Source organism: Antedon bifida, chromosome 7, assembly GCF_963402885.1.
Source record: "Antedon bifida chromosome 7, ecAntBifi1.1, whole genome shotgun sequence".
Lineage (NCBI taxonomy): Eukaryota > Metazoa > Echinodermata > Crinoidea > Comatulida > Antedonidae > Antedon > Antedon bifida.
The window spans coordinates 16034218-16178396 of NC_136232.1; the positions used below are offsets into that span (position 1 = coordinate 16034218).

The following is a 144179-nucleotide window of genomic DNA, read 5'->3' on the forward strand; positions in this document are numbered from 1 at the left end:
ATACTAATTGCATCCTTAGGCAAGATGATTTACTCTCATTGCGTCGAGTATGGGATCGTCTCCGGTGTGCTGATCTGGTAGGCGCTGCACTGCTGGCTGCCGTGAGTCCGTGGAGGACCTAATCCGAATTTCCTCCGAACTTGAGGACCAGAATGCATTAGACATTTGACATGTAGTAGAACATGTTCTGGATACCCATTCTCTGACATTACATTATTTGAATTATTTATTTTTATTTCAAACTGTTTAAAATGTGATTCCACACAATTAAATGTAACCTATATAACATTCTTGTATATCACGTATAATGTTACTTTTAGTTGGTATTTCTTTCTACAAAGAATTGCTCTTGTTTTTTAGCTCTTTTTAAAATTGTTTTTTTTTTGCAAGTTTGTTTTATCCAGTTCTATTTTAAGTTATGTTTATAATTTTGTTTAACCTTAAAACAATTACGATTAAGATTAAACATCTGAGTAAATATAAAGATTATAATCCAAATTTAATTTGAATGGCCTCATGATAACTATAATAAATTGGAATTACATGTGCCTGCATTGAATCTAGACCTTTGCTATATACATGATCAATCAATGTATTACTTTCAGTAGTAGAACTTGTAACATGTTGTTGATAACCACTCTCTGTCATTAAATTATTCACTTTGGAAGGTTGTTTGAACAGATTTTCATTAAAGTCGCCCATTATGATACATTTTGTACTTACTTTATGCAACCTTTTTAATAATTTCCTCAAATTCTGACAAAATTGTTTAATATCATAGCTCGGAGGTCTATAAATTACTGACACAGCAACTGAAATTGGACATGTTATTAAAAATGAAATTACCTCTATATCGTTAATACCTATGTCTAACCTGCTTGAAAATTTGTTCTTGGTATAGACTGCAACTCCACCATGAGCCTGATTTTTTAATTTTAGAGTAAAATCATTTTTATTAGAATATGAGTCATATCTTGCTTGGTGATAGAATTTATACGGCTCTATACTAAAGTCAAAAAAATCATCATCCTTATTTAGCCATGTTTCAGTTAGACATATGGTAGTAGAATTCATAAACAAATCATTGCACTGAAGATCAGCAAAATGTTGTTTAAGCCCTTGAATGTTATGTAACATTATTGAAAATTCAGAACCGGAATCATTAACTTCTTTATCACATTGTATGTATGAATTCATCTTGTTTAAATATTCCTTTATATGAGGATCACAATAAATCAACTTAGAATTAACATGTTCAATGGTAAGTCCAGATATTGAGGTAACACGACTGAGTGCTACATATGCTTGTCCAGGCGCAAAGGTATTTTTAAGGCAAACCAGTGCTTTATTCATTGTCATTCCTTGCACTTTATGAACTGTGCATGCATATGCTAATTTGAGTGGGAATTGCTTTCGACTGTATTTTTTTCCAATAGATTCTTGAAACATTTCAATTGCCTGAATACCAATGTCATTGTTATCAAATTTCACTTTAATTGATATTGGTTTAGCGTTTTGACTGGGCTTAATTATATCTTCCACATGTCCCATACATCCATTTGTTAAGCCTTTTTTAACATCTACATTTTTAATCAACATCACTCTGGCATTAAGTGCAATCCACAAATAATTTAATAAATTAGTTTGACATGATTTCCGAGGTTTATCACAAAGTTTGTCTTGTTTCTTGCTGTTTACTAGAGTATCCTCTGCTTCAATGCATATAATATCTAAACATATTTTATGCAACATTTTTTTATTCCATTCATTAACCTGCTTATTACATGGGTATATATGCACAGCATCTTCACATTGTTCACCTGTTTCACATGATTTTAAGACTGACAAATCTTTGTCAGACAAGCAATCATTTCTTTCTTTTGTGCGCAATTTGTTTAACAATACAGCAAATTCTTTATCTTCTTTTTGCCTCATGATTTCATCTAACTGCACTTTTTTAAAGTTATTTACCCATAATGAGTTTTCCAATGTGTTTTTATACAAAGAAGTGCCCCTCACAGGCGGTAACTGATAAAAATCACCAACTGCAATTATTGAAATATTACCAAATGCACTATCATTACGTACTTGCTTTATTTGCCGCAATCGTCCGTGGATGTACCAAAGTAACTTTTGATTTACCATTGATATTTCATCTATAATAACAATTTGCAATTGACCTAACTGATTACGAAGTGCACTTATTTTTTCTTCTCCAAGTGGTTGATATGGAAGTGAAATATGAATAGGAATAGACAAAGCACTATGAATGGTATGACCTTTAATATTATATGCTGCAATCCCTGTAGGAGCTAGTTTCAATATTGACATATCATCCGGATTTTCCAACATTTTTCCGAGAATACGTGTTGCTTCATTATAAATACAATTTACCAAATGGCTTTTTCCAGTGCCAGCGCCTCCAGTTATAAAAGTGTAAAACGATTCAGGTTGTTTGCCATTAACTTTATCTAAGCACCATTGCCTTGTCTTATAAAATATTTGTTTTTGTTGTTCATTTAAAGATCGAATCATTTTGTTCAGTTCCGGTCTTGAAATATTAGATGAGTTACATTCTATTGTAGATGTTTCTTTTTTTTTTAGGCCAAAATCTGGAACAAAAAATTCATTTTCTTCATCATCAACGTCTACATTTGGCTTTGGATTCTCTAATCTTTCCTTTTCACTTTCCGGACATAATAGACCCCATGCATCTTCTTGTGGTCCAAATTTTGCTAAAACCCCTTCTGCATGTTTAATAGCATCTGCAGTTTTGTCATACTTTTCCATGTTTTTATCAACTATAACATTTACTTTTTCTAATTTACTGCCACATAATTTGACAGATCCTAGCTCATAAAATTCTTGATATGTTTGAAATTTCGATGGTTTTAACTGTTTATCTGTTCGAAATGGCAGAAATAACTGCAATATACTCATAAAATATTTTTCAGATGCTGTATTCATTGGAAACCGAGGGTACCTTATTATAGCATTGTCAGTCCGTGTTCTTTTTTGGATAAATCCTAATTTTTTTTGTAATTGGAATACGTTCTTTCTTTGCACGTTTCCTTTCATTTCTGATGTACTTAATATTCTATAATAAGAGCAAAATGTTGCAAGACACATTGTATTAAATTCAGAACTATTTGGTCGAGCTTTATATTTGTCGAGCTTATTTGGCAACCATGCACTTTGATTATCATCCACTTTGTTTTTAATTACGCTTAGTGGTAAACTCATTCTAACAGGATTAGGTCCTACTGGGATAAATTCAACTTTCCTTGAACTTTCTTTCAATCTCAAGCCACAAACACGATAAACACTTTCTTGCGCAGACACTTCTCGATTATTCATGTACACATGACCAAGTTTACTCAAGCTTTGTCTGGCATTTTCATTACCTTCTTTCACTTCTGATGCTGCATGAGATAAAAGTAAGCCCATTTCCCGTTCAGATTTCGACATATATCCTATAACGTACGTAACACATGCATATACACTGGTAATATACTGAATATCCATATTAGCATTCCATGCTCTAAGTAAGGAAGGATTGTATTGATTTACCCACACATCTTGGGGGTTTCTCTTTAAAACAATCTTTTCTTCAGTAGTTATACAATTATTTGCATCCTCATATGCACTCTGAGTAATATTTAAACTTTGAAAAAGTTCCTTGGCGCTTTGATACGTTTCTTCATTTGTCAAAGCATTTTTTACCGAGGTTAATAATTCTTGCGCTTGTTTATTTGCATCACCATCATCATTATCATCATCATTGTTTTTATCCACAATTGCAGGTCTCATAACAAATGTTTTTTCAGAAGGCTGTCTCGGGAAGTTAAATCTGCAATTTGTTCCCTTCTTTTTACACGATTTCGAATGTCTTTTACTGTGAATCTGCACACTGGTAACAATTTCATTCATTTCAGAATCTACAAATTGACGTGGCACACAACAAGAAATATATTTGTCAATAAATTCAATAACTTTTTTATCTTCATCTTCATTAAAAACAGGGGCATTTTCGACCCATACCAACATATGAACATGTGGACTTCCCCTCATTTGAAATTCAATTCTGTAAAAATAATCTGTGACTTTACCAATAGGCTGGGCTTCAGACAAAATAACTTTTTTCAAAAAAGTATGAAAGCGTTTGTCAAACATTCTGGCAACAGTTACTGGATTTGATTTTAGCAAATTACATTTGTCTGCCCATTCCAAATCATCTATGTTTCTTTGGTCTCCTGTTTGACTCAACAATGTCGTCATTATTTCTTTCCAACGGAAGTCAGCACTTGAGAATGAAAGAAAGAATGTTGGTTTTCCAATCTGTCTAACCATTGCTAATACATCTTTTTGTGTTGCTTGCCAGTAAGGTGGAGTTCCACGTATTTGTTTTAGAAATTTATAACCTTTATCAGATTTTAAAATCTCCTCAATTTTGTTTATGTTTTTTAAATCAGATACAGTTACTTTACTAAAATCATCCTTTTTACTTGACCCTTTTCGCAACGCTATGGAAATACTTGATAAAATTTGTTGAAGTTCATATATAGATTGGGCATAAAATATAAATTCTGTATTTTTTGCAAACCTGTTATCTACATGCATCAATCTATTGTGTAAATATCGTCCAAGTGTTATCTTAACATCTCTTATATCATGGAATGTTGGTTGACCTGTTGGAAATAGTACTGGAAAAGATTTTGCTTCATTGTTTTCATTACTTAATAATGCAATAGGACTATTATTTTCACATGGTGCACAACAAATTATATCACGAAAATATTCATCAACTAAATTTTGTCGCCTGTCAACAGGTTGTAGACTTGTATCAAACGCAACACCACATAATCGATCTTCTTCATCTTCTTCTTCATTGTTTTCTACACAATTAGTTAGTAGTTGTACTTTCAATGTTTTCTTTAGACAAATAATTGTGCCAATTTTGATCAATTGCTACGTCAAAATACCATTTGTTATGATCTTGTAAATATTCAAGTGCTTCAATAACATTGGCTGTGTTAACAAATTTATATTTATAATAACCTTTGTACGACAATTTTCGCTTCAATTTTACGGATATTAACTGATCATCAGCCTCTGGTCTAGGCAGAATTTTTACAGTTTCAATAGTATTTGATGGTACGCATACAACTGGTCCATGTATTCCATGCTGTCCACCTTTGGGTAAATTCATTAATTTCATAAAAGGAATATTTAATCCAATCAGATGTTGCTCTAAATTATTTAAACAATTTAGCTCAGGAGGAATATCTTGTAGTTCTAAATTGTTTGAATTGGCTTCTGCAGGGACTTTTCCTTTCAGCAATTTCTTGTGACATGTGAAACAAATCCATAATTTGCATCTTGGTGATTTGGCAAATTGACAAGGATTATTACATTCATTGTTGCAAATATGTAAATATTTTTCATTTATACATGTCCTATACTCGTACTTAGCTTTCGTGCATTTGACAACTTGATTTTTGAATAACATTTTAAAGCATACGCAACAAACATATTCAGGACCATGAGATGTTGATTCTCTGAAGTTTTGCAAAACAAATTCAAAATTACGCTTTTTTGCTATCCATATTTTACGATGCCTCATGTTTTTTTGTACAACATTTTTTCGGAAAAGTGAATCACCGTGATATTTTTCGGTAAATTTTTGATTACAATTTTTTTTAAATTTTGGATCCCCTTGGTATTTGTCGTTAAACCTTTGCTTACAACTTTGACGAAATTTTAAATCAATACGGTATTTCTCTCCTAATGCTTTCTTCAAAATACTTCGATACTTTATTTTCAAGTTTTGTCTGAATGTTGAATTATTGCGATACTTTGCTGCTAGTTTTTGACTCAGGTTTTGTCTGAATGTTAAATTATTGTGATACTTTGATGCTAGTTTTTGACTCAGATTTTGTCTAAATTGTAAATTATTCCTATACTTTTGTGCCATATTTTGTTTATTGTTATGTTTAAAGTTTTGTCTAAATATTAAATCAGTATGATATCTATTTTTTCTTTTCTCTTTTAAATTTTGCCTAAACCTTTCATTCAATCTATAATATTGCACACTTTTAGCTTTCTTGGTTGTTCGATAATCCAAATTAATGTTGTCATTTAGTTTCATCTCACTTCGTACTTTAAGATTATAATTTGGTTCACACCTGTACGCCTTCTGTTGTCTTTCTCGATTTTCCTTTCTTTTAGAAAATTTATAAATGTCATCAGCATATTTTATTCTCTGTGCCTCTTTAACTTTACGTATCTTTTCTTCTCTGTATACAGGATCATTTTGATATTTCTTTCGTTGTACCTCCGCTTTATTATGTTTCTCTTCCTTCGTCGTACTGTCATTTGAACGTTTTATCCTCATTCGCCATTTGTTTTCAAGTCGTTTATTTCTTTCAGTTGTTGTTTTATTATCTCTTATTGTCTTTATTTTGTTTGAACAACTTCCTTCAACATCTTTACTCCGTTTCTGTTTGGGTCCTATAGCATCTTCAAGTATTTCATGACTTATTTCTTTTCTTTTTCGTGTATTGTTATGTTTTGTCAAATTATTTTTCATAACACCAGGGTCTACACTTATTTCCGAGGAGCTATCCACATCATCACAATCCACAATTTTTATTGTTTCCGGAACATAATTTAAATTGACATCAACAGACTCCACTACATTGAAATGCACATTTCTGGTGTACAGAATATACATACCGTTGTCAGTTGTAACCTCATTAATTTTTCCAGGGTTTTTTGCAGAAAACATTTGCCAAGTCAAAAGCTGATCATTGAATGAATAAATATCTGTATTAAGCAAGTTTGCCATTGCACTTATTTCAGTATTCGAAGCCCATGTTCCATTATTCATTACTCTCTTTTTAATCACATATTCCATAACTGTTCTATATTCAACACTTAATGTACTACTAAACAAGTCATCAGTTTCCAATAAATGATTCCCAATTGCTTTTCTTAAAATTAAATGATTATCTTCAGTCCCAGAAATAATGTATGAAATTGCACGATAAAAACAATTACCATCACCCGTAATATTCTTAATTTGACAAGGATGTCCAATATGACTTGTTCGATTAATACCACAATTTCTACCGGTATGTTCACAATTAATGCCAACTTTATGACACATACTTTGCCTTTGTGCTTCTAAGATTGGGACAAATTTAAAATTCTTGTCAGGTCTCTCTCCATACTGAACATTAACAATTTCAATTTCGTCATCAGTTTGACATCCTTTACTTGTTGAAACATCATCTTTTTTATTACTATGTTTGTTGTCTTTAATTGTAGAATCAATATTGTTGTCAGGTAATGTTTTGCTACATTTAAACTGGGAAGATGTACCCGGTGCATCAACATCGCAATTTTCAGAGTTGTTTTGTTCACAATTATCATCTAACGTGACAAAAGAAGAGGAAGATAAAAACATAGATTCATTTTGAACATTTACACCAGTCAGTTCAAACTCTGTTTCATGTAAATTACAATTCATTGATCTTGCTAACTTTAAACAATAACTGTATACACCTTGCCAAGATGTACTATAAAGTAAAATGCTCTTTCCATGTTCACTAACACAACCAACACGATCTCTTGCATGTGGATCAAATATAAGGAAACCATTTACACGTTTCATAATAGCAAATGTACTTCTGTTAAAATTCATGAAACACGCATCATGTTGATGTAATTCTTGTTCAAGAGCTTGATTTAATGACAAGGCTCCACATTCAGCCATCATTTCAAGATTCCCATCTATTATGCCAAACACTGATTCTTTGGGAGATATTACAAATGTGCTATCTAACATATCCAATTTTTTCGGCAGTTCAGAAATCATCAGAAGATCCTCATCCATAGTGGAATCTTTTTGGATATAATAGTACAACTCATTTCCAAGTGTCAATATTGTGTCAAGATCATTTTTATAAAATTCATTTCCATTCCTTTTTGTTGAATAAACAATAGCTACAAGACTATTTGCAACACACTGTTTACCACGTGCATAGCCAAATCTAGGATGCCCTTGATTAAAACTACCCTGTGCTATAGTTACATTATTATCATAACTATATTTTTGAAATTCTTTTCTAAGTTGTGTATTGTGCCTTATTGTTGCATTGGATGATTTTGAAAATGTATTTTGTGGGGAAACTTTAATATCCATTTCAATATTATATTGGTCGAATTCAGTGTCAGATTTAGTATTTGACTTTATTTTTTCAGTGGATGCTTGTTTTTGTCCGTCATCAATTACCAATACTTCTTCTAATACTTCATTTTTCTCAAATTCACAACTTCCACGTGTTTGATTTTTATGATCTGTAACATTACATTCACTATCATATCTTCTACTAGTATCATTCATTTTGCTGATATTTAGTGCTTTCACATCGTCTGTTACTGTGTTACCATTGTCTTCAGTACATTGCAATTTACAATTCTCATAATTTTCAATTTCTGATTTTTCATTTTTACCCATGTTTTCAATATTAATATTTTCACCACTCTTTTTCATTTTATCGTAATCATTTTTGCCACGATCTAAATTAAAATCCGCATTATCTTGTGATTCTTTTTTTTTTTTGGCAAAACGACCCTTGCTGTTTCGATAAAGTTTCGAATTAGAACCACCACCTGAGAGTTGTTGTATTCCGTTTGTTACTTCCTTATTTTTCAAAACATCACATTTAACAGCACGTTCGTCGTTTAATGTTTGTGAATTGCCTAGTACATTCGTTTTATCGTTTTTACTGCATCCGCTGTAAGCATTATTCATATTCCCTTCCGTTTTTGTATTATTTCTTCTTTCGAAAAAATCTTGTACACCTTTACCAATATATTTTACACCTGGTTCTATAATTATACCATTTATAACTTGCTTTCTCTCTTTCTTATTTGATCTTCTTTTTTTTTTTCTGTTAGTCCTTTTCCTTGATCTCACCCTTATCCATTTACCACCAAGTAAATCTTCACTTCCTGTTTGGTGACATTTTGATTTGGCATTATTCTTTCTTCTATTTTGTTGGTTGGTCTCAGAACATGTTTCTTCATTTTTCGTTAATTCCTGGATGTCAGTGACACAGTCGTGTTCTAGAATCATATACCTATTAAAATGGCTAGGAATACCTATTTCTCCCAACATGTTGCCAGCAAAATTACCATTCCCACACATTGAACAAATCCAAATTACTCTGGAATCACATATTTTGTCTTCAAAACCATGTCTTACACATGTTACATGAACATTTTTCATGCAGCAGTCACATGTTACATAATTGTCGTCTGCTTTCACTTCAACACTACATAGATCACATTTATCAAACTCTGAAGAGGGCGCTGTACCATAAGATAATATGTTTAGGATATCATCCACTATTCCTTTAAATTCAGTTGTATCCTTGATAAATTCACAATTAACATTACCTGTATCATCATTTTCCTTTTGCATACTGCTTACGTCTTTGACATTTTCAGAAGAACAGCATTCGTCAAGTAGGTCCAAGATTTCATCAATGACTGTTTTAAATTCAGTTGTTGTTGTACCCATAATTCCACTAGTAACATTACCGGCTGTATTGACAATATTTTGCTCTTTACTTGTAACTTCCGTGTTCACATACTTACATAAACATATCATTAAGAAGATTGTTAACAACCAGATACAATTAACTACTATTGGGCAATTCCATAGTGCAGAGGATTTTTTTCCATTTTTTCAAATTAAACCAATCAAACTATATTTGGTATCAAATTAAAGATTATTTTATAGAGAATTAGGTTATATGAAAAAAAAAAAATTAGCGCCTTGATATGATATGGAAAATTTGATTCAAAAATTGATACCTAAAAATGTAATGAAAATGAGAAATGTATGACCTTTTTTAGCTTCAGTAATAAATAATCAGAGTGGTGTAAAAAGTTAAAATCCATGTTATTTCAGTTTAGTACATTACATTTTAGACACAAGACAAAAAAAATAAATTAATTTCTGATTTTACATTAATTAATTTTGGCCCAATAATAATGTATCATTTTTTGTAATTCCGACACAAAAAAGTGGTTTTTTTTAGGATTTCTAATAAAATAATAACTTCTGAAAAAAATCAAGACTAATGCAAATCAAGCAAGAGTATAGACATTATATTATGATAATTATTGTTTTTAATTTTTTTTATTTCTTAAGTTATTGAAGTTTTAAAACTGAAATTCCGTCACAAATCATTGGTTGCGGAATTACGTAATTCCACAACACTATTATTTAACATAGTATTGATGCAAAAACATTTTTTAAGCAACTTTTTCTCAGCATGAACACAGCTACCAGCAAAATTTGTACAAAGTTTATGTGGTTGTTTATTAGTATGGATCTATGGCTTCTTTTGTTCGATTTTTTTCTCAGGCCTAGGAACTGTAATAAGTTATTTTGTTATTTACCACACCTGCCATTAATTAAATGCGAACAATGTCCAATGTACAGAATAAGTTATTACATAACTTCCAGACTTTTCTCATAATTAAAACTAATTCATGTGACTCACTTGCACTCTCAGAATAATTCCCATTGTACAGAAAGAACAACTCCCATTAGTACGGAATAAACAATTCTTTTAAAATTTCTATTGGCTATTCATGACAACGCCTACCTTATTTGCATTGTTTCTATTGGGTGACAAATAATGTGGGTGACACCTGACTTCTTACCTATAGGTATATCTAGGCAATTGAAGTAATATTGTTTTCATTTATCAACCAATTATCGGAAAAGCAATCAATAGAAACTTAACCAGTCATGCCGTTATCATCTAAAGAAAGATCCAGGAGGTATAGAGAGCGTCTAAAGGAAAATGGAAAACATGATGACTACAAACAGAAAGATCGACAGAGAAAGCAATCAAAAAGAGAGGCTCTTACACCTAGAAGTTTGCAGAAATTGAAATGTTCCCAGCGAGAAAATACAAGACGCCACAGAGCTAAAAAAAGAGCCATGGAAGAACAAGACGGAGCCAAATATTCTGCGCAAAGTCTTGGAAAAGCAGTGAAGCATGCTAAAAGAAATCTGCCTGGGACTCCTCGTAAGGACTTCCGGTTTAAAGTTGTACAAGTTTTATCAAGAGAATTTTGCAATGTTGAGCTTACTACGCCCATTAATACTGGCTGTCAGGGTATTGGCAAGGAAGTTAAGGAAACTGTTGAAGCATATTTCTGCAAAGACGACATATCTTGGCAGAGTCCAAATCGCAAAGATGTTATGGTTATAAAGACAGATGGTGAGAAAAGACATGTGCCAAAAAGATTTTTACTGATGTCGCTCAGAGAATGTCATTCTCTATATCTATTAAGTCATCCAGATAAACCTATTGGACTGTCTAAGTTCTGTTCTCTAAGACCAGCTTTTGTAAACCTATCAAAGGATTTCCCACATACGTTATGTGTTTGCAAATATCATGAAAATGTGAAGCTTCTTTTGCAAGTCGTGAAAACTGCAACAAAGTGTGAGCACGTTAGCACAGAATTTCGCAATTTTATTGGATCAATAACATGTGACCAAGAAAATAAAGCTTGCATGCTGCAGAGCTGTGATGGCTGTTCATCCAAATTCAATGACCTTTTCTGTTTCCCAAACATGAATGACAAGTCTATCGTATGGCATCAGTGGATTTCTGTCGAAGGCCACATGGAAAAGGTTCAACAACATGGAACACTGTTAGAATGTGTTGATCTCCTTCGGGAACAAGTTCCTGCCTTTCTGATTCATACATTTGTGAAACGACTACAGAGTGCAGCATTTGAAGCGCACAAGAAGAGTTCTTCAACTGAAATGGCTGTTGTGCAGATTGATTTTGCTGAAAACTTTTCCATCATTCATCAAAATGAAATACAAAGCGGGCACTGGAATCATAGCCAGGTTACCATCTTCACCTGCTGTGTTCATGCTGGAGATAAAGTGTATTCATATGCAATTGTAAGCAATGAACTCAATCATGGGAAATATGAAGTTGCGAAATACTTGGACTTTATAATACAGGACTTGAAGCTGAAATTACCAAGTTTGCAGCATATCAATTTCTACAGTGACGGGGCTGCCAGCCAGTTCAAACAAAAATATTTGTTTGAAAATATAACTTATTTTAAAGATGATTATGGAATCACATGTGCATGGAATTTCTTTGCAACATCGCATGGAAAAGGTGCGGTAGATGGCATAGGTGGTGTCATTAAGAGCATGGTTCATTCAAAGATAAAACTTGGCAGATTCGTGAGTGATGCTGAATCTTTCGCAAAAGTTGCAAGTGAAGCTGTGAAGGGGGTAAATGTCGTCTACATTTCGGCTGAAGACATTCAAAAAGATAGAGCAAAGATGGATAGTCGTTGGGAGAATGTTAGATCACTCCCAAGTACACACAGCACTCATCATGTAGTCCCTACAGGACTCCATACTGTGAACTATGCACAACATACTTCTTCTAAAGACAAGAAAGAGTTCACTTTAGTAGTTGATTCAAGCAAAGACCATGAAGTTGCCACAACATCAGTAGCTGACTCATCATCTGCACCGATGTCTGTAACAAAGGAACCGACAAAGGAACCGACAAATGAACCTATAAACGCACAGAAAGGAGATTTTGTTCTTATCAAATATACCATAGAAAGAAGCAAGAAAATTTTTAACTATGTTGCAATAGTTGATGACATTCCTAAAGACAAACCAGAACTTAACATTATTCATTTATATAAGTTTGATAAAGAAGGGAAGATTTTTGTTGTTAAAGACTTGGTTGGGACTTATGGGATAATTAATAGAGATCAAATTGTATCTGTACTCCCAGCACCATTGATGGACTCTAAAGAAAGGTATCACTTTAAAGAACCACTTCCACAGACTATGGGATAAAATGTTTTTTGGAATACGGTCAATAGTCACTGTTAACTTAAACATGTAAATAACATTAATTCAACTGTATAATTCCGTAATCATATTCATATTTCACCTAAATATCACAATAGAAAATGTAATTTTATTCTTATCAGATATTGGTATGTGTTCATTATTATATTTAGTAATATTTCTAATTCAAAATACTCTAATATAATCCATATATTAAAACAAAATAAGTTCATATTTTTGTGATATTAATATCTGTTTTTAGAACCATTAGTTCAAATGAAATAAAGTTTTTTTTTTAACACTGCAACAATTTTGTAAGACTGTTTTTTCTTAATATATTGTGTTTTGCCTTTAAAATTATTCAGAAACCCTTATTAAATAAATTTAAAGATGGTCTGCAGATTTCAATTTCAGAGGTAATTCCGTCACTGTAATTCCGTCACAGGACCGTGTGTCAAATTATTACTATATATCAAAAACTGAAACTTTTTTTTAAAAACAAAAACTTATGTTCAATACTACATTAAATAATGGCTAAATTGAATGTATTAATTTTTAAAATTTCCAGTACAATTCACAGAGTTTTAATGAAATGTTTAGGGGTAAAAATGAGGTGGTTTTTCTGCGAAATTCCGTCACGATATATGTTTTATGATATTATAAAAAAATATGGTTGGTTTTTTAATTTTTTTTTTGTGGAAATAATTAGTAGAATCACTAGCTATTAAACTATTAAACTTGTTTTGAAATCTGAGTTAAACTAAAAAAGATACAAGGAATTAAAATGTAAAATTATGGAAAATGTGTAATTCCGTCACCGTGGAATTGCCCTATTATTAATTGCATTTCCATCACGTAAAATGTGTATAATAAATAAATCTACAAATGTATTCCAATTAATGAACTCCCAAAGTTTAATTGCAAGTTTTAATTACAAGTTTTTATTTCAAGTTTTAATTGCAAGTTTTTATTTCAAGTTTCCAAGTTTTTATTTCACGTTTTCAAGTTTTGATTTCAAAATTTAAGGTTTTTCTAGTTTTAAAACAACACAAACTTCTCCTCACAGTTCGTGTTGTCAAATCTAAAAAAAGAAACAATAATTGCACGTTTTTACTTCAAGTTCTAATTACAAGTTTTTATTTCAAGTTTTGATTTCAAGTTTCCAACTTTTGATTTCAAGTTTTGATTTGAAGTTTTCAAGCAAAACCAACTTCTCACAGATCCTTTTGTCAAATCTAAAAAAACAAACAATAATTGCACGTTATTATTTTAAGTTTTAATTTCAAGTTTCCAACTTTTGATTCACGTTTTGATTTCAATTTTTGATTCACGTTTTGATTTCAACTTTTGATTCACAAGTTTTGATTTCAACTTTTGATTCACAAGTTTTGATTTCAAGTTTTAATTCACAAGTTTTCAAGTTTTGATTTCAAGTTTTCAAGTTTCAAAACAGTTTCCACACAGATCTTGTTGTCAAATCTAAAAAAAGAAAAAAAAGAAACACAAATTTCAATTTTAACATCATTAACATTTCCTGTGTAGTCTAATTTAATTAACACTAATGGAAGAAGGAATGGAAAGAGAGACAGAAGAGAGACCCATGCATCCTGTCCAATTTTCAGCTTTGTACAAAATGATTATTATTTAGAGAAAAACAATTATTTTCCTGACAAATTGGATGCCAGCCAGTTGGTTTTTGGTTGAATTTAACCATTTATTTTGTCATTTCATAAATGAAAACATTATTGTTTTCGATTTATATTAAAACTACAAAATAACCTATTCAAAGTCTGATTTAATTTATCTCAATTTTGCATGTTTTTGGGGGACAATAGAGTATCACGTTGCTGTCGTCACAATAACACACAACATCTTATTAAGTGACTAACTTTTATTTACAAGCTAAACATTTTGTAAAGTAATGAAGATTTGGAAGTAACTTTCGGTTGAAAATGAGGTGCAATGCATCCTAACATAGAGAAATAGCAGTGTGCTCAGACCCAAAAAAATCTCAGTGAATGCTTGGGTTGTTACCTAGTAATAAGGAGATGTCACGTGGTATTGTGACGTCGGAACGTGATACTCTATACATATTTAATACTAGCACATCATATTCTACAAACACTTACAAAAGCAGCTGACAACAAGTGGACTTTTATAGTTTTCTAACAAAAACTTCTTTTGACAGTTGTTGACTGTTGTCAAATCTAAAAAAAACACAAATTTCAATTTCAACATCATTAATATATAGGGTTTCATCTTGCATTTCTTGTGTAGTCTAATTTAATTAACACTTCAACATCTATAAAAGGAGGAGGAATGGAAAGGGAGACAGAGGAGAGACCCATGCATCCTATCATTATCAAGTTTATTTTCTCCAACAATTTCCAGCTTTGTACAAAACCATTCTTATTTGGAGAGACAAACAACTATTTTCTAGAAAAAACTGTACATTTCAGCAAAGAATAACCAAATTGGATGACACCCAGTGGGTTTTTGGTTGAATTCAACCATTTATTTTGTAATTTCATTAAAAAGGCCCCATAAAAATTTGTTTATTATTTTATTACCCTATCCCCACCTCAAAACTGATGAGGGAGAAAAGTATTTTTTCCCCCTCTCCACCCACGGGTGTTTACTGCTAAGTCTCGACAATTTCTAAAAATAGAAATTTCACTAAGCATGCTGTTGGCCTAGCCCTAAATAAGTTAGCCTTGCAAACTAGGTCTAGCCCCATGCTATGCTAAATTCCATGTTGTGTTAACCACACATCACATAGCGATTAATATGCTATTGAAGTCTCATTGAGACGATCCCTAACTTATTGCATCAAAAAAAATATCCTGGAATTTTCCAAAAGTGATGCGCTCGGGGGTGATAAAATAATAAATTTATAACAAATTTTATGGAGCCTAATGAAAACATTCTTGTTTTGATTTCGTTTCTACGTAAGTGATTAACTAAAACTACAAAATACAGTAACCTATTTAAAGTCCGATTTAATTTATCTAAATTTTACATATTTTTGGGGGACAATACAAATTTAAGACTAGCAAATCATATTCTACAAACACTCACAAAAGCAGTTGACAACAAGTAAACTTGGTTAATACACTATTGTGTATCTGATCCAACAGCTACAAGACAAAAATATAATATTATTATAAAAATCAATACAAATTGTGATCAAAACAGCCACAATAATATTTGTGACAATGACATAAGACAGGTGTGAACGGGAACTTCGCCGACCTACACTACGACTATCCTAAACCTAGGCTACATACTATTGTAAGCTCGTTCAACGAGTCGTTGTTTCTTAAAGAACTTATACAACTAAAAACTAGGTCTAGGCAAGAGTAGTAGGCATAGAAGAGAACCTTGCGAAGTAGGCTCAGCTAGCTAGGCTATATTTATTATGCCGGCGTTTGTTCCCTTTCACACCTGACCTGACTTGTATTTTGACTGCAAATTTGTTAACTTACTTTATCCTGAATACCACACCTTAAAATTAGGCCTCATACGACGACATAAGTACTTTTATTATGAATAAGGAAGACTCACATAAAAACTAACAAATAAATCCTTTAAATTAGGGATTTTACAAACGTGTTTAATTCTCGCACACTGTTCGCGAAATTCACATGCTCCATGTTCAATATTTCCGTTTATATGGATGAATTTAGGGCCTATTTGTTACTTTTTAATTGATGTTATTCTTCATCATAAAAGTACTAATTATAAGGCATGGTATTCAGGATAAAGTTGTTTAACAAATATGGAGTTTATATAAGCCCACGGGAACTAGCGCCATTATGCTTTTGCCTACTACTACTACAGTCTACTACTAAACCTAGGCCTCCTGGAGGGAATCCGGGACGACAGCTAGCTAGCCGGCCCTAGGATGGCAAACACAAAAACAATTCAATATTACAAATCAACAATCCTAATTAAACAAAAAATATCTTACCTATTTCTTACTATTATATTTAAACAAATTATGTTTCAAATTTGTTTAATATATTAAAAATATTCGTTTAACGATATAAAATTGCTAAGCAATAATAAAAAACCAACATGGAGATGTAACCACGTTGTTGTTCTCTATGGCATGCAATCGTCGCAAAAGTACCATAAATGCTGTAGGCAATTTGTAATGCATTTTTAAATGATAGAGGGCGGCAAACAATAATTTGCTGCTATCAGAGCCATTCACCTCTGTTAGAAATCTGCTAACCTATAACATGTTATAGGTTAGAATATCAATCACAATATAGCATAAAATCTTTTTTCTGTGCGTATTTTTTAAGACAGGCTTAACGTAGGTGCGCGTGGCGTTTGTGGTGCGGATAACTAACTCGTCAAAGTGACGAGTTCAAGTCTAGTCTGTATTCTTCTTTCTTTCTGTCATTTTTGTGCAGAGCGTATCTCTAAAACATGTAAACATAACATTTCATAACTTTGTCAACATATGGGCATTCACGTGAAGTTGTGCCCCTCTTATTGTGAATGACGTCAGAGTTACGCAACGTGACTTACGCGCGTTTTTACGTTTTTCGCGTATTTAACATAGATCGAAAACCATATAACAATTTTAAATGAAACTTAGCAAAAGTTTGATTTATATCATGCGCTAATTTTCTGTGTAAAAAAAATGACATGTTTCAGACAAAGTTACGCGCGCACGCGCGTTTAAAATTTCAAAATGCGAAAAATTTATTTCTAATCAACTTTCTACGCGTTTCATGTCATTTTAAGCATGTCAAAAATTCCCAGGCGTGCGCATTTTTTTTACGCACGCGTGCGCACGTAGCGCAAAGAACTTTTTTTTTCGCGTGATTTATGTTTTTCCAGCTTTTTCTAGTAATTTTACAAACTTTTAAACTATTTCGACTTAAAATCACGTCATACGGGCACGTAGAATTGGATAATTTTCGCGAGTTTTTGATGGAAAAGTTAAAAAATTCGTCAAAATTTGTCAAAATTATGCCTTTTTTTAAACAGTCGTAATTTCTAAACTGGACGGTCAACTTTTTGTGGATGACATATTCTTGAAGTTGATGAGTTATAGATATTGGATCATGTATTAATATGGCTAACCGGACATTGTGACGTCATCGTATGGCCACGCGAATATAAAATTTAGGATTTTTGTATCTTTCGTCATAGCTCATCACATTTAATAGAGCGCATCTCTACTTATCCGTTTTCCATTTTCACCCCGATTTTGATAGTGTCTAGGTCAATCAACTATCTTTCGTATGAGTTAAAAATATTTTAATTTTTATTACGTCATCATGTCTAAAAACGTAAATAACGTGGGTCACTTATTTTCATCTTTACAGTAAATTTCAATCTGTTATAGCTCGTCAGAATAAAAAGTGATAATCATGATTAAAACGTTTCCTGGAAGCTATTGGATTGTAGATACGAATTCATGTGAACATTTTTCCAATACGACGTTGTGACGTCATTACATGGCCAGTTTAATAAAAAAAGTCGTATTTTCATATTTTGCGTCATAGTTCATCACATCACAAAAGAGCGCGCATCTATATTTTACGTATCCAAATTTCTTCTACACGCTAATATGTTGCTGCTGAGATAATATCCTTCCGAAATTGCTATCTTAGTTTTTCATTTTGATACCGTCGCCATGTTAAAAATAAGAATAAACGGGGGGTCCCGTAATTTCACCTATTCTACACTGTGTGTAACATGTATACAGATTATACCGTTTGCACTGTATATGCTATATGACACAAAATTGACAGAATCCAGCACTAACAGCATATGATATTCTTCAGTTCAGGTCATAATGCCATAATCTTTTTCCGTGTGCAAAATTCCAACGTATGACGTGCGCGTGGCGTTTGTCGTGCGGATAACTAACTCGTCAAAGTGACGAGTTCAAATCTAGTTTGTCATCTTCTTTCTTTCTGTATGATTTTTGTGTAACGCTTTTCTCTAAAACTTGCAAACATAACATTTTTTTAACTATGTTGACATTTTGACATTTATGTAACGTCGTCAAGCGAAGCTTTTCATGATGCTTACAATTGCGCAACGTGACGTACGCGCGATTTAACGATTTTCTCGTATTTAACATAGCTCGACAACCAAATAACATTTCAACTTAAAACTTTGCAAAAGTTTAATTTATATCATGCGCTAACTTTCTGTGGAAAAAAAATTGCGTGTTTTACACAAAGTTACGCGCGCACGCGCATTTAAAATTTCAAAATGCGCAAAATTAATTTATAATCAATTTTCTACGCGTTTCATGTCGTTTTAAGCATGTCAAAAATTCCCACGCGTGCGCACATTTTTACGTGTGCGGTGCGCACGTAGCATTGAAAACGTATTTTTTTCGCGTGATTTATGTTTTTCCAGCCTTTTCTAGTAATTTTACCAAATTTTAAACAATTTCGACTTAAAGATACGTCATACGAGCACGTCGAATTGGACAATTTGCGCGCGTTTTTTATGAAAAGGTTAAAAAATTCGTTTAAAATATGCATTTTTTTAAACAATCGTAATTTCTAAACTAGACGGTCAACTTTTTGTGGATGACATTTTCTGGAAGTTAATGAGTTGTAGATATCGGATCATGTATTAATATGGCTAACCGGACATTGTGACGTCATCGTATGGCCACGCTAATATAAAATTTAGGATTTTTGTATCTTTCGTCATAGCTCATCACATTTAATAGAGCGCATCTCCACTTATCCGTTTTCCATTTTCACCCAAATTTTGATATTGTCTATGTCAATCAACTGTCTTTTGCATGAATTAGAAATATTTTAATTTTTTTGACGTCATCATTCCTAAAAATTTAAATTACGTGTGGCATTAATTTCATCTTTAGAGTAAATTTTAATCTGTTATAGCTCGTAAGAATAAAATTTGATAATCACGATTAAAACGTTTTATGGAAGCTATTGGATTGTAGATACGAAATCATGTGAAAATTTTGCCAATCGAATGTTGTGACGTCATCATATGGCCAGTTAAATGAAAAAAGTCGTATTTTCATCTTTTGCGTCATAATTCATTACATTTAAAAGAGCGCGCATCAATATTTCACGTATTCAAATTTCTTCTAGACGTTAATATGTTGTTGCTGAGATAATTTCCTTCCGAAATTGCTACCTTTGCATTTCATTTTAAAACCGTCAACATGTTAAAATTTGCAATAAATAGCGGGTCCCGTAATTTCACCTATTCTACACTGTGTGATATGGATACAGATTATACTGTGTATACTATATATGAATCGAAATAATAGAATTTAGCAATAACAACATATCATATTCTTCAGTTCAGGTCATAATGCCAACGTGAACACCTTTTGTCCTCAACCTATCCTTTAATGTTAAAAGGTACGTCGTTACACGTTCATGTTGCACCACTTGCGCGGCGGAAAACCAAACTCGTCAAAGTGACGAGTTACATGTCTAGTCTTTTTATTCTTTCTGTACACTTTTTGTGTAACAAATATCTCAAAAAGTTTAATGTCAATGATTACCAAAATTTCACAATGTCTTTTAAATACTTTAACTTAGCCATAATAAGCTTTTCAGCGTGATCACTCATCCGTGACGTCATTTATACGCCATTTTGCGAAATCACATTATCAATTATATCTCCATAATTCATCATCACATATTAATGAAATTCACTAAACGTAAACTTCAGGTCAAGGGTAAAAATATTAGCAAATAAATACACACGCGCACGTAGGGTCATGCGCGTGAAATCGCGCGTTAAAAATTTAAAACGCTCAAAATTAAGTTTTGATCAATTTAGAGCATGAATTAGGCCATTTGCGTGTTTCAAAAAATTACTGCGCAAAAACACGTTTTTGCGCGTGCGTACATAGGAAGCGTAAAAAACAAAATTGTTTTGTACAAATTGCATTCTACTCATCTTCCTTAGTACATTCACTAAATTTGAGTCCATTCCGACTTAAAATAACGCTAAACGAGCACGTTAAAAATGACAAAATAGGCAAATTAATTGTACAAAAGTGCTAAAAATGGTAAAAAATAAGGCGTTTTTAAAATGAATATAACTCTTCAGAATGGAAGATGACCCCCATTTGTTTTAACTTATTATAGAAGTTAATGAGTTGTAGATATAAATGTATATACCCATTAGACGTACAAAATGGTATGACGTCATCATTTGGCCACATGAATTTTTAAAATAGGGTTTTTTCCCATTTTGTCATAGACCACCATATTCAACAGAGCGTAACTCGCTTATCTGTGCTCGATTTTTTTAAAATTTTTAATATATTCTACCTCAACCAATTATGTTACTCATGAGTTGCCAATATTTTCATTTCGATGACATCATCACGTCTTAAAATTTGAATAACGGTGGTTACGTAATTTCACCTACAACGTATAGTTGAATACCTTACAGCTCTTCTGAATTAAAGTTGACCTTGATGTTTATAACTTATTATGAAAGCTGGTGAAATGTAGATATAAATGCATATAAAAATTAAGCCTATCGAATGTTATGAAGTTACCACATGGCCAGTTGAAGTTAAAAAGTAGTTTTATCATCTCTTTCGTCAAAGTTATACACATTTTGAAGAGGGCGCACCGCGCTTCTACGTGCCAAATTTTCTTCTAAGTGTTATATTTTATTGCTCAATTCATTATCTTTCGATATTGGTATCCACAAGTTTATTTTGATAATGTCATCAGTGCAAAAAACTTAGAACATGATGTGTGTCCGTAATTTCACCAATGCTACACTGTATATAGATATACAGTATACTGTACATAATGTGATATGACATATAATAGGCACAACTAAGCACTATAAGCGTATACTGTAATAGGATGGCATACATCAACATTTTCCGATCGTATGTTAACATACGTGCATGTTTAAAAAATATTAATGTCAATAAATTTATAAAAATGATCACCTATAATTCGTCAAAGTGACGAATTAAATTCTAGTTGGTTATCCGCCTCAAGCGGATAAGCCCTTGGAATTGTAGTGTTACTTTTTTTTTGGTTATCCGCCTCAAGCGGATAAGCCCTTGGAATTGTAGTGTTACTTTTTTTTTATTATTCTTCTCGATTTCCGCCACTTTTTGTGTTTAACTTTTCTCTGCAACGTGTTAACATTACATGTTGTAACTTGGTAAACATTTAGACATTTAACTGAAGATGTGCAGCCAAGCTTTTTGACGATGTCAGAGCCGCGTAGCGTAAGTCACGCGCGATTTTCTGAAAATCCTAAGTTGATCATAACTTCGAAACAGATGAATATTTTTTAACGTAATGTTCAGCCACGTTTGCTTCACATCAATTGCTAACTTTTTTATCGCTACCGAAATTTGTAACATTGGAAAGTGCGCGCGTAAACGGCGTTTGGAATTTTAAAATGCTCCAAATCAATTTCTGATTAAATTAGAGCACGATTCAGGTCATTTTAAGCGTTTGAAAAATTGCCACCAGGTGCGCACATTTTTACGCGCGCACGCCGTAGGAAACACGTATGAGCATTTCTTTTGCACGATTTGTGTTTTTCAATCTTCGGTTAACAATTTTACGTTATTTTATTCACTATTCAACTTGAAATGGCGTTCTACGAGCACGTTAAACATGACTGGTTGCGCACATAAAACGTTAAAAAATTGTGAAAATGTTGCAAAATATGTCTACTTTTAAAAATGATACAGTTCATCAGAATGTAAGGTTACCCCTATTTTTTATTTTATTTTCTTGCAGTGTATGAATCGTAGGTGTAATTTATTATAGTGTTGAATGTTAAAACGTGTTTGAAGGCTACATTATTTGCATATTAAATATAATTTTTGAAATTTTTATCATCAAACAAACATAAACATTTTCAAAGAGCAAAACAATAAACATAATGTTTATCTTTTTTCTTCACATGTTAATATATAAAACTTAAAAGTATGCACTTTCATAATATGTCACTGTTTAAAATTTGTGAAGATTTCATCATAGTAAAAATTATGATTTAAATTCGATATGTAATAATCAACTTGCATCGAGGGGGTTCACAACATACCGAATGAACGAGGACTCTTTCTTCGGATTCTCATCAGCAGGTGCTCATATGGCTCGATGTGTAATGCAACCGACTTTGGTATCGGAGGTACCGGGTTCGAATCCCATCACGGGAAAACAATTAAATAAAAGGATTTGTTTGGTTATTACACTGAAAGGGCAGTTTTAATTTTGAATAGGCTACTTTTTGGAAAAGTCACAACTGAAAAGTACTTGAATGCGCAAGATACGTTTTGTTGCGGGCGGATAACCAAACTCGTCCTCAAGTGACGAGTTTAAGATCTAGTCTTTTTTTTTTTATTATTCTTCTTTCTTTCTCAGATTTTGTGCACGCGTTTTCTCTTCAACGTGTTAACATAACATGTTGTAACTTGGTCAACATTTAGACATTTAACTGAAGATGTTCAGCCAAGCTTTTGGACGCTGTCAGATCCGCGTAGCGTAAGTCACGCGCGATTTTCTGAAAATCTTAAATCGGTCATAACTTCGAAACCAATAAATATTTTTTAACGACATTTTCAGCCACGTTTTCTTCACATCAATGGCTAACTTTTGGAATGTTTAACAAATTTTTGGAGACTAGAAAGTTTTCGCGTAAATTGCGTTTGAAATATTTTACTCTTCTTATTTTGTGCACGCTGTTTCTCTTCAACGTGTAAACATAATATGTTGTAACTTGTTCAGCATTTAGACATTTTACTGAAGTTGTCCAGCCAAGCTTTTTGACGAAGTCAGAGCCGCGTAGCGTAAGTTACGCGTGATTTTCTGAAAATCTTAAATTGGTTATAACTTCGAAACAAACGAATATTTTTTAACGTCATTTTCAGCCACGTTTGCTTCACATCAATAGTTAACTTTTTTAACGCTACCGCAATTTGTAACATTAGAAAGTGCGCGCGTAAATGGCGTTTGAAATTTTAAAATGCTTCAAATCAATTTCTGATTAAATTAGAGCACGATTCAGGTCATTTTAAGCGTTTAAAAAATTGCCACTGGTGCGCACAATTTTACGCGCGCACGGCGCAGGGAACACGTATGAGCATTTCTTTTACACGATTTGTGTTTTTAAATCTTCGGTTAACAATTTTACGTTATTTTATTCACTTTTCAACTTGAAATGGCGTTCTACGAGCACGTTAAACATAACAGGTTGCGCACGAAAACGTCAACAAATTGTGAAAATGTTCCAAAATATGTCTACTTTTAAAAATGAAACAGTTCACCAGAATGCAAGGTTACCCCCATTTTTTATTTTATTTTCTTGCAGTGTATGAATCATAGGTCTAATTTATAATAGTCTTGAATGTTAAAAAGTGTTTGATGGCTACATTATTTGCATATTAAATGTAATTTTTGAAATAATTATCATCAAACAAACATAAACATGTTCAAAGAGTAAAACAATAGACATAACGTTTATCTTTTTTCTTAAAATGTTAATATATAAAACTTGAAAGTATGCACTTTCATAATATGTGACTGTTTAAAATCTGTGAAGATTTCATCATAGTAAAAATTATGATTTAAGTTCGATATGTAATAATCAACTTGCATCGAGGGGGTTCACGACATACCGAATGAACGAGGATTCTTTCTTCGGATTTTCTTCACCAGGTGCTCATATGGCTCGATGTGTAGTGCAACCGGCTTTGGTATCAGAGGTACCGGGTTCGAATCCCATCACGGGAAAACAATCAATTAACAGGATTTATTAGGTTATTACACTGAAAGGGCAGTTTTAATTTTGAATAGGCTACTTTTTTGGAAAAGTCATGATTGAAAAGTACTTGAATGCGCAAGATACGTTTGTTGCGGGCGGATAACCAAACTCGTCCTCAAGTGACGAGTTTCAGATCTAGTTGTTATTAGGTGATCATTTAGAATAAAATGATCACCTATTGTTATTGTATGAAATCTTTATTCTTCTCTTTCTTATTATTTATTTCTCTCTGTACAAATTTGTGTAACAATTATCTCAAAAAGTTAAATGTCAATGATCACAAATTTTTGACAATGTCTTTTAAATACTTTAACTTAGCCATAATAAGCTTTTCAGTGTGATCACTCAACCGTGACGTCATTAATACGCGATTTTGTGAAATCACTCTATCAATCATATCTCCATAACTCTTTATTACATATCAATAAAATTCAATACATGTAAACTTCAGGTCAAGGGTAAAAATATTAGCAAATAAAAACTTGCGCGTTTCAAGGTCATGCGCGTGAAATTATGCGTTAAAAAATTAAAATGCTCCAAATTAAGTTTTGATCAATTTAGAGCATGAATTAGGTCATTTGCGTGTTTTAAAAAATTACTGCGCAAAACACGTTTTTGCGCGTGCGTACATAGAAAGCGTAAAAAAATACCATTTTTTTGAACAAATTGCATTCTACTCATCTTCCTTAGTACATTCACCAAATTTGAGTCCATTCCGACTTAAAATAACGCTATACGAGCACGTTAAAAATGACAAAATGCGCACATTAATTGTACAAAAGTGCTAAAAATGGTAAAAAGTAGGGCCTTTTTAAAATGAATATAACTCTTCAGAATGGAAGATGACCCCCAATTTTTTTAACTGAATATGGAAGCCAATAAGTTGTAGATATAAATGTATATACACATTAGACGTACAAAATGGTATGACGTCATCAAATGGCCACTTGAATTAAAAAATTAGTAATTTTTATCTTTTTGTGTGGGTTATCACATTCAATAGAGCGCATCTCCGTTATTTGAACCCGATTTTCGCACAAATTTTAGTATGTGCTTGCTTAATTAATTATCTTTATCATGAGTTGACACTATCTTCATTTTAATGACGTCATCACGCGTAAAAACTTGAATAACGTAGGCCGTGTAATTTCACCTTCGCAGTAAATTTGAATATCTTACAGCTCTTCAGAATTGAAGGTTACCTTGATGATTATAATTTATTATGAAAGCTGACGAAATGTAGATATTAATTCATATAAAAATTAAGCCTATCGGATGTTGTGACGTTAACATATGGCCAGTTGAAGTGAAAAAGTAGTTTTTTCATATTTTTCGTCAAAGTTATACACAATTCAAAGAACGCGCACAGCGCTTCTACGTGCCAAATTTTTTTCCAAATCTTATATTTTTTTGCTCAATTAATTATCTTTCGAAATTGTCATCTTAAAGTTTAGTTTGATAACGTCATCATGCCAAAAAATTAGAACATGTGTGTCCCGTAATTTCACCTATGCTACACTGTATATAGATATACAGTATATACTGTACATATTGTATATGGCATATAGGCACAACTCAGCACTATAAGCATATAATAGGATGGCATACATCAACATTTTCCGATCGTATGTTAACGTACGTGCATGTTTAAAAAAAATTAATTTCAGTAAAATGATAAAAATGATCACCTATAATTCGTCAAAGTGACGAATTAAATTCTAGTTATTCTTCTTTCTGTACACTTTTTGTGTAACAATTATCTCAAAAAGTTGAATAGCAATGATCACAAAAATTGTACAATGTCTTTCAAATACTTTAACTTAACCATAATAAGCTTTCCAGTGTGATCACTCAACCGTGACGTCAATAATACGCGATTTTGTGAAATCACACTATTAATCATATCTCCATAATTCATTATCACATATCAATGAAATTCACTACATGTAAACTTCAGGTCAAGGGTAAAAATATAAGCAAATAAAAACTTGCGTGTTTCAAGGTCATGCACGTGAAATCGCGCATTAAAAATTTAAAAAGCTCAAAATTAAGTTTTGATCAATTTAGAGCATGAATTAGGCCATTTGCATGTTTCAAAAAATTACTGCGAAAAAACACATTTTTGCGCACGCGAATTTTAAAAGGCGTAAAAAATAAAATTTGATGTATAGATCACATTCTAATCACAATCCTTAGTACATTCACCGATTTTGAGTCCATTCCGACTTAAAATAACGCTATACGAGCACGTTAAAAATGACAAACTGCGCACATTAATTTCACAAAAGTTCTGAAAATGGTGAAAAATAGGTCTTTTTTAAAATGAAAATAACTCTTCAGAATGCAAGATGACCCCCAATTGTTTTAACTTATTCGGGAAGCCATTGAGTTGTAGATATGAATTCATGTACACATTTGACATACAAAATGTTGTGACGTCATCAAATGGCCACTTGAATTTAAAATTAAGTTTTTTTCTCTTTCGTCATATAATTATCACATTCAATAGAACGCATCTCTGTTATTTTGTGCCCGATTTTCGCTAAAATTTTAGTATGTGATTTCTCAATTAATTGGCTTTCTCAGGACTTGCCAGTATTTTCATTTTGATGACGTCATCACGCGTAAAACCTTGAATAACGTAGGTCGTGTAATTTCAACTTTGCCATAAATTTAAATATCTTACAGCTCTTCAGAATTGAACGTTACCTTGATTATTATAATTTATTATGAAAGCTGATGAAATGTAGATATGAATTCATATAAAAATCAAACCTATCGGATGTTGTGACGTTAACATGTGGCCAGATGAAGTTAAAAAGTAGTTTTTTCATCTTTTTCGTCAAAGTTATACAAATTTCAAAGAGCGCGCATTGCGTTTTTACATGCCAAATTCTCTTCCATTTCTTATATTTATTTGCTCAATTCATTATCTTTCGAAATTGTCAATTTCGAGTTTATTTTGATAACTCCATCATACCAAAAAATTAGAACATGATGTGTGGCCTGTAATTTCACCTATGCTACACAGATATACAGTATATACTGTACATATTGTATATGGCATATAATAGGCACAACCTAGCACTATAAACGTATAATAGGATGGCATACATCAACATTTTCCGATCGTATGTTAACGTGCGTGCATGTTAAACAAAAATTAATTTCGGTAAAATGATAAAAATGATCACCTATAATTCGTCAAAGTGACGAATTAAATTCTAGTTATATATTATAATGTTATATTTATGTATACTTTTGGATAAATAAAGAAAGAATTGAACTAAGGCCTAATACATACCATTTTATAACCATAATAAGTACAGTACTGTAGTTATCCTTGGCAAGGCAAATGTTTGCCCTTGACAGGCATGATACTAAATGCTTTTACTAGGCCTAGGCCTAGTGAGTGAATTCAGTTCATCAGCAGTTTGGCAGCCTGCCTAGCCTACTACTATAGCCTAGCTATGCATGTGTGGCCTACTAGACTAGAGGCTAGCTATTGATAAGGGTAAAATAGTCAAGCTCTAAGCTTATAAATTAGTAGATTACAAATAAAAAAGATTGTTTTCCTACCTGAAAACATACTTATTTGACAATTTCAATGATGAGCCTTTTTTTTCTAGCCTATGTCGAAGTACAGTAACTGAAATTACTGACTGATGATACTGACACCAGTTTCAAAATTTTATCAAAACGAAACTAACCAATGACAAGCTCGTATCTAATGAAATTTGATCTTGCATGACAGGATCATTCAATTTTCAACACAACTTCTAGCTAGAACATTTTTGTATTATACAGAGACAATAATATTTGCCAATCTAAAATTCCTAAATAATCAAGCTACATCATACATTTATTGTTTTACAATAAAGGATGATAAAAAAAACGCCAACTGAAATCTAATGTTAATTTAACGTTGAAACATCAATGGCAACGCACTTAAACACATATTATTTAATATTAACGTTAAAAACATGTCATTTTAACCAAAGAATTAAATAGAATTTAACTTTAATTTAACGTTTAATTAACATTGAAAAACAAAAATAATAATTGTTTGAAAAAACAACATAATTTCAACAGTTTTCAACGTTGAAAACATGTCATTTGAAAATGACAACTGGATTTCAACGTTAAAATAACGTTGGAATAACATTGAAAAACAAAAATAATAATTGTTTGAAAAAAATTACTAGTTAGAAATACAATGTTATTTCTACGTTTGATCAACATTGATAAATTAACGTAAATTACTAGTTAGAAAGACAATTTTATTATAACGTTGGATCAACATTGATAAATTAACGTAAATTACTAGTTGAAAATACAATGTTATTTCAACGTTGGATCAACATTGATAAATTAACGTAAATTACTAATTAGAAAGACAATGTTATTTCAACGTTGGATCAACATTGATAAATTAACATAAATTTCTAGTTAAAAATACAATGTTATTTCAACGTTGGATCAACATTGATAAATTAACGTAAATTTCTAGTTAAAAATACAATGTTATTTCAACGTTGGATCAACATTGATAAATTAACGTAAATTACTAGTTAGAAAGACAATTGTATTATAACGTTGGATCAACATTGATAAATTAACGTAAATTACTAGTTGAAAATACAATGTTATTTCAACGTTGGATCAACATTGATAAATTAACGTAAATTACTAATTAGAAAGACAATGTTATTTCAACGTTGGATCAACATTGATAAATTAACGTAAATTTCTAGTTAAAAATACAATGTTATTTCAACGTTGGATCAACATTGATAAATTAACGTAAATTTCTAGTTAAAAATACAATGTTATTTCAACGTTGGATCAACATTGATAAATTAACGTAAATTACTAGTTAGAAAGACAATGTTATTTCAACGTTGGATCAACATTAATAAATTAACGTAAATTTCTAGTTAAAAATACAATATTATTTCAACGTTGGATCAACATTGATAAATTAACGTAAATTACTAGTTAAAAATACAATGTTATTTCAACGTTGGATCAACATTGATAAATTAACGCAAATTACTAGTTAAAAACACAATGTTATTTCAACGTTGGATCAACATTGATAAATTAACGTAAATTTCTTGTTAAAAATACAATGTTATTTCAACGTTGGATCAATATTGATATATTAACGTAAATTTAAAGTTATAAAGACAATGTTATTTCAACGTTGTATCAACATTGATAAATTAACGTAAATTACTAATTAAAAATACAATGTTATTTCAACGTTGGATCAACATTAATAAATTAACGTAAATTACTAGTTAGATAGACAATGTTATTTCAACGTTGGATCAACATTAATAAATTAACGTAAATTTCTAGTTAAAAATACAATGTTATTTCAACGTTGGATCAACATTAATAAATTAACGTAAATTACTAGTTAAAAATACAATGTTATTTCAACATTGGATCAACATTGATAAACATAACGTAAATTACTAGTTAAAAATACAATGTTATTTCAACGTTGGATCAACATTGATAAATTAACGTAAATTTCTAGTTAAAAATACAATGTTATTTCAACGTTGGATCAACATTGATAAATTAAAGTAAATTTCTAGTTAAAAATACAATGTTATTTCAACGTTGGATCAACATTGATAAATTAACGTAAATTACTAGTTAGAAAGACAATGTTATTTTAACGTTGGATCAACATTGATAAATTAACGTATATTTCTTGTTAAAAATACAATGTTATTTCAACGTTGGATCAACATTGATAAATTAACGTAAATTTCTAGTTAAAAATACAATGTTATTTCAACATTGGATCAACATTGATAAATTAACGTAAATTACTAGTTAAAAATACAATGTGATTTTAACGTTGGATCAACATTGATAAATTAACGTAAATTACTAGTTAGAAAGACAATGTGATTTTAACGTTGGATTAACATTGATAAATTAACTTAAATTACTAGTTAGAAAGACAATGTTATTTCAACGTTGGATCAACATTGATAATAAAACGTAAATGACTAGTTAGAAGGACGATGTTATTTCAACGTTGGATCAACATTGATAATAAAACGTAAATTTCTAGTTAAAAATACAATGTTATTTCAACGTTGGATCAACATTGATAAATTAACGTAAATTTCTAGTTTAAAATACAATGTTATTTCAACGTTGGATCAACATTGATAAATTAACGTAAATTTCTAGTTAAAAATACAATGTTATTTCAACGTTGGATCAACATTGATAAATTAACGTAAATTACTAGTTAGAAAGACAATGTTATTTCAATGTTGGATCAACATTGATAAATTAACGTAAATTACTAGTTAAAAATACAATGTGATTTTAACGTTGGATCAACATTGATAAATTAACGTAAATTACTAGTTAGAAAGACAATGTTATATCAACGTTAAATCAACATTGATAAATTAACGTAAATTACTAGTTAGAAGGACAATGTTATTTTAACGTTGGATCAACATTGATAAATTAACGTAAATTTCTAGGTAAAAAATACAATGTTATTTCAACGTTGGATCAACATTTATAAATTAACGTAAAACATTTGTTAGAAAAACAATGTTATTTCAACGTTGGATCAACATTGATAAATTAACGTAAATCATTTGTTAGGAAGACGATGTTATTTCAACGTTAAATCAACATTTATAAATTAACGTAAATTACTAGTTAAAAAGACAATGTTATTTCAACGTTTGATTAACATTGATAAATGAACATAAACATTTTATTGAAAAGAAAATGTTATTTCAACGTTGATTCAATGTTTATTAATAAACGTAAAAAAAATAGTTAAGGATTCAACGTTTGAAATACGCTGACAACATGATTTCAACAAATCAACTATATTTCAACGTTGAAATTATGTTCTGTGCCCACTGGGAGGCTAGTATTCTTGCTGATTTTGTAATTTTACAACAAATGAGACAACAAAGAGTTATTGTCTCAGATGTAGGGCTACTACAGGTCATAAAAAAACATTAGCGTAGATCAATCGCGGCAGAAACCTAAACTAATTACAATGATAGCATCTACAAACATCATGCCACCAAAGAACGCGCGAAAGAAGCGTAGCCAACAAGGTTAAATCTCGTTGCACATGTGCAGTAAACAATATATTAGGCACGCGACCGTTTCGTTGTTACCATGCGGTTAATTAAACTGTAACACTGTGGGCGGTCCGCGCTCTGTCGGCTAGAGTCATGGAACCCTTGATCTCAAACTGATGCATATCCTTCTATTCTTTAATCCATGGTCATACCTGGCCAATACATAATAGACCTGGCCCTCGCCTTACACTTCTCCATCCCAAGGTGACTTTCATGAATTTTATTCAGCATATCTGCTCTCATCTATGTTTAGGCCACCCGTTTTTGCATGTTAGGATTAGAGTTTGGAGTACCACATCTGCCTGTGTAGCTCGTATTGCTTCTTCAATTCTTGCTTTACTCATGGGCAATATATCGTCTAGACTATGCACCCTATATTTCAACTGTTCAAGGGGTTGGGCATCACGATCAACCTTATCGGGATATGCCCTGCTGAGAGCATCAGCTATGTACATGTACTTTTCAGGAACATACTTAACATCAAGTTCATACTTTATCAATTTGAGCAGCATTTGTTGTATTCTAGGACTAGATTTATGGAGTGGTTTACGTGTGATTGTTTCGAGTGGTTTATGGTCAGTGTGAACTTCAACAGCTCGGCCATATACATATTGTTTTTCTTCGTCTGGTTTCTGTCCATCGGCACTTCACCACGTTTCCTATGAACACCAATTCAGACTGTTTACACTTGAGCTTGCTTCCATTGAATTTGGCATTGTTCGCTCTAGCCGTATCCATCACACTCTGTATTGTTGCATTTTGCTCTGCTTCACTACCTGTAGCTATAATTATATGATCAAATATTATGTGTACAGTATGTAGGTATATGACCAAATATTTGCTGGTTTCGTTTCTGTAACACCTCACTAGCACTGCAGATACCAAATGGCATTCTTAGAAAACTGTATCGTCCAAAGGGAGTATTGAATGTACATACATCTGCGCTAGCGTCAGTAAGAGGAACTTGCCAGTACGCATCTTTCTAGTCAAAGACAGTGAAAAGTGTTTTACCTGACCGGTGACTCACTACGTTCTTACCGGTCGGTATCATTATGATGTTCACGTCTAATTACCTTGTTCAAATCACGTGGATCCAAACACAACCTCAAGGATCCGTCTCGTTTCTCCACTATCACTAGGCTGTTGACCCAATCTGTTGGTTTGTCTGTCCGCTTAATCACACCTCTCTTCTCCATATCGTCAAGTTTCTCTTTCAGCTTGGTATGCAGACCCTGCGGGGTGGATGCACTACTGGAGAAACACCACTTTTCAACTTGATATCATGAGGATCTTGATATTTACCTAAACTACATCACGATTCTCTCGAATCAAAGAATCTTTAGTTAGTGCATGAACATATTTATTATTTATCACATTATCACTACACATCATATTGTTACCACGTTTGATCAGACCAAGCTCCCTATATGTTGTGGCTTGGTGGTTATGATGCTTGGCTGCCACTCCAAGGGTCCTGGGTTCAAGTCCCGTCACATGTCAGGATTTTTTCTAAGGACCAAATTACAACTCCACTCCCAAAGACTTGTAATAAGACTTTGTTTATGTAGAGCATCTTGTGTATATGTTTGTATTGTGAACCTCTGAGGGTCCCTAATGAACAGCAATTGCTGGATGGATCACCCTCATTAAATATGGTGGTAAAAAAAAAAAAAAATTTAAAAAAAATAAAAAAAATGCTTTCAACCCAAGTATGGGTGGACCATCAACATTAGTAATAAAGAAGTCATAATCATTTTGGATGTTATCAACTTTTACATTTAGAGTAACTTTACCGATATGTTTTACAATTTCATCACTATAACTATATTTGTTAGTTTTAGAATGATATACTTTAATGTTCTCATGTCCTGGTAACTGTCTAAATGTTTCCAGTGGTATGCAGTTAACATCTGCTCCTGTGTCAAGCTTCATCTTTAACACATTACCTCCCACAAACACATCATAGAACCAAGCGTTCTTATTACTGTTATCTCTTAGAGTGTCAATATAAAAGTACTCATTTTTATCTTCAACAGTTAAAGTGTCAATGTATAAGTCATTAGGATCACTTATACTTTCGGCAACAATATACTGTTCATCCATTGTATGTACAGCTCTTCCACGTCCACGACCGCGTCCTCGGGAAAAACGTTTGGTGCACACAGATTGAAAATGTTTCAAACCCTTACACCCGTAGCATGTTTTACCATAAGCTGGTCACTGACGAGGTAGATGTGAAGAACATCACCTGCTACATTTAATTTTGGCTGCATCTGTAAACTGATAATTCTGGTGACCACCAACGCTGGGCTTATGCTTATGCGATTTGGTTTTTCTCAATGCATGAACATTCGGCTTATAATCACTGGCAACACCGGCCATTTCAAGCTCGCGTCTAGAACTCTCAAAAGTTCTCATTGGATGTATCACAGTATCAAGTGTAGCGTTGCCATCATCGCCCATAACTTTCATTTTCATCACTGGATTTGTTACACTGAAGAAAAGCTTATCACGAATCGTACCGTCTTAATCACCCGATTCTATAGTTGTTAGTACACTAAGTGTGGAAGACTGTCGACAGTCTGCCAGAGACCTGTCTGACTGTATTAAGTACTTTTAATACACGATATCGCTGTCATTAGGTTACTATCTAGAGACAATTTGTAACGTTATAATATTAATAATGTATTCAATATAAAACCCACTCGGCAACCAGAAAAGTAGCAGGTTTATCGTATTGCCATGCAAGAATGGATAGCCATGGATAGGTGTTTTCCGCCGCTTTTTGGCCTTCTATTCTAGTTATTTATTGTTATTGATTATACGAATTACGTAATTAGTTTAGTAGCTCATCTACCTTTTTAGCAGGGCATACTAAATATCGTAGATAGGCTAGGCCTACTACTAATCAAGTTAAGTACGAGTTAGCATGGTACGAGTCGACCAGGGTACACCCACTAACCTTACTAGAGCCATGGATAAAAGAATAGAAGGATATGCATCAGTTTGAGATCAAGGGTTCCATGACTCTAGCCGACAGAGGGCGGACCGCCCACAGTGTTACAGTTTAATTAACCGCATGGTAACAACGAAACGGTCGCGTGCCTAATATATTGTTTACTGCACATGTGCAACGACATTTAACCTTGTTGGCCACGCTTCTTTCGCGCGTTCTTTGGTGGCATTATGTTTGTAGATGCTATCATTGTAATTAGTATAGGTTTCTGCCGCGATCTTTGATCTAAGCTAATGTTTTTTATGACCTGTAGTAGCCCTACATCTGAGACAATAACTATTTGTTGTCTCATTTGTTGTAAAATTACAAAATCAGCAAGAATACTAGCCTAGGTCCAGGCCTTCTAGACTAGGCTTAAACTAGAAAACCCTCTGATTTGCCGACATTGATACTGCCTAGGTAGGCTAGGCCTAGGCTAATCTTAAGTGTAGTACAGTAGATACAACGTGTTTTCTACTTCTTGTATGAATAATAATAATAGTAATAGACAAGGTACTTCGTTTGTTCGTGATTAAGTTTGCCTTGCGTGTACTTTTCAAAACGACCGCTAGGTAACGTATCGCAACTATACATAGCCAGGCAATCCCGGATCAGGGATCGCTGTTTTGATCATGATTGATCTCAATGATGTTGAACGTACAGTAGCTTAAGGAATGTTAAACATAAAAAGGCAGCTGGACCAGACTGTGTTTCTGGTAGAATTTTAAAGTCTTGTTTTAAAGAATTAAGTGCTATATTTCAATATCTTTTTCAATGGTCTCTGGATAGCTTTAAGATTCCCAGTTTGTGGAAACTGTCTAATATTATCCCTATACCTAAGATTAGTAAACCTAGCAGATTAAATGATTACAGACAGATAGCTTTAACAGCAATCCCTATGAAGTGCCTAGAAAAAACTGTAAATCTAAGTTGACTTTGGAAACTAATGATTTGTTAGACAGTCATCAATTTGCTTATAGGAAAAATCGCAGTGTTGAAGATGCGGTAATTACGCTTACCCACAAGCTTGTGACAAGCCCAGGTCACATGCTACACTACTGTTCTTAGATTTCTCCTCGGCATTTAACACTTATTCAGCCTCACCTCTTAATTAACAAACTGAAGTTGATGGGTGTTAATCCTGTGCTGAATCTTTGGGTAGCTGATTTCTAAACAACAGAAAGCAGTCGGTCACATTCAATAATTCGGTTTCTGGCTGTTTGCCTTGCAATACTGGTGCTCCTCAGGGCTGTTCGCTGTATTCTAATGATTTTGTACCTCCTGTTATTAACCAAACTAAATGATTCCCTATTAAATTTGCAGATGACACTTGTTTAGTAGGTTTAATCGATGACAATAATAACTTAGATGTATATAAGGAATATGTTAATTCTTTTGTTGATTGGTGTTCTCAAAATCATCTTGTTGAAAAAACTAAGGAAATTGTTGTTGACTTCAGGAAAGCTAATCAAAACCATGAGTGTCTGTTGATCATAAACATCTTGGTAATTATACTGACGATAAACTAAATTGGAATGTTAACACGGATAAGCTCGCTACCAAATGTAATAAAAGAATGTACTTTCTACGTAGAATGAGAAAACTTAATGTTAAGTCCAATATTTTACATATGTTTTACGTTTCTGTTGTACAATCTGCTCTTTCAATTTGTATCATTATTTGGTTAAATGAACTGAACTTAAATAGTAAGAAAAAATTAAATTCGATTATTAAACAAGCGGGTAAGATTATAGGCACCGATGTTAAATTGTTAGAACACTTATGTAATGAAATGATGTCTAAAAAACTTAATTGTATTATGTCTGATGTTACTCACCCTGTCTTTGATACCCTTGTTACCTGCAGATCAGCGGAGCGGAGTAAACAAAACTATGTTAGTTAGTGTTTACATGCCTTATGATGCCGATGAAAATTTTATCGAATTCATGGAATACTTGGGTAAGATACAAAATGTTGTCGATGAATTTGATGGTAATAAAGTTATTTTTGTAGGTGATTTTAATGCAGGCCTGTTTTAATGCCAACATTAATAAACGGTTTGGTAAAGAGCTTAAACAGTTCACTATAGAAAATAATCTAAGTATATACGATATTGAATATCTTGGTGTAGATTCCAATAATTTTACTTTTTTAAGTGAATCACATGGGTCCACTAGCTGGATTGACCATGTTGTCTCCACTCAAAGTGCATGTCATTTATTATCTGATTTTTCTATATGTTATGATGTAGTAGGGTCTGATCATTATCCACTATTATTTAATTACAATATTTTGAATTTTGACGATGTGAATAATGAATGCAGTAAAAATAATGAAGCTAATGAAAAGAATAATCAATATATAAATTGGAAAAGTGTAACTGATGAAGATATTGGCATTTATCGTGCTACCACGGATGTTTTATTAAGTAAAATTGAGATTGATGCTGAAATTATAAATTGTAGTAATATCAATTGTACTGATCACAATCACTGTGATTATGTTAATATATTGTATGATACTATTGTTACATGTCTTCAAGAGGCATCCAATGTCGCCTTTAAACCGAGATGTGCCAAGAATTTTGAGGTCATCCCCGGTTGGAATGAATATGTTAGTGAACAACATGATATTGCTAGAGAAGCCATTCTATTATGGAGGGAAAATAGTAAGCCCCGTTTTGGTCCACTTTATGATTCTATGAGAATTAGTAGGTCTAAATTTAAGTTAGCTCTTCGTCAATGTAAAACTAACGAAGAGATATATAAAGCTGATGCCTTGGCAAAATCTCTATTTGAAAATGACTATAATAATTTCTGGGGAAATATTGCAAAAATGAATAGCCAAACTGCCTGTCGACCTGATCACATTGATTGCGTAAAAGGCGAAAATGATATCTGTAAGCTTTGGGCTAAACATTACGAAACATTATTTAACTGTGTTAAAAATGATTGTAACAAGCAATTTGTTTTAGATGAACTAGATAGATCATCTATGCATAGTGATGAGTTGTTTGTCTCCCCTCGTGGTATTAATGATTATATATCTAAGTTAGCTCTGGGTAAGTCTGCTGGATGTGATGGCCTGTCCAGTGAGCACTTGCGCTATGCTAGTGGAAAACTCTCAGTTCTACTTAGTATTTGTTTTAACCTTTGTTTAAAATACGGTACGGTCCCAAGAGGTATGACTGATGTCATTCTTGTACCTATCGTAAAATCTAAGTCAAGCGACATTACAAGCAAGGATAATTATAGACCGATTGCCCTAGCCTGTGTAATATCTAAGGTTTTAGAACATGTTCTTATCGAATTAGCTGGTGATACTATAACTTCTGATGATAGACAATTTGCCTTTAAATCTAACCATGGTACAGAAACTTGTATTTTTGTTTTTAAACAAATAGTTGATTACTACTATCGTAATGGTAGCCCTGTCTATGTATGCTACCTCGATGCTTCTAAAGCCTTTATAGGGTGAACCATTGGTCACTTTTTAAGAAATTTATTATTAATGATACGCCATGTCCAATTGTTAGAGTACTAAAAGCTTGGTATAATATTCAGTGTTTCATTGTTAAATGGGGCAAATCCTTTTCGGAGCCCTTTCATGTATCAAATGGTGTTAGACAGGGAGGAGTGATGTCTCCCCATCTGTATAATATGTATATAAATGATCTTATCATTAAGCTTAGCAACAGCAAAGAAGGGTGTGAGTTAAATAATATTAAATTTAACAACCTATCGTATGCAGATGACATGGTGCTTATATCACCTTCTGCATCAGGGTTGCAACATCTAATTAAAATTTCTGAATGCTTTGCGGCCAAAAATGATATTGTTTACAATGCTAAGAAATCATCTTGTATGATAATCTGTCCTAAGTCACGGAGGATTCAATTGAAACCTATTATTACCATTAATGGCAAAAGCTTAGAATATGTTGACTCAACCACATATCTTGGTCATGTTATATCCTTGGATTTATGTGATGAGTTTGATATAAAGCGGCAATACAGATCTTTGTGTATCCGAGCCAACTCCTTGGTCAGAAAATTTAGTATGTGTTCTATCAATGTGAAATGTGTTTTATTTAGAACATATTGTGTAAATATGTATTGTGCTACATTATGGTGCAACTATAATCAAGGTACCTTGCGATCTCTCCAGGTATGCTACAATAATGGTTTAAGAATGTTGTTGCAAAGGCCTCGACATTGCAGTGCCAGCCTCATGTTTACGGAATGTAGAATTCCCTCTTTTTATGAATTGTTAAGAATATCAATATATGGCCTGATGTGTAGACTTAATGCAAGCAAAAATATTTTAATCTCAACGATTATAAGCAACGTCTTAGTTAAGTCGAAGATGCTCTCCAGATGGAATGCCATCCTGAGATGAGTAGTAGTAATTTTGTTTATTTCATTTATATGTAATTTACTTTCTATGGACCAGAGTTTCCGAAATAAAAGATTGAATGAATGAATGAATAACTGTATATTTTTGCCGTTGTGACAATAAAGTTTTATCGTATATTAATTAATCCTAGTTTAGCGAAACGAATAGAATGTAAACAATATAGCCAAAAACTACATAAAGATCCTAAAATCTTTTCAGTTTCAGACAAAGTAAAAGTGAAAAACATGAGAACACAAGCTAAAGCACAAGACAAATGGCTAAATGGCATAATAATGAAAGTATTAGGTCCAAGAAAGTATGAGGTTAAGACGATTGGTTAAAATAATATATCCTAATCACATGCTGTTGAATACCACATCTGATGTAAAGAGAGAGAAAGGAAAAGGAAATAAGATGTAATCATTATATAGTTTGTTTGTTTGTTTTTATTGATTTTCCACACAAAATGAATATGATAATTAAGTAACGCCTCGTGAATAAAAATACTGTAAGATGAGGGCGTATCAATTTGATCTCTGGTGCGCGTGCGTACAACTGAGGACTAGTGCTGTTCCGCCGTACCACGCCGAGAATGTTAAAGAGTCGCTATCCAATCGAGTTCGAACAATACCATGAAAGCCCCAGTGGTCTAATGGTTAGGACATCTGCATATCAAGCAGGCGGTCCGAGTTCGAGTCTCGGTTGGGGCGACTTTTTCTCATTCTCACAGATTTCCTCATCTTTATCGTTTCAAATTAATTAATTAAATTTCAGTATATCACCGGGCGGTTTAGAATTAATGTTCTTTGCCTGATTTGTTTATATATATAAAAGTATCTCTTCGGAGATCCCGCCTCGTGAATAAAAATACTGTAAGATGAGGGCGTATCAATTTGATCTCTGGTGCGCGTGCGTACAACTGAGGACTAGTGCTGTTCCGCCGTACCACGCCGAGAATGTTAAAGAGTCGCTATCCAATCGAGTTCGAACAATACCATGAAAGCCCCAGTGGTCTAATGGTTAGGACATCTGCATATCAAGCAGGCGGTCCGAGTTCGAGTCTCGGTTGGGGCGACTTTTTCTCATTCTCACAGATTTCCTCATCTTTATCGTTTCAAATTAATTAATTAAATTTCAGTATATCACCGGGCGGTTTAGAATTAATGTTCTTTGCCTGATTTGTTTATATATATAAAAGTATCTCTTCGGAGATCCCGCCTCGTGAATAAAAATACTGTAAGATGAGGGCGTATCAATTTGATCTCTGGTGCGCGTGCGTACAACTGAGGACTAAAGTGCTGTTCCGCCGTACCACGCCGAGAATGTTAAAGAGTCGCTATCCAATCGAGTTCGAACAATACCATGAAAGCCCCAGTGGTCTAATGGTTAGGACATCTGCATATCAAGCAGGCGGTCCGAGTTCGAGTCTCGGTTGGGGCGACTTTTTCTCATTCTCACAGATTTCCTCATCTTTATCGTTTCAAATTAATTAATTAAATTTCAGTATATCACCGGGCGGTTTAGAATTAATGTTCTTTGCCTGATTTGTTTATATATATATAAGTATCTCTTCGGAGATCCCGCCTCGTGAATAAAAATACTGTAAGATGAGGGCGTATCAATTTGATCTCTGGTGCGCGTGCGTACAACTGAGGACTAGTGCTGTTCCGCCGTACCACCACGCCGAGAATGTTAAAGAGTCGCTATCCAATCGAGTTCGAACAATACCATGAAAGCCCCAGTGGTCTAATGGTTAGGACATCTGCATATCAAGCAGGCGGTCCGAGTTCGAGTCTCGGTTGGGGCGACTTTTTCTCATTCTCACAGATTTCCTCATCTTTATCGTTTCAAATAAACATATATATATATATATATAAGAAAGATGTGTGGCTGGTGGGCAAATAAGTTAAAAAGAATGTTAAGGATTACCCACCAGAAAAGATACATAAACATAATCAAGTATGACGAGTAAGATATACATAGTAAGAATATATAATAAGAAGTAAAAAGACATAAGTAAAATAAAAAAATTTAAAAAATAAATAAATAAAAAAAAACAATAGTATAAGTTATTAAATAAATGAATCATAAGTTAATTTAAATCTAGAAGATCTTTTTGTTATATGCATTTAAAAAAAGAAAACGCTGTATGTTTATTGTTACTTAGTTTTAGAATGTTATTTTGGATAGCCATACAATAATTTACCTCGGCCAAGGAGGTATATGTAATCGGTAGCGTGTGTTTGTTTGTTTGTTTGTTAGCAGGAATACTCAAAAAGTAATTACAAGATCTTTACCAAAATGAATATACAGATAGATATGTGGTCAAGGACCATTCCATTAAATTGTTGGACCATTTGGGACCATGTTCCCAATTCTGGACCACTTTTTGAGTATTCTTTTCAGACCTGCTAGTGTTAAAAGAATTTTTCAAAAGCTGACAAGCAGTCTTAAAGTAACAAGTAAACTGAAATTGCATTTTCTCGAGAACTACTTGTCCAAAAAACTTCATTGTTGTACAAGAGGCAAGAGTTATAATTTGTGATTTGTAATTTTAAAACATAATTTGATTTAATGTGCACGTTTTTGATGCGAGTAGTTTAAAAAACCTATTTCTTTTCAAATTCACTCGTTTGATTTTCGCGTTGCTGTTCTATTGTTAGTCAACTGAAGCTATTGTTAATTGTTGACAGGCTTGTTACATAACCATTACACCAAACTCGCATACACATGCTTGTAGTGAAATTAGCCTAAATCACAAACAGCATTAAGGCACACACAAATATATATATATATATATATTATTTTTACTGGAGAAATCTTATGTAGGAGAATTTTAAAGTAGGCGGAGGTATGCACTCTCGGAGTGGCTTTCTAGTTAATATTGTATTTTACAAAACAAAAACTTTAACAAAAAATTGGATAGAAAAAAAAAATGAATTACCTAGCAGAAAATAGTCATGGCTGCCAGCCAATGGGTTTTTGGTTGAATTTAACCATTCATTTTATAAGTGAAAACATTATTTGTTTTGTTGTTTTTTTACTTTTAAATTATTAAAACTAGAGAATAACCAATTCAATATAATTTAATTAATTTTAATTATTCATGTTTTTGGGGGACAATACATCTTTAAGTTTAATTGATTGGTTTATATGGGCAGTTATATCTTCATGAGCTTCATGTAACCAAATTTGAACAATGTAGTCAAAACACTTCAATAATAGAAAAATGCTCATGAAGTTAGAGTTGAGAAGGATTTATAAATGCCACATACACAAAGTATCGAGATAAAATACTTCGATTTTGAATCATTTGGAATTAGATATGTTTACTTACAGACAAAAAGTCTTATTCCTAACCCTTTTTTGTAAAAATCAGTTTAGAGTTTAGAAAATGTGTAGGATTGTATTTTATTTCATAAGGCCTATAAATTTTAAACGAACGAAAGTTAATAAATTCATCACTGATATGATATGACTTGAATTGAAACTAGTTTGTCTTTTGCATTATGGATGAGCAACCAATATTGAACATATTTAATATACCAAGACTGGAATAAGTTTTAATTCGGGAAGTATTTTTTGTCAATGTTTTTGTATGTGACTATTTCACTTTGGTCCACTGGCGCCAAATCAGTATATACAGTGCTATATGGCGTCATTTATTCAGGCAATAGAAATATCTTAATCGGGATACAGTAGCTTTGAATAGAGATATATTCGTTTTCTCTATATATTCTATTAAAAACTAAGACATATTATAAAACTGAACAATTATTTTTTTTAAATGTTATAGACAGAGCTTAGTCGTGTATTGTATTTCTTCTTGTTTTTTCGAGTTGTAATACACAAAAATCTCTATTAACTAGATATTTCTATTAAAGAGTAAGATATGTGTATATCTTAGTTTATAAAAATTGAAATATCGTATTTTTAGAGATTAGGCTTAGTTTTAAATAGATAATTGATATTGACATTTGACCCTTAATCAAAAACGTTTTTTTTTCTTAAGGCGATTAAACAGACACCTATATTCATAAAATGTAATACAAGACCAAATTGTGCTTCAATAAATTTGTTATAATACAATTACATATTACATTGTTGTAATTGGTCAATTTTGAACATTGACCCCATATATCTCGAAAACGCCTCCTATCCTGATCGATTACCTTCCAGATTCGTAATCTACAGACAATTCTGGTCTAGAAAAGTTGGATGGCAATTTGTCCCCTTTCGGGTGGTGATTTCTCCCTCCTGCCACCAGACTAAAAGTTACAGACATACAAGTTTGTGCCAAATAAAATGGAACAAATTGCTGAACAGCATGTGAAGATTACTAATGAGAGAGTCACAACAATTTGGAGAAATTGCTTATTATTTTATTGATGATGAATCATATAAGACAACCAGTATTTGTCGACATATGATACTATAAGGTCAGAGGTCAAAATTACCTCTTTACTATCATTTATTGTCAAAATTATCAACAAATAAAGTAAATATAAACATACACTTTATCAACAATTTAAGACCAATTTTAATTGGGTATGACCAGTATTTATTGAGATAATATTATTATGAGGTCAGGGGTCATTTTCATTATAGAAAATAGAAATATGTATGTTGTAAACAATTTAGGACCAAATAGAAGCCTCTACAGTTAGCGGTTGCCAAGATATACAATCATATTATTCATATTTTTATCAAAAAATTTAAAATAAAAGAAAAACGCATCTAAAAAATGTTCCCCAAGATGGATTTTTGTTATTTATTTATTCTCCATAAAATTCCACTTCCAATATGCAAAAATGTCTTTTTGCACCATTTTTTTTCGGGTAGGGCCTATATTTTTGGTTCAACTACCAGACTTCCAAACCTGAACCCACCATTTTGTCCAATATTACCCCAAAACCTCCTGAAACGATGAAATCCTCCGAGTCTGATTATTATGAATGGTAGATGTGCAGCTGGATATGGGGTCCCATTAGGCATTTGAAATCAGCAATGCTGACTCTTATGACAGCCCTATATAGTATCTGCCTCAGATGTATTGGCCCATGCCTTTCTTCTGGTCAAGGTGGGCACTGGACGAAAGAAGCCCTTGATCAATGATTTTAAACAGTCCTGGCTTAGTTTCATCCATCATTCAGAATATAAGAATATAAAACCAGAGAAACTATTGACATTTTCGTTTGAGACAGACGTCGCGGCCATAAACAAAGCAAACAGACAAACAAATAAAATGCCTATGTCTAACAAACTTTAGAATATTTTATTTTTTGGGTTTGTCACGCGAATGATATACAGTAGTTACAGTACATCATTCTTGTATAAAGTACCTCCTGGAGACACAATGATTGTGGCTCCCATATATATTATCACCAAAATATTGACGTATTTTCGTGATCACTTTCCAACTGTATTTCAGAAACACAGGCTAAAATCATAATTATAGGAGCTGATAAATGATTAAAAACTGTAGTGTTAAAACATATATTGCTCCTCGTTTTGTGGGAAAATGTCCACTTAATGTTGACATGTTTAACAATGGTTTAGGAGAAGTATGCACTTGTAATAAGCCATAAAAGTATGAATGAATTGAAATGTCGTTATTTTGTAGGCTTACTGTACTGTAGGACCAATGTATTTCCATTGGAACTGTACGCTAGGCCTACACTATTGCGATTTGCAAATCGATATTTTTGGTATAAATACACAAATCCATTAAATTTTAACCAAAAAATAACGAATGTGAATCAATGAAGATGAAATAAATTAATACTTGGCCATGCCTGCTAAACAAAATATACATCAGGAGATTCTTTTTTGTATTGGATGAGATATGTCTCAATCAAAAAGAGAATTGTTTGCATCATCTGACGGAAAATTGAACATAAATAACCATATACTGTACTGTAAACAACTTTTACTTTATAAATACAGTCTTTTTACAAGTCTACTGTTATAAAAGGGCAAAAATTATACATCAAAATCAGTCATTGGAAATGTTAAACTCATTGACTGTAGAATACATGGAATTTGGGTCTATTTATCCTAAGTATAAACTGAAATTTGGTGTATTATTATGTCAGGAAAGATAAATCTAGACCTATATCCTAGGTGATGTTACACGATTCCTTTATTCAAACTTTAACCATGATGATTAAAAATGATGCAGGAAAATGTAGTGTGCAGAGAAACAGGTGGATAATTTGAAAGTCTGTATTTTAAATTTAGAATGTAATCTAACAACATACCAATTTCTCCTTGATGAGAATTAAACATTAGAAATAGAATCTTTAACTTCGTGGAGAGATGAATGTCTGTAATCTATAGACCAAAGGTCTGGTAGATATTGAGGATTCATTGTGGATACAAAATGTCTTCTCCACCTCTTTTCAAACTCTACTAAGCCATCTTTTGTCCTTGACTTAACAATAACCACCTTCTTCCCATGTGATCCAGTAAATTCATCATTTAGAATTTTTGTTTCCAATTTAGCTGTTTGCTCTAAAAGAGCATCATCTACAGTGTCGGTTTTATAGTAATTTTTTACAGTTGATTCTAGTATTCGAATACGATCTTCAGGAATAGTATCTCGATTCTGTAACAGTGCTTTTGCTGCTGATCGAACTCTTACTCGAGTATGATCATCTATGTACTCAGAGTTGTTTTTATCAAAGTTGGCATCACACTCATTTGCAAGATCTCGTCGAAGAGTCTGGTCATGGTTCCAGCTTTGTAAGTGACAGTTTATACAGAGAAGGAGGACATCATGTGAGGAATGATGTCTCATCTTTTTTGGAAAATACCTTGAGAAAAAAAATCAACAAGTATTATATCAATAGTACAATGATATTACTAGGTAAACATATTCTTCTTTCAAAATGAACAAAATCTTAATAACAAGTATACAAGAACATAATATTAGAACTGTATATGATAAGAGGTTGTACAAAATGAATGGAAGTGTACTAAGATATGTTTTAATCTACTGTACATTTTCTTATGGTATGTCTTGTTCATGTATACTTTGGATAACCCAATCGTATTGTCAACTCTTCAAAAACTTGACACCATTTTAGTTAGGGCTTGTTAGCAAATTGTTTACAAATCTAGGAAAAAATTGCTTACCAATAGCTTTTTTCGCCATAACATATATCAATTAGTTCCAACTCAATTCCAGTAGAGGAAAATTTTTGGCAGCCATTTTTCAAAATGGCCACCTATAACAACAAATTTTCATACATCTCGGTAACTAATAAAGGTAGACTTATATTTGGTCTCAAAATGTTCATAAAGAAAGACATATTTACTCTAATAGAATTTTTTTCTTCAAAAATGACCGGGAATATCGTTTTATGACCAATTGACCTGACCATATCAGTATCTTGGTAACTACTGGTCATGGATACTTAAAACTGGTCTCAATTTGTTCAGAATGTTCATTTTTATCTTTACCTTAACAGAACTTATTTTACAAACCCAATCTAGGTTAATTTAGGTAACTATTGGTCACAGACACTTTAAATCAGGCTCAACTTTATGAGAACATCCATATTTGTATTTAATCTAATAGAACTTTTTCCCCAAAGTTAAAAGGAAATATCATTTCTGACAACTGACTTGGTAGGCCTATTATAATTAAGGAACTTGAAGCAATGCACCGACGATGTCGACACTTGTATTGTTCAAACAGCTCTAAAAAAGAATACCCTGTTAAAGTGAGGGCTGAAGACACCGATATCATGGTAATGCTAATATATCATACTGGGAAAACATTACCCATCTAACAGCATTTAAAGAAACTAGGGCTGTGTTTATACAACACCCTAAATTTGAACACGTCTTTAGCGTGTTGCACGGGCCGAGGTCAACCCCACAAAAACCTTGCAGTTATACATTAAATCGTAATACCGTGTATACCGTAGTTCATAATCCTAATTGTATATATACTCGTATGCATTATGAATTAATATGAGTTTATTAAGGATTTTAATAAAGGATGATTTCGTTTAAAATTTAGTTTATTCAGTTATTGATTTTTTTAATCCGATTTTGAAATTAGAAAAAAAAATGTTTTAAAATTAGGATAAAACTATGCTACATTTTGCCAAATTATGCCAACATTTGATTAGCGTTAATGTTAAGTGCTAAATCTGTTAAAATATGCAAAAAAAGGCACAATTATCTACTAGATTTGGTCAACATTTTCACAGCACATACTTTTATTTAACGAGAGGTCAAAACAATACCCTGAGGACACTTCCAACAGGCCAACAGCAACCGGGAATCCACAAAATTTTAGGATTCAGCCAAGTAGCATTTTTTGCAATTAAAATCTCATTACACGGAATCTCTTCGATGTTATACAACACACTTCTCGTAGGCGTGTTGAATATGCGTGTTGAATATGCGTGTAATAGCGTGTTGTATAAACGCACCCTTTATGGTACGCTCGCGTACCATCTAGGTCGTGCCCACAGATGGACGTTCTCAAACACAGTAATTTCAGCGTAAAAAAACTGGCGATTTTAAATGTACGCAGGACTATAAAACATTGTCGTTTACAGAAACGAATAAATAGACACGATGATTTATGCAGTCAACTAAAATTAGTACCCTGGGAAGTACTTCCGACAGAGAAACTAATTTTTTTATTTTTGAACTCAATTGTGTTTTGTATGTAACATTAAGGTTGAGGGAAGGTACAAAGAAGAACCATTTTAAAATATAGTCTTTATCCACTCAGCAACGAAATATTTGTTTCATGTTTTATAGGCCTATAAATAATACCACTAAATACAGTAAAACATTTGCGATTTAATACTTTGTTAAAACTGTCACTGTCATAATCGATTGAAATAGTAAAGTACATTTGACGATACACAACTACGACGTTTATATTTTTAAAAATGATTAATTAATACAAACATTGAGAAGCAACTGTCAGTAATGTAGTTTATTTGTATATTATGTGTTTATAATCTAACAGTAGACCTCCCACACTCACAGTAATACAGTTTATTTGTATATATGTTTATATTATATCTAACAGTACCGACACTCACAGTAAGAAATTTGCGATTCAAATGTCGACCAAAAGTGGTTAATACTGTAGGTATTTACAGTATTGTATAGTAGTATTGCAATACTATATCTGAAGGTTTTAAGTTTATTCTCTAGGGGCCCATAAATTGACCTACTTGTGTAAAACCATGGATGTATACCTCCATGGTTAAACCAAATAATTTGGAATGTTCCATTCATCGCAAATCAATACATTTGTATAAACATATAAATCTATCAAAATAGTTTTTTTTTTTAAATTGAAATGAAATTGAAAATCTACCGATGAAATCAGAAATTTGGTGCTTATAAAACCCTTTATAATATCTTCCTAAGATAGAAATATGGAACAATATCGTAATAGTGGAAACTAATGTTATCAAATCTACGTTTCACGGTACATCTGAGATAGATAAGGTAGGTAACCAAAGTTTTTCCATCGTGCTCGCCTATGTCAGAATTAACCATAATTTATATATAGATATCTTGTACTAGCAGATGTTTAGAAATGGTTACGAACCAGTTGCACCAGATTACCTCTTAAAGTAGTTTTAAAATACTGTAAATTAATGTTGAATAAAAAACAATTCATAACATTTGTGGAAATAACCATCTTGGTTACCTTAGCTGTCTCAGATTTGTCGTGAAATGTTGTTAGTTTTTCTTGCTAAAGCTTGTTCCTGTCGACATTATTCGACGCTATCAATAAACGCTTAACGATAATCAGCGATCTACTACTAACTCTAGTATCTAGATCAACTTTCGAATGCACTTTGAGGTCAAGAGAATTTGACTTCAGAAATTGTTTAGGGTGGTCAAACAATCATTTTTGGCTTGGTTACACATTTTGAAAATGTGGCGAAAGGTCAAAAGGTCAAAAGGTTGCAATCGTCCTCAGGAGTGAGATTCTCACTCCTGAGGACGATCAAAGTATATTGATCGAAACATCGAGAAACTTAGCAGTTCTTTTCAGAACTAATACACGTGGTGTACCGCAAACTTTATATCAACATTCGATTTCGCCATGCAAACCTTAAAACAATATATTATTATTATTAAAAGGATGTTCCGGAAAGTAGGCATGGGGATATTAGGTAGGTCTAAGTCTTCGGCCTAGTCCAAAATGCTATTTGGACTAGGATAGGCCTACTAAGAACGAAGAACCATCATTATAGAGGGGGGTTGGAGTTCTCTATTAAATTTTCCTAGATTGGGTTTGTAAAATAACATTCTTAACAAATTGAGTTTGTTTTAGGTATCCATGACTAGTAGTTACCGAAATAAGGGTCAATTGGTCATAAAACGATATTTCCGGTCATTTTTGAAAAAAATATTCCATTAAAGATGTATTGTCCCCCAAAATCATGAAAAATAAGGATTTTTAAAATCGGACTTTGAATAGGCCATTTTGCAGTTTTAATGAAGTTGTTCACTTCCATAAGAAAAAAAACGGGGAAAAAAAATTATTTCACCTATAAAAAGACAAAATAAACAGTTAAATTACCCAAAAACTCATTGTCTTCCAGACAATTTGACCATTTTTTGCTTTAAATTACATTTTTCTCAGGTAAATAAATTTTTTTAAGACCCAATTTTTTGTGAGAGTGAATAACTATTATGTGACATTAAAATAACATATTCAACAACAAAATTAAAAAAAATATTTTTTTAGGGGGACAATATATCTTTAATAGAGTAAATATAAATATCTATATTATGAACATTTTGAAACCAAATATAAGTCTCTACCTTTATTAGTTACCGAGGTATATGAGAATTTGTTGTTATAGGCGGCCATTTTGAAAAATGGCTGCCAAAAATTGTCCTCTACTGGAATTGAGTTGGAACTACTGTAAGTAATTGATATATGTTAGTAGACAAATTTCTGAACACACACACGAAAAAAGCAATGGTAAGCAATTTTTTCCTAGGTTTATGAAAAATTTGCTAACAAGCCCTAACTATTTGGGCGGCTAGTCCACAAAGCTCAGATTTTGGTTTTCTTGTTGACCAGTTTATGTAAAGTTGGCTTTACAAATATTCCACAATATTGTCAGTGATAATATGTTGTGGGTGGAAAAGAAAATAAAGAAAATTGTTTAATACTAGAGGGTTCGCTCGCGCACCATCTAGTGGGTGTACCCGAATGGTCCTCGAAAACATGACCAACGCCTCTGGAAACTGAGACCCGGTTGACACCTAAGCATATGACTTATGAGTAATTGGTAGTAATCATAAGAACGTAAGATGCAAATAATATATTGTAAAGAACAGTATATGTATAATATACATATGATATTATATATATTATCTGAACGTTACACACAGGAAGAAACCGTTAATAGGGGTCATAAATCACTGAAACAGTCTCTAACGTGACCGTACCAAGAGACCAAAAGCATAGTTGATCAAAGTGGGTGACAGTGAGGGGGGCTTTATCATTTGTGTCACAATATATCATGACAACAGCATCTTGTTAAATTTTGGAACAAAATGATCAAATAACAACTGTCGTAGCCTATACATATATCGGTCGTAATAGACACCATTTATAATTATCAATAGAGCAAGCAACAGAAATAATCGATAATATAAATTTAAACAGTAAAGGTGTTTCCCTGGTAGGCCTACCAGGCCTCCTATAGTAAACATTGAATCGCACCTAAATTTGATAAAATGATTAATAAATAGCATAAATAATTAGTTAAACTACTAAAACAAATTGTATTTCACGTAAATTAAAGGTCTTTATGATTAATAGTTGAATATCTAAAACAAATAAATTTTAGTTCACGATTCAGTTGAATCACCAAAATCACATAAAAGTAATAAAGTCCTTAAATAATAGTGAGATTACTAAACAAATTGTAGTTCACGATCACTAAAATGTGATTCACGTAAAAGTAAAGGCCTTCAATAATAGTTAAATTACTAAAACAAATTGTAGTTCACGTAAAGTAAATGCCTTTAATCAATATAATTGATTAGTTGAATATCTAAAACAAATTAATTGCAGTAGGCCTAGTTCACGATACGTTGAACCACTAAAATATTTGTATTTAATATTAAATGTTGCCACCAACGGCCATTTTGCCGGAAGTGACGGACCCGGAAGCCAGTTGAACAACAGCGCGAGTGTGTGAAAATAACCCTGTGATATCCACAAATTTCGATAGGTAACGCTAAATTTTGTCGTTGTAAAAGACAAAAATGGAATAATAGCGTCGTACTGAAAACTAATGTTATCAAATCTACGTTTCGCGGTACATCTGAGATAGATAAGGTAGGTATCCAAGGCGGAGATTTATACCGAAGTTTTTGCATTGTGCTCGCCTATGTCAGAATTAACCATAATGTATATATAGATACTATAGTAGTACATTATGTGTTATATTTAATTGTAGTCAAGCAAGTCCTCTTTTGAAGTACTGTTGGAAAGTGTATTGTTCATCTGATGCTCACCACATAATACTTTTACATTATATACAGATATTGACTACTTAGAGGTTAAATATAAGATTTGACATTCCCAAAATGATATTTTGTTCAAGGGAATATATATATCATTTCCCGAAAACATAATATCATTCCCGAGTGGATATCAAACCTTATATTTTACCGATATAAAAGGCGATCTGTTATATTACATAGCCAACAACAAGTTGAATGTAACTGCTGGGTCGGGTGTAGCTAGGCCTCCTTTATGTAATAAGCCTGTCTAGTTAGGCGTTGCATTCACCTTAGTACCTTGCGAAGAATAATATACAGATAATTACTAATTAATGATTTCTTGGCAATAAAATATTCACTTAGGCCTAGGTCATTTAAATTAACAGAGGAATTTCCATCAATAAGCCTACATTAAAGATGTATTGTCCCTTTGACTAATTCCAAAAAAATAAAAAATAACAGATTTCGAAAAAAGGTGGGTCATTTTGAAGTATCATAATAGTTATTAACTATCACCAAAAATGTGTCGAAAAAAAAATCATTTAACTGAAATACAGACGTTTTTTTGTTAAAAAAATAACTCTGACTTCCAGTCAAAGTTTTCGATCAAAACATACCCCATAATGAAACGCGCTTGTTTGGCTACTCTGTATGCATAATCATAAAACTTCCTCACGATCTGTGTGAAAATACCTTCTCAACCGTGACGAGTTGGAAACAATCCTAATTAGCATATGCATAATGCGTACTCATGGTTTGAAATCTTTTTTTACTTTCGCTCGCGACAATTTTCCAGACGAAATGTAATCAAACTAATTTACCTGTTAATTACGTAAACTTGTTGCTTTTGGCTCGAATTTTCGACTTAAAGTGAATAACTTTAATATTACTTTGATATGGCCAATTTAAATTTAGAATATTTTGACCTTCATTTTTTTGTGTTTCAAGGGACAATACATCTTTAACAATAATAATATTATTATCAGGTAGGCCGAATAATTTGTCTTCTTCGAGGAGCCGAATCGCCAGATGTTCAACGCGCCGCGCATAACAGGTTACTACTGTGAGTATTAACCAATCACAAACAGTCTCTCATCTCATCTAGGGAGGACTAATAACAAATGAGGGCACTATGTATGCATAGTTTAAAAAGTTTAGGTGGTTAATTTCTTCAAGCAAGTTAATGGCGCAATGAATGCAACGTCGTCTTGTAATGGTGTGACAAATCATCGCGAGTTCAAGTCCCAGTAGATGACTTTTGTTTATTTATCGCCAAATGTGAGTGTTGCCACACGAAAATTACACAGTCAATATTATCGTACTCGAGAATTTGCTGGATTTGATATGTTTAATGACAGAGACACGATAATTACGCGAAAATTACTCCGTCAATATCATCGTACTCGAGGATATATATGATTTACAATCCTCGCAGCGGTAGTCATGTGAGGCAGTTTCAACCAATCACGTTCACGTATTTACATAGGCTATGTAATATAATGCACTATATGCCTGAATTTAACGAACAACTATATAGACATACCTTCTATATTCGTGAGGAACTATATACTTGCGCATGTACATGTCCCCTCTGCCACACACAACACAGATATTTTCCTTATCTTGAAGATAGTATTGTCTTTCGTTTCCAGGCATTCCGGCTGGCACAAAGTTCAGCCTGACAGTGTATGGCTCATTATCAGATATCAAAGTTCCTATACCCTTCCTTACATACCATTCAGCCTTCTTTAAATCGCAAATGCAAAGTTGTGTACCATCTGGTGCTTCTAACCTGCAGTTATGATAAAGTGGCTCTTTCCGAGCTCTGTACATCTTACTTGCTGGTTTTGATGATGCTTTACCAGGTTTTGAAGATGGTGATTTTAATTCAGACTTTTTTTGGGGGCTACTAAATCGACCCTTAAAATCACAATCAACTAGCCCTTTACATTGTACAGCGATTCGATTCCATTTTTCAGTTGCGGTAAGTAATTCATTTTCCAATTTAATTTCTATCATTGTCTGAAATATATCTATAGCAACAAGTGCATCATTTGCTGCATAGAGCACTTGTCCTGATGAAAGAGATTCAGCCTCCCAGTTACTACATCTCAAATTGTACGACTTATTCATTTCTAGAGAAAGTACAACTTCACTTAACTCTTTCAGACTTCCACCGTGAATATGCTGTTCAATAGATCTATGCCGTTGAGCTATGTGACGTAGATCCACAATACCACGGAATGTTATTCCATAGTCCTTCTGTAATCTTGTAACGTCCCCCATAATCCCCACACCAACCTTATAAATACTGTATACAGAAATAAGTATATTTTATTTAGCACATATTATTATTATTATTATTATTATTTATATTATTATGTAACACCTAAATAAATTCTTGTCATTTGATTGGATGGTTGTGGGTCACATGGCATGCAATAGTACGCACTATGTATCAGTCTTTAAATAGTACTTTTTTTTTTCATTTTTTTATGTGTACAAAAAAAATCTTTTCGCGTTTTGAAAATATTTTTTAGACTATTACAGTACTTTAGAAATCCAACAGCGCCGTCTATTTTGTACTTCCGCCGCGATGACACAAGTTTATCCTGACGGAAGTACATTTTTGGAGGGATGTACTAATTTAGACCAAAAAAAAGAATTTAAATTAGCTTTAGATCGTTTTTATGATTTCGATTAATTAATGGAAACATCTAAAAAAGACGTGAAATCGTTGGAAACAAACAACAGAATTAACTTACTGTAGTTCTAGTTGTCTGTCAAACTTCGTAATGGTATCTCTGCTTTTCTAAGCCTAGCTAGGCCTAGTATTGTTTGGTTGTATGTTGACATATTAACACTACAGTACTGTAGGTGTGTTTATAAAATCCAAATAAATATAATATTTAATATATTATAAAAAAAACCAAATAACTGTTACTGTTACAATGTGAATAAAATGTAGACCTACTGTATATTTTATTCAATCTGATTCAAATGACAGGAATCTATTTAGATTTATAAAATATGGGTGTCACGAAACCTAAGACATAAAATCTAAGACCCCTAAGAGTAAGACCTAAGAACACGAAACCCAAGACCTAAAATCAATAATTGTCTATCTATACACAATTTTAAACATAATAGGTTTCATTTATTAATGCTTTTTACCATAATTTTAATTTAATTAAATACTTATCACAAACAGAAATAAACTCACAATATTTTCATCCGTTGAGTAAATCATGGATAGCTTTGTTTCATAACAAACAAACTGGACGGTTTGCTTGTTGATATATATTTACTCCATTGTGTTGGTTTCAGGGGGTGTTTCCCTTTCGCACCTGCATTGTCTTTTGACTCCAAATAAATTAAACTAACTAAGAGATTCACAGAAAAAGTAACAAATAAATACTTGGTATTATTTATAAATAAAAATTGGTGATTTTACAGACGTGTTTCTTGCACACTTTCGCATACTCAACTTTCATTATTTTCGTTTCTATGGAGCGCCAAAAGAGCAACAATAATAGAGGGCTAAAAACTTGATGGAATGCGTCTACGGTACATTTAATGCATTTATTGATGAAATGCACGTTTAATTTGTTCAATATATTTTGTCAATTTGTCAATAAAAATGCTGTAATGTTACTGCTGATACTTATAAATTTTCAAAGAATATTAATCGATCTTAAAATCAGCATCACTACTTTACCTTAGGCCTAGTCATAAGGGCAACCTAAGGGGATATGATGAATTTGTCGATTTTATTCTTAAAGTTAACGAAAAGTAAAGTATCAACAGTAACATTTTATTTGTATTGATAGTGACAAAATATATTGAATTGAACATGATTTTCACCAAAAAATGAGTTAAATAGATGGATTCCACTTAGCTTTTAGCCCTCTATTAATGTTGCTATTTTGGCGTTCCATAGAAACAAAATATTGAACATAGAGTGTGCGACATTCGCATGAGAAAAAAGTCTGTAAAATCATCAATTTATTTTAAGAATTTATTGTTATTTTATTGATTCTTCTTAATTCTAAGGTGTGGTATTCAGGATAAAGTTGGTTAACAAATTTAGAGTTAAAATACAAGGCAGGTGCGAAAGAGAAGTATTGGGTCTTAGGTTTCGTGATCTTAGGGGGTCTTAGCTTTCGTGATCTTAGGTTTCGTGACACCCTACATATACAGTAATAAATGTTTTGTATTCGTGGAATGGTACAAATAATGTCATTCACCTCATGCTATTATTTGTACCATTCCACTCATAAACATTCATTATTTGGATACTATATACTACATAAAGCATTTCATGTAAAGTTAATCTGGGGAAGTACATTTAGGAGATGAGAAAGTGAGGAAAGAAATATGATTTAAGGTAGAAAAATCCTTGTATAATAAGAAAAATCTGGAATTACTTGGGATTCTTGGTCTTTTTTAAACAGAGGGATAAATAAAAAAGAGTTATATAGATACCACTACTGCACTTAACATTAATCACAAGGGAGGTCGAAAATTAGAGTTAATCTGGAGATGGTGTAACTCATCACATATTGATTGGCAGCATTCAGTGAATGAATTCAATGAATTGTGAATGATTACTAAACAAACAGATTTTCAATAGCAAGATGACAATGCTTGGGAATTTAAAATTGATGTTTTTGCTTCTCGTTGAAATATGAGGGGATCCAGCGATGGATTTTGACTGTCGCACTATGATTGAGAATGCAACTATAGGGCTGGAGGCCAGGGAGCCTCTTGAGCTGTGAAAAGTGCAAAAAGTCACATTTGTGCAAATAACCACATTTGTGCAAACATGTTGCCTTCAAATGTGCAAACAAGCACATTTGTGCAAATATGTTACCCTCAAATGTGGAAATTTGTAAAAATAATTGTAGTTTGAATCAATTTTTGTTGATATGTGTAGGGTTATAATATGAATACTCGCATTGTTCTATACTTTTAAAACATACCACTTAATTTGAATGCATTTTCCTCTCAAATTGTGATAAAAAATGATCACGCATATTACTTCTGCTGCATGTGTGACAAATATGTGGTCATGCATGTGTTTTTTTCAAAATTCGTGTTTCATTAAAAATCAAATGCGGGACCGTCCTGCACGATGCAAGATGGTTGGTAACTATGTGGCTAAAAGCAGATAAAGAAACACACTCCAGCTCCAGTTGACGTGTCAGAAAAAAGGAAATTTTCATGAATTTTGATAGTATTTCCGAAATTAGAAAGTGTTTCTCAACTGATTTGTGTTTTTCCTCATATCTCAGCTTCTACAACATATGAAAATCTCTATAATGTTTCAACCTTTGTTTATGTTATTGTTGCTTATTTGAATTTATTATTATAGTTTATTATGTTTAAATTCAATCTGTTAGTGGCGGTTTCATCGCTGTTTCAACGTGATTTTGGGGCGCAGGATTGGTCATAGCAATTAATAGCAAACTATATAGCCATCAAATCACTAAGGCGCAGGATTGGTCATAGCAATAAATAGCAAACAAATAGCTGTGTAAATGCTATACTTGATACAGCAAACATAGCAATAGAATAGCAAATAAATAGCTGTATAATTGCTATACTTGATACAGCAATAATAGCAAATAATAGCAAACAAATAGCTGTATAATTGCTATACCTGATACAGCAATAATAGCAAATAATAGCAAACAAATAGCTGTGTAATTGCTATACCTGATACAGCAATAATAGCAAATAATAGCAAACAAATAGCTGTATAATTGCTATACCCGATACAGCAATAATAGCAAGTAATAGCAAACAAATAGCTGTGGAATTGCTATACCTGATACAGCAATAATAGCAAACAAATAGCTGTATAATTGCTATACCTGATACAGCAATAATAGCAAGTAATAGCAAACAAATAGCTGTGTATATGCTATACAAAACAGGCTGAAAATAGCCTAGGGATAGCTGTTCTATCACTATCCTACTGTGACACATTGGTCACTTAGCAATAATAGCAAATAATAGCAAACAAATAGCTGTATAATTGCTATACCTGATACAGCAACAATAGCAAATAATAGCAAACAAATAGCTGTGTAATTGCTATACCTCATACAGCAATAATAGCTGTATAATTGCTATACCTGATAGCTGTGTAATTGCTATACCTTATACAGCAATAATAGCAAATAATAGCAAACAAATAGCTGTATAATTGCTATACCTCATACAGCAATATAATAGCAAATAATAGCAAACAAATAGCTGTGTAATTGCTATACCTGATACAGCAATAATAGCAAATAATAGCAAACAAATAGCTGTATAATTGCTATACCTGATACAGCAATAATAGCAAATAATAGCAAGTTGAAATAGCTTGCAGTTGCTATAATTGATATAGCCAGGCTGAAAATAGCCTTGGGATAGCTTTTGTATTATAAACAGCAAACAAATACCTGTGCAATTGCTTCACACCACCTATACAAAACCACTCTACAAAACAGGCTGCAAATAGCCTTGGGATAGCTGTTATATCACTATCCTACTGTGACACATTGGTCACTTGCCTGAAACCTCAGCTATAGCTGCTATAGTTGCTATATTTTAACTACATCATACCATGTCAGAATGTAGTCATAGTTAAAGCCAAACAATAAAAAAATTACACAATGCTACACTTAAACTGTGTATACTTAAAGGCCAGGTGCGGGCAAGAAATTTCTATTGATCATACATTTCAATAATCATCGATCTATAGTTTCCCCTATGTTTCATAATTTTTGGGATTTTCTTTGTGTTACACGAGCTTGTTGAAAATAACCAGTTAGGGTGGTCAGATCTTGGCGGTTTACATCTGGAGTGATGTTTTTTTATGGGTATACACGTCAGGCATTTCACATGATGGTGGTTAGATCTTGGCGGTTTACATCTGGAGTGATGTTTTTTTTATGGGTATACACGTCAGGCATTTCACATGATGGTGGTTAGATCTTGGCGGTTTATGTCACGATTAATGGTTTTCTTGGTCAGATCTTGGCGGTTTACATCTTGAGTGATGTTTTTTTTATGGGTATACACGTCAGGCGTTTCACATGAGGGTGGTTCAATCTTGGTGGTTTACACTGGAGTGATGTTTTTTTTTTATGGGTATACACGTCAGGCGTTTCACATGAGGGTGGTTAGATCTTGGTAGTTTACATCTTGAGTGATGTTTTTTTTTATGGGTATACACGTCAGGCGTTTCACATGAGGGTGGTTCAATCTTGGTGGTTTACACTGGAGTGATGTTTTTTTTTATGGGTATACACGTCAGGCGTTTCACATGAAGGTGGTTAGATCTTAAAGGTTTACATCTGGAGTGATGTTTTTTTTTAAGGTTATACACGTCAGGCGTTTCACATGAGGGTGGTTAGATCTTGGCGGTTTACATCTGGAGTGATGTTTTTTTTAAGGTTATACACGTCAGGCGTTTTACATGAGGGTGGTTAGATCTTGGCGGTTTATGTCAGGATTAATGGGGTTTTTTTAAGGTTATACATGTCAGGCGTTTTACATGAGGGTGGTTAGATCTTGGCGGTTTACACTGGAGTGATGTTTTTTTTTAAGGTTATACACGTCAGGCGTTTTACATCTTGGCAGTTTACATCTGGAGTGATGTTTTTTTTTTAGGTTATACACGTCAGGCGTTTTACATGAGCGTGGTCAGATCTTGGCGGTTTACATCTTGAGTGATGTTTTTTTTAATGGGTATACACGTCAGGCGTTTCACATGAGGGTGGTTCAATCTTGGCGGTTTACATCTGGAGTGATGTTTTTTTTAAGGTTATACACGTCAGGCATTTTACATCTTGGAAGTTTACATCTGGAGTGATGTTTTTTTTTTAGGTTATACACGTCAGGCGTTTTACATGAGCGTGGTCAGATCTTGGCGGTTTACATCTTGAGTGATGGTTTTTTTTATGGGTATACATGTCAGGCGTTTCACATGAGGGTGATTCAATCTTGGCGGTTTACATCTGGAGTGATGTTTTTTTTTAAGGTTATACACGTCAGGCGTTTTACATCTTGTCGGTTTACATCTGGAGTGATGTTTTTAGGTTATACACGTCGGGCGTTTTACATGAGGGTGGTTAGATCTTGGCGGTTTACATCTGGAGTGATGTTTTTTTTTAGGTTATACACGTCAGGCGTTTTACATGAGGGTGGTTAGATCTTGGCGGTTTACATCTGGAGTGATGTTTTTTTATAGGTTATACACGTCAGGCGTTTTACATGAGCGTGGTCAGATCTTGACGGTTTACATCTGGAGTGATGTTTTTTTTATGGGTATACACGTCATGCGTTTCACATGAGGGTGGTTAGATCTTGGCGGTTAGCATCTAGAGTGATGTTTTTTTTTAGGTTATACACGTCAGGCGTTTTACATGAGGGTGGTTAGATCTTGGCGGTTTACATCTGGAGTGATGTTTTTTTTATGGGTATACACGTCAGGCGTTTCACATGAGGGTGGTTAGATCTTGGCGGTTTATGTCAGGAGCGTTTTACATCTTGGCGGTTTACACTGGAGTGATGTTATTTTTTTTAGATTATACACGTCAGGCGTTTTACAAGAGGGTGTTCAGATCTTGGCGGTTTACATCTGGAGTGATGTTTTTTTATGGGTATACACGTCAGGCGTTTCACATGAGGGTGGTTAGATCTTAGCGGTTTATGTCAGGATTAATAGTTTTTTTTAAGGGTATACACATCAGGCGTTTTGCATGAGGGTGGTTAGATCTTGGCGGTTTACATCTAGAGTTATGTTTTTTTTAAGGTATACACGTCAGGCGTTTTACATGAGGGTGGTTAGATCTTGGCGGTTTATGTCAGGATTAATGGGTTTTTTTTAAGGGTATACACGTCAGGCATTTTACATGAGGGTGGTGATATCTTGGCGGTTTACATCTGGAGTGATGTTTTTTTAAGGGTATACACGTCAGGCGTTTCACATGATGGTGGTTATATCTTGGCAGTTTACATATGGAGTGATGTTTTTTTATGGGTATACACGTCAGGCGTTTCACATGAGGGTGGTTAGATCTTAGCGGTTTATGTCAGGATTAATAGTTTTTTTTAAGGGTATACACATCAGGCGTTTTGCATGAGGGTGGTTAGATCTTGGCGGTTTACATCTGGAGTGATGTTTTTTTTAAGGTTATACACGTCAGGCGTTTTACATGAGGGTGGTTAGATCTTGGCGGTTTACATCTGGAGGGATGTTATTTTTATGGGTATACACGTCAGGCGTTTCACATGAGGGTGGTTAGATCTTGGCGGTTTATGTCAGGAGCGTTTTACATCTTGGCGGTTTACACTGGAGTGATTTTTTTTTTTTAGATTATACACGTCAGGCGTTTTACAAGAGGGTGTTAAGATCTTGGCGGTTTACATCTGGAGTGATGTTTTTTTATGGGTATACACGTCAGGCGTTTCACATGAGGGTGGTTAGATCTTAGCGGTTTATGTCAGGATTAATAGTTTTTTTTAAGGGTATACACATCAGGCGTTTTGCATGAGGGTGGTTAGATCTTGGCGGTTTACATCTGGAGTGATGTTTTTTTTAAGGTTATACACGTCAGGCGTTTTACATAAGGGTGGTTAGATCTTGGCGGTTTATGTCAGGATTAATGTTTTTTTTAAGGGTATATACGTCAGGCATTTTACATGAGGGTGGTGATATCTTGGCGGTTTACATCTGGAGTGATGTTTTTTTAAAGGTATACACGTCAGGCGTTTCACATGATGGTGGTTATATCTTGGCAGTTTACATATGGAGTGATGTTTTTTTAAGGGTATACACGTCAGGCAATTTACATGAGGGTGGTTATATCTTGGCAGTTTACATCTGGAGTGATGTTTTGTTAAGGGTATACACGTCAGGCGTTTCACATGAGGCGTTTCACATGAGGGTGGTTAAATCTTGGATTTAATTGTGTTTTGAAAGTTTAGTAAATATAAATTTATTCATTTAGTCTCCATACAGCAGTTACGTGTCGTTTACAATGATGATACAAAAAAAAACCCTACAATGAACAGAAATTAACATTTGCAAAATTAACAAATGACATTATAAAGTTAAACATAAGAAATAAAAGAATGACAAGGCATTTAAAAATCAACTGATACAGTAAAAAAAAAAAAATAAATAAATAAAAAAAAAAAAATAAATAAATACAATTAAGTACAAACAAAAACAAACTACAACTTATCGTGATGGTTCATTCTCACTGATTGAATTATCAAGCTCTGAACGCAATTCAATTATTGCGAATGTCTCGTATTTGTTAGCAATGACGATGTGTTTAATTTGGTTCAGAAAACCTAAATCACAATGTACTACTTTGTCATTACATTATATCAATTACAGCCATACTTATTAACTGAACAATCAAACAAACTGATAACTCCTATATACAGCTTGCAACAGACGGATGCTAGGTTATTGGCAATACTGTAATACAGTACTTAAAGCTGTTTGAGTTATAAAAACAACTACCATCAACATTATAGAAACATCTTCCAACCACATACTTATACACATTGCAATGAAATTAATTTTTTATATTGTAAATCGGTGTTTTGGGATATATGCAACCCACAATTGCAATTAACATGTTGCATCAAATTTTTTTGGACAGAAACTTAAAGAATCTGAAGTATCAACTGAATCCCCCTTTCAAGAAATTTTGAACTGTCAACTAAACCTAACCGTCGAAATAATCTCAAGCATCAAATGAACCCAACCCTCTAAATAATCTCAACTATCATCTGAACCCCACCCTCTTAATAAACCAAACCCTTTAACCAACTGAACCTAACCATTTAAATAACCTCCACTGTGTCAACTACACCTAACCCTTTATTAGTATACACAGTGTATTCAATGTGTATTGTCCTAACCACCCTCATTTAAAACCCCTGGCATGTATCCTAAAAAAAAAATTACTCCACATGTATATTCAGATATTTTTGTAATGAGAATTACTGGATTTTTTCTCTATTATTGAGAGCAAGGAACAAGTGTATTTGTCCTTAATAATTAGTTATCCGCTTGGTAGAGCGGATAACTTCTTGTTATTGTATGGGATCAATATTTTTGGTTATCGGCAACTTATAAAGTTGCGGATAACCCTTGTGATTGTAAATATCTTTTTTTTTTTTGGTTATCCGCAACCGTAAGGTTTTGCGGATAACCCTTGTTATTGTAAATATCTTTTTTTTTTTCATCTTCTTTGTTCTTCTTTCTTTCCCGGAATTTTGTTGCACGCATATCTGTCATCCTTGTCAACATAAGATTGTATAACTTTGTCATAAGATTGACCTGTAGCTGTAGATGTGCAGGAAACTTTGTTATATGACGTAAGAGTCGCATAGCGCAAGTTACGCGCGATTTAATGAATTTCAATGATTGGTCATAGATTATAAACCAAAAGTCATTTTGTATTGACACTTGGTGAAAATTTAAGTCATATCAAGGGCAAACTTTCTATGGATTAAAAATGGCATGTTTTACAAGAAGTTACGCGCGCACGCGCATTTAAAATTTCAAAATGCGCAAAATTATTTTCTAATCAACTTTCTACGCTGATCATGACATTTTGAGCATGTCAAAAATTCCCACGCGCGCGAAAAAATTTACGCGTAAGGTGCGCACGGAGCATGAAAATCATGTGTTTTTTCTTGAATTGTGATTTTCTAGCCTTTCCTAGTCATTTAAAAAAAGATTGACATCATTTCAAATTAAAATGACGTCATACGAACACGTTGATTTATACCATTTGCGCGCGTTTTAGTTGCAAAAGTGACAAAATATTGTCAAAATTTTCCTATTTTTAATCTATTATAGCTCCTCAGGATCATCCACGACCCCCAATTTTTTTAATTTAATATGTAAGCAGATATGTTGTAGATATAAATTCATGCAGAATCTTTACCACTCGGATGTTATGACGTCATCGTATGGCCACACGAATGTAAAATATAGAATTTTTTACTCTTTCGTTATTGCTCATCACATTAAATAGAGCGCATCTCGCTTATACGTATTCCATTTCCTCAGATATTTTAATACTGTCTACGTCAATCAACTATCTTTCGCATGAATTAAAAATATTTTAATTTTTATGACGTCATCGTGCCTAAAAATGTAAATAACGTGGGTCACCTATTTTCATCTTTTCAGTAAATTTCAATCTGTTATAGCTCGTCAGAATAAAAAGTGATAATCATGATTAAAATGTTTTCTGGAAGCTATTGGATTGTAGATACGAATTCATATAAATATTTTGCCAATCAGATGTTGTGACGTCATCATATGGCCAGTTGAATTCAAAAAGTCACATTTACATCTCTTGCGTAAAAGTTCATTGCGTTTAAACGAGAGCGCATCTCACTTTTACGTGCCCAAAATTTTTCAAATTTGTATTAATGTAATTAATTAGATAATTATCTTCTAAAATTGTTATTTTATATGTCAATTTGATGACGTCATCATGTTAATAATTGGATTTAAAAGATGGGTCTCGTAATCTCGTCTATGCTACACTGTATATAACATATACAGTTTATTCTGTAAATACTGTAATATACTGTATGGTACAACATAGGTACAATTCAGCACTGTAAACATATTTATTTCATGTCATATGATGGCATAATAATTGTCGGCGTTCATATAATATAAACGTATGTGCATGTTGCGTTTGCGCGGATAACTAGAACTCGTCAAAGTGACGAGTTCAAATCTAGTTTTTCTGTATTATTAGTTATCCGCATTGAGCGGATAACTCCTTGTAACTGTCCTGTTTCATCATCTTTTTTTTTTTTCTGTATTCTTCTTTCTTTCTGTCATTTTTGTGTCTCGCGTAACTCAAAAACATGTAAACATAACATTTCATAACTGTGTCAACATGTGGGCATTTACGTGAAATTGTGCACCTCCTATTTTGAATGACGCAACATGACTTACGCGCGTTTTTACGAATTTCGCGTATTTAACATAGATTGAAAACCATATAACAATTTAATATGAAACTTGACAAAAGTTTAAGTTATATCTTGCGCTAACTGACTATGGGGAAAAAATGGCATGTTTCACACGAAGTTACGCGCGCACACGCGTTTAAAATTTCAGAATGCAAAAAAATCAATTTCTAATCAACTTTCTACGCATTTCATGTAATTTTAAGCATGTAAAAAATTCCCACGCGCGCGCATTTTTTTACGCGCATGGTGCGAACATAGCGTTGAAAACTTTTTTTGCGTGATTTATGTTTTTTCAGCCTTTTCTAGTAATTTTACCAACTTTTAAACAATTTCGACTTAAAATTACGTCATACGGGCACGTTGAATTCGATAATTTACGTGCAGTTTTGATTAAAAAGTTAAAAAATTTGTCAAAATTCGTCAAAATTATGCCTTTTTTTAAACAGTCATAGATTCTAAACAACGAGGTGAACTTTTTTTAAATTACATATTCTGGAAGTTGATGAGTTGTAGATATCGGATCATGAATCAATATGGCTAACTGGACATTGTGACGTCATCGTATGGCCACACGAATGAAAAATATAGGATTTTTGTCTCTTTCGTTATTGCTCATCATATTCAATGGAGCGCATCACGCCTATCTGTATTCTTTTTTCTCCGAGATTTTAATATTGTCTAGGTCAATCAACTATCTTACGCATGAGTTAAAAATATTTTAATTTTTATGACGTCATCATGCCTAAAAATTATAATTAACAGGGTTATTAATTTCATCTTTACAGTAAATTTTAATCTGTTATAGCTCGTAAGAATAAAAAGTGATAATTATGATTAAAACGTTTTCTGGAAGCTATTGGACTGTAGATACGAATTAATGTGAACATTTTGCCAATCGGATGTTGTGAAGTCATCATATGGCCAGTTGAATAAAAAAAGTCGTATTTTCATATTTTGCATCATAGTTCATCACATTTAAACGAGCATGCATCCATTCTACGTATTCAAATTTCTTCTACACGTTAATATGTTGTTGGTGAGATAATGTCCTTCCGAAATTGCTATCTTAGTGTTTAATTTTAATACCGTCGCCATGTTAAAAATTGGAATAAACGGTGGGTCCCGTAATTTCACCTATTCTACACTGTATGTAATATGTATACAGATTATACTGTATATACTATATGACACAAAATAGACAGAATTCAGCACTAACAAGATATGATATTCTTCAGTTCAGGTCATAATAACATAATCTTTTTCTGTGTGCAATATTCCAACGTATGACGTGCACGTGGCGTTTGTCGTGCGGATAACTAACTCGTCAAAGTGACGAGTTTCATGTCTAGTTCTTCTTTCCTTCCTTCCTTTTTGTGAGTCGCGTTTCTCTAAAATGTGTAAACATAACATTTCATAACTTTGACAACATATGGGCATTTACGTGAAGTTGTGCACCTCCTATTTTTGAATGATGTCATAGTTGCGCAACGTGACTTACGCGCAATTTTAAGAATTTCAATGATTGATCATCGATTAAAAACCAAAAGTCATTTAGTATTGACACTTTGACAAAATTTAAGTCATATCAGGGGCAAACTTTCTACGGATTAAAAATGGCATGTTTCACAAGAAGTTAAGCGCGCACGCGCATTTAAAATTTCAAAATGCGCAAAATTAATTTCTAATCAACTTTTTATGCGTTTCTTGTCATTTTGAGCATGTCAAAAATTCCCACGGGCGCGCAATTTTTTACGCGCGCGGTGCGCACGTAGCATTAAAAACATATTTTTTTCTCTTGAATTATATTTTTCAAGCCTTTCCTAGTAATTTTGAAAACAATTTAGACCTTTTCTAGTTTAAATGACGCCATACGAACACGTTGAATTAGACAATTCGTGCGCGTTTTTTATGAAAAAGCTTAAAAAATCGTCAAAATTATGTCTTTTTTAAAACAGTCATAGTTTCTAAAGTAAACCGTGAACCGTTTATTTTTATTACAAAATCTAGAAGTTGATGAGTTGTAGATATCGGATCATGCATCGATAAGGCTAAAAAAACATTGTGACGTCATCGTATGGCCACACGAATGTAAAATATAGAATTTTTGTCTCTTTCGTTATTGGTCATCACATTCAATGGAGCCCATCACGCTTATCTGTATTCCTTTTTCTCCTACATTTATATATTGTGTAGGTCAATCAACTTTCTTTAGCATGAGATAAAAATATTTTAATTTTTATGACGTCATCATGCCTAAAAATTTTAATATTTCTTCATCATTTATAAGCAACCTTATGCTTATTTGTTTCTTCTCATAATATGCACTGCAATTTTGAGATGTAAAATTGTTCAGTATTGTTTGTGTTAAATGTGTTAAATGCTTTCATATGTTTAATGAATAAATGAAGTTACAACATAGACAATGGGTCTATATAGCTTCATGCCACCATCCTTATACAAATCAATGTCTCCAAGGTTAGGAAAAGGTGATTATTGCACCCATCTGTACCAGGGCCAAAACTGGTCCAGCCTGGATAAAATCGGTCCGGGCAGTAGGACTGTTTTTGGCAGCCAAATATGGTCCGGTCTTACAAATATATGGTGCGCAAAATTAGTCATAATGTATATTTCATTCAAAAATGCCATGATTATTGAAAATTACGAGGTTTTATTTGTTATTTTAATATTATAAATTAAGCCTATTTTTTAATTATCAACTTAGCAACTCATCAATAATTAGTACTAACATACATATCAACAGCAACCACAACTGCTTTTCCAGCTATAGCAAAAATAGCTGCTATAGCAGTAAGACTTAACCCTTAGACTTCAATAGCACAATAGCATATCAGTAGCAACCACATCTGCTTTTCGAGCTGCTATAGCGGTGAAACACTTAGCCCTTAGACTTCAACAGCATAATAGCATATCAGTAGCAACCACAACTGCTTTTTGAGCTATAGCAAAAATAGCTGCTATAGCAGTAAGAATTAATTCTTATACTTCAATAGCACAATAGCATATCAGTAGCAACCCCAACTGCTTTTCCAGCTATAGCAGAAATAGCTGCTATAGCGGTGAAACACTTAACCCTTACACTTCAATAGCATAATAGCATATCAGTAGCAACCACAACTGCTTTCCCAGCTATAGCAAAAATAGTTGCTATAGCAGTCAGACTTAACCCTTAGACATCAATAGCACAATAGCATATCAGTAGCAACCACATCTGCTATTCGAGCTATAGCAGAAATAGCTGCTATAGCAGTGAAACACTTAACCCTTAGACTTCAATAGCATAATAGCATATCAGTAGCAACCACATCTGCTTTTTGAGCTATAGCAGAAATAGCTGCTATAGCAGTGAAACACTTAACCCTTACACTTCAATAGCATAATAGCATATCAGTAGCAACCACAACTGCTTTTTCAGCTATAGCAAAAATAGCTGCTATAGCAGTAACACTTAACCCTTAGACTTCAATAGCATAATAGCAAATCAATAGCAACCATAACTGCTTTTCCAGCTATAGCAAAAATAGCTGCTATAGCAGTAACACTTAACTCTCAGACTTCAATAGCACAATAGCATATCAGTAGCAACCACAACTGCTTTTCCTGCTATAGCAGAAATAGCTGCTATAGCGGTGAAACACTTAACCCTTACACTTCAATAGCATAATAGCGTATCAGTAGCAACCACAACTGCTTTTCCAGCTATAGCAAAAATAGCTGCTATAGCAGTAACACTTAACCCTTAGACTTCAATAGCATAATAGCAAATCAATAGCAACCATAACTGCTTTTCCAGCTATAGCAAAAATAGCTGCTATAGCAGTAACACTTAACCCTTGGACTTCAATAGCATAATAGCATATCAGTAGCAACCATAACTGCTTTTCCAGCTATAGCAAAAATAGCTGCTATAACAGTTACACTTAACCCTTAGAGTTCAATAGCATAACAGCATATCAGTAGCAACCACAACTGCTTTTCGAGCTATAGCAGAAATAGCTGCTATAGCAGTGAAACACTTAACCCTTCAAATTCAATAGCAAACTAGCTTATCAGTAGCAACCACAACTGCTTTTCCAGCTATAGCAGAAGTAGCTGCTATAGCAGTGAAACACTTAGCCCTTACACTTCAATAGCATAATAGCTTATCAGTAGCAGCCACAATTGCTTTACGAGCTATAGCAAAAATAGCTGCTATAGCAGTCACACTTAACTCTCAGACTTCAATAGCACAATAGCATATCAGTAGCAACCACAACTGCTTTTCCAGCTATAGCAAAAATAGCTGCTATAGCAGTTGCACTTAACCCTTAGACTTCAATAGCACAATAGCATATCAGTAGCAACCACAACTGCTTTTCCTGCTATAGCAGAAATAGCTGCTATAGCGGTGAAACACTTAACCCTTACACTTCAATAGCATAATAGCAAATCAATAGCAACCATAACTGCTTTTTCAGCTATAGCAAAAATAGCTGCTATAGCAGTAACACTTAACCCTTGGACTTCAATAGCATAATAGCATATCAGTAGCAACCACAACTGCTTTTCGAGCTATAGCAAAAATAGCTGCTATAGCAGTAACACTTAACTCTCAGACTTCAATAGCACAATAGCATATCAGTAGCAACCACAACTGCTTTTCCAGCTATAGCAGAAATAGCTGCTATAGCAGTGAAACACTTATCCCTTAGAATTCAATAGCACAATAACATATCAGTAGCAACCACAACTGCTTTTCCAGCTATAAGCAGAAATAGCAATATTAGCATAAATAGCATGGTTAAAGCAACAAATAGCAAAAAAAACCTGTATGCTACAACACAAGTATAAGCTCTGAAAACTCCAAAATAACCAATCCTGCGCTTTACTCCATCAAATAGCATAACCATAGATAGCAAGAAAATACTGTAGCTGTGCAAATTGCTATACTGTACTTGATAAAGCATAAATAGCAAATAAATAGCTGTGTAATTGCTATACAGTAGAACCTTTGTTTTACGTACCCGTTCCCTTGATTTTACGTACGCTTAAAATGACCGATGACGTCATCATTTTCTTACATTGAGGGCGCAATTTAACAACAACAAAGCACAAACCCATGGCTGTGTGAGGAACTCATGTGCATTCCCCTACAACATACAGCGACTGTTTTTATTGATAGAAAATACAACATTGATATTTTATTTATAACACTTTATTTAGACTAAATCGCACAGCCTGTATATACTGTACTTTTCTAGGCCTCACATCTTGCTAGGCCTGCTAGCCTGGCCTAGATTGGTCTAGCCTAGGCCTAGGAAGGGCCTAGCTAATCTAGTGACCACCTGCATGCTGTAGGCAAACACGGCAGCCTTTTTTTTAGCTACGATCTACGTATTTGGGGGTCAATTTAAGGTCAACCTTGATTTTACGAATCCCTTGTTTTACGTACACCTTTCGGTCCATGGTAAAATGGAGGTTCTACTGTACTTCATATAGCAAAAATAGCAAATAAATAGCTGTGTACAGTAATTGCTATACTTGATATAGCCATAAATAGGAAATAAATAGCTGTGAAATTGCTGTACTTGATAAAGCCAATAAATAGTAAATAAATAGCTGTGTAATTGCTGTACTTGATATAGCCATAAATAGCAAATAAATAGCTGTGTAATTGCTGTACTTGTTATAGCCATAAATAGTAAACAAAGAGCTGTGTAATTGCTATACTTTATATAGCCATAAATAGTAAATAAATAGCTGTGTAATATACTTGATATAGCCATAAATAGCAAACACATAGCTATGCAATTGCTATACTTGCTAATAGCCATAAATAGCAAACAAATAGCTGTGTAATTACTACACTTGATATAGCCTTAAATAGCTGTATAATTGCTATATACTTGATATAGCCATAAATAGCAAAAAAAAAGTTGTGCAATTGCTATTCGTCATAGCCATAAATAGCAAACAAATATGTAGCTGTGCAATTGCTTTTCACCAGCTATAACAATAGCTGGAATAGCTGTTATACTACTATCCTACTGTGACACATTGGTCACTTGCCTGAAACCTTAGCTATAACTGCTATAGTAGCTATATTTCAACTATACCATACCATGTCTGAATGTAGTCACAGTTATAAAGCCAAATAATATAACAATTACACAATACTACTATTACTAACTATAAAATTAGATACACCAAATACACATTGATTGAATACACTTAAACTGTGTATACTTAAAGTTGACACAGTGGAGGTTATTTAAATGGTTAGGTTCAGTTAATAGTTGAGATTATTTAGAGGGTTAGGTTCAGTTAATAGTTGAGATTATTTAGAGGGTTAGGTTCAGTTCATAGTTGAGATTATTAAGAGGGAGATTCAGTTGATAGTTAAGATTATTTAGAGGGTTAGGTTTAGTTGACAGTTGTTTTTAGGGTATACATGTTAGGCCATCTACATGAAGGTGGTTATATCTTGGCCGTTTACATCTGGAGTGATTTTTTTGTTAAGGCTATACACGTCATGCGTTTTACATTAGGGTGGATAGGACTTGGCGGTATACATCTGGAGTGATGTTTTTATTAGGGTATACACGTTAGGCGATCTACATGAAGGTGGTTATATCTTGGCGGTTTACATCTGGAGTGATGTTTTTTTAAGGCTATACACGCCAGGCGTATGGATGCATATGAGATTATTTAGAGTGTTAGTTTTATTTAGAGGGTTCGGTTTATTTAGAGGATTAAGTTCAGTTGATAGTTGAGATTATTTAGAGGGTTAGTTTATTTGATAGTTTAGGTTATTTAGAGGGTTAGCTTTTTAGTGATGTGGATTACATCTTGAGTGATGTTTAATTTGAGTGACGTTTTTTAGGGTATTATACATGTTATACATAGATACACTGCACATTGAATACACTTAAACTGTGTATACTTAAAGGGTTCATAGTTGAGATTATTTAGAGGGTTAGGTTCAGTTGATATTTGAGATTACTTAGAGGGTTAAGTTCAGTTGATAGTTAAGATTCTTTAGAGGGTTAGGTTCAGTTGATAGTTGAGATTATTTAGAGGGTTAGGTTCAGTTGATAGTTAAGATTATTTAGAGGGTTAGGTTCAGTTGATAGTTGAGATTATTTAGAGGGTTAGGTTCAGTTGATAGTTGAGATTATTTAGAGGGTTAGGTTCAGTTGACAGTTGAGATTATTTAGAGGGTTAGGTTCAGTTGATAGTTGGGATTATTTAGAGGGTTAGGTTTAGTTGATAGTTGAGATTATTTAGAGGGTTAGGTTTAGTTGATAGTTGAGATTATTTAGAGGGTTAGGTTTAGCCGACAGTTCAAACATTATTAAAAGGGGTGATTCAGTTGATACTTGAGATTATTTAGAGGGTTATAGGTTCAGTTCATAGTTGAGATTATTTAGAGGGTTAGTCCGTTTTTTGGGGTAATACATGTTAGCCGTTTTATATGAAGGTGGTCATATCTTGCTAGTATAAAGTTATCTTTTTTTATAGTAATGGAAATATAGTGGACAGTTTTGGGCTTAATTAGAATTTCTTTTAAAATATTATAATAAGGGATGTGTAATTTGAATTTATGTGTATCTGATTGAGTTAGTCTATTGCCATTATTAGTTAAGAATAACATAATGCCATTGAATGAAAGTACATCACTTCTTAAGCTAGTCACCTATTTTTCCAATAATAGTTATTTTATACCCATAATAGTTTGGCCAGGAACATTAATATTCTTCATAGTACAGGCTATATATGGTTTGACCTTGAAAAAATTCTAATAAAAGGTCTTTTGGTATTTTCTTGTAGCTTTAGGTGTCAATAATTACCAAAAAATTTTGCAGCCTTCTAGTTGCTGTGTTAGTGAGATATTGAGGGTCAAAGGTCAGTGACCTTTTTGTGGCATTTGATGGCTCATAACTCCTCAACTCCTGGGTTTAAAAAGACAAATGTGGTTTCTATATCTATGTTTTGGTTGGTCAAACAACAAAATAAAGTTTTTGCAAATTTCGGGTTACTTGTGCCATTGGTCAGATAGTCGGGTCAAAGGTCATTGACCTTTATTCATTAATAACTACTGCTAGTGTAGGACCTGAGTAAGATTTGTATGCATTCAATTTAGGAGAGAATATCTCAACTGTTATAGGATAATTTGACCCCAAGGAACAACATGGGGTATGTGTCAAATTCGTTATCTGGGGCGAACATGCCCAAAATCAGGGTCAAGGATTAGAAATGTGTGGTTCTTATATCTCGACAACCACTTGTCATACAGATTTGCTTTTGGTGTTAAATTGTTCAGAATATACATATTTATATTCGGTCTAACACAACTTTTACCCAAAAAAATGACCGGAAATGCTTTTACTGACCTTTGACCAAAAAACACATTTTCGATTTAAATTATTATTTAAAATGTCAATGGACACACTGTATGGTATCAAATGAAAGCATATACAATATGCTACCCATTGCTACCCAATTTGTATTGAACATTTTTTAATTAGGAATCTAATCTTATGGAAAATGTGCCTAATTTGATTACTTTTATACAAAAAATGAATATTTAGTAGCGTAATTGTTGTGCTTATTTATATAATGTTAAATAATTTTAAATAAGTGTTTGGAAGAACTATTTGGTATCAAATAAAAGCCCATACAATATTCTAGCTATTGCTATCCAATAAATAAAGTAAGTAAGTAAGTAATAAAAATCTGTAATTATGATGCTACTTTGGTGAAAAATGTGCATATTTTATTGCTTTTTGACAAAAATGGGTATACATTACCTGATAATTTATTTTGGTTTATTTATGATATTAAATAATTCAAATGTTTGAAAAGACATATTTGGTATCAAAGGAAAGCACATACAATATGCTATCCATAGCTACCTAACTTGTATTTAATTATGAGATGTTATTTTTGGAAAATATGCATATATTTTATTAAACTTAGACAAAAATGAGTATAAATTAATGTAAGTTTATTTTGGGTGAAATAATTCTATCGTTGTAATGAAATATTTGGTATAAAAAAGAAAAGACTTAGTTGTAGTTTATTAAGTTCTTTATTTGGTAGACCAAACAAAATGGCATTGCAGTAGTCTAACCGTGATGTTATTAGTGCATGGACAAGTTTAATAAGCGAGGAGTGGGTTAAGGATTTGCGAATTGATCTTATGTTACGAAGGTGGTAGGTATCAGATTTACTAATGTTGTTGATATGTCTGGACATAATCATTGCTGAGTTAAATACAACTCCGATATATCTAACCTCCAACGATGATGTGATTGATGTTTCTAGCAATGGCCAATTTCTTATAAGTGTTTAGAATGAAGAAATAAGATTTCTGTTTTACCAGGGTTAAAAAGAGCATGTTTTTAGTTAGCCAATCCTGAACATCAACAACACAAGCTTCGATAACCGACTTCGCCTCATTAAACTCTGCTGAATTAAAGCTGATGTACAGTTGTGTATCATCTGCGTACACATGATATTGGACACAATGTCTCTTAATGATATCACTCATGGGCGAGATGTAAACTAAAAACAATACTGGACTCAGTATTGATCCTTGAGGAACACCGCATTTCAGGTCGATAGAGGTGGATTTGATATTACCAATCTGGACCTGCTGCTTCCTAGAAGACAAATATGACTTGAACTAATTTAGAGCAGATCCACGGATACCAATAGACAAGAGTCTTGCAATAATAATGGAATAGTCCATGGTATCAGAAGCTGCCGACAGGTTGAGGTACACAGAAAAAAGACAATTACCTTTATCCAGAGCTAAAATAATATCATTATGCACCTTGAGAATGGCTGACTCTGTACTGTGGTGCTTTCTATATGCTGATTGAAGAGGGTAGAACAGAATATTGTCGTCAAGAAAATGTATGAGATCTAAAGCAACGCATTTCTCAAGTATGCAAGTATGATCCAGTGAAGGCTTCATTAAAATAAGTGTAACTAGACCCAACTTCAAATCATCAGGAAAGGTCGTACCAGTTGATAAAGATAAATTAATAATAATTCTAAATACTGAAGTCAATTATGCACATTTTCCATAAAGTTATATTCCTAATTAAAAATTTTCAATACAAGTTGGGTAGCAATGGGTAGCATATTGTATATGCTTTCATTTTATACCATACAGTGTGTCCATTGACATTTTAAAGAATAATTTAACCCGAAAATGTGTTTTTTTGGTCATTTTTTGGTCAAAGGTCAGTAAAAGCATTTCCGGTCATTTTTTGGGGTAAAAGTTGTGTTAGACTGAATATAAATATGTATATTCTGAACAATTTGACACCAAAAGCAAATCTGTATGACAAGTGGTTGTCGAGATATAAGAACCACACATTTCTAACCTTCGACCCCGATTTTGGGCATGTTCGCCCCAGATAACGAATTTGGCACATATCCCATGTTGTTCCTTGGGGTCTAATTATCCTATAACAGTTGAGATATTCTCTCCTAATTTGAATGCATACACATCTTACCAAGGTCCTAGACTAGCAGTAGTTATTAATGAATAAAGGTAAATGACCTTTGACCCGACTATCTGACCAATGGCACAAGTAACCCGAAATTTGCAAAAACTTTATTTTGTTGTTTGACCACTAAAACATAGATGTAGACACCACATTTGTCTTTTTAAACCCAGGAGTTGAGGAGTTATGAGCCATCAAATGCCACAAAAAGGTCACTGACCTTTGACCCTCAATATGTCACTAACGCAGCAACTACAAGGCTGCAAACATTTTTTGGTATTTATTCACACCTAAAGCTACAAGAAAATACCAAAAGACATTTTATTAGAATTTTTTCAAGGTTGCATAGGATAAATGTCACATATAGCCTGTACTATCATGTAAACTGGTGATTTACAAAACATCACCTAGTTTTAAGTACAGATTGATATGAAATTAACATGAAGACATTGCAGACAGTATAACTTTCTTAGATATCATTTAAATAGGTAGTTATTATTGTTCCACAAAGGAAGTGAATGATTTGATTTGATTTGATTTGGAACAACAAATATGAGCATAACATTATGTACGATGACCACAATTATCTTAATACCAAAATTAACCTATTCGAAAAAAAACATGCATTCCAAATTCCAAAAAAGGCAAAATAACCTGGAATAGATAGAATGTTCCTAGAGTATTTCATAAATAATTTTTGACAATCTAAAACTCTTGTTCAATGCAATATTTCATTTCAAGTGGTAACCTGTATTATAAAAACCTTCAGATGGAAGTTGTTAAAATCGCATACAGACTTTGGAGTATGGATACATCTGGTACGATCAAAAAGTTGAAAATAATACAAGTTTGTTAAGGATTTTAAAATTACACTTCGTGATTTAGAAAAACAAAAATATGTTGAGCAGTTTCAAATCCATTGAAAATTAAAGTATTTAAAGTTATTTAAATCAAAGATTGTAATTTCAGTTTAATCAAAGATAAAGTTCATTTCATGTTACTTTGCCCTTTTTTTTTAGAAATGTCAGAACTAATTATATTCCTAAATTTTATTGTACATTTCCTAATAAAGTTAAGCTCAAACTATTAATGATTAATAACAATATTATATAAAGGTCGTAAACTTAATTTTTTAGCTCTCGAAATACAATATTATAAACTGAACCTAACTCTCTAAATAATCTCAACTATCAACTGAACCTAACCCTCTAAATAATATCATGTATGAACTGAACCTCAGCCTCTAAATAATCTCAAGAATCAACTGAATCACCCCTTTTAATAATTTTTGAACTGTCAACTGAACCTAACCCTCTAAATAATCTCAACTATCAACTAAACCAAACCCTCTAAATAACCTCAGCTATGAACTGAACCTAACTCTCTAAATAATCTTATCTATGAACTGAAACTAAGCCTCTAAATAATCTCAAGTATCAACTGAATCACCCCTTTAAATAATTTTTGAACTGTCAACTAAACCTAACCCTCTAAATAATGTCAATTATCAACTAAACCAAACTCTCTAAATAACCTCAGCTATGAACTGAACCTAACCCTCTAAATAATCTCAACTATGAACTGAACCTAACCCTCTAAATAATCTCAACTATGAACCGAACCTAACCCTCTCAATAATCTTAATTATGAACTGAACCTAACCATCTAAATAATCTCAACTATGAACTGAACCTAACCCTCTAAATAATCTTAACTATCAACTGAACCTAACCCTCTAAATAATCTCAACTATCAACTGACCTCCCTCTAAATAATCTCAAGTATCAACTGAATCACCCCTTTTCATAATTTGTCAAAGTATCAACTAAACTTAACCCCCTAAATAATCTCAACTATCAACTGAACCTTACCCTCTTAATAATCTCTGATCTATCAACTGAACCAAACCTAACCTCAGCTATGAACTGAACCTAACCATTTAAATAATCTCAACTGTGTCAACTAAATCTAACCCTTTATTAGTATACACAGTTTAAGTGTATTCAATGGGTTAACCACCCTCATGCAAAACGCCTGGCGTGTATAGCCTAAAAAAAACATCACTCTAGATGTATATTCAGAAAATTCTTTTAATGAGAGTTATTTATATTGGAATGTTTCATTATCTATGCTATTATTGAAAACAAGGAACAAGTGAATTGTCCTTAATTAAATGCAATCTTATTTCGATGCCATGTCAATACTACTTAATTAATTTTTAAGTTTCCATTTCCTGATCATTGCTATTTGCGCATCACTTATAAACAACCTTATATTATTTGTTGTTTCTCATCCGTTTAATGAATAAATGAAGTTACAACCTGGAGGAAATGGGTCTGTAGCTTCATGCCACCCTCTTTATACAATTCAATGCCTCCAAGGTCAGGATAAGTTGATTATTACACCCATCTGTACCAGGGTAAAATTGGAAACTGAGCATGCTCAAACACTCATCCCACCCTCATCTCTTACATCCAGGCTTCAAAAATACATAAAAAATAACTGCACATACATTCAGTGTCATCAACCAACTGTGTATGATTCAAGATGAATTCCACCTCACGATCTAAACAAAATAACAAGGTACTGGATTCAGCTGCTTTTCAGAATTGCATGCTGCATACAATATTCCTACTGAATGGGAAATAGCAGCTATAGCAGTAACACTTAACCCTTAGACAGTAGCAACCACAACTGCTTTCCGAGCTATAGCAGAAATAGCAGTAACACCTAAGCATAGAATTCAATTGTATAATAGCATATCAGTAGCAACCACAACTACTTTCTAAGCTGTAGCAGAAATAGCAGCTATAGCAGTAACACTTAACCCTTAGACTTCAATACCACAGTAGCATATCAGTAGCAACCACAATAGCTTTCTAAGCTATAGCAGAAATAGCAGTAACACCTAAGCATAGAATTCAATTGCATAATACAGTAGCATATCAGTAGCGACCACAACTGCTTTTTAAGCTATAGCAGAAATAGCTACTATAGCAGTAACACTTCACCTTTAGACTTCAATAGCATAATAGCATATCAGTAGCAACCACAACTACTTTCTAAAGCTATAGCAGAAATAGCAGCTATAGCAGTAACACTTAACCCTTATACTTCAATAGAATAATAGCATATCAATAGCGACCGCAACTGCTTTCCGAGCTATAGCAGAAATAGCAGCTATAGCAGTCCCTTACACTTGATAGCATAATAACAGTCCCACTGTCTATTTGACCAATAATGGCACAACTAGCATTAACTAGCATGATCATAGCAACAAAATAGCCACAAAATCATTCTGTATGTCTTAACACAGAAAAAAACAGATACAAACCCAAAACAGCTAATCCTGCGCTTTACTCGACTTTGGTGGAAAAGTATATGTTTTGAAGGTCAAGAAGTCTAAATACAGTATTTTAAAGTTCGCCTAATGGCTGCCATAACATTTACAACAGATTTGTCCTCATACCTCAGCTTCTACATTATTTAAGGAAATGATTTTAGTGGCAAAGTGTATGTTTTGAGGGTCAAGAAATTTAAATACAACTTTTTGAAGTTCACACAATGACCACCATTTTGATTGTCAAAATGGCCACCATAAGCTAATTTATGAGCTACTATGATTATGATTTTGCTAAGCCTTTGTTTTGAAGGTTACAGAATAAAAACAAATTCAGCATTTGAAATACAGTTGGAAAGTGATGATGAGAATAAGTCAATATGTTGGTGATAAATATAGTATAGTATAGTGAAGTCTGTTAGGGCTGAAATAAGGGTGTTTTGTTCAGTTTCTTCCAAAAGCACCAAATTTGGTATACAGGTTGCCCACCATCTACAAATTAAATTTTTGATGGGCGCCAAGCAAAATGACACGACATGACATTTACATACTTTAAAATGGCGGACATTTTCGCTTAAACACTCTATATCTCTGAAACTACTGGTTATAGAGTTGATTTTTAGCTCAAAATGTTCAGAACATAAACATTCCTATTCACTCTAATGACATTTTTTGAAAAAAATGACCCGAAGTACCAGTTTTAACCTTTGACCCATATCTCCAGTAAATAGTTATCACAGACAGTTTATTTTGGTGTCAAATTGTTCAAATTATATATGTTACTATTTAGTTTAATGAAAAATGTCATCCAAAAATGCCTGGAAGTACGCAGTTTTGCCTTAGACCTTTATGGTACAATTGCCAACTGCATTTAAAGGTTAATATATTTTGATAATGATATCCATAAAAGAGTTAATTTAGGTGTCAAAATGTTCAGAACATAAACATTTCTATTTACTATAATGAAGTTTTTTCTTAAATAATGACTAGAAATACCATATTTGACCTTTGACCTGTTTTTTTTTCAGGAAAATTGCCACCATTGGAGTGTGGAAAGTTCATCATGACAAATTGTTCAGAATATATATGTTTCTATTCTGTTTAATACAAGATTTTTTAAAAAAATTTCAGGAAGTACAGTTATTGACCTGTAATGTATCATTTCGTATTTGAATGCAAACGACTTGAGTACGTAATACTCATGAACCTTAAAGATGCACTAAACAACCATAATCTATCCATCAATAATTGCAGTTGGAGACAAAGTAAAATCACAATTTACTTGGTGTAGAAAATCGGCCAACATTTTAAAGCATCTAGATTACTGGTTTCAAGTATCAGTTTGGATGAGATGATGTCTCAGTAAACTATACTTCGTGAAAATGCGTCAACAACAATGCGCCCGGTAGTTTTACTTTTAAAATGAATTTGCATAAAACGAACAATTTAATATCCAAATAGCATAAACATGATGTGTTGGCATGCAGATAACATTTTTTATCATAAAAATAAAAAAGTGGTGCCCTAAAAACATTAGTGTTTGAGGAAAAACCATGGATTGCTCAATCTTCTGATATATTCTTTGGTAAAGTGTAAGAAAGTGTATTAATTTTGAAGAATGCAAGTGTCATTCTGCCATAATTCAACCAATGCATTCTTTGTCACTCGTCATGGCTTTTTGCTTAAAATTGGTACACAAAAAGGATTTTTCAGTACGGTACATCCATATCTAATGTCCCTAAGCTAAAATTTGGAACTGTGACGTTTTAGATTTTTGCACCAAATTTAAGCAAAATCAATGATGTGATGTCAATGTCAAATTTATTTGTTTTTTGATTTAAGATGGAATGACCCACAATACCTTTTATCTGCTAAGACATCAAGAAATTCTGTTGGGAGTTTAGCTTTTGACTTCAGAAGGTTCATTCTCACAAGTATACAGAGGCCATTGATAGTTGCTACCTGGATCAGTGCCACTGGTAGGGTCTTCTTATCTTTAGTACACCATTCACAATCTACACCTAAAACCTATTGCACAGCAAGAGTAAAAAATAGTAAAATAAACTGGCAGTGTCTTTTAAACGCTGATCACTTGATTACTGCTCACACACTGATTACTGATCATGCTGATCACTGTCTGATCATGCTGAACACTGCTCAGACTGATCATGATGTTCACTGCTGATCATGATGATCACTGCTGATCATGATGATCACTGCTGATCATTTATATAATGTCTATACAGTAATTATCCATTTTAATTTTACTTTCTTTGTTATATTTTACTTTAATTATATTGTATGTCTTATTTTGTATGTCTTATTTTTGTTTAATTCAAGCTCCATTATTCGTCAACTTGTCTCGTTGTACCAGGCATCTCTTTGTTATTTCAATATGATGGAGGTAGGAGAATAGAGATAGACTGCACAGCTGAGTGGTAGAGAAACAGACGTTACACGACACATGGATGATCAAGTCTACCTGAACTACTGTATCGAGTGTCGTGCGCTGCACAAACGAGAGCCGTCTGTCGCCTATTTACCCGAATTGGCTATTTTTCGATAGGTGTGTCCTTTTCAGATTAAAAAGTAACATTATTGTATCTTCGATCAATGGCGTCTTAATCTTATCAAAATCAAATATTTATGCGTTATGCATTTTAGATGCTGCTTAATAAACTTTCCTCATGCATGCAGTGCGTGAGTAGAGTAAACAAAACATTTGGGAAATGTCTAGCGAGATGTAGCTAAACACACACACATGCATTAATTGCAGACTACTGTATATTATATACACCAGGGCTAGCCGCCGGGATGGTAATTTCCCCTGACAGCAGAAAGGCTTCAGCGCGGCCATAAATGACCATAGTAAACAATAAGCTACCGTTTCCTAATGATTCCGTTCTCTTGAATATAACTGCCTAAAGGCACAGCGTGAACACAGCAATTACACATATTTTACACGTACACATGATATGTAGTCAGTACTGTAACAATTGTCCAGAAATTCTGTTGGGAATATTATTTGTGCTAGTTCCAAGACTTTAAAGTCAGAATTTAATGTTTCAATACAATACAAACCTTAAATAAATGTAAGTCTTCTTTTAGCTTTGGTAATACATCATTCAATTCTTTTTGGGATTTGATAACAACAATTGTTCTGCTGTCATTTCTGTATTTTGAAATTGGTATTAGGCCTAGTTCTTGTTTCTGTATCACTTCTTTTTCCCGTTTTTGTTTTAGCTTTATCCAATAATATATCCATCCAACCATCATCAGAGCTGCAGCAGATGTCACCAGTACCCGTTGAACCTCAAATTTTGTCATTGCTAGGAAAAAACAATACGAAGGTTAAATGAAAAATAACACAAATTCATCTAGAGGCCACTCCGAAATTTCCACATGTACAGTAGAGCTGAGTGTGATTAGGCTTACACACTGTTAGGCAAGGGAAACTGTTTCCATCACATTTGATAACAAATGTTACATAATGTAAATTTAAATAACTCCTTCCTAAATATGGATCTTTTTTCGACTAACTGATAATAAACTGTGATCAAAAAACACTTTGAACGAAATGAACATTTGATCGCACGGTACGCCAAAAATGCCTCCGATATGGTGTACGTGTATGTACTGTGTTATGGTCTGTTAACCTCAGATATACACCCTACAGCCGGGAGAATAACTTTATGTAATTTAGTATACAATGGTTGCAGTGATCGCCGTGTCTATAACACAAAATCAATAAAACGCCAAATATGCCACACGTTTTCGGCGTGTACATACAACAAGACATTTCATGTTTATTTTATGCCTATGAAATTATAAAAGAACACCATGTTTCTCGTTAATTTTTAATTCATACTGCATACCATTATTCTATAAAAAAATGATAATACATTTCACTCTGCACAAGGCTGTAAATAAGAATACCACGCTAACATGTGCACACGGACCAGGGTGGTAATTAACTGAAATGAAAAATGGTCAACACTTTGGTACTTTTGAAGAGAGGTGACGTTAGTATTCACACTTAGAGAGCAAGCTAGACACTGGTAGTGTAGGGGATCGAGTGCGTGTGTTTTGAAAATAGCTCAGTTGTGGGTATTTTCCGATAAATTTAAATCACGTTTTCTTTTTTAAACTCTTGACTTCACTATGTAGGCCTATTTACACAACTATAATGACCCTAGCTCTAGGCCTATTCTTAGCAACGAATCAGGTACGTCGAATCCATGTCTAGCGACGGTCACAGGTTGGTTGTATCATTTTTAAATTTTTTTTAGAAAATTAAGGGGGTGGCTAGTCACCATATTCATCCCTAGATCCACCACTGTTTGTATTCAGCCTTTCACAGTTGAGATCGCTGGTTGAGCTCCTGCAGAGGATATTATTTTTTTTTATAATCAATTTTTTTTATGACATTTTATTTTACTTTTCAAGTAGCATTTGACTCTGAACCTTAGGCCTATGGTCAAGTTCTTTTCAAGGTTCTCATGGAAACTATGAAATATGTATATAAACAATGAAATATAAACAGATTTGTTTTTCTGGATTGTGACCTTGAATTTATTTCATTTCATTTATTTATTTGACCAACAAACCATAAGATAAAATATATGTAACTACAAGAGTCAGCAGTCCCTGATCTTAACTAATATAAATTTATAAACAAATGTATTAAGCTGTGAATATACAAACAAATAACAATTATTATATATACAAAAAAATTGAATTAAATATGCAAAAAAAAAAAAAAAAAAGAATTAAAGATAACTAGAATTTAATTCGTCACTTTGACGAATTATAGGTGATCATTTTTATAATTTTACTGATATTTAATTGAAAAAAAAACATCCACATGAGTTAAATATGACCGCAAAATATTGATTAATGCAATTTATATAACACCTAAATAAATTCCTGTTATTTGATTGGACGATTGTGGGTCACATGGCGTGCAATAGTACGCACTATTAAACGATCGTACACATTTTTGTGTACGAAAAAAAAAACGTTTCGCGGATGAAAAAAAATTTAGTACACAAATTACCCTATGATATGGCTCTGTACTGGGAAATACAACAGCGCCACCTGTCGTCTGGTCTCAGTTTCATTTGTAAACACCACCGCGAGATATGCAACAGCAGCAGATATTTGTGTACGATTTGGACATATATGTACTAATTTCATTCAAAAAGGCATTTAAATTAGCTTTAGATCGTTTTTAGGATTTTGATTAATTAATGGGGACATGCCTACAAGACGTGGAATTGTTGGAAAAACCATAATTAGCCTAGATAAGTTCCAATTGTCTGTCGAAGTTTTGCCTTTCAGCCAAGCTAGTACTAGTAGGCTACTAGGTCTAGCCTAGGCCATGCTCTATTAGGCTAGGCCTAGTCTAGGCGTTTTAGCCTTGCTAGGCCTAAGATTGTTTGGTCGTTTGTTGACATAATTAACACTAAAGTAGGTGTGTTTATAAAATCCATATAAATATAATATTAAATATAATATTAAAAACCAAATGTTACTGTTTTTAATCAATGTGAATGAAATGTAGGCCTTTGGCTAGGGCTACCTTACCTTATTTGATTCAAATGACAAGAATCTATTTAGATGTTATATAAAACAAATAATGAATGTTCTATATTCGTGTAATGGTACAAATAATGGCATTTGGTGAATGATGAAAGGTTAATATCAACTCGGCTGTCGCCTCGTTGATATATAACCTTTCATCATTCACCTCATGCCATTATTTGTACCATTACACTCATAAACATTCATTATTTGTATACTATTAGCTGATGCATAATGCTTATGGTGCCTATTATGTGTCATATAATACAATCTATACGGTACAGTGTACTGTATATCTATATACAGTGTAACATATGAAAAATTACAGGAACCACACCATGTTCTATTTTTTTAGTATGATGACGTCAAAATAAATTTGAAGATCACAATTTCGAAAGATATTGAATTGAGCTCGCACGCTCTTACTTCAACTGGCCATTTCATAACGTCACAACATCCGATAGGCTTAATTTTTATATGAATTTATATATACATTTCATCAGCTTTCATAATAAATTATAATCATCAAGGTCACCTTTAATTCTGAAGTAAATAAATATGGTGTAGGTGACATTACACGAGCTATGTTATTCAAGTTTTTACGCGTGATGACATCATTAAAATGAAAATGTTGACAACTCATGAAAAAGATAATTATTTGAGCAATCATATACTAAAATTTGAGCGAAAATCGGGCAAAAAATAACCGAGATGCACTCTGTTGAATGTGATTAATCTATGACGAAAGAGAAAAAAACTTAATTTTTAAATTCAAGTGGCCATTTGATGACGTCAACATTTTGTACGTGAAATGTGTACATGAATTCATATCTACAACTCAATGGCTTCCAGAATAAGTTAAAAAAATTTGGGGTCACCGTGCATTCTGAAGAGTTATTTTCATTTTAAAAATGCCTTATTTTTTACCATTTTCAGCACTTTTGTGCAATTAATGTGCGCATTTTGTCATTTTTAACCTGCTCGTATAGCGTTATTTTAAGTCGGAATGAATTTGGTTAATGTACTAAGGATGATGAGTAGAAGGCGATTTGTACAAAAAATATGTATGTTTACGCTTTCTAAGTATCGCGTGTGCAAAAACGTTTGGCGCAGTAATTTTTTGAAGCACGCAAATGGTCAAATTCATGCTCTAAGTTGATCAAAACTTAATTTTGAGCTTTTTAAATTGTTAACACGCGATTTCACATGCATGACCTTACGTGCGCGTGCGTTTTTATTACCCAATATTTTTACCCTTAACATGAAGTTTACATGTAGTGAATTTCATTAATATGTGATAATGAATTATGGAGATATGATTGATAATGTGATTTCACAAAATGGCGTATAAATGACGTCACGAATGAGTGATCACGCTGAAAAGCTTATTAGGACTAAGTTAATTAGTTATTTGCAAGACATTGTGAATTTTTTGTGATCATTGCCATTCAACTTTTTAATTGTAACAATAGATGATCATTTTATTCTCAATGATCACATAATAATAGGAAGAATATTGATTTCATACAATAACAATAGGTGATAATTTTATTCTAAATGATCACCTAATTATCAAGATTCAATAGATGATAAAAGATGAGGAATAGATTCAGTAACAGCTAATTGACGTAATGAGGAAGGTAATTTAGACCAAAGCTTAGGGAAGCGGTTTATAGGAGAATTACGAAGTGCCAGAGTTCGAGAAAAGAGATGGTCTTCAGTACCTTTAAAAACTAAACTACCTTTTTAGGGTATGTTCAGACTCACAGCATTAAGGTGGCGTTATGTAAGCGGCGTACATATTTTTGTGTCTGAATTAGGCCATGGATTAGCGTTAGGCAGCTGTTGCACCCTGCAGGGTTAATAACCTTAGCAGGAGAGGGTAGATTTAATAACGCTAATCCAGTGATGCAGTGATTTTAACCTTACTGTAACCAATGGAAAGACGCGACCACGATTAGCAGGCCAACAACATACCTGTACAGCGAGATAGCTAAACGTCAAATTAATGGCGCAGGATTGGCTATAGCATGAAAACTAACATATAGCTATAACTAAATAGCAGTAATTTTATAAGCTGTAACTAATTAAGGTATAGCTACATATAGCTGTAACTAAATAGCATTTTTTAACTAAATAACAGTAACTAAATAGCATATAGCTATAACTAAATAGCAGTAACTCAATAAAGGTATAGCTAAATTATAGCTAAATATAGCTGTAACTAAATATGAACTAAAAAGCAGTCACTCTATAGCATATATAGCTTGTCTATAAGATGTATAGCTACATACCGTAAATCTTGTAATTGTAACCCTGGGTTATAATTCTTTGTTTTTTAGGGTGGTTACTATTAGAAGGGGGAGTACTATTAGAGTAGTGGGTTACTATTACTAATCTTAAATTAGGCACTTGAAAATAGTAACCCACCCTAACTATTCCGGTCAGCAAATCATAATAATAAAAACAGTACGAATTATAAACAAACTTTATTTTATAAACTCAAAAACACTCAATCCTCCCCCACTTCCGAGATCAAATGCATCATCTCCTTATTTTTCAAATACAGCTGCATCATAAATGACCATTCTTCATAATGTCATTTTGTCAATAGTTTTTGTGATGGTAATATTAACCCCATGGGTTACTATTAGAGTAGTGGGTTATTATTATAGATTGACTTATAAGGTGGGTTACTATTAGAAGGGGGGTTACAGTACTATTAGAGTGTGGATTTACTGTATAGCTGTATGGGGTGCAGGTCAACTCGGCCCTAAACCGTCTCGGCCAAAGTCAAGTCGGCCCCACGTCAAGTTGGCCCAAAGTCAACTCGGCCCCAAGTCAAGTCGGCCTTAAGTCAAGTCAGCCTCAAGTCAACTCAGCCTCACATCATCTCAGACTCAAGCCAACTCGGCCTCACATCAACTCGGTCAAATACTAATCGGTCAACTCGGCCCCATTTAAAGTATGTAATGCAAAAAGTTTTAATAGTTAATACTGTATTATAATGGCAGGATTAGTAAGGTTAGGTCTACACATACACATAGGCAAAAAAAAATATAAATTCAATATACATTTTTTTTAGTATTTATTTATATTAATATTATTATTTATGATGTTAGTCACTCTCAGTATGTGTTTGTTAGTAGGCTGTAACTAAAGAGCATTCTATAACTGAAAAGCAGTAACTCTATATAGCATAATAAATCTCCAAACTAAATAGCAGTAACTCAATCAACTAAATAGCAGTAAGTCAATAAGGAGCTACATACATATAGCTGTAGCTAAATAGCATTCTATATAACTGAAAAGCAGTAACTATATAGCTACCAACTAAATAGCAGTATTAACTCAATAAGGTATAGTTACAAACATAATTATAGCTGTAGCTATATGGGTGTTACGAAACTTAAGATCACGAAACCAGCTAAGACCCCCTAAGATCTAAGATCACGAAACCTAAGACCCAAAACATAAGATTAAAAATTCTAAGATATATGACAGCTTAAAAACAATAATTGTTTATCTATACATAATTTTAAACATAAGGTTTCATTTATTAATGCTTTTTACCATAGAGTTTTGCGGTGTGACGTCACAACGATACAGGGCGCTGCATGGTTGCTAGCCAACCAAAAAATGCGTTCAACGCTACTCTGTTGATAAACTGTATAGATCTGTATTTCTATCAAATTATGTATCTTAGCTTGATTTTTTTTAACTTAAAGATGTATTGTCCCCCTGAAAACATTTTTTTTTTAAATATTTTTGTTGAATAGGCCATTTTAATTGCACATAAAATTTATTCACTTTGACCTCAAATTGGATCGAAAACAAAAATTATTTACTCGAGAAAATCGTAATTTAAAGCAAAAATTAACCAACCGGAAGCTATTTGTCTGGAAGACAAACATGTTCCAGTTTAATTTAACCCTTGACCTGAGTTAGCTCATAAATATTCATATTGTATGGATACATCATGTGGATGATGCTGCTCTCAACATACAACAAACAGCCAACAACGCGACGATAGCAATGCATAGCTAGCTCTGAGGAGTCGAGTAGTAACGCGAGACGAATCTTGAAGGAAACACGAAAACTATAGCTAGCAGAATACTAAGTTAAAACTGCAGTTGGTAACTTTGATGTTGAATCTTATTCATTTAGGTGAGTTTTTGTTTCGCTAGCAGGAGAATTTGCTGCTACTGTACTAGGCCTACTAGTACTAGCACAACCACATGGGGGCAGGCAGTCTCGAGAGCCTTACTGCTGCCTCCTTCTGTTTCTAGAAGTAGAGTGTAGTAGGCCTAGGCTAGGCAGTACACTGCTAGCTAGGGCTAGACCACCACCAGGAGGGATGTATTTTTGTTTTATAATTTTTTGATTCCATCATGATAAAATGGTTTAATTTTTTAAGATTTCTAACTATTCTACAGAGGAAATTACGAAATAAATCTAAATATTGTTTTGGATGTTTACTGTACAGTATTTTAAAAATATTTTCTGCATCAAATGCAATAGGTTCAAATCAACATTCACACAATTAAACATTTATGCAGATATATTAACATTGATTGAACAATAGAAGCAAGTAAAGTAGTGAGAAACACAAAATGTATCGAACAGTGGCAACATTCACAATTTATTGAAACATTTCTTACTATTGAAATGACACTTTGTAATGGATATGAGCGATCTTAGAAGACTATAGCTGCCGTAATTACTGCCACAATCAACATATTGATATTAGTAGACAAATTGACACAAAAAAACAATACAGGAATTCAATAAGATATACTGTATATATATTTTTTATTAACTCCTTTTGCACTGTAATATTTACAGTAAAATTATGAAGTATAAGTAAATTTGAAGAATTTATCCTGTGTACTGTATTTTTTATTTATTGAATGTTATGTTTACAAAATAATATACTGTACATAATTAACGTTATATTATTGCTTTATAATAAAAAAAAATTATTCAACAACATTTTACAAGCTGGACAGGAACATATTGGCCGAATGCAGCATCACAAATATTTTTCTTGCAATATCCAATCATACAGTATTCCAATACCGAGTCTATCATTAGTTGTCTTTATGAAGTACGAATGTGACCTCTGTTCCAGTCTTCATCAGCTCAACGTCTTTAAATAAATTTTTTAAAACAATGATGTATAAATAAGTTAAATGTTTCACAAAATCCAAAGTTTTCAATTTCGGCAAAGTACGAAAACCTGGAATTTGGTATTTAAAAATAGATCATGCACATTTAGTGCAAAATGTGGGCTAGTGAGATTGCGTGCTTTGACATAGTCAAATAAGTACACTACCTTTCTATGGTAAAACACATTACAACTTAATAAAGAGAAAACAAATATTTGACTTACTACAGTACAGAGTAACATAGTGAAGAACATTTGTTTGTGTTGTAAAATGGCTAAGCTGGCTTTTCCCCTCTGTCTGTCTACGTGTACAGTGTGCTGCTGGAAGGTTCTCAACTTCAGGCTTGTATTGTAACCATTTTCCCTGAAAAATGTTTGTTTTATTTTTATCATAAAACTAGTTAAACAAGCTTCAACTGTAAATTATGTATATGGTACAGCAGGCTGGCTGTATTTTCGGATTGATGGGGCAATGTATAGGGCCTAGCTGGGCATCTTCTGCAGGGACCCGATTGTCTCTACTACTCCTAGCCTAGCTAGGCCTATGCTGTATGCATGTATTATTCTAGGCCTAGCCCTGACAAAATCCCAGGCTAAGTTAATTAATTAACCTTCCTGTTATTACAAACGTTTGTCTAGTTTGCGTTATATATATAATTATTATATTTGAAATAACCGTCTAGGCCTACTTACCGACAAATTAACAGCTCATCTTTACATACTACGATCAGGGGAAACCCCTGCCAGTCGCGTCGATCTCTGGTACGCGGTGTAAACAAAGTGCATCATCCATATGTTTGTTAGATCAGATCTCAGCTGTGTCGATGCTCATTAACATATCATGCATATTTATGAGTTAGCTCTATCGGCCGAATTTTTGAGCTGACAAGTTGGGACAATTGATTAACTTATTTTGCTTTTTTTCTAAGCGAAATTAATAATTTTTTCGGATTTTTTTTTGGTGAAAGTGAACAACTTTATTATAACTACAAAATGGTCTATTCAAAATTTGATTTTATTGATCTTCATTTTTCATATTTTGGGGGACAATACATCTTTAAACTGTAGTTGAAGAATAAATAGATTATTAAAAACAAATATTTAGTAATCTTTTGAAATTTTAGTTTGTTTTTATTGAAAATTATTAAGTTTTAAAATGACTACTTCAATAAGCCTATTCCAAACCATTGGTGACCTGAGAATCACTCAGGCAGGTTGAACCAAGGTTGAACGCATTTTTTGGTTGGCTAGCAACCACGCAGCGCCACCTACCGTCGTGACGTCAGCACCGTGATACTCTATAAATTTAATGAAATATACTTATTACAAACAGAAATAAACTCACAATATTTTTTACCCCTTGAGTAAATATATATCTTTGTTTCACAACAAACAAACTTGACGGTGTGTTTGTTGATATATATATTTACTCCATTGCTTCAACTTTATTCTGAATACCACACCTTAGAAATAGGCCTCATAAGTACTTTTATGAAGGAGATGCACATCAAAAGGAACAAATAAATACTTGGTATTATTGATAAATAAAAATTGATTTTACAGACGTGTTTCTCGCACACTATTCACAAATTTCGTACACTCAATAATGTTCAATACTTTCGTCTCTATGGAGCGCCAAAAGAGCAACAATAATAGAGGGCTAAAAACTTGGTGGAATGCGTCTACTTTTAATGCATTCATTGGTGAAATGCACGCTTAATTTAAATTAATATATTTTGTCAATTTGTCAATAAAAATGCTGTAATCTGTTACCGCTGATACTTTTCTGTTTACAAAGAATATTAATCGATCTTAAAATCAGCATCACTACCTACACCTAGTCATAAGGGTGACCTGAGGGGGATATGATTGATTTATCGATTTTATTCTTAAATTTAACGAAACCAGGTAAAGTATTAACAGTAACACTTTATTTGTATTGATGTGACAAAACATATTGAAATTGAACAAAAAATGCGTTAAATAGATGGATTCCACATAGTTTTTAGCCCTCTAATAATGTTGCCCTTTTGGCGTTCCATAGAAACGAAACTATTGAACATAGTCATGCAAAATTTGCATGAAAAAAACGTCTGTAAAATCTTATTAATATTAGGTGATCATTTAGAATAAAATGATCACCTATTGTTATTGTATGAAATCAATATTATTAGTTATCCGCATAGTAGCGGATAACTCCTTGTAACTGTCCTGTTTCATCATTTTTTTTTTCTGTATTATTAGTTATCCGCATAGTAGCGGATAACTCTTTGTAACTGTCCTGTTTCATCATCTGTTTTTTGGTTATTCGCAACTTGTTGCAGGATAACCTCTTGTGATTGTACAAAATCATCATCATCATCATCTTTTTATTAGGTGATCATTTAGAATAAAATGATCACCTATTGTTATTGTATAAAATCTTTATTATTGATTATCCGCACTTGGCGGATAACCCCTTGTTATTGTCAGGATCTTTTTTTTTTTTTGGTTATCCGCACTTGGCGGATAACCCCTTGTTATTGTCACGATCTTTTTTTTTTTTCTATGTTCTTCTTTCTTTCCCAGAATTTTGTTGCACGTGTATCTCTAAATCTTCTCAACATAACATTGTATAACATTATCAGATTATTGACCTCTATCTGAAGATGTCGTAATAAGGTTTTCGGTCCCGTCTGAGTTGCGCAGCGTAAGTTACGCGCGATTTTATGAATTTCAATGATTGATCATAGATTAAAAACTAAAAGTTATTTTGTATTGACACTTAGTGAAAATTTAAGTTACTAGAGGGTTCGCTCGCTTCGCTCGCGACCCTCTAGTGGGTGTACCCGAATGGTTCTCGAAAACATGAACAACGCCTCTGGAAATTGAAACCCGGGTGACACCCATGCATATGACTGATGAGTAATGCATCTTTATTTTGTGATGTTTCATGGTGGTCGATAAATTAGGTACATCAAAAATATCGGTTCCAGGGTAATATAGCAAATTAGAGTATATTGTTACAGGGCAAGTTATAAGGTAACGTGGGTATTCTATGTGGGACTGTTGAAATGCCATTAGCGTTCTGATGAGGTAGTTAAGAATGTTAAATGACATCAGAGGGATGTAGATGGATGGTAACTGAACACACGAAGTTGTTGGTGAAATGTACGTGTGTATCGCCTCCTTAAGGAAGGTTGCATTTATTACGAATTTAAACTCTGGTAGGCCTATATCTGAGTGTATGATACTACTGCACAAAGATTTAGCAAAAGATTACAAATAAAGATGTCATCAAAATCAAAGATAGAAGAACCCACAAAAACCCACAGTAAGTAATAGGAAATGTTACAACAACTAAGACTCATGGAAGTTACATCGGTTCAGAATTGGTACAAAAAAAGTACAATAATGAGGTTATAATAGTGTTTCTAATGAATAATGCACAATCCTGGCATCTGTTTATATAAATTACAAAGTGACATTTAGAATACTACTGTTCCTAGCCATTGTGAAGACACAATGTGTCAGGTAGTTTGGGTAATAGGCTCTAAGCTTACCTGCAAATCACATATTTGTATATTATGTTTCATTTACAGTACCTCTTTGTAGACAATATTGGACACTTGGTTCCTGATAACTGAGCGCGGATTGTATATTTTGATGTTGTCTGGGTGGCCAACTCTGCTTAAAGATACATACAATTGTCCATGGGTAAAGAACTGTTGGTCCAGAAAAATGCCAATTCTGTTTAGTGTTTGACCTTGACTTTTATTAGATGTGATACCGAAGCATACTCGAATAGGAAACTGCTTCCTGGTCAAAACGAAGGGTAGTGTCGGATCATCTGGTGATAATTTAAAACGTGGTATCAATAGGTCTTTGCCTTTGTGTGGCCCCATAGCAATGGATGCATGGATGACTCTGTCTAGTAGAGTTTTGACTATGTATCTAGCTCCATTGCAGTGTCCATTCTTAGGGTCTATGTTGCATAAAAGCATTACTGGAATACCGGGCTTAAGTATTAGCTTGTGAGGAGGTAGGCTAGGCAGGAACAGTTCGTTTAAGAATTCTGTTGGATATTGGTGTTCTGCCTCGTCTTGTACCGAATCATAGCTGAGATATGTTGTAACTGGTCCGGGAAATAAATTTATTAGGCAGTCATTGACCTTTGTTACATTTTCGTTTGTTGGGCATATGATTGCGTTAGAGCAAACTGTAGTATGGGAAATGTTTTTGGTAATTCCGGGAAATATTTCTTGACAAAATTGCTGTAGCGAAGTAGCAGTTGAAAAAAAATGGTCTGGTAGGGCGATGGTATCTTTGTCAATTTCCTCCTTTGTACCTTCTCCTATTGAAAGAAGAAGATGTGAAAATTGGCGAAGTTGATCTACGTTGCCATGTGAATGGATAACACGTAAGTTGTCTGTCAATTTAAGCGATTGGATACTCTTCCAAAGGTATGATGTCTTCAGTGTTGCTTGTAGTATTTCAGCTTTGCCGCCTTTGGGAATCACAGGGAGGATCTGTCGGCAATCGCCTGCTAGGAGGAGAGTTATCCCACCGAATGGTTTATCGTTGCTCCGTATGTCGCGTACTGTACGATCAACTGTTTCAAATACATGCTTATTGGCCATCGTGACTTCATCAATAACGATAAGTGATGTATCTTTAATTAAGCATGCCAAAGGTGACTGTATCGAAATATTGCAGGTTGAGTTGTCATTTACTTTTAGTGGGACTTTAAACCGAGAATGAATAGTGCGACCATTTGGTAAGAGTGTTGCAGGACTGTTTTCGTACGTTGTTTCTTCACTATGACTTGGGATGCGGCATTTGTTTCTGGGTCTGGGGTTGGTAGATTGAAGTGTTCTAATGATTTCCCACCTCTTTGAAGGACGTGGTTTATGAGGGTTAAGGCCTCATTGATTTGTGATTGGGTGGGTGTAGTAGTGTGGTCGCGACGTTGAAAGTCCTCTGTGAGAATCTGTACGTGTCTGTTGAAGAATTGGTTGGGATTACAGGGGACAATGTAAAGCAATATTGTAGCGAATACCTGTCGGATTGTGTTTCCAAACTGGATAGAAGCTGCTTCTTCCATGGCTTTATCAATTTCACTGTCATCTTCATATAATCCTAAAGCAACACAGACAGCATGGTTAGTGTCATATGTTATTCCACTGACAGTGCGAAGATCAATGAAGCTGGTAGGATTTAACATGTGTAGCAGTAATATGCGAAGGAAATATAGTTCTTTCTGGTGAGCATTTAAATTTATGACTGGTAACCTGCCGATAGTATCGCACAAGTGGTCATTTCTTGAGGTGTGTCGTTTCCGTGGTTGCCATACGTGGTTTGTGTATATATATCTGCTTACGATGTTTGGATATATGAGATCCGACGCAGTTTTAGAATTTAAGTCAAAGAACGCGGTTAGCATGGTTTTTTCAGATTTGTTGATAGCATTCTGCAATCCATTGGAGTCGTCAGGGTTGAAATATCCCATTTGGTCGTGTTCTAAATGGATAGGCAGTTTCTTAACGGCAGGATGTCGTCTGGTGAGTGGAAACTCGTACAGCCGCCATATAGCTTCTGACGCACTAATATAACGGGCATTTGCAAATGATTCTATTTCATCGTCCTCTCCCGACGGTAACTTAACCATAACTCTATCGTTTCCCTTGGTGATGTATTTGTATATGTACTTCACTGCCTTGATTGTTGTGACTATTTCGATGTTAATGTGTGCTTTGTATTTTAATGTAAGAATCGGATTGTACGGTACGACAAAGGTGTTGTCGACTGTGAGTGGTTGTTCGGCGTTTAACAGTAGCTGTTTGTCCTCCTTCAACGGGTGACCTTCTGCGATAAATTGCACCTGTGTCTGGACTCATGATGGTGTGAGATCAGGGTGGTTTCGGAAAATGCTTGTCACACTTTATAATACCTTTGTCCGTTTTCATGCAGGGTGCTGATATATCGTGGTGGCCGCACGGTCCATGAATCATACAGGTAGTAATAATTTTATGTAAGCGGGGATTGTCCGAGGCGACAGGTATTTCAGCACATACAATTTTGTCGATGTCCGCTGGATTTCGGGGCTTATCTTCCTTGGTTAGTATGGCAACAATATGGACATGTGGTAATCCTCTCTTTTGGAATTCTGTCATAAGTGTGTAGGCAACAATGTTTCCAAGAATGTCTAGTTTAAACAGGTCATCCAAGAAGAACCGGAGGCGGTTGTTAAATGCACGGTTACAAATGTCCGGTCGGTCCTGTGGCTGTTCACCAGGATGAATGGAGTCGATAATTTCTTGCCACTTTGGATTACATGTAAACGTAATTAAATAATCCGGCTTGCCGTACGTCCGCATTAATGCCATTGCGTCTTGGTATTGTTGCGCATACCATCTGGGACTTCCGTAAATTGTAGGTGGAAGCACAATCACTTTGCCTAAGTTGCGTACATTATCTTGCCTGTTTACTGCGTCAATGAGGCATTTATATTTTTCAGCCCTGAGAACCTTCTGATTGTTGCGAGCCCAGCGAAGTCTTTGACGCTCTGCCTTTGAGAAAGCATCAACAGCATACTGTTGCATAAGTCGGCGGCATTTTGAAATGGTGTTGAATTGATCTTTACGTGTCTGCAGCCGGTAGCAGTAATAGTTGGTAGGCGACATCCGTTTGTCATTCTGCAGCTTCATGTCGTCATGGTAACCGTCTGCACCGTGGGGAAACATGATGATATAATGAAGAGGATCGTATGAATGATGTATGTCATATATCCGTGTGAGCCCACCTCCGCGGAGATGAAGGATAATGTCAGTAGTATTGCATGATTCATTGAGCTGTAATACGGCTATTTCATTGGTTTGTGGTAAATTGTATTTTCTGTTATGTCCTGCACTGGGTTTGTTTTTGGTTGACAGTATTAATTTTTTGGAGGACAGGTTTGGCAGTTCAATCACAGATTTCATACTTGCTATGTATGGATTGCTGGTTCGTAGTGTCTCTTGAAGTTCCTTTAGTATAGTTGGGGTAAGGTGTGTGGGTGAATTGGTACACCTTTGGTGAGCCTGTTGGTCTTCTGTCGCGTCATAGAAGTAGAGTTGAGCAAATTTTGGGGATGCTGGTGAGTCAGGAAGTAACGAACCTATATAGTGATACACTTTACCGTGGACTTTGAATGTCGGCGAATATCCAGGTAGGCGCTCCTCATTAACACCTATTGATGCAAGGGCCATAGCATTGTTGTATGCTCTGATGTTATTGAGGAATGATTGCTGGTCAAATAGTGTTCTGATATATTCCGGAAGGTCTGGTAGAGAGGGTAAGTCAACCTTTCCTTGTTTGCAGCAGAATCCTATTGTTTCTTTTTCAAATCGGTATGCCAAGCAATACTGGCATAGGTTATTTTGGTTGAAGAGTCCTTTTGGTTGAAAGTGTTGAATGTGGTGAGGCACTGTGTTCTCGTTGACATCATAAGTAGTCTGGACAATACCATGTCTTTTTGGACCATAATGAATTATTGGTACGTCTTGAGGCAGAGATTGAGTACTGCCGGCCGCTGGGGTTAGTTCGGGAGTGGGTAGTACTGGCAGAACTGTTGCTGGCGTATGCTCTACATCGGTAGAACTGAGAAGTAAATAAAAATTGAATAAGTCAAATACACTGTCATTCATTTTCACTTCCTCATGTTGTATGTGGAATGAAAGAGAAATTGTAGCCTAATGTTAAAGTGATATCGTTCCTGTAACTGTCTCAGTATTAGTAATGTTTTGTTATTGTCATAAGATCGTCATCGTCGTCGTCAGCGTCGGCATCATCGTATTCATCGTCATCGTCGTTATCATCATCATCATTGTAATCATCATCATTATTATTGTTATTATTGTTATTTTTATCTCCATTGTTTCTATTATTATTGTTATTGGGAATGAAGACGCTTGATGTTCTATAAAATGATATGCTGTTGGTATGCAATACAAAACTGAGTGAAGGCATGTTGAAGTTATGAAAGTAATGCTTTATTAATACCGTACAATCAATCACATTAAGAAAGGTAATCAAGAAAAGTGTCTATAATGCATTTCTACTAAGTTGATGTATGGCCTTTTTTGTGCTTGACCAGCCTCCGTTTTTTAGGCTTCATAGTTTTCTTGGGTGTTTCTTGTCTTTCCAGCAAGTCCACAGACTTCAAAAATGGTTCGTCGTCGCTGTCTGTACTAAAAAAGTCCAGTTCAATAGGTGTTGCTCTAGGTCTAATTTGTGGTGGCTTTGGTGGGTCCGTTTGTTTACTTGGTGAAGGGGTTCTTGGTGAGGTTGACAGGGACATCTGAAAGTTAAGCTTCTTATTGGTAGCTGTTAGCTGCCGCACCTGGCGCTGAAGTTGTTCAATTTCTGTAGCCTGCGACGATATCATTGACACACATTCCTCCAATGTTTTATCTATCTGCATTCCAAGAAGATCCGCGTGTTGTCGCATGGAGGGTGGTGTGTTCTGTAACAGCAGGACTTTATAAGATTTCGTACACGTAATTTTCATTAACAGTTCCTGTGCCATATTCGTAACTGAAAGGAATAAATAAGTAGAATTGTATGTCCAATAGTAAAATAATAAATACACACTGCGTAATGCTTATAATTATATTAATATTATGCATACAGTTATGATTTGAAGAGACATTGGTATACTATTGAATTGTCGAAAAAAATATATAGGCCTAAGTCTTAAACTACCGTATATGGTAGGCTATGGCGTTGCGGTAATCGGACATACACACACTTTACAGCGTAATATAAATATGTATTTGTCAATTATACCAACAATAAAGCAATAGCTTGAATGAATGTTGCTGTGAGGAAGATGACTAAACTAAACATGGTTATAGTTACCCTACTGCAAAATGTGACATCAAAATAAATAAACTTACCCAGAATGTGGAAAACTATTTATAATTTGTGTGGAGATTTAGTTGTTTAGCATGCAGTTGGCCTAGTCGTAGTGAGTTCGTTACTGTGAATCCAAAAGCGTCGTGGTAATAGCGAATTGCGGTCAGTGTGTGACTGTGACTTAAAAAAGTCTGACCTTCTCCAGGGTGTGACAGGGTGACATAGATTTGTACTCAAAAGTGTCACAATCCAGGAATGAATTATTAAACTCGGAATATAAGTTGTAAATCGTCTGTGTAGTGTTTGTACAAATCCGGTGAAAAGGGTGTATTAATGACAGCACACAGACATTGAACTATGTGAAAAATTAAACAGGTTTTTGGCGATCTGCGTAATGTCTCAAGTGGACCGCGGTTTACGTCTGTGTATGGCCAGTGAAGAGCTAAATTATAATACTGCAACCACTAAAAAAATACTAATTTTACTCAAAAGTCTATTGTGTATAGTTGTAATACGTTATATTTTTTCCTTCCAGATTATTTTGTACAATCAGACAAATAGTACACTGCTCAGATCAGAAAAAAAGTAATACATATTTTGAAACAGCCATAATTATGTTCATTGTATCAAAATATTATTTAGAATTACATTAAATATAGATACGTGTCAACCGCTAGTCCATGTGATACCTTCACTTGACTTTATTAGTATAATCAGTGTGCGTTGTACGTAGGCCTATAATTGATGTTAGAAGTGGGTAACAGTCGTGATGGGTTGATATGTATTGCACTTAACGGTAAGATTGTATTTTCATCAAATAGTTTTGAATGTATCATTTCTGGTTAAAGATAAATTGGCAAAAGAAATGAATGCTATCAAACTTACCGGTTTCGTGCTTTGCGTGTCCTTCGTTGTCTTCGGTAGTAGACGTGAAACGTTGTTGATTTTTTCTTTATCTTGGGCATAGTGTAATCAGTAAAATTAAAAAATGTACGAATAGAGAACAATATAGACTAATTATTATATTCGGTCTTCCGGCGAATGAGTTTGTGAGATTTGAACCTGTACTGAAAATAGGTTTGGTAAGATGCGAAATGTATACCAATTATGATTGATTATGTCCCCTGTCAGTGTTGATGTATGGACACTTGACAGCAATCGGTGGTTATAGGAAAGTAAAGGGGAAAAAAAGTCACTCAATAGATGTAATTAAAAATAATATACATTAATTATCCTGTAATGATGTAAAAACTTTACAACAATTGGTATTAATGCAAATAATATAATTGTAAAGACCGGTATACGTATAATATACATATTATATTATTATATATATTATAACGTTAGACACAGGAGGAAACCGTTAATAGGGGTCATCAATCACTGAAACAGTCTCTAACGTGACCGTACCAAGAGACCAAAAGCATAGTTTATCAAAGTGGGTGACAGTCAGCGGTGCTTAACATTTATATCACAAATTATCAAATAACAACTGTCGTAGCCTACTTATATATCGGTCGTAGTACACACCATTTACAATTATTATAAATAGAGCAAGCAACAGAAATAATCGATAATAATCGATAATATAAACAGTAAAGGTGCTTCCCTGGTAGGCCTATAGTAACATTGAATCGCACCTAAATTTTATTAAATAATTAATAAATAGAATCTAATTTCAGTAGTTCACGATACGTTGAACCACTAAATATTTTTGTATTTAATATCGAATGGCCTATATCGGTCGTAGTACACACCATTTATAATTATTATAAGTAGAGCAAGCAACAGAAATAATCGATAATATAAACAGTAAAGGTGTTTCCCTGGTAGGCCTACCAGGCCTTCTATAGTAACATTGAATCGCACCTAAATTTGATTAGGCTTAAATGATTAATAAATAGAATCTAATTTCAGTAGTTCACGATACGTTGAACCACTAAAATATTTTTGTATTTAATATCGAATGGCGCCACCAACGGCCATTTTGCCGGAAGTGACGGACCCGGAAGCCAGCTGAACAACAGCGCGAGTGTGTGAAAATAACCCTGTGATATCCACCAATTTCGATAGGTAACGCTAAATTTTGTCGTTGTAAAAGACAAAAATGGAATAATAGCGTCGATGTGCAAACTAATGTTATCAAATCTACGTTTCGCGGTACATCTGAGATAGATAAGGTAGGTATCCAAGGCGGAGATTTGTACCGAATTTTTTGCATTGTGCTCGCCTATGTCAGAATTAACCATAATTTATATATAGATATCAAGGGCAAACTTTCTATGGATTAAAAATGGCATGTTTCACACAAAGTTACGCGTGCACGCGCGTTTAAAAATTAAAATTGCGAAAAAACAATTTCTAATCAATTTTCTACGCGTTTCATGTTATTTTGAGCATGTCCAAAATTCCCATGGGCATGCACATTTTTACGCGCGCGTGCGCACATGGCGTTAAAAACATACTTTTTTCGCGTGGTTTATGTTTTTCCATCCTTTTCTAGTAATTTTACCAACTTTTAAACAATTTAGACTTAAAATTACGTCATACGAGCATGTGGAATTGGATAATTTGCGCGCGTTTTTGATGAAAAAGTTCAAAAATTGGTCAAAATTATGCCTTTTTTTAAACAGTCATAAATTCTAAACTACATAGTGAAGTTTATTTTTTATTATTTATTCTGGAAGTAGATTAGAGAGTAGAGTTGTTGATATAGGATCATGCATCAATATGGCTAACCGGACATTGTGACGTCATCGTATGGCCACTCGAATATAAAATATAGGATTTTTGTCTCTTTCGTCATTCCATTTCCCTCCATTTTTTTATATTGTCTAGGCCTTTCGCATGATATACCATTTTTAAAATTGTGATGACGTCATCATCAACTATTCTGCACTGTATGTAGTACGTATGCAATATATAGTGTAAACTGTATATACTTAGACGTGACACAAAATAGAGAGCACGCTAACATTTTTTCAATGGCATAATCGTTTTTCTCTGCGCAATATTCTAACGTATGACGTGCACGTGGCGTTTTCGCTGCGGATAACCTAACTCGTCCATAGTGACGAGTTCAAATCTAGTTTTTTTTTTGTTTGGTTATCCGCACTTGGCGGATAACCCCTTGTTATTGTCAGGATTTTTTTTTTGTTTTTATCTTTTTTTTGGTTATCCGCAACCGTAAGGTATTGCGGATAACCCTTGTTATTGTAAATATCTTTTTTTTAAACATCTTCTTTATCTCCTTGTAATCGTCCTGTTACTTTTTTTTTTTTCTTATTTCTTTCTCCCTCATTTTTGTGTCTCACGTATCTCAAAAACTTGTAAACATAACATTTCATAACTTTGTCAACATATGGGCATTTACGTGAAGTTGTGCACCTCCTACTTTTGAATGACGTCAGAGTTGCACAACGTGACTTACGTGCGATTTTATGATTTTTTATGATTGATCATAGACTAAAAACCAAGCATAAATTTGTTTTGACACTTTGTGAAAATTTAAGTCATATCAAGGGCAAACTTTTTGTGGATTAAAAATGGCATGTCTTACAAGACGTTACGCGTGCACGCGCATTTCTCCTCTATTTTTGTGTCTTGCGTATCTCAAAAACGTGTAAACATAACATTTCATAACTATGTCAACATATGGGCATTCACATGAAGTTGTGCACCTCCTATTGTGAATGACGTCAGAAATGCGCAACGTGACTTACGCGCGATTTTATGAATTTCGCATATTTAACATAGATTTAAAACCATATAACAATTTAAATTGAAACTTAGCAAAAGTTTAATTTATATCATGCGCTAACTTTCTGTGGAAAATAAATTGCGAGTTTTACACAAAGTTACGCGCGCACGCCTATTTAAAATTCAATATGCGCAAAATTAATTGTTAATCAACTTTCTACGCTGATCATGACATTTTGAGCATGTCAAAATTTCCCACGCGCGCGAACAATTTTATGCGCGTGGTGCGCACTTAGCGCTAAAAGTATTTTTTTTTATTGAATTATGTTTTTCCAGCCTTTTATAGTAATTTTACCAATTTTAAAACAATTTCGACTTACAATTACGTCATACGGGCACGTTGAATTGGATACTTTATGTGCGTTTTTGATGAAAAAGTTCAAAAATTTGTCAAAATTATGCCTTTTTTTAAACAGTCATAGATTCTAAACAACGAGGTGAACTTTTTTTTAATTACATATTCTGGAAGTTGATGAGTTGTAGAAATCGGATCATGAATCAATATAGCTAACCGGACATTGTGACGTCATCGTATGGCCACACGAATGTAAAATATAGGATTTTTGTCTCTTTCGTTATTGCTCATCATATTCAATGGAGCGCATCACGCCTATCTGTATTCCCTTTTCTCCGAGATTTTAATATTGTCTAGGTCAATCAACTATCTTACGCATGAGTTAAAAATATTTTAATTTTTATGACGTCATCATGCCTAAAAATTTTAATTAACAGCGTCAATAATTTTATCTTTACAGTAAATTTTAATCTGTTATAGCTCGTAAGAATAAAATGTGATAATCACGATTAAAACGTTTTCAGGAAGCTATGGGATTGTAGATACGAAATCATGTGAACTTTTCGCCAATAAGATGTTGTGACGTCATCATATGGCCAGTTAAATAAACAAAGTCATATTTTCATCTTTTGCGTCATAGTTCATTACATTTAAAAGAGCGCGCATTAATATTTCACGTATTCAAATTTCTTCTAAACGTTAATATGTTGTTGCTGAGATAATTTTCTTCCGAAATTACTACCTTCGCGTTTCCTTTTGAAACCGTCAACATGTTAAAAATTAAAATAAAATACGGGTCCCGTAATTTCACCTATTTTACACTGTTTGTGACATGTATACAGATTATACTGTGTATACTATATGACACAAAATAGACAGAATTTAGCACTAACAACATATCATATTCTTCAATTCAGGTCATAATGCCATAATCTTTTTCTGTGTGCAACATTCCAACGTATGACGTGCATGTGGCGTTTGTCGTGCGGATAACTAACTCGTCAAAGTGACGAGTTTCATGTCTAGTTCTTCTTTCTTTCTCGGAATTTTGTTGCACGCATATCTCTTATCCTTGTCAACATAAGATTGTATAACTTGGTCATCATATAGACATTTACCTGAAGTTGTGCACCTCCATATTTTGAATGACGTCAGAGTTGCGCAACGTGACTTACGCGCGATTTTATGAATTTCAATGATTGATCATAGGATAAAAAATAAAAGTCATTTTGTATTGACACTTGGTGAATATTTAAGTCATATCAAGGGCAAACTTTCTATGGATTAAAAATGGCATGTTTCACAAAAAGTTACGCGCGCACACGCATTTAAAATTTTAAAATGCGCAAAATTAATTTCTAATCAATTTTCTACGTTGATCATGACATTTTGAGCATGTCAAAAATTCCCACGCGCTAGAACAAATTTACGCGTAAGGTGCGCACGGAGCATGAAAATCATGTGTTTTTCCCTTGAATTATAATTTTACAGCCTTTCCTAGTCATTTTAAAAAAGATTGACATCATTTCAAATTAAAATGATGTCATACGAACACGTTGATTTAGACCATTTGCGTGCATTTTAGTTGCAAAAGTGACAAAATATTGTCAAAATTATGCCTATTTTGAATGTATTATAGCTCCTCAGGATCAACCGTTACCTCCAATTTTTTTAATTTAATATGTAAGCAGATATGTTGTAGAAATGAATTCATGCAGAATCTTTACCTCTCGGATGTTATGACGTCATCGTATGGCCACACGAATGTAAAATATAAGATTTTTGACTGTTTCGTTATTGCTCATTACATTAAATAGAGCGCATCTCGCTTATACGTATTCCATTTTCTCATATATTTTAATACTGTCTAGGTCAATCAACTATCTTTTGCATGAGTTAAAAATATTTTAATTTTTATGACGTCATCATGTCTAAAAATGTAAATAACGTGGGTCACCTATTTTCATCTTTACAGTAAATTTCAATCTGTTATAGCTCGTCAGAATAAAAAGTGATAATCATGATTAAAACATTTTCTGGAAGCTATTGGATTGTAGATACAAATTCATGTAAATATTTTGCCAATCAGATGTTGTGATGTCATCATATGGGCAGTTGAATTCAAAAAGTCATAATTTCATCTCTTGCGTAAAAGTTCATTGCGTTTAAACGAGAGCGCACTCTTTTACGTGCCCAAAATTCTTCAAATTTGTATTAATGTAATTATTTAGATAATTATCTTCAAAAATTGTTATCTTTATATGTCAATTTGATGACTTCATCGTGTTAATAATTGGATTTAAAAGATGGGTCTCGTAATTTCGTCTATGCTACACTGTATATAACATACAATGTATTCTGTAAATACTGTAATATGCTGTATGCTAACAAAATAGGTACAATTCAACACTGTAAACATACTTAATTGATGTCAAGGATGGCATAACAATTGTCGAAGTTCATATAGTTTAAAGTATGTGCATGTTGCGTTTGCGCGGATAACCCGAACTCGTCAAAGTGACGAGTTCAAATCTAGTTTCTATTTTCTTCTTTCTTTCCACGAATTTTGTTGCACGCATATCTCTAATTCTGGTCAACATATGATTGTATAACTTTGTCATAAGATTGACCTGTAGCTGTAGATGTGCAAGAAACTTCGTTTTATGATTTTAGAGTTGCGCAACGTGACTTACGCGCCATTTTATGAATTTCAATGATTGATCATAGATTAAAAACTAGAAGTCATTTTGTTTTGAAACTTGGTGAAAATTTAAGTCATATCAAGCGCAAACTTTCTATGGATTAAAAATGGCATGTTTCAGAGAAAGTTACGCGCGCACGCGCGTTTAAAATTTCATAATGCAAAAAATCAATCAACTTTCTATACGTTTCATGGCATTTTGACATTTTTGCGCGCGCGTGCGCATGTAGCGCTAAAAACATACTTTTTTCACGTGATTTATGTTTTTCCAGCCTTTTCTAGTAATTTTACCAACTTTTAAACAATTTCGACTTAAAATCACGTCATACGAGCACGTGGAATTGAATAATTTGTGCGAGTTTTTGATGAAACAGTTCAAAAATTCGTGAAAATTATGCCTTTTTTTAAACAGTTATAGATTCTAAACTACATAGTGAATTTAATTTTTTATTACAAATTCTGAAAGTAGATATGTTGTAGATATCGAATCATGCATCGATATGGCTAACCGGACATTGTGACGTCATCGTATGGCCACTCGAATATAAAATACAGGATTTTTGTCTCTTTCGTCATAGCTCATCACATTTAATAGAGCGCATCTCTACTTATCCGTATTCCATTTCTCCCCATTTTATTATATGGTCAATCAATTATATTTCGCATGATTTACCATTTTTAAAATTGTGATGACGTCATCATGTCCAAAAGCGTCAATTACTTTGGTCACTTATTTTCACCTATTCTGCACTGAATGTAGTACGGTATATAGTATAGTGTTATTTTGTATATACTTAGACGTGACACAAAACAGAGAGCACGCTAAAATTGTTTCAATGGCATAATCGTTTTTCTTTGCGCAATATTCTAACGTATGACGTGCACGTGGCGTTTGCGCTGCGGATAACCTAACTCGTCCGTAGTGACGAGTTCAAATCTAGTTCTATGTTCTTCTTTCTTTCCACGAATTTTGTTGGTCGCATATCTCTAATTCTTGCCAACATAAGATTGTATAACTTTGTCATAAGATTGACCTATAGCTGTAGATTTGCAGCCAAGCTTTTCGACGATTTCGGAGTTGCGCAGCGTAAGTTACATGCGATTTTATGAATTTCATTGATTGATCATATATTGAAAACCAAAAGTCATTTTTTATTGAAACTTGGTGAAAATTTAAGTTATATCAAGGGCAAACTTTCTGTGGATTAAAAATGGCATGTTTCACAGAAAGTTCCGCGCGCACGCACGTTTAAAATTTCATAGTGCGAAAAATCAATTTCTAATTTCATTTTTCAAAAATTCCCACGCGCGTGCGCATTTTTACGCGCGCGGTGCGCACGTAACACTAAAGATATATTTTTTTGCGTGATTTATGTTTTTCCAGCCTTTTCTAGTAATTTTACCAACTTTTTAAACAATTTCGACTTAAAATCATGTCATATGAGCACGTCGAATTGGATAATTTGCGCGCGTTTCTGATGAAAAAGTTAAAAAATTCGTCAAAATTATGCCTTTTTTAAAACAGTCATAGATTCTAAACTACATGATGAACTTTTATTTTTTTTACATATTCTGGAAGTTGATGAGTTGTAGATATCGGATCATGAATCAATATGGCTAACCGGACATTGTGACGTCATCGTATGGCCACTCGAATATAAAATATTGGATTTTTGTCTCTTTCGTCATATCTCATCACATTTAATAGAGCGCATCTCCACTCATCCGTATTCCATTTCCCCCCCATTTTTTATATTGTCTAGGTCAATCAATTATCTTTAGCATGATTTACCATTTTTAAATTTGTGATGACGTCATCATGATTAAAAGCGTCAATAACTTTGGTCACTTATTTTCACCTACTGTATTCTGCACTGTATGTAGTACATATACAATATATAGTGTTATACCATATATACTTAGAGGTGACACAAAACAGAGAGCACGCTAAAATTGTTTCAATGGCATAATCGTTTTTCTTTGCGCAATATTCTAACGTATGACGTGCACGTGGCGTTTGCGCTGCGGATAACCTAACTCGTCCGTAGTGACGAGTTCAAATCTAGTTCTATGTTCTTCTTTCTTTCCACGAATTTTGTTGGTCGCATATCTCTAATTCTGGCCAACATAAGATTGTATAACTTTGTCATAAGATTGACCTATAGCTGTAGATTTGCAGCCAAGCTTTTCGACGATTTCGGAGTTGCGCAGCGTAAGTTACATGCGATTTTATGAATTTCATTGATTGGTGAAAATTTAAGTTATATCAAGGGCAAACTTTCTGTGGATTAAAAATGGCATGTTTCACAGAAAGTTCCGCGCGCACGCACGTTTAAAATTTCATAGTGCGAAAAATCAATTTCTAATTTCATTTTTCAAAAATTCCCACGCGCGTGCGCATTTTTACGCGCGTGGTGCGCACGTAACACTAAAGATATATTGTTTTGCGTGATTTATGTTTTTCCAGCCTTTTCTAGTAATTTTACCAACTTTTTAAACAATTTCGACTTAAAATCATGTCATATGAGCACGTCGAATTGGATAATTTGCGCGCGTTTCTGATGAAAAAGTTAAAAAATTCGTCAAAATTATGCCTTTTTTAAAACAGTCATAGATTCTAAACTACATGATGAACTTTTATTTTTTTTACATATTCTGGAAGTTGATGAGTTGTAGATATCGGATCATGAATCAATATGGCTAACCGGACATTGTGACGTCATCGTATGGCCACTCGAATATAAAATATTGGATTTTTGTCTCTTTCGTCATATCTCATCACATTTAATAGAGCGCATCTCCACTCATCCGTATTCCATTTCCCCCCCATTTTTTATATTGTATAGGTCAATCAATTATCTTTAGCATGATTTACCATTTTTAAATTTGTGATGACGTCATCATGATTAAAAGCGTCAATAACTTTGGTCACTTATTTTCACCTCCTGTATTCTGCACTGTATGTAGTACATATACAATATATAGTGTTATACCATATATACTTAGAGGTGACACAAAATAGAGAGCGCACTAAAATTTTTTCAATGGCATGATCGTTTTTCTGCGCGCCATATTCTAACGTATGACGTGCACGTGGCCTTTGCGCTGCGGTAACCTAACTCGTCCGTAGTGACGAGTTCAAATCTAGTTGTTATTATTTATATTATTTATTTCTTTCTGTACAGATTTTGTGTGTCACTTATCTCAAAAAGTTCAATGTCATTTCTAACTATATTTAAAATAATTTAGTTTAGTCGTAGTTAGTTTTTCAGCGTGATCACTCATCCGTGACGTCATTTATACGCCATTTTGTGAAATCACATTATCAATCATATCTCCATAATTCATTATCACATGTGAATAAAATTCACTACACATAAACTTCAGATCAAAGGTAAAACTATTAGCAAATAAAAACTTGCGCGTTTTAAGGTCATGCATGTGAAATTGCGCGTTAAAAATTTTAAAAGCTCAAATTTAAGTTTTGATCAATTTAGAGCATGAATTAGCGTGTTTCAAAAGATTACTGGGCAAAAAAAAAAAAAATTGCGCGTGCGTTACTTAAAAAGCGTAAAAAAATACGATTTTTTTTTTACAAATCGTATTCTATTCACCATCCTTAGTATATTCACCAAATTTGAGTCAGTTCCGACTTAAAATAACGCTATACGAGCACGTTAAAAATGACAAATGCGCAAATTAATTGCACAAAAGTGCTGAAAACTGTAAAAAATAAGGCAATTTTAAAATGAAAATATTTCTTCAGAATGCACGATGACCCCCAATTTTTTTAACTAATTCTGGTAGTCATTGAGTTGTAGATATGAATTCATGTACACATTTGGCGTACAATATGATGTGCCTCATCAAATGGCCACTTGAATTTAAAAATTAGGATTTTTTATCCTTTTTTGTAGGTTATCATATTCAGGAGAGTACATCTTGGTTATTCAAGCTCGCTTTTCACTAAAATGTTAGTACTGTATGTGCTTTCTTAAGTAATTTACTTTTTCATGAGTTGCTACAGTACTATTTTCATTTTAATTACGTCATCATGCGTAAAAACCTGGATAACATAGGTTGTGTAATTTCACCTTCGCTGTATATTTAAATATCTTACAGCTCTTCAGAATTAAAGGTGACCTTGAAGATTATAACTTATCATGAAAGCCGATGAAATGTAGATATGAATTCATATAAAAATTAATCCTATCGGATGTTGTAACGTTATGATATGGCCAGTTGAAGTTAAAAAGTAGTTTTTAAATTTCTTTAGTCAAAGTTATACAAATTTCAAAGAGCGCGCATTGCACTTCTACGTGCCAAATTCTCTTCCAATTCTTATATTTATTTGCTCAATCCATTATCTTTCGAAATTGTCTTCTTCGAGTTTATTTTCATAATTTCATCATACCAAAAAATTAGAACATGATGTGTGTCCCGTAATTTCACCTATGCTACACTGTATATAGATATATAGCATACTGTACACATTTAGGCCATAAGCAGTAAATTCTAACGTTTCATCTCGTTCCGATGTCATGGATCTACAATTTCTTTACATATTTAGAATAATAATTTTATAAATAACAACATATCAAAAGTTCTCCATAATCGTGTTAGACAATTTTGAGAAATTACTGTTTTATTTTGGTACTTTATTTTAATATACACCGCGTGAGTGATTTGGTCGGGCCGAACGTTACACGTTCAAATTATCCGCAACGTCTTAAAAACTGTACCACGTGATCGTATTTCACCAATCATGCTCTGGTTACAGATGAGGGGAATCCCCAAAACTCACACACGGCAACGTCACACGTGGACAAAAATATTCAATCATAAATGGAGCATGGAGTAAAGAATTTACTCCATGAATGGAGTAACTAGACGAGGAAAAAATTTGTTTGATTTCCCCACCGAACAAATGCTACTGTAAACGAAGAAATGATGCATCTTATGATCATCCTATTGTATTGAAATAGTCTCCTGCTCATATAGGAAATGGGATTTTTAGAATGTTACCACTTAAACCAGTGTGCTATATTAATAATATTCGTACAGAAAGGCTAGCCTAGCTAGCTACGTCTTTAGGCTCTAGTCTAAAGGCTTAAGGTAGCACACTAGCCTAGGTCTGGAGGTGTATACTAGGCTACTCTCAAGATGGCATAGGCTAGGTAGGCCCAGCAGCAGCACAGTACAGTTAGGCCTGCTACTAAACTATAACTTAATGGGCTATTATTAAGTTAAAACGGCGACAAACGGAATACAAAGACACAGGTGAGGATAGCATAATTTTAGTACATTTTGAGCAAACACAATAAATACACATTAAAATTAATATATTTTATTATTTATTATTAATAATTACAATTGTATGAAATTTGGTCTGGCCTAGTAAGCAGGCTTTCCCTATACTGTAACTAGGCTATCCTATTTAGTATTATGCATTCATTTTGATGGCCTGGTCTGGTCCGAGGACTAGGCCTAGTAGTAGTATTCATACATCAGCCCGGTATTATTTTTATTTATAAATGCTTAATTTTAATTTAAAATAATTTATTTCATTTCAACTGTATCTTTTCAATTCAATTTATCTTCAATTTATGTCTAGGTTGTCTAGTGGAAAGGAGGCACAAAAATGCTGAACACGTTCACTGATTCTGGTAAGTTTTGGATCCTTTTTTAATGTAGAGATGAGAAATGCCAAATGATTTATGTTTTGTTGTAATTATGTACAATAGTAGTAAAATTAGTAATGAAAGTTAAACATAGTAATGAATGCAAGAAATAGCTGAAAAACATCCATTATTTTAAAAATGTTTTATATACCAGGTTGCATTGTCAATAAACACTATAAAGTAAATGTAAAGTGTGTGGTAGAGTAAGTAAAGTTGAGAATGTTTCAACATTTCTGTGTATGGTTTACCACAAATCTGAACTAATTTTTAAATATAAAACCAAAAAGATTCATTGTAATTTAATAATATTCAGTTTAACTAAAATATTAAGTAATCGATATAAATTAGATAATCTATTCTTGATTATTTGTTACAGAAATGATACCAGCTTCAAAACAATTGTCGTCATCTTGAATTTTTCATAAACTTCATCAACTGGCTGAATGTAAAATACTTACTGCAAATGTTGCTGAATCTCTGTTTAATTGTACCTACCTACCATGTAGTATGTACATACTGTATATGAAGGATATTCCACATAGTAATTATTACTTATTAATTAGTTAAAGTATATTTGCTATTTCCATTGTACACTGGCCATGCCGCACCTGAAATTGACAACTTTTCTACTTGACTACTAGTTATGCTGGTACAATGTATCTAGAGAAGAGTAGGATTATATACATTGTATATTGGGCAACATGTAGGGTTGTAAAAAAACACAAATCCAAAAGAAACAAAACAAAAATAAATGAAAATACATGTGCCATGAGGAGGTACATGTACACAAGGTATTTGTTGTATATTGTGTGTATATATGTCCAGTTCATATCATTATCAACAATAATTAATTCTCTCCACAAGAGTTAAATTCATGTTATCAATATAACAACAGTAAAAATGGGCTGGCAGGCCTACTTATCTGGTGTTTCACAGAAAAAAAGGGGTTGTTTTTATGGAAGCTCCTGGCCTAAATTGGCACTAAAAACTCCTAAAAAATGCAATATTTAAGTTACAATAAATGAGTTGCATAATCATTTATTGTTTGTGTTGAAATTTACTCAGGTGTCACTAACCTACTAGCATACCCATTGCATGAATATAAATATTATTATGGCAAGTCACTTTCTAAGAAATCATGTAGGCTTACGTACTCCTCAAAAACAAATAAAACATCAAAATTATCTATAAAATTAGCAAATTCTCAGCTGGTGCAGTGCATCTTCCTATATAAAAAAAATCATCAAGCTGGTTTGAAAAGGTTGTTTATCAACCCTCTCGGGTAGTTGTACAGAAAAGGCATAGTATTTATGCAGGCGCATTTTACGGTTTGAGTCGAGTTCACACAAAATTGGCACTAAAAACAAAAAAAATGCAATGTAAGTTACAATCATATTATTGCATAATAATTTCTTTTGCGTTGAAACTTCACTTGTGTATCACTAACTCACTAGGATACCCATTGCATGAATATAAATACATAGTGAGAGTTGATTATTAAGATATAACTGCTCAAAAAACGATCTATAAAATTGGCCAAATCTCAGTTTTTGCATCTTCATAAATAAAAGCTTCTTGAAGCTGACAAGTTGAAACTTTGAATCTTGTTTAACAACCCTCTCAAATAGTTGGGAAAAAAATATAAATATAGTATGTCAATTAGTTACGAAGATATTGTGTCTTAAAAATCTTGAAAAGTGCAATTACAACTAAATAATTGTAATTTTTCAGTTTTCCTCGCATACAAAATACTTATTTTTAAAATTTTTTATTTTGGATAAGTGTTCACAATATACTGGACTACTCACAGAGAAAAGACAATTGCATTTGGACAAAGACTTTTAAAGATATTGGCCCATAAAAGTACCTCCAGACCTCAAAAAGTGCCTTTTTTGCAGTAGTGGGGTACCTTTGAGAGGCCATTGCTCAAAAGTGTACAAGTATTTCATGGAGAACTTTTGATATAGTATGTGTAACATATTTATTTCACAATATCAACTTTCAAAATGTAGATCCAAGAGGTGGGAACGAAATCCATATTCTAGGCATCTTTTGAGCTACTGCTTATGGCCTAATTGTATATGGCATATAATAGGGACAACTCAGCACTATAAAAGCGTATAATAGGATGGCATACTTCAACATTTTCCGATCGTATGTTAATGTACGTGCATGTTTAAAAAAAATTAATTTCAGTAAAATGATAAAAATGATCACCTACAATTCGTCAAAGTGACGTATTAAATTGTAGTTTATTATTTGTTACTTTATTGATTATTCTTCGTAAAATAATAACTCTAAGGTGTGATATTCAGGATAAAGTTGGTTAACACATTTAGAGTTAACATACATACATCATACATAACATACATCTTGGGTCTTATTTTTCGTGACACCCGTAGCTATATAGCCGTAACTTTAGCATTCTATATAGAGTAACTGAATAGCAGTAACTCAATATGGTATAGCTGCATAGCTATCACATTCAAATACATGAGGTGAATGAAGAAAGGTTATATTTATATATAACCTTTCATCATTCACCAAATGCCATTATTTGTACCATTACACGAATATAAAACATTCATTATTTGTTTTATACAACATCTAAATAGATTCCTCTCCTGTCATTTGAATCAAATAATAATAAGGTAGGCCTAGCCAAGGCCCATTTGATTCACATTGATTAAAACAGTAACAATTGGTTTTTAATAATCATATTAAATATTGTAATTGTAGTTTTTGCATCAGGGAGTTGAGTGATTAGATGTTTTGCCCTACTCTGACGTAATTTGTACTTTATACTAAGTTAATCTAACCCAAAAAAATGCAATGTAAGTTACAATCATATTATTGCATAATAATTTCTTTTGCGTTGAAACTTCACTTGTGTATCACTAACTCACTAGGATACCCATTGCATGAATATAAATACATAGTGAGAGTTGATTATTAAGATATAACTGCTCAAAAAACGATCTATAAAATTGGCCAAATCTCAGTTTTTGCATCTTCATAAATAAAAGCTTCTTGAAGCTGACAAGTTGAAACTTTGAATCTTGTTTAACAACCCTCTCAAATAGTTGGGAAAAAAATATAAATATAGTATGTCAATTAGTTACGAAGATATTGTGTCTTAAAAATCTTGAAAAGTGCAATTACAACTAAATAATTGTAATTTTTCAGTTTTCCTCGCATACAAAATACTTATTTTTAAAATTTTTTATTTTGGATAAGTGTTCACAATATACTGGACTACTCACAGAGAAAAGACAATTGCATTTGGACAAAGACTTTTAAAGATATTGGCCCATAAAAGTACCTCCAGACCTCAAAAAGTGCCTTTTTTGCAGTAGTGGGGTACCTTTGAGAGGCCATTGCTCAAAAGTGTACAAGTATTTCATGGAGAACTTTTGATATAGTATGTGTAACATATTTATTTCACAATATCAACTTTCAAAATGTAGATCCAAGAGGTGGGAACGAAATCCATATTCTAGGCATCTTTTGAGCTACTGCTTATGGCCTAATTGTATATGGCATATAATAGGGACAACTCAGCACTATAAAAGCGTATAATAGGATGGCATACTTCAACATTTTCCGATCGTATGTTAATGTACGTGCATGTTTAAAAAAAATTAATTTCAGTAAAATGATAAAAATGATCACCTACAATTCGTCAAAGTGACGTATTAAATTGTAGTTTATTATTTGTTACTTTATTGATTATTCTTCGTAAAATAATAACTCTAAGGTGTGATATTCAGGATAAAGTTGGTTAACACATTTAGAGTTAACATACATACATCATACATAACATACATCTTGGGTCTTATTTTTCGTGACACCCGTAGCTATATAGCCGTAACTTTAGCATTCTATATAGAGTAACTGAATAGCAGTAACTCAATATGGTATAGCTGCATAGCTATCACATTCAAATACATGAGGTGAATGAAGAAAGGTTATATTTATATATAACCTTTCATCATTCACCAAATGCCATTATTTGTACCATTACACGAATATAAAACATTCATTATTTGTTTTATACAACATCTAAATAGATTCCTCTCCTGTCATTTGAATCAAATAATAATAAGGTAGGCCTAGCCAAGGCCCATTTGATTCACATTGATTAAAACAGTAACAATTGGTTTTTAATAATCATATTAAATATTGTAATTGTAGTTTTTGCATCAGGGAGTTGAGTGATTAGATGTTTTGCCCTACTCTGACGTAATTTGTACTTTATACTAAGTTAATCTAACCACTAGCCATCAGCGCAAGCTCGGTGGTTTAGAGGTATGAACGCCAGGCTAGTGATCTGGAGGTCGTGGGTTCGAGTCCCACCCGAGAACTACTTGCGAATTTTTTTTGCAAGTATTCTCAAATGTACTTAGTATAAAGTACAAATTACGTCAGAGTAGGGCAAAACATCTAATCACTCAATTCCCTGACGCAAAAACTACAATTACATCCTGTTGGTGCAGTACCCGCTGCTTACTTGGGCTCGAATCTAACCACTAGCCATCAGCGCAAGCTCGGTGGTCTAGAGGTATGAACGCCAGGCTAGTGATCTGGAGGTCGTGGGTTCGAGTCCCACCCGAGAACTACTTGCGAATTTTTTCGCAAGTATTCTCAAATGTACTTAGTATAAAGTACAAATTACGTCAGAGTAGGGCAAAACATCTAATCATATTAAATATTACTATTTATATGGATTATATAAACGTACCTACTGTTAAGTGTTAATTATGTTAACAAACGATCAAATAATCCTAGGCCTAGCAATACTAAAACGCCTAGGCCTACTACAGGCCTAGAGGTTGAAAGGGGTGCAGGTCAAGTCAGCCCCAAACCGTCTCGGCCAAAGTCAAGTCGGCCCAACGTCAAGTTGGCCCCAAGTCAACGATTAGTTTTTGGCCGAGTTGACTTGAGGCCGAGTTGACATGAGGCCGAGTTGACATGAGGCCGAGTTGACATGAGGCCGAGTTGACATGGGGCCGAGTTGACATGGGGCCGACTTGACTTTGGCCGAGACGGTTTAGGGCCGACTTGGATAAAGACAGCAATACGAAATTTCGACAGACAACTGGAAATCATCTAGGCTAATTATGTTTTTTCCAACTATTTCACGTCTTGTAGAGATGTTCCTGTCACGTTAAAATTGGTCCGGCCAAAATCGGTCCTGCCGGATCGATTTTGGTCGTAATCAAGCCCCAAAACTGGTCCGGTCGGATCGATTTTGGCGTTGAAACAGCCGCTAAAACAGGTCCGGCTAGGCTAGGCCTAGCCTAGGCCAAAACTGATCCGGCCTTTAAAATCGCTTATTTATTCTTTAAAATATGTTAAGAAGCCTGCAAACAGTTCAAATGGTTAAAGTAAACTATGCTTAAAGTAAATATACTAAATATTACCGTACAAACGAAAAGAAATTATCGAAACACTAATTAAAGAAACTCCAATCGGCTTTTTGGATATTCTATTGTTTGTTCAGAAGTTCGTTTAAAACTAATAACGCCCCCTAGTAATTTTATATTATGTCTATTATTATTATTATTTTAGTGCCTCTTCGCCGAGTAATCGTCTGATTTCTCCGCCTGGGCTGCCTTGCTTACTCTTTGTACCAGGTTTATCCATTCCTTTCGTTTGTTGGCCAACTTTCTAAAATAGTCAACATCTTTCATTGTCTCCAGCCTCAGCCTCATCATGTCTAAGATATTGGATATTATGTACAAACTGAATACGTCTTGGGCGTATTCAATGTAATAATAAAATATAGAACCTTAATTATTATTAGTATTTTAGGTGGTTGTCATTACTGCTATCAGTATCATTTTTTTTTGGCCTTTGTAAGAAATTACACCTGCCTTATTTTTTTTCCAGTCCAAATTTTGGGGTGCAAGTGGCCACCAATTATTAATAGTATAAAACAACAACGATAAACAATCGATATGGGTAGTATACTAACATTAATAAAGATCAAAAATCGACAAACGACACCACAGTGGAACGACCGGTTCCCACATTCACGAATTTGGCTATACGACGAATGAACACGAGTTTCGTAATAGTCTTAGCGAAAAAAAAGCGGGTAAAACAATTATAGTACAGAGATTTTTTTTTATCACCCCAAATTATGGACTTTTAAGAATTCAATTACTTATTACGCTCTAATAATATCACTGGTTGGTGTACGCGTGGGTTGCGTCATCATCTTATAGTGTCGTAATCAAGTTTTAGCGAAAAATAAGAGGGTTAAATTTGACATTTTCTCAAAATTATCCAAAATATGAACTTTTTAGAATTCAATTATTACGCTCTAATATCATTATTTAGGCCTACTGGTAGTATTTGTAATTTTAAAAAAAATCTTTACACCGCAACCCAGGACCGCATCTAACGTGGATGGGATGGATGCGGACAACTAAGTCTATACACCCATTCTCGCTCAACTCAAAATTTCATAACAGAGCTGAATAACAATATACAATGAATTATTTGAATATAGGTTTATTTCAATCTTGCAAAACACAATTCATATATTTAGTTCAAAATGTATGAGTCCTAAATAGGCCTACTGTATTTGATTGTTACAATGTAATAATATATTAGGCCTACCTGTATTATGTTTTATATTTTTATACAGTAAATACTGTAATTTAAAACAATACAATTCACTATACATCAGCTAAGGTAAACATATTAAAAATGGTACGCTTAACCAGGGCCTTGCGTGCGAAATCGAGCATTAACATTTTAAAATGCTTAAAATTACGTTTTGATCAACTTTAGAACATGATTTAGGCCATTTGCGTGTTTCAAAAATACTGCGCAAAAACACGATTTTGTTAGGCCTACTTATAAAACGAAAAAAAATACTATTTTACACAAATTCTACTCACCTTCCTTCGTACATTTGCACCGTATTTGAGTCCATTCAGACTTTTAATCTATACGAGCATGTTAAAAATGACAGAATGCGCAAATTAATTGTTAATTAAAATTTAAAATGGTAAGCTTTTTAAAAATTAAAATAACTCTTCGGAAATTTCGTCGACCCTATAGATATAATAAATTATTATTACTTTTTAACCAATTCAGTACGCATTCCTAGCTATTTTGAAGTGCTAAACAAATTAGATAAGGAAAATAATTTATCTGTTTTTATCGCGAAATGTGGGTTTATCTAATATCAGTTATCCTGACTTTACAAGAAATTCAATTTTTATATATTTTATTCGAACTGTCTTGTTTGTTTTACTTTTGATATTATCAATTGTTTGGGACAGCACCATTAGTCCGTTTTGACGATACTTTTGTAAAGCTCTGTCTACACTATCAAACTTTATATACACTATACCGACTTTATGTGACAAACAATATGATGTGCTCATAATATATGGACACGGTGATATCATTTCACTACCATATTTGGGCATAGCACTACCATATTTGGACACATCACATATACGCGCGCGTGCCGATTATGAAGACTGGATCTGCTGCTTGTGTCTATCACACTGTCTATACTGTTGGCTGTCAAAACACTTTTTTAATCGAATCTTTTGGATTGGGTAAGTACTGTAAAACCTATATTTATATGTAGCCGATCCTATACAATAGTTACGTGATTGTTTATTCAAGTTGTTAGGAGATACAATACATTTATACTATTATATCTTTATTATCACTTTACTATAGTATTATACTATTATTATGTATACTACTAGTACTACTATCTAGAGGGTGAGCTCGCTTCGCTCGCTCCCCCTCTAGGAAGTGTAGACGATGGTTCTCGGAATGATAATGACTCGGGTAACAAGTTTTAGAAGGACATTCTGGCCTCGACGATTTTAGTCTGGGAGCCCAGAAGGTTTTAATTAGCAATTTGAGTACAAAAGGTTTGAGGTGTAGAGTATGTAGATATGGTCTATGGGACCCAGAAATGGTAATTCTTAAGTGACGTGTCCTGTTCAATTTTAAGGGGAAACCACCCAAATGACCCCTAAAATTGGATTTAATTAGCATTTCGAGTACATGGACCAAACCAATTCTAAAATGTTCTCTGACCTATCAGGAATCAATATCCATAATTCTTAAGTGACCATTCCTGTGCTAAATTTACTTAAGAACGCCTTTAATTAGCGCTAATTAGACATTTAATTAGCATTTTGAGTACATCAACGAAATTCACACCACACATACTTATGAACATACTGATTAGGGATTCATTATTCTTAAGTTTGAAATCTGGGGCCAAAGCCACTTAAGAATGGGTCAAAGCTGCCTAAGAGTGGGTCAAAGGTCAAAATAATTAAATTCAATTTTAATTAATATTTTATGTACATCGACCAAACCAATTCTAAAATGTTCTCTAACCTATCAGGAATCAAAATCTGTAATTCTTAAATGACCATTCCTGTGCTAAATTAACTTATGAACGCCCTTAATTAGTGCACAGGAATGGTCACTTAAGAATTATGAATATTGATTTCTGATAGGTCAGAGAACATTTTAGAATTGGTTTGGTCCATGTACTCAAAATGCTAATTAAATCCAATTTTAGGGGTCATTTGGGTGGTTCCCCCTTAAAATTGAACAGGACCCGTCACTTAAGAATTGCCATTTCTGGGTCCCATAGACCATATCTACATACTCCACACCTCAAACCTTTTGTACTCAAATTACTAATTAAAACCTTCTGGGCTCCCAGACTATTTCGATCGGTTACCATTATTAAAATGCTTTTGATATTCATAAAACTAAACCTACTCACTAACCTTTTTCACAGTGTCTTATACGATTAATAGCGTTTTACGTATAGTGTTTATTGTAGATATGAAAAGTGGTAAAAAAGAATAACAAATGCTTGGTAAATTGTAGACCTAGATAACAGTCCGATGAAATCTACTCAACAATAGTATAATTGTGTTATAAATATAATACAATATTGTGTGTATAAATGTGGATGGGCGTTAATTAGATGGTATTTAAATGGGAGGGGTGGGGGTGAGTGGCGATAATTATTTTAATTGATGTTTTATTGGGGAGGTGTTTCCGGGCGTTTATTCAAATAAATACCATCCTAATTGGTAATTAATACATTATTCCGCGACACAGCCAGTGAGCCGTTTTGGCCTAAGAAGGAAGACGTTTTAGACGGCTTGCAACATGGGCAGAAGTATCCCAGGGTCCTGACGGGACACAGATAGCGCATAGTATACATAAAGGGATATAACTACATAAAGTCCTGGCAGCTTACTCAACAACTCGGCTATCGGGGTTTCATTCGATTTCAAACAAAAGCTCTTATCATCAATTCTCTCGATTTAATTTTAAATAATTATTTCCCACAATTTACTTCTATGTTTTATTAATATATTTAATTTGATCTTTATGTACTACAGTACTATACCTTCATACGCGCGGTCCGAAAATAAACACAAAACCAAACGGCCAACTCCCTGGTTGAAACAATTGCGGTTTGCACGTCGCTGAGAGTGAGGCATACATATATTGTATTTGGCTTGAGGTATTGCCAGTGTTGCCAGCGATAACATTTAAATTATGCCGTAGCCTGTCTCAAATAATGCCAGATTGGGAAAAATAATGCCAAATCCCCAAAATGTGGCCGTAATTTAAAAACGTCTGTAAAACCCCAACTGACACAAAGTGGGCCAAACTTTTTATCCCATGTCGTTACAAATTTATATTTTTAGTTTTGTGTGTAATAAGTAATATAATTCCCAATATCTGAGGTGCGAAAATGGTAATTGCAAATGTCACCAAACACCAGCTCTAGAGTCGCGTTGCACGCGACTAAAAATAGGGCTGCTACGATGCAAATGGCACTGAATTTGAAATATGGAAAACAAATTCTCTAGGAGAAAATGTTGTGGTTATCCGCACTTATTTTCACGCAAAATTACGCGCGCACGCGTGTTTAAAATTTTAAAATGCGAACAATCAAATCAAAGTGACTAATCTAGTAACTATCGTTTGGATTCTCCCAGCTTTACTAGCTGGTGTTCGAACCTCTACGGATTAAAAAAAAAAAATAAATATAAAATGTTTTTTTTTTTATTTTGAAAGAGAGATATTAAAGATGTATTGTCCCTTGAAACACAAAAAATGAAGGTCAAAATATTCTAAATTTAAATTGGACATATCAAAGTAATATTAAAGTTATTCACTTTAAGTCGAAAATTCGGGCCAAAAACAACAAGTTTACGTAATTAACAGGTAAATTAATTTGAATACATTTCGTCTGGAAAATCGTCGCGAGCGAAAGTAAACAAAGATTTCAAACCACGAGTATGCATTTTGCATGATGCTAATTAGGATTGTTTACAACTTGTCACGGTTGAGAAGGTGTTTTCACACAGTTCGCGAGGCCTGGAAGTTTTATGATTATGCATACAGAGTAGCCAAACAAGCGCGTTGCATTATGTGATATGTTTTGATCGAAAACTTTGACTGGAAGCCAAAGTTATTTTTTGAACAAAAAAATGTTAAGTTAAAAGTTAAATGATTTTTTTTTCGACTAATTTTTGGTGAAAGTTGATAACTATTATGATACTTCAAAATGACCCACTTTTTTCGAAATCTTTTATATTTTATTTTTTTGGAATTAGTCAAAGGGACAAGTTAATTTATGATAATATAATTTAAAAGATTAACAACATCAAAATTCAACAGTGTGGCGTGTTGACCGCCGCGAATGACTAACAATGTAATGTCAGAAAAAAAGGAATTATAACTCTCTTCGTTACGTGTTTAGAAAAGAATTTATATCTCCTCGTTGGTATGTCGGCGTTGTTATGCAAATGAGTTTGTGCAGGTGTAGTGGAAAAGATGGTATTGTTAGTGATTCGCGGTCAACACGCCACACTGTTAACATCAAAAATCGGGTGGCGAAAGCCACAGAAAAATAAAAGATGTTATCGTGTGCTCTTCCCGCCTCAGCATTAAGGCCAATTGAAGCCAAATGTGCTCCTTCATTTTTTAGTATTCTTGGGCGGGCTTCTTTTCCAGATGGACTTCTTTTCAAGATTACTCTCAAACTAAATCAGGGGATCTGCTAGGTTCCTGCCCAGAGAAATTGGTTTTTTTTTACAAGATTTGAATAATCTTCTAATGTAAAGATCAACAACATTCAACAGTGTGGCGTGTTGACCGCAATGACTAACAATACCATCTTCCCCACTACACCTGCACCAACTCATTTGCATAATAACGCACGGCATACCAACTGTTCAATGTTTGTATAGGGGTAGCAATCAATGGGTTGGTTGGATGGCCAGGCTTGTTCAGGCTTCTATTGTTCATCATTTAATTCATTGTATCAGTTGTTTTGATTTCTCAATATCATTTATTCATGCTCAAACACAGTAAAATGTAGTACATGGTTTGAAATCCTTTTCGTTTGTTGAAAGTTAAAAATTCACAACAAATTGTGAAAATTATTTATTACAATAATGCATATGTATTTCAATAAATAGAGAGAATACACTAGCCAGGCCAGGCATCGGCATCTTTACACATTTCTATTTTTTTTGTTCCTAATTTTCTGACATAACTTAGGTGCTCTTAAAATTGAGGGCGGCAAACATAAAATTTACGAGATCGGAAAGAGGCGGGTAGCCAAAAAAAAATGATGGTGTGCTCAAACAAAAAATGCCTCTAGCACGGTAAGGCTCTCTCACAGCCTTGGGGGTACCACACATCAGATGCTTTGATGTTATTGCCTCATGATGTGTGGTGGAAAGGGGGCCGTTTAAATCTGTGAACCCCAAACACAGAAGCTCGCATAGCTTTAACTCTTTTCCACCGACCGGCATGGGGTTTGAACCCACGATAATCGTGTTCCACGACGCTCTACCGACTGAGCTACCCGGCCCTCTGGTTTATACCAAGTTTAAAACTAGATTCGTTTCCTAAAAATTACGTAATGAATATGCAAATTTATGACGTAACGATTAGAATGACGTAATATGAAGCGCGTATAAGACTATACTATTGTCACCTTTCATTACTCGTGTACATTGTGGCATAACGGGTAGTGCTCTATAGTAACTATCGTTTGGATTGGATTCTCCCAGCTTTACTAGCTGGGGTTCGAACCTCTAAGGATTAAAAAAAATATATATATAAAATGTTTTTCTTTTATTTTGAAAGAGAGATATTAAGAGAGTCAAGTTAATTTAGGATAATATAATTAAAAAGATTAACAACATCAAAATTCAACAGTGTGGCGTGTTGACCGCCGCGAATGACTAACAATTAATTGTTCGATAAAAAGGAATTATACATTTTTTCTTTACGTGTTTAGAAAAGAATTTATATCTCATTGTTGGTATATCAGCGTTGTCATGCAAATGAGTTTGTGCAGGTGTAGTGGGAAAGATGATATTGTTAGTCATTCGCGGCCAACACGCCACACAGTTAAATTTAGATTTTTGTGCTAAACATAACATTTACAACATCAAAAATCGGGTGGCGAAAGCCACAGAAAAATAAAAGATGTTATGGTGTGCTCTCCCTGCCTCAGCACTAAGGCCAATTGAAGCCAAATGTGCTCCTTCAATTTTTGTACTCTGAGGTGGGCTTCTTTTCCAGATGAACTTCTTTTCGAGATTACTAAATGAGGGGATCTGCTAGGTTCCCGCCCTGAGAAATTGTTTTTTTTAACATGATTTGAATAGTCTTCTAATGTAAAGATTAACAACATCACAATTCAACAGTGTGGCGTGTTGACCGCAATGACTAACAATACCATCTTCCCCACTACACCTGCACCAACTTATTTGCATAATAACGCACGGCATACCAACTGTTCAATATTTGTATTGGGGTAGCAATCAATGGGTTGGTTGGATGGCCAGGCTTGTTCAGGCTGCTATTGTCAATTATTCACTTAATTCAATACCATTTATTCATGCTCAAACACAGTAAAATGTAGTACATGGTTTGAAATCCTTTTCGCTTGTTCAAAGTTAAAAATTCACAACAAATTGTGAAAATTATTTATTACAATAATGCATATGTATTTCAATAAATAGAGAGAATACACTAGCCAGGCCAGGCATCGGCATCTTTACACATTTCTATTTTTTTTGTTCCTAATTTTCTGACATAACTTAGGTGCTCTTAAAATTGAGGGCGGCAAACATAAAATTTACGAGATCGGAAAGAGGCGGGTAGCCAAAAAAAAAATGATGGTGTGCTCCCTTGCCTCTAGCACGGTAAGGCTCTCTCACAGCCTTGGGGGTACCACACATCAGATGCTTTGATGTTATTGCCTCATGATGTGTGGTGGAAAGGGGGCCGTTTAAATCTGTGAACCCCAAACACAGAAGCTCGCATAGCTTTAACTCTTTTCCACCGACCGGCATGGGGTTTGAACCCACGATAATCGTGTTCCACGACGCTCTACCGACTGAGCTACCCGGCCCTCTGGTTTATACCAAGTTTAAAACTAGATTCGTTTCCTAAAAATTACGTCATGAATATGCAAATTTATGACGTAACGATTAGAATGACGTAATATGAAGCGCGTATAAGACTATACTATTGTCACCTTTCATTACTCGTGTACATTGTGGCATAACGGACTTTTTCTCATTCTCACAGATTTCCTCATCTTTATCGTTTCAAATTAATTAATTAAATTTCAGTATATTACCGGGCGGTTTAGAATTAATGTTCTTTGCCTGATTTGTTTATATATATAAAAGTATCTCTTCGGAGATCCCGCCTCGTGAATAAAAATACTGTAAGATGAGGGCGTATCAATTTGATCTCTGGTGCGCGTGCGTACAACTGAGGACTAGTGCTGTTCCGCCGTACCACGCCGAGAATGTTAAAGAGTCGCTATCCAATCGAGTTCGAACAATACCATGAAAGCCCCAGTGGTCTAATGGTTAGGACATCTGCATATCAAGCAGGCGGTCCGAGTTCGAGTCTCGGTTGGGGCGACTTTTTCTCATTCTCACAGATTTCCTCATCTTTATCGTTTCAAATTAATTAATTAAATTTCAGTATATTACCGGGCGGTTTAGAATTAATGTTCTTTGCCTGATTTGTTATATATATATATATATCAATATCAATAATTAATCAAAAATAAACTTATAAATTTGTACTTGTGTTCTGACCGCTCTAAAGGTACTTTTTCACCGGTTGGTCTCTTCCCGTCACGCCGCTCCTTTTGTATATTCTTATTGATGATATAATTCTGCTTATGCCATATTTAATCTATTTTTAAATGTGCCTGTAAAAATCCTAATAATAAATATGAACCCCTAACCACTGAAATTTTATAAAAGACTTACTTATACAGTGTTATTTAGGGTTAAAATTCAATTAGTAAACAATATGCATACATACATAGTAGATTAATAAAATTTACAGCTTGCCCAGCTTGTTTAAATGGACCCGCACTCATGGTTACAAAATGGGGATTTGTATTGAATGCTATTTAACTAAAAAAACACGCTATCAGGGAAAAATCACAGTAAATTACATAACTGTACCTTTAAATTTATTTATAAAGTAAAGTAAAACAAGATAAAATCAGGTCTATTTAAGCAATTGAATGCTGTTTAATTAAAAAACTCGCTCTCAAGGGAAATCACAGAAATTACGTAACTGTACCTTTAAATTGATTTTTATTGAATGAAATTATTAGTGTTTATCACATGGAACTAAAGTAAACTCAAACAAGAAAAAAATCAGGTCAAATAAAAATCGTAAAACTTACGTTTTTTACTCTAGCTTTCGCTGGTCAACGACGCAGCTTAATCATGAACACTGCTTTGTGTTCTTTTATCCTTGTGGATAAGGTTCTAGCTGTTTCTCCTATATATGCTTTTTCGCAGTTGTTGCAATTTACTTGGTATATTACACCAGGTTTGTCATCATTTTTTATTTTGTCTTTTGGGTGAACTAAAAGATTTCTTAATTTGTTTTGTGGAGTAAAATAAGTGTTGACATTGTAACTAGATAAGCAGCGTCTAATTCTTTCTGATATTCTTGGTATATATGGTATCCCTATGTTTCCTTTGTTTTTGTTGGTTGTATCTTTTGTGTTTTGTTTGACATTTTGTTTTCCTTTCTCCGATCTTTTTTGGATTATCTTGTCCTTGGACCAATTGGGGTACTCGCATCCAACGAGCGAGTGTTTAATCGTTTTCATTTCTGTTAGTTTTTCGTCTTTTTTAGTGACAACTTTTTCACATCTGTCAACCAGAGTGTTAACCACACTTAACTTGTGTTTCAATGGATGGCAGGAGTGAAAATTTAAGTATTGGTCTGTGTGGGTCTTTTTTCTGTAAACTGTCGTCGTCAGGTCTCCATTGTTCAGTGTAATTATGATGTCTAAGAAGGGTAATGTATTGTTAGACATATGCTCAGTTGTATATTTTATGTTACCTGTTTTGTCAATTGTGTTGAAGTGTGAGTTAAGATGTTCCGCTGATCCCTCTGGAATAAGAGCTAATATGTCGTCAACATACCTTTTCCAATATGTTGGCTTCATTCCGTCTGGTGCTGTTTGCAGTGCTTTTTCTTCTAAATCCTCCAGATACAAATTTGCAACGATCGGGCTGATGGGACTGCCCATGGCAATACCGCCAATCTGTTTATATATTTTTTCCTAGAAGCTTACTAAAGAGGAGGCCCCGACAATCTCATTTGGGAAAACCTGAACGACCTATAGATGGCGCTATACCATATACGAGATCTAATGGTAACAAGTCCAAGTCACAGAGACTCACTCATGATTAAGCTGCGTCGTTGACCAGCGAAAGCTAGAGTAAAAAACGTAAGTTTTACGATTTTTATTTGACTTTGGATCATCCAAAAGAAAATTTACTTAAATACTATACAGTGATCCAGATGAACCTTTTTACTAATGAATGCTGTTTAATTAAAAAACTCGCTCTCAGGAAAAATCACAGAAATTACGTAACTGTACCTTTAAATTTATTTTTATTGAATGAAATTATTAGTGTTCATCACATGGAACTAACGTAAAGTTAAACAAGTAAAAATCATGTCTATTTAAGCAACTGAATGCTGTTTAATTAAAAAACTCGCTCTCAAGGAAAATCACAGAAATTACGTAACTGTACCTTTAAATTTATTTTTATTGAATGAAATTATTAGTGTTTATCACATGGAACTAAAGTAAACTCAAACAAGAAAAAATCTGGTCTATTTAAGCAATTGAATGCTGTTTAATTAAAAAACTCGCTCTCAAGGAAAATCACAGAAATTACGTAACTGTACCTTTAAATTTATTTTTATTGAATGAAATTCTTAGTGTTCATCACATGGAACTAGAGTAAAGTTAAACAAGAAAAAATCAGGTTTATTTAAGCAATTGAATGCTGTTTAATTAACAAATTCGCTCTCAAGGAAAATCACAGAAATTACGTAACTGTACCTTTAAATTTATTTTTATTGAATGAAATTATTAGTGTTCATCACATGGAACTAAAGTAAAGTTAAACAAGATAAAATCAGGTCTATTTAAGCAATTGAATGCTGTTTAATTAAAAAACTCGCTCTCAAGGAAAATCACAGAAATTACGTAACTGTACCTTTAAATTTATTTTTATTGAATGAAATTATTAGTGTTCATCACATGGAACTAAAGTAAAGTTGAACAAGATAAAATCAGATCTATTTAAGCAACTGAATGCTGTTTAATTAAAAAACTCGCTCTCAAGGAAAATCACAGAAATTACGTAACTGTACCTTTAAATTTATTTTTATTGAATGAAATTATTAGTATTCATCACATGGAACTAAAGTAAACTCAAACAAGAAAAAATAAGGTTTATTTAAGCAATTGAATGCTGTTTAATTAAAAAAACTCGCTCTCAAGGAAAATCACAGAAATTACGTAACTGTACCTTTAAATTTATTTTTATTGAATGAAATTATTAGTGTTCATCACATGAAACTAAAGCAAACTCAAACAAGACAAAATCAGGTCTATTTAAGCAATTGAATGATGTTTAATTAAAAAACTCGCTCTCAGGGAAAATCACAGAAATTACGTAATTAAATGCAATTATGCAATTGAATGCTGTTTAATTAAACAGCATTCAATTGCTCAAATAAGCTTGATTTTATTAGTGTTCATCACATGGAACTAAAATAAACTGCTTAACTTTTCCTTGATAGTATGTTATATTAATATTTATAATATTTATTTATTAATAGTTCTTTATTCATAATAGTTTAGTTGATTTAAACATAGTAAACCATAGCAAGTATAGTGAATCCTTAATTGATTTCTTTAAACACATCAAAGTTTAGTTCATTATTCATAATAGTTTAGTTGATTTAAACATAGTAAACCATAGCAAGTATAGTGAATCCTTAATTGGTTTCTTTAAACACATCAAAGTTTAGTTCATTATTCATAATAGTTTAGTTGATTTAAAAATAGTAAACCATAGCAAGTATAGTGAATTCTTAATTGGTTTATTTAAACACATCAAAGTTTAGTTCATTATTCATAATAGTTTAGTTGATTTAAACATAGTAAACCATAGCAAGTATAGTGAATCCTTAATTGGTTTATTTAAACACATCAAAGTTTAGTTCATTATTCATAATAGTTTAGTTGATTTAAACATAGTAAACCATAGCAAGTATAGTGAATCCTTAATTGGTTTCTTTAAACACATCAAAGTTTAGTTCATTATTCATAATAGTTTAGTTGATTTAAACATAGTAAACCATAGCAAGTATAGTGAATCCTTAATTGATTTCTTTAAACACATCAAAGTTTAGTTCATTATTCATAATAGTTTAGTTGATTTATACATAGTAAACCATAGCAAGTATAGTGAATTCTTAATTGGTTTATTTAAACACATCAAAGTTTAGTTCATTATTCATAATAGTTTAGTTGATTTAAACATAGTAAACCATAGCAAGTATAGTGAATCCTTAATTGATTTATTTAAACACATCAAAGTTTAGTTCATTATTCATAATAGTTTAGTTGATTTAAACATAGTAAACCATAGCAAGTATAGTGAATCCTTAATTGATTTCTTTAAACACATCAAAGTTTAGTCCATTATTCATAATAGTTTAGTTGATTTAAAAATAAGTAATTGTTCATTTGATGTTAACATAAACATAGCACAGTGTACTTGATTATTACTAGTTAATTATACTTGATTATACGTTTAGTGAATGTTCTATCTTTTTTAAACCCTTCAGTGCAAGTTAAAGTTATATATTATTCTGAAAATGTATTAATTTGTAACGATAAAATGAGGAAATATGTGAGAATATATAATCGAACTTTATTTAATCAAAATATGTGAATACAATGAATGAAAAGTAATTTTTTACTACGCTAAGATTCATCCACATCATCACGAGACAATGTTTTACCTGCTACGCCACGTAACTTGCTTTAAGAAATTAATCACCTAAACTATTTAAATTATGCATACATAGCACCCTCATTTGTTATTGACCCTCAATAGATGCGACGAAAGACTGTTTGTGATTGGTCAATACTCACGGTAGTAACCTGGTAAGCGCGGCGCGCTGAACATCCGGTGATGCGGCTCAAAGAAGACAAATTATTATTTATTCGGCCGACCTGATGATATTATTATTAATGTAGGCTTATTGGTGGAAATTCTTCTGTTAATTGAAACGCCTAAGTGAATATTAATTAGTAATTATCTGTATATTATTCTTCGTAAGGTAATTAAGGTGCCTAACTAGGCAGGCTTATTACATAAAGGAAGCCTAGCCTATCGCCTTTTATATCGGTAAAATAGAAGATTTGACATCCCTCGGGGAATGATATTTTGTTCGAGGGAATATATTTCTATCAGCGCGTATTCCCTCGGAGATGTCAAATCTTATATTTCACCTCTAAGCAGGCAATATCTGTTTAATAATTACTGCTATTTTGTAGCTGTATGAGTGTGTAGTACAATCAAATATCTATACATCCAAATTACAATGATTTTGTTTAGACTTGTCCAGTGCAGCTATATGTAATTGTAGCTATATAGTGTGTAGTACAATCAAATATCTATACATCCAAATTACAATAGTGGGGTTCACATGGAACTATGTTTAGAAGATGAGGAGTTAACAAATTTCTACTAACTGGACTAACCTTGTCAAATCCCGTTATTTGGTACAATTATGTCTAGGCCTAGGCCTATTATTATTTTCAGTATAGGGCCTAGGCCTAGTAAATATTGTAGGCCTACCATATCTTCTCTTAATCTTTTATTTAGACCTAATAATAAATGGTCGATGAAGTGTATTATGGGGTCATAGTCAGGGATCCAGTCAAGTCGCCCCATCGCAATGTCGCCCAAAACAAAGTCGCCCAATACAAAGTCGCCCCATCTCAAAGTCGCCCCATCGCAAAGTCGCCACATCGCAAAGTCGCCCACGGTTTTATTTCGGTATGAAGCGTACGCTGTTTCAATCATATCGGTTGCGTTTGATATCGATCGCGTTGTTACTTTGGTCGCGCTAAATGTCGTATACATTATAATGTTTATCTTATTATATACATAATTTGTGTTTTAATTTTTATTTTACAGGTTTTAATGGAGTAATGTGCTTTTTGAAAATCGTTTAAAAAAATAGTTCCTAGTTTGAAAATTCTAAAAAGATTATCCCTGATTTATAGTTTCGAAAATGTTAATTTAATATGACTTTGAATTTAGAGCCACAATTACGAATCTTTCTTCAACCTACAAGTGGATACCAGCTCATTTTTTAGCATAATATAATAAATATGTGATTTTAAGCACTTTGATGTTTTTTGTGTAATTAAGTTTTATCGAAATGCACAAAATGGTCTAAAACGTCTCCAAATACGATATTAAGCTATTGTATGCACTTTGATGTTTTTATGTGAAAAGCTTCATCGAAATGCACAAAATGATCTAAAACGTCTCCAAATACGATATTAACCTATTGTATGCACTTTGATGTTTTTGTGTGAAAAGTTTCATCGAAATGCACAAAATGGTTTAAAACGTCTCCAAATCCGTTTTGAAGCTATTCTAAGCACTTTGGTGTTTTTATGTGTAACAAGTTTTTTCGAAATGCACAAAATGGTCTAAAACGGTTTCAAATGTGATTTTAAGCACTTTGATGTTTTTGTGTAACCAAGTTTCATCGAAATGCACAAAATGGTCTAAAACGTCTCCAAATACGATATTTAGCTATTGTATGTACTTTCATATTTTTGTGTGAAAAGTTTTATCGAAATGCTCAAAATGATCTAAAAGAGTTTCAAATGTGATGTTAAGCACTTTGATATTTTTGTGTAATCAAGTTTCATCGAAATGCACAAACTGGTCTAAAACGTCTCCAAATGCGATTTGAAGCTATTTTGTGCACTTTGATGTTTTGAGTGAAAAGTTTTATCGAAATGCTTGAAATGTGATTCTAAGCACTTTGATGTTTTTGTGTAATCAAGTTTCATCGAAATGCACAAAATGGTCTAAAACGTCTCCAAATGCGATTTGAAGCTATTTTGTGCACTTTGATGTTTTGTGTGAAAAGTTTCATCGAAATGCACAAAATGGTCTAAAACGTCTCCAAATGCGATTTGAAGCTATTTTGTGCACTTTGATGTTTTGTGTGAAAAGTTTTATCGGAATGCTCAAAGTGGTCTAAAACGGTTTCAAATGTGATTTTAAGCACTTTGATGTTTTTGTGTAATCAAGTTTCATCGAAATGCACAAATTGGTCTAAAACGTCGCCAAATCCGATTTGAAGCTATTTTGTGCACTTTGATGTTTTATGTGAAAAGCTTCATCGAAATGCACAAAATGATCTAAAACGTCTCCAAATACGATATTAACCTATTGTATGCACTTTGATGTTTTTGTGTGAAAAGTTTCATCGAAATGCACAAAATGGTTTAAAACGTCTCCAAATCCGTTTTGAAGCTATTCTAAGCACTTTGGTGTTTTTATGTGTAACAAGTTTTTTCGAAATGCACAAAATGGTCTAAAACGGTTTCAAATGTGATTTTAAGCACTTTGATGTTTTTGTGTAACCAAGTTTCATCGAAATGCACAAAATGGTCTAAAACGTCTCCAAATACGATATTTAGCTATTGTATGTACTTTCATATTTTTGTGTGAAAAGTTTTATCGAAATGCTCAAAATGATCTAAAAGAGTTTCAAATGTGATGTTAAGCACTTTGATATTTTTGTGTAATCAAGTTTCATCGAAATGCACAAACTGGTCTAAAACATCTCCAAATGCGATTTGAAGCTATTTTGTGCACTTTGATGTTTTGAGTGAAAAGTTTTATCGAAATGCTTGAAATGTGATTTTAAGCACTTTGATGTTTTTGTGTAATCAAGTTTCATCGAAATGCACAAAATGGTCTAAAACGTCTCCAAATGCGATTTGAAGCTATTTTGTGCACTTTGATGTTTTGTGTGAAAAGTTTCATCGAAATGCACAAAATGGTCTAAAACGTCTCCAAATACGATTAGAAGCTATTTTGTGCACTCTGATGTTTTTGTGTGAAAAGTTTCATCGAAATGTTCAAAATGGTCTAAAACGGTTTCAAATGTGATTTTAAGAACTTTGATGTTTTTGTGTAATCAAGTTTCATCGAAATGCACAAAATGGTCTAAAACGTCTCCAAATGCGATTTGAAGCTCTTTTGTGCACTTTGATGTTTTGTGTGAAAAGTTTTATCGAAATGCTCAAAATGGTCTAAAACGGTTTCAAATGTGATTTTAAGCACTTTGATGTTTTTGTGTAATCAAGTTTCATCGAAATGCACAAAATGGTCTAAAACGTCTGCAAATGCGATTTGAAGCTATTTTGTGCACTTTTATGTTTTGTGTGAAAAGTTTCATCGAAATGTACAAAATGGTCTAAAACGTCTCCAAATACGATTAGAAGCTATTTTGTGCACTCTGATGTTTTTGTGTGAAAAGTTTCATCGAAATGCTCAAAATGGTCTAAAACGGTTTCAAATGTGATTTTAAGCAATTTGATGTTTTTGTGTGAAAAGTTTCATCGAAATGCACAAAATGGTCTAAAACGTCTCCAAATGCGATTTGAAGCTCTTTTGTGCACTTTGATGTTTTGTGTGAAAAGTTTTATAGAAATGCTCAAATTAGTCTAAAACGGATTCAAATGTGATTTTAAGCACTTTGATGTTTTTGTGTAATCAAGTTTCATCGAAATGCACAAAATGGTCTAAAACGTCTCCAAATTCGATTTGAAGCTATTTTGTGCACTTTGATGTTTTGTGTGAAAAGTTTCATCGAATTGCACAAAATACGATTAGAAGCTATTTTGTGCACTCTGATGTTTTGTGTGAAAAGTTTCATCGAAATGCACAAAATGTTCTAAAACGTCTCCAAATACGATATTAAGCTATTGTATGCACTTTGATGTTTTTGTGTGAAAAGTTTTATCGAAATGCTCAAAATGGTCTAAAACGGTTTCAAATGTGATTTTAAGCATTTTGATATTTTTGTGTTATCAAGTTTCACTGAAATGCACAAAATGGTCTAAAACGTCTCCAAATGCGATTTGAAGCTATTTTGTGCACTTTGATGTTTTTGTGTGAAAAGTTTCATCGAAATGCACAAAATGGTCTAAAACGTCTCCAAATCCGTTTTGAAGCTATTCTAAGCACTTTGGTGTTTTTATGTTACCAAGTTTTTTCGAAATGCACAAAATGGTCTAAAACGTCTCCAAATGCGATTTGAAGCTATTTTGTGCACTTTGATGTTTTTTGTAATCAAGTTTCATCGAAATGCACAAAATGGTCTAAAACGTCTCCAAATGCGATTTGAAGTTATTTTGTGCACTTTGATGTTTTGTGTGAAAAGTTTCATCGAAATGCTCAAAATGGTCTAAAACGGTTTCAAATGTGATTTTAAGCACTTCGATGTTTTTGTGTAATCAAGTTTCATCGAAATGCACAAAATGGTCTAAAACGTCTCCAAATGCGATTTGAAGCTATTTTGTGCACTTTGATGTTTTGTGTGAAAAGTTTCATCGAAATGCACAAAATAATTTCTTCCGAGTCAAAATACCAAAGGAAGAATCGTTTGTGTCAATGGGTTTCACTCTATGTTTAGTTTATCGGTCAGTTTCCCATGGCTTATGTAAACTGTTTAGATGCGATGACCATGAAGCTACCGATTTATGATATCCTCAGGGTAGAATGGTATTCAAAGTATGACTGGTAAACTCATTTAATTCTAGGCGTGTGGTTTAATTGTGAAGCAGGGCATTCGCTTCATAACCGTCTCCGGACAAACATCACATTTATTAAGTTCGCTGTATAAAATAATTTCTTTTAACTTCTTTTAACGAAGTGGTATTGTACCGTGAACTAGCTGTTTTACCTCTTATAGGATATTTATCGGGTATGTATTACGTTTAATTGCGATTTTTAAGTATCATGGAACTGATACCTGTTCGTCACGAAGTATGCATACTCGGACACTCTTTTATTCGGCGTTTGGCTGAACACGTGAGTAATTCTCCTGATGACAAACATTTGCGCCTAAATAATTCATATTCACTGGACTTTAAATCCAAAGGCGGTGCTAGAGTACGGAACCTACCCTCTTTATTCAAGGGCCGTACATCGTTCGACATAGTATACATTCAGATGGGAGAAAATGACATAGGAACATGTAATATTTCAACCTTCATACGACACTATCAGGCATTCATTAACTTTTTATTGCTGGGGGCAGATGTCAAATTAGTGCTAATAGGAGAGCTCATCCGTAGGTTTCCGAAAAACTCCGTAGCCACGTTCAACACTAAGATAAAGAAAAAAAATAATAATTTAGAATCGCTTTTCGCTGACCATCCAAAAGTGGTTTTTTTTGGAGGCATTGCGGTTTTAAGGCTGACTTTACCCACGTGGGAAGAGATGGTGTGCATTTAAGCACTGCTGATCATGTCCACAAATTATCGGGAATGAAGCGATTCATTAGAAGTGTGCGGAACGCCCTTATATATGGAACAAAACTTTGAAGGCCAGTATAACATAAATTATTTAAGATTAGGCTTATAGACGACTGTTTTGTATCATCGTTAGAGATACTAAGTCGACGGGATGGTGTGCAACACGCATGTCTCCCACTTACATTTTTCTTTTACTGTCAAAGTAAAACTCTATTATTTACGTTTTATGTGCCAATTATTGGCCAAGTTACAATACGTAAATGTTATACATTTAATACCTGGATCATTTTTTAACCTCACTTTTATTTCTTTTTGCTCATGATGGAGGCCTTAGACAACTGTTCTTTTATATAGAGCAACCATTTTTACACCGAGCTACTATTGGCAGAGTTTTTCACCCTGCCTTTGAGGTTATTTTTGCTCTCATTTTGAGCATTTTAGTTTCTACGATTCGTTTTGCTCTCATATAGGGGCCTAAGTAGAAACATTATTATTTCCGGCTATGTTTTCGTCCAGGGACATATACCGGAAGATACCTCACTATTTGAAACTTTTGCTGCTACTTTGCTTTACGCCCGAGGGACAGTTTTTCTAGCTCAATGACTCATACAGTGCATCCGTTTTTAGTCGCGTGGACGCGACTCTATAGTTCACTATGTCGGTCGGTTGGTCTGTCTGTCTGTCTGTCTGTCTGTCTGTCTGTCTGTCTGTCTGTCGGTCTGTCTGTCTGTCAGTCCGGTATCACTATGCGTTTTATCGCTTTCTGACCTTATCTTGATATCAGTTTAATCTAGCTAAGTCAATTTTTCACAGAATATTCCTTATGGCCAGGAATCGATGTGGTTATGTTTTCACGGTGCGCAATAAAAAATTACGCGGTCTACGCACGATTTAACGAAATCACGTTTGTAATCATATCTTCACAACAATGAATCACAATTAAATAAAATTTGGTACTCATAAATTTAAGGGCATAAATCATCATATGGCAATACAATTACGTGCGTAGCGCATGTAACGCATGCGTACGCGCGCTTAAAATTTTCAAAATTTATTTTCGATGAAATAAGAGTACGTTTCAGGCAATTTTAAGCGTGTACAAAATTGCCATGAGTGCGCAGATTTTTGCGCGCGCACTGCGCGTTGAATGTTATTGCGCACTCTTTTTTGCCCGATTTCTGTTTTCTTGACTTATTTTTCAACTCGAAATTACGTTATACGAGCACGTCAAAAGTGACAGGCTACACACGTGTAAATTAAAAAAATATAAATGTTTTTAAACATTCCAACATTTTTAAAAATGTTCAGTAATTTTGGTCAGTATAGTTCACTATGTCGGTCGGTCGGTCTGTCTGTCGGTCTGCCTGTCGGTCTGTCGGTCTGTCTGTCGGTCCGGTATCACTATGCATTGTAGCACGCGACTTAATGGCTGTTGGCCTTGTTAAAGAATTGCACCACTTTTACTTAGTTGGGTGGTTTACACCAACACTATATCTGCCCTATATTTCTGAGCTATATTTGGTCTCCTCGTATTTCTAATTTCATTGCACATGCAATGCTTGGCGATTTTATTTAAAGTAAGCAAGCCTTTGTAAGGTACCAGTAATAGGTATCTTATGTGCTCAGGAAAATTCCTCACATTAACCTATCATTTTAAACACTTTTTTCTTTTATGCTGGGGCTACAGGAGTCCAGTAGGCGTCCAGAAACAATATGCCAAAAACAACGTCAAAAAATTCAAAAACGGGGAAAAACGCTCAGAAAAAGAAGGCACCGCAGGTAGCGAGGTCGCTTGACTATGCCAAACTGGCAAAAGAACTGCACGCCTTACAACAAGCGGAGAGTCAAAAAGAACCTCAGGACAGCCACGCAGTATCAAAGGACATCGTGTCGACGACACCAGTACCCGACTTTATCCACCAAATTCCAGGTGAGGAGCTTTTGGCTCAACCCGATATCCATATATCAGAGGCCATGCCCCTTGGGGCAGGTGTCAGCGCAGCCATCAAAAATAAAATATGGAATGATACATTTATTGAACTGCGTTCACTACTTTCTAGTTATAAAGAACAAGCTACAGTAACGGGCATGTCGGTAGGCAATGGCAACATACAGCTTCATCATGAACCACCCCAACAACAACAACCGCTTGAATTTTTAGATTGGGTGAAAGCGATGCATATTTATGTATCCATATATATATTGAAAGAGAAAGAAGCATGCCAACCTATGCTTAAGTATATAGCTAACATTCTAGATATCTATACGTCGGGTCCGGTAGGGGCCTGGCGAAGATACGACTTGAACTTTCGAAAAGCGAGACAATCTCGTCCACTAGAATGGGGGCTCTTGAATACGGAACTCCTCGTAAAATGCTATAATTATTTACGTACTGACACGTCCCAAACCAAACGTTTTCAAAGTAAATTTCAGAGTTCCTTTCGAAACACGCGAAACCGGGGAGTCTGTTGGAACTGGAACGACGGAAAGGATTGTAGAAAGAAACCCTGTACCCTCAAACATACTTGCGACATTTGCAAGGGAAACCACCCAAAAATTCGTTGCCAAAAACCTAACAAAATTAGGCAACCACCATCCTTTCTCGCTACCAACCCCAATTAGACTGAACAACCTAACGTCTTACTAAGAAGGTTCCCCACAAGGTATGTACACATCCATTTTGGCCGGCTTTAAACATGGTTTTACATTAGGCTCGATAACTCCACCCAATCCTATGACAGCTAAAAACCATAGAAGTTGTGTCACATACTCGGGGGCGGTAATTGACTTTTTAAAAACAGAATTGCAGGACCGTTCTCATCACCACCCTTTAAAAACTTCAGAAATTCTCCGTTAGGGGTAATTCCAAAATCGGAACCAGGTAAATTTAGAATCATACACGATTTATCTTATCTGAAAGGTAATTCCGTCAATGACACGATTCCTACCGGGGAAAAAATTGTACAATACGACAACATAGACACAATTGTCAAACAAGTATTAAAGTTTGAGGTGGGCAGTCTCATGGCGAAAACGGATATCGAAGAGGCTTTTCGGATTATCCCGATCACACCCAAAGATTATTGGCTTTTAGGTTTTTCATTGGAAGGTAGTTTTTACTATGATAAGTGACTACCCATGGGGGCATCAAGTTCTTGCAATCGCTTTGGTTTGTTCAGCGACGCATTAACGTGGATTATGCGAAACAAGTTCCAAACCCAGGGCATATCACATTTATTAAATGATTTTTGGTTCATAGGGGAAGCCGATTCCAATACCTGTTTAAATTCCCTGACTAATTTTATGTTTCTTTGTTCACAAGTAGGGGTCCCGATCAAGTACAGTAAAACGGTTACGCCAAGAACATGCTTGACCATATATGGGATAGAAGTGGATACACTGTCTATGGAATGTAGACTTCCTATAGAAAAAGTATTAACAATTCGGGAAAAACTATTCTATTTTATGTCTAGGCAAAAAGTCACCTTAAAAGAATTACAATCTCTGTTAGGTCTCCTCAACTTTGCTTGTTGTGTAGTCGTTCCGGGCCGCCCATTTTTACGCCGATTAATAAATTTAACAGCGGGCAAACAATCTAATTCAAGAAAACCCCTAGCCACCGATTTCCGTACTTTAACTAGCGAGACCAAGGAAGACTTAAACACTTGGTTAGAATTTGCCAATAACTTTAATGGGAAGGCCATGATATTAGAGGAAATTTGGTTATCTTCTTCAACCCTCAATTTATTTACTGATGCATCGGGCTCAATCGGGTGCGCAGGGGTTCTCAATGAAAAGTGGTTTGCGATTCGTTGGCTAATTCACATGCAACATCACTCAATGGCCGCGAAAGAAATGTTTCCCATTGTTTTAGCTCTCGAATTATGGGGCCATCGGCTATCAAATAAATTCATCCTATTTCAGTCCGACAATCTAGCGGTGGTGTATATCATAAATAAGAAAACAGCTAGAGATAACGTGCTACTACGTCTACTAAGACGATTATTACTCTGCTGTCTAAAGCACAACATTCATTTTAGAGCACAACACATTCAGGGGGTCAAAAATGTTCTGGCTGATTGGTTATCTCGCTTCAAAATCGACAAAGCTTTACAAACCTTTAAGCAGATGGAATTTCCATCTGTCGTACCCTCCTCGTTTATTTATATTTAATTTAATTTAATTTAATTTTTCTCCTTTAGTTATCCACTTTTATTCATAGGGCCTTCAACAAAGGAAGATGACATATTTTGGCCATCACTTGCTGACAACTTGTCACAATCAGCTCGTCAATTAATCAAAGCGTCCTTGTCAACTTCATCTCGTAAGGCTTATTCACGAAGTTGGGAATTACTCAATAGGTGGTCGGTAGATAAAAGGACTCTACCGCTAGTTCCAACCCATCTCTGTAACTTTATTGCATTTTTATTTGAGAAGGGGTACGCTCCAAGCACTATTCATTCTCACGTTTCGGCTATTTGTTTCATTCACAAAATTCACGGCTTTCCTGACCCTTCCGATTCTTTTCTGGTTGAGAAAACTCTCCGCGGCATGCATGCTTCGGCAAATACAAAAGACACACGCTTGCCTATTACAATTGACATCCTTAGAAAATTAATCAAGGGCCCTAGATACTACTGTTACGTCTAGAAAAATGAGAATGCTGTTGTCAGCATTTTTCTTAGTAGCATTTCAGGGTTTCATGCGAGTGGGCGAATTAGCGGCCCGTTCGGGTATGGAAGCAAAAGTGCTCCAACGCGATGATATTTCATTCACTTCCACGGGTATGAATTTAACATTACGCCATTCTAAGACATCTACGGGAAAACCTCCGATCATTGTAAATATTACATCACAAACAAATAAGGCGTTTTGCCCTGTACACCACCTTCGGGTGTATTTAGACTCCTTCGGTCATACGCACGGTCCTCTATTCCAACACATGAACGGTAAACCAGTGACACCACAATTCATATCATCGTGCATTAAGACAGCAATTTCTTGTATTGGGTTAAACACTAATTTATACAAAGGCCATAGTTTTAGAATAGGACTTGAGCTGTCAGAACATATAATTCAAAAGATGGGGCGTTGGTCCTCCGATGCCTTTAAAACCTATATACGGATACATTCCTTCAAAATCTAGTTTACCACATAAAACACGGCGTTTGGCCGAACATAACGAGCGTATGGCTCTTGATAATGAGCTTGTGGCTCAAGAGTAAGGTCTTTTACATTAAATAGATAGTTTGGTAGTTAACTAAGTACTGTACTAGTACTGGTATGTTAGATGATACTGTTTCGTTTTAAAGTTTTAAATTTCCTTGTCTTTTTTTATTCTTTCTTGGTTTTGTTTGGGTGCTCCCATTTGCAATGGGTTCTGGCCTTTTTGGCACCCACGATTAAAAGCATGTATCATTATATCATTATATTATTTTATTTTATATTAATTTAAACTACTGTGTTAACTACAGTTTTGATTTCAATGTTTTTGTTTCTATTCGATCAATTATTATTATACATGTTTAACCTGTAATTTAAGGGCAGAGAGTGAACACACATTTCGTAGGGAAGATCAATTCTCTCGTAATTTTTATTGCTTCCCTACTTTGCGTCATTATCAAATAAAATGGCATTTGACACTAACTTTGTTTCTTATTGTTGTGAGAGCCAGTTGTCACAAAATAATTTCTTCCTAGTCAAAATACCAAAGGAAGAATCGTTTGTGTCAATGGGTTTCACTCTATATTTAGTTTATCGGTCAGTTTCCCATGGCTTATGTAAACTGTTTAGATGGGATGACCATGAAGCTACCGATTTATGATATCCTCAGGGTAGAATGGTATTCAGAGTATGACTGGTAAACTCATTTAATTCTAGGCGTGTGGTTTAATTCTGAAGAAGGACATTCGCTTCATAACCGTCTCCGGACAAACATCACATTTATTAAGTTCGCTGTATAAAATAATTTCCCGCCAACACCTCTTACTCCACCGGTGTTATTGTACGGTGTTTTATAAGTTTTGCCTTTTTGGCACCCACGATTATAAGCATGTATCATATCATTATATTTTATTTTATATTAATTTAAACTACAGTTTTGATTTCAATGTTTTTGTTTCTATTCGATCAATTATTATTATACATGTTTAACCTGTAATTTAAGGGCAGAGAGTAAACCCACATTTCGTAGGGAAGATCAATTCTCTCGTAATTTTTATTGCTTCCCTACTTTGCGTCATTATCAAATAAAATGGCATTTGACACTAACTTTGTTTCGTATTTTTGTGACAGCCAGTTGTCACAAAATGGTCTAAAACGTCTCCAAATGCGATATTAAGCTATTGTATGCACTTTGATGTTTTTGTGTGAAAAGTTTCATCGAAATGCACAAAATGGTCTAAAACGTCTCCAAATCCGTTTTGAAGCTATTCTAAGCACTTTGGTGTTTTTATGTTAAAAGTTTTTTCGAAATGCACAAAATGGTCTAAAACGTCTCCAAATGCGATTTTAAGCTCTTTTGTGCACATTAAGCTATTTTGTGCACTTTGATGTTTTTGTGTAACCAAGTTTCATCGAAATGCAAAAAATGGTCTAAAACGTCACCAAATGCGATATGAAGCTATTTTGTGCACTTTGATGTTTTGTGTGAAAAGTTTTATCGAATTGCTCAAAATGGTCTAAAACGGTTTCAAATGTTATTTTGTGCACTTTGATGTTTTTGTGTAATCAAGTTTCATCGAAATGCACAAAATGGTCTAAAACGTCTCCAAATGCGATTTAAAGCTATTTTGTGCACTTTGATGTTATTGTGAAAAGTTTCATCGAAATGCACAAAATGGTCTAAAACGTCTCCATATACGATATTAAGCTATTGTATGCACTTTGATGTTTTTGTGTGAAAAGTTTCATCGAAATGCACAAAATGGTCTAAAACGTCTAAAAATCCGTTTTGAAGCTATTCTAAGCACGTTGGTCTTTTTATGTTAAAAAGTTTTTTCGAAATGCACAAAATGGTCTAAAACGTCTACAAATGCGATTTGAAGCTCTTTCGTGCACATTAAGCTATTTTGTGCACTTTGATGTTTTTGCGTAACCAAGTTTCATCGAAATGCAAAAAATGGTCTAAAACGTCTCCAAATGCGATTTGAAGCTAATTTGTGCACTTTGATGTTTTGTGTGAAAAGTTTCATCGAATTGCACAAAATGGTCTAAAACGTCTCCAAATACGATAATAAGCTATTGTATGCACTTTGATGTTTTTGTGTGAAAAGTTTTTTCGAAATGCACAAAATTGTCTAAAACGTCTCCAAATGCGATTTGAAGCTCTTTTGTGCACTTTGATGTTTTGTGTCAAAAGTTTTATAGAAATGCTCAAAATGGTCTAAAACGGTTTCCAATGTGATTTTAAGCACTTTGATGTTTTTGTGTAACCAAGTTTCATCGAAATGCATAAAATGGTCTAAAACGTCTCCAAATGCGATTTGAAGCTATTTTGTGCACTTTGATGTTTTGTGTGAAAAGTTTTATCGAAATGCTCAAAATGGTCTAAAACGGTTTCAAATGTGATTTTAAGCACTTTGATATTTTTGTGTAATCAAGTTTCATCGAAGTGCACAAAATGGTCTAAAACGTCTACAAATGCGATTTGAAGATATTTTGTGCACTTTGATGTTTTGTGTGAAAAGTTTTATAGTAATGCTCAAAATGGTCTAAAACGGTTTCAAATGTGATTTTAAGCACTTTGATGTTTTTGTGTAACTAAGTTTCATCAAAATGCACAAAATGGTCTAAAACGTTTCCAAATGCGATTTGAAGCTATTTTGTGCACTTTGATGTTTTGTGTGAAAAGTTTTATCGAAATGCACAAAATGGTCTAAAATGTCTCCAAATCCGTTTTGAAGCTATTCTAAGCACTTTGGTGATTTTATGTTACCAAGTTTTTTCGAAATGCACAAAATGGTCTAAAACGTCTCTAAATGCGATTTGAAGCTATTTTGTGCACTTTGATGTTTTGTGTAATCAAGTTTCATCGAAATGCACAAAATGGTCTAAAACGTCTCCAAATGCGATTTGAAGCTATTTTGTGCACTTTGATGTTTTGTGAAAAGTTTTATAGAAATGCTCAAAATGGTCTAAAACGGTTTCAAATGTGATTTTAAGCACTTTGATGTATTTGTGTAACCAAGTTTCATCGAAATGCACAAAATTGTCTAAAACGTCTCCAAATGCGATTTGAAGCTATTTTGTGCACTTTGATGTTTTGTGTGAAAAGTTTTATCGAAATACTCAAAATGGTCTAAAACGGTTTCAAATGTGATTTGAAGCTAATTGATGTTTTTGTGTAATCAAGTTTCATCGAAATGCACAAAATGGTCTAAAACGTCTCCAAATGCGATTTGAAGCTATTTTGTGCACTTTGATTGTGTGAAAAGTGTTATCGAAATGCTCAAAATGGTCTAAAACGGTTTCAAATGTAATTTTAAGCACTTTGATGTTTTTGTGTAATCAAGTTTCATCGAAATGCACAAAATGGTCTAAAACGTCTCCAAATGCGATTTGAAGCTATTTTGTGCACTTTGATGTTTTGTGTAAAAAGTTTTATCGAAATGCTCAAAATGGTCTAAAACGGTTTCAAATGTGATTTTAAGCACTTTGATATTTTTGTGTAATCAAGTTTCATCGAAGTGCACAAAATGGTCTAAAACGTCTCCAAATGCGATTTGAAGATATTTTGTGCACTTTGATGTTTTGTGTAATCAAGTTTCATCGAAATGCACAAAATGGTTTAAAACGTCTCCAAATACAATATTAAGCTATTGTATGCACTTTGATGTTTTGTGTAATCAAGTTTCATCGAAATGCACAAAATGGTCTAAAACGTCTCCAAATGCGAATTTAAGCACTTTGATGTTTTGTGTGAAAAGTTTCATCGAAATGCACAAAATGGTCTGAAACGTCTCCAAATGGGATTTTAAGCTATTTAGTGCACTTTCATGTTTTTATGTGAAAATTTTTATCGAAATGCTCAAAATGGTCTAAAACGGTTTCAAATGTGATTTTAAGGACTTTGATGTTTTTGTGTAATCAAGTTTCATCGAAATGCACAAAATGGTCTAAAACGTCTCCAAATACGATATTAAGCTATTGTATGTACTTTGATGTTTTGTGTAAGCAAGTTTCATCGAAATGCACAAAATGGTATAAAACGTCTCCAAATGCGAATTTAAGCACTTTGATGTTTTGTGTGAAAAGTTTTATCGAAATGCACAAAATGGTCTAAAACGTCTCCAAATGCGATTTGAAGCTATTTTGGGCACTTTGATGTTTTGTGTGAAAAGTTTTATCGAAATGCTCAAAATGGTCTAAAACGGTTTCAAATGTGATTTTAAGCACTTTGATGTTTTTGTGTAATCAAGTTTCATCGAAATGCACAAAATGGTCTAAAACGTCTCCAAATGGGATTTTAAGCT

General features: G+C 33.7%; 5 protein-coding genes, 2 long non-coding RNA genes and 2 other non-coding genes across 11 annotated transcripts in view; 4 read left to right on the plus strand and 5 right to left on the minus strand.

Annotated features, from left to right (window-relative positions):
- The window catches only part of LOC144847931 (ATP-dependent DNA helicase Pif1-like), a 4235-nt gene extending 1675 nt beyond the window's left edge, over positions 1–2560 (minus strand). The window contains exon 1 of the mRNA XM_078704527.1: positions 847–2560. Within this exon, the coding sequence (XP_078560653.1) occupies positions 847–2535 (1689 nt within the window). The 5' untranslated portion in view covers positions 2536–2560. The remainder of the gene's footprint in view (positions 1–846) is intronic.
- A 35957-nt stretch (positions 2561–38517) lies between these two features.
- Positions 38518–39593, plus strand: LOC144848947 (uncharacterized). The gene is made up of 2 exons (XM_078705898.1): positions 38518–38914; positions 39472–39593. Exons 1-2 carry the CDS (start codon positions 38518–38520, stop codon positions 39591–39593), a joined length of 519 nt encoding a protein of 172 aa, XP_078562024.1.
- Positions 39594–43383: 3790 nt separating this feature from the next.
- Positions 43384–116212, minus strand: LOC144849195 (exonuclease 3'-5' domain-containing protein 2-like). 3 transcript variants are annotated; one of them, XM_078706237.1, is made up of 5 exons: positions 116138–116191; positions 81736–81983; positions 80516–80682; positions 53318–54085; positions 43384–46067 (listed from the first exon to the last, which is right to left on the minus strand). In XM_078706237.1, the coding sequence occupies exons 2-5, from the start codon at positions 81979–81981 to the stop codon at positions 45533–45535; spliced, it is 1716 nt and encodes a 571-aa protein (XP_078562363.1). In that variant the 5' UTR covers positions 81982–81983; positions 116138–116191; the 3' UTR covers positions 43384–45532. The 3 variants fall into 3 exon arrangements, with proteins under 3 accessions (XP_078562363.1, XP_078562364.1, XP_078562362.1); XM_078706238.1 differs by lacking the exon at positions 116138–116191 and adding an exon at positions 82195–82367; XM_078706236.1 differs by having other exon boundaries at positions 43385–46067; positions 116143–116212.
- LOC144848435 (uncharacterized) lies at positions 89033–90174 on the minus strand. Its single transcript, XR_013613850.1, has 3 exons — positions 90098–90174; positions 89630–89768; positions 89033–89386 (listed from the first exon to the last, which is right to left on the minus strand). It is a non-coding gene; the product is annotated as an uncharacterized LOC144848435 (long non-coding RNA).
- Positions 92980–94023, minus strand: LOC144848948 (ATP-dependent DNA helicase PIF1-like). Its single transcript, XM_078705899.1, has one exon. The coding sequence runs from the start codon at positions 94021–94023 to the stop codon at positions 92980–92982; it is 1044 nt and encodes a 347-aa protein (XP_078562025.1).
- Positions 94119–98362, minus strand: LOC144848949 (uncharacterized). The gene is made up of 4 exons (XM_078705900.1): positions 98320–98362; positions 97483–97957; positions 95334–97021; positions 94119–95248 (listed from the first exon to the last, which is right to left on the minus strand). Exons 2-4 carry the CDS (start codon positions 97947–97949, stop codon positions 94119–94121), a joined length of 3285 nt encoding a protein of 1094 aa, XP_078562026.1. The 5' UTR covers positions 97950–97957; positions 98320–98362.
- Positions 109907–111447, plus strand: LOC144848151 (uncharacterized). The gene is made up of 3 exons (XR_013613832.1): positions 109907–110313; positions 110648–110699; positions 111091–111447. It is a non-coding gene; the product is annotated as an uncharacterized LOC144848151 (long non-coding RNA).
- On the plus strand, positions 115006–115080 carry Trnat-agu (transfer RNA threonine (anticodon AGU)). Its single transcript has one exon. It is a non-coding gene; the product is annotated as a tRNA-Thr (tRNA).
- Trnat-agu (transfer RNA threonine (anticodon AGU)) lies at positions 115259–115333 on the plus strand. Its single transcript has one exon. It is a non-coding gene; the product is annotated as a tRNA-Thr (tRNA).
- Positions 116213–144179: the final 27967 nt, after the last annotated feature.

What these genes read in the sequence shown, in the direction of transcription:
- LOC144848947 (XM_078705898.1), top strand. Translation starts at nt 38,518, where the DNA reads ATGTATATAAATGATCTTATCATTAAGCTTAGCAACAGCAAAGAAGGG. An exon ending in CTCCTTGGTCAGAAAATTTA is followed by an intron (nt 38,915 to 39,471) that starts GTATGTGTTCTA and finishes AAATCTTTTCAG; the next exon opens with TTTCAGACAAAGTAAAAGTG.
- LOC144849195 (XM_078706237.1), bottom strand. Translation starts at nt 81,981, where the DNA reads ATGACAAAATTTGAGGTTCAACGGGTACTGGTGACATCTGCTGCAGCT. An exon ending in AAGACTTACATTTATTTAAG is followed by an intron (nt 80,683 to 81,735) that starts GTTTGTATTGTA and finishes GCTGTGCAATAG; the next exon opens with GTTTTAGGTGTAGATTGTGA. An exon ending in GTTCCTCACGAATATAGAAG is followed by an intron (nt 46,068 to 53,317) that starts GTATGTCTATAT and finishes TTTTTTCTCAAG; the next exon opens with GTATTTTCCAAAAAAGATGA.
- LOC144848948 (XM_078705899.1), bottom strand. Translation starts at nt 94,023, where the DNA reads ATGGCCAATAAGCATGTATTTGAAACAGTTGATCGTACAGTACGCGAC.
- LOC144848949 (XM_078705900.1), bottom strand. Translation starts at nt 97,949, where the DNA reads ATGGCACAGGAACTGTTAATGAAAATTACGTGTACGAAATCTTATAAA. An exon ending in AAAGGCCATACATCAACTTA is followed by an intron (nt 97,022 to 97,482) that starts GTAGAAATGCAT and finishes TTTACTTCTCAG; the next exon opens with TTCTACCGATGTAGAGCATA. An exon ending in CTGCATGAAAACGGACAAAG is followed by an intron (nt 95,249 to 95,333) that starts GTATTATAAAGT and finishes AATTTATCGCAG; the next exon opens with AAGGTCACCCGTTGAAGGAG.